Source organism: Zingiber officinale, chromosome 4A (genome assembly GCF_018446385.1).
Source record: "Zingiber officinale cultivar Zhangliang chromosome 4A, Zo_v1.1, whole genome shotgun sequence".
NCBI lineage: Eukaryota > Viridiplantae > Streptophyta > Magnoliopsida > Zingiberales > Zingiberaceae > Zingiber > Zingiber officinale.
This window is the reverse complement of record NC_055992.1, coordinates 125,208,613-125,351,989: the sequence shown is the minus strand read 5'-3', so window position 1 is coordinate 125,351,989 and position 143,377 is coordinate 125,208,613. Positions and strand designations below refer to the sequence as shown.

The 143,377-nt window shown below is 39.8% G+C and overlaps 7 protein-coding genes across 18 annotated transcripts; 2 read left to right on the top strand and 5 right to left on the bottom strand.

Annotated features, from left to right (window-relative positions):
• The first annotated feature begins 22,799 nt into the window (after positions 1 to 22,799).
• LOC121970992 (myosin-6-like) lies at positions 22,800 to 52,133 on the top strand. Of its 4 annotated transcripts, XM_042522040.1 has the most exons (40): positions 22,800 to 23,329; positions 23,789 to 23,917; positions 23,990 to 24,133; positions 24,235 to 24,380; positions 24,464 to 24,620; positions 24,745 to 24,803; positions 24,952 to 25,111; positions 26,343 to 26,492; positions 26,588 to 26,724; positions 26,811 to 26,957; positions 27,097 to 27,198; positions 30,115 to 30,172; positions 30,296 to 30,397; positions 31,509 to 31,546; positions 31,636 to 31,762; positions 32,008 to 32,178; positions 32,269 to 32,400; positions 32,890 to 32,999; positions 33,079 to 33,145; positions 34,765 to 34,942; positions 35,070 to 35,163; positions 35,245 to 35,275; positions 35,561 to 35,680; positions 36,356 to 36,454; positions 36,686 to 36,898; positions 45,810 to 45,970; positions 46,145 to 46,250; positions 46,339 to 46,377; positions 46,460 to 46,543; positions 46,627 to 46,797; positions 48,485 to 48,640; positions 48,765 to 48,944; positions 49,673 to 49,801; positions 49,887 to 49,957; positions 50,050 to 50,149; positions 50,228 to 50,284; positions 51,105 to 51,161; positions 51,269 to 51,349; positions 51,514 to 51,596; positions 51,696 to 52,133. In XM_042522040.1, the coding sequence occupies exons 1-40, from the start codon at positions 23,327 to 23,329 to the stop codon at positions 51,808 to 51,810; spliced, it is 4,464 nt and encodes a 1,487-aa protein (XP_042377974.1). In that variant the 5' UTR covers positions 22,800 to 23,326; the 3' UTR covers positions 51,811 to 52,133. The 4 variants fall into 4 exon arrangements, with proteins under 4 accessions (XP_042377974.1, XP_042377973.1, XP_042377972.1 ...); XM_042522039.1 differs by having other exon boundaries at positions 33,082 to 33,145; positions 35,070 to 35,275; XM_042522038.1 differs by having other exon boundaries at positions 35,070 to 35,275.
• An 18,090-nt stretch (positions 52,134 to 70,223) lies between these two features.
• LOC121970991 lies at positions 70,224 to 88,037 on the bottom strand. Of its 4 annotated transcripts, none has more exons than XM_042522035.1 (10): positions 87,908 to 88,037; positions 84,112 to 85,635; positions 77,766 to 78,303; positions 77,505 to 77,591; positions 75,309 to 75,458; positions 74,143 to 74,237; positions 70,949 to 71,048; positions 70,758 to 70,853; positions 70,573 to 70,674; positions 70,224 to 70,488 (listed from the first exon to the last, which is right to left on the bottom strand). In XM_042522035.1, exons 2-9 carry the CDS (start codon positions 85,455 to 85,457, stop codon positions 70,612 to 70,614), a joined length of 2,475 nt encoding a protein of 824 aa, XP_042377969.1. In that variant the 5' UTR covers positions 85,458 to 85,635; positions 87,908 to 88,037; the 3' UTR covers positions 70,224 to 70,488; positions 70,573 to 70,611. The 4 variants fall into 4 exon arrangements, with proteins under 4 accessions (XP_042377969.1, XP_042377970.1, XP_042377971.1 ...); XM_042522036.1 differs by having other exon boundaries at positions 70,224 to 70,502; positions 87,841 to 87,988; XM_042522037.1 differs by having other exon boundaries at positions 77,766 to 78,294; positions 87,841 to 87,988.
• Positions 88,038 to 89,216: 1,179 nt separating this feature from the next.
• On the bottom strand, positions 89,217 to 94,137 carry LOC121970990 (molybdate-anion transporter-like). Of its 2 annotated transcripts, none has more exons than XM_042522033.1 (8): positions 93,896 to 94,137; positions 93,425 to 93,569; positions 93,160 to 93,328; positions 90,532 to 90,802; positions 90,187 to 90,452; positions 89,891 to 90,106; positions 89,637 to 89,764; positions 89,217 to 89,550 (listed from the first exon to the last, which is right to left on the bottom strand). In XM_042522033.1, coding segments are annotated over exons 1-8 (1,347 nt in total). In that variant the 5' UTR covers positions 94,047 to 94,137; the 3' UTR covers positions 89,217 to 89,549. The 2 variants fall into 2 exon arrangements, with proteins under 2 accessions (XP_042377967.1, XP_042377966.1); XM_042522032.1 differs by having other exon boundaries at positions 89,659 to 89,764.
• A 430-nt stretch (positions 94,138 to 94,567) lies between these two features.
• On the bottom strand, positions 94,568 to 100,486 carry LOC121970989 (kinesin-like protein KIN-14E). 4 transcript variants are annotated; one of them, XM_042522030.1, is made up of 20 exons: positions 100,290 to 100,486; positions 99,427 to 99,725; positions 99,170 to 99,341; positions 99,021 to 99,091; positions 98,754 to 98,934; positions 98,573 to 98,682; positions 98,363 to 98,462; positions 98,205 to 98,291; positions 97,951 to 98,127; positions 97,199 to 97,472; positions 96,949 to 97,110; positions 96,651 to 96,866; positions 96,526 to 96,563; positions 96,273 to 96,436; positions 96,046 to 96,171; positions 95,838 to 95,963; positions 95,679 to 95,744; positions 95,390 to 95,452; positions 95,253 to 95,315; positions 94,568 to 95,170 (listed from the first exon to the last, which is right to left on the bottom strand). In XM_042522030.1, the coding sequence occupies exons 1-20, from the start codon at positions 100,369 to 100,371 to the stop codon at positions 94,736 to 94,738; spliced, it is 3,012 nt and encodes a 1,003-aa protein (XP_042377964.1). In that variant the 5' UTR covers positions 100,372 to 100,486; the 3' UTR covers positions 94,568 to 94,735. The 4 variants fall into 4 exon arrangements, with proteins under 4 accessions (XP_042377964.1, XP_042377962.1, XP_042377963.1 ...); XM_042522028.1 differs by having other exon boundaries at positions 95,679 to 95,963; XM_042522029.1 differs by having other exon boundaries at positions 95,679 to 95,963; positions 99,021 to 99,088.
• Positions 100,487 to 108,049: 7,563 nt separating this feature from the next.
• Positions 108,050 to 110,166, bottom strand: LOC121970987 (plasmodesmata-located protein 8-like). Of its 2 annotated transcripts, XR_006109045.1 has the most exons (4): positions 109,378 to 110,166; positions 109,113 to 109,220; positions 108,894 to 109,019; positions 108,050 to 108,426 (listed from the first exon to the last, which is right to left on the bottom strand). XR_006109045.1 is itself a non-coding variant. In XM_042522026.1 (3 exons), the coding sequence occupies exons 1-3, from the start codon at positions 110,117 to 110,119 to the stop codon at positions 109,015 to 109,017; spliced, it is 855 nt and encodes a 284-aa protein (XP_042377960.1). In that variant the 5' UTR covers positions 110,120 to 110,166; the 3' UTR covers positions 108,784 to 109,014. The 2 variants fall into 2 exon arrangements, 1 of the variants encoding a protein (XP_042377960.1); XM_042522026.1 differs by lacking the exon at positions 108,050 to 108,426 and having other exon boundaries at positions 108,784 to 109,019.
• Positions 110,167 to 110,507: 341 nt separating this feature from the next.
• LOC121970988 (vesicle-associated protein 1-3-like) lies at positions 110,508 to 111,899 on the top strand. The gene is made up of 6 exons (XM_042522027.1): positions 110,508 to 110,713; positions 110,933 to 111,003; positions 111,114 to 111,195; positions 111,284 to 111,399; positions 111,495 to 111,656; positions 111,734 to 111,899. Exons 1-6 carry the CDS (start codon positions 110,662 to 110,664, stop codon positions 111,884 to 111,886), a joined length of 636 nt encoding a protein of 211 aa, XP_042377961.1. The 5' UTR covers positions 110,508 to 110,661; the 3' UTR covers positions 111,887 to 111,899.
• Positions 111,900 to 113,689: 1,790 nt separating this feature from the next.
• On the bottom strand, positions 113,690 to 139,857 carry LOC121970986 (protease Do-like 7). Its single transcript, XM_042522025.1, has 22 exons — positions 139,426 to 139,857; positions 139,269 to 139,339; positions 137,431 to 137,565; positions 136,473 to 136,531; positions 131,415 to 131,451; positions 131,088 to 131,213; positions 129,330 to 129,419; positions 128,028 to 128,093; positions 127,814 to 127,870; positions 127,662 to 127,727; positions 126,944 to 127,051; positions 126,598 to 126,678; positions 126,427 to 126,476; positions 123,746 to 123,911; positions 122,711 to 123,214; positions 119,693 to 119,875; positions 119,516 to 119,618; positions 116,613 to 116,783; positions 116,449 to 116,528; positions 116,148 to 116,375; positions 113,917 to 114,132; positions 113,690 to 113,851 (listed from the first exon to the last, which is right to left on the bottom strand). Exons 1-22 carry the CDS (start codon positions 139,712 to 139,714, stop codon positions 113,690 to 113,692), a joined length of 3,048 nt encoding a protein of 1,015 aa, XP_042377959.1. The 5' UTR covers positions 139,715 to 139,857.
• Positions 139,858 to 143,377: the final 3,520 nt, after the last annotated feature.

Here is a 143,377-nt window from a genome sequence, read left to right as displayed (position 1 = left end):
TTACCAGTCGACTGATTCTCATTATGTTGTTAAGTAGGTGCCCTAACTATCGTTGCCCTAACTGTACCCGAGAGGAAATTCAAGTTAATAAGGAGAGGAAAATCAATGCGGAGGTATGAGCGATCCTACTACTTACTAGCGACACGAACTCTTTCTCCGAGAAGCAGGAGTTGCTCTTGATACATGATTTAAGTTGAGAAATCAATCAACTAAACCAATAGTTTCGAGTAAAGTGGATGTCTACTAGTACTTGACTTTCTTTATATTAAAGCGATGGAAGAGGCTAGAAGGCAAGGACGAGTGTATAAGTGATTATATTCAAGGTAAAAATCCTAGTGTTAGGGTTTACCAATCCGCTGGTATGAAAGCCAATCGGCTGGTCCAAGGCACAAAATGTTTCTGTGCCTTCGGCTGTAAAAATCAGTTAATTGATAAAAATACCAATCAACTGGTATATAACCATTGATAGAATCATGGATTCTGCGGAGTGTCGTTGGCTGTGTCCCACAGTGACATCAGTTGACTGGTAGGTGAAAATGAACTGGAATGTCCAGCTCGTGGCCTATATAACCAAGCCCTTGGAGCTTGGTTATGGTTGAAGAAACAAGAGTGGAAAACCCCTTTTAGTAGTCTATCTTGAGCTGTGATCGGTGTGTGGTATATTAATCAAGGTTGTGTGAGGTTTACTCCACCAAGAAAAAGTCCGTGTTAGCCAGAGTTCCGGAGCTTGATCTACAGAAGGATTATAAAGATTGTTCACCTTAAGGACACGTCGTGGATTATGAGCTTTATCTCTAAACCAAGTTGATCCTGTTCGAAAGCTGAATCAACGGACGCTGGGCACGTGGCGCTCTCCGAGTCGCTGACGTGGATCTTCGACCGGTCGTACGGTCCTCCGGCGAACCTGCAAGGAAGTCGGGCCGGGAAGGGGTTCCCGGCGACGACCCTCCGACGCTCAAGTCAGGCAAACCTCAACAAGAAAGTGGCTCCAAGGATCGTAGAATGCGTCCCTCCGGCGAAGGATGAGGGCCTTTATATAGGGCTGGGGAGAAGCGGGTGCACATATACCGGGGTGTACACGTGTCCTTAGCCCATACCCTAGTAAGGGCCTGTCAGTGAGCTTACCTGATCCCATACTGCTACAGTCCAAGCATGTCTTCGATGGGACAGCGGAATCCCCTGTCGTAAGATTTGGAGTATGGCTTAAACGTAGAACATGCTCGCTGTCAGGAAAAGATGTCCCTTGTCCTTTTCCCCTTTGCTTCTGGCCAGTCGTCCGGCCGGCCGGCCTGCGCTCCGGGCGTCCGGCAGGCTTGCTGCCTTACGTCCGGCCAGGCGCATATAGTGGTCTACTTGGAAGATTCTCGGTGATGTGCTTTGTGGAGACTGTTAGCGATATGTTTCCTCATGTTTCGGCCGAGCGTGCCCTCCGCTCGGCCCTACGATCCTGTACCATGAGCGTCGGGTCCCAGCTTCCTGCTGGGGCGCCCTTTGCCATCAGTTAGACCCCGGTCAGCCGGCCGGGCGTTCGACCCACCCATCTCCGGCGGGCCACCTGGCCCTTTGACTTCCACGTGGCGTTGACTCCCTAGAGCGGGGGTCCCCTGTTCTTACCGCCGGATCACTTGCCTCCCCTTCAAGTCTAGTCGAAGGAGGCGATTAGTCCGACTGACTGGACTGCGAGTTTAGCCGGGCGGCGCATCCGTGCCATTATACTCCGCTCGGCCTACCACCGGGATGGCCTTAAGGTTAGTCAACAGCCACATTCCTTGGATCTCCTCGTAATCTGTGCCAATCTTCGACATTAAGGCTGAGCATGCTCTCATTAAATGCTTCGAATGGTTGACTGCCACGTGGCGCACTGTCGTCATTGTACGGCGGCGACGGCGTGGTGCTTTGATGGGATCGAAGTGGTTCGAAATGGACGGTGCGATGCACGCTTTAGTTCCCGTGACCTGGATCCAACGGTGGAGGCCGCCCGGCCTCCACCCTATAAAATCTTCATTCTCCCCTATCCCCCTCATTTACTTTCGCGACCTCTACCTTCGTCCCTGGTATTTCGGTGCTCCGGGGATTCCATTCCTGCTCTCCGACGCTCTCCGGCGCCTCTTCCTTGATCCTTTTCCTCGCAGTAAGGCTCTATATCTTTTCTTCTTTATTTCCGGTGTTTCCTCCGCATTTCTTTCCCCAGTTTCAATCCTTGGGGCCTTTTTTCGCTTGTTGCCGCCTTTCTTCTACCTTTCCGCCTTTTTTATTCCTTCCGCTCGGATCATGACTAGTTCTTCTCATCTTGAAGACCAGTCCCTCGGCCCATGGTACACCACCATGCAATCCCGATTCGACCAGCGTGATTTTGATGTTCTAACAGACAATTTTGAAATCCCCAATGATTTTGAACTTCTTTTGGCCGATCCCTCCGCTCGGCCACACAGGCCGCCGCGCGGAGCCTTCTGTGTCTTCCGCGACCAGTTTATCGATGTTTGTAACTTTTTCGGTGTTCTGCTCGGCAGTCTAGTACCCAACACTTTTCGCCTTCTTTGCGGGGTTGTTGTTTTGTTCAAAATCCACAACATCCCCCTCCGACCGGACGTCTTTTTTTATTTCTATTACCCCAAGCAATCCGAGCCGGGCACCTCCATGTTTCAAGCTCGGCTCGACTTAGTCTTCTTTAACAAACTGCCTTCTTCCAATAAACATTGGAAGGAGTATTTTTTCTATATCCGTATGCCCGAGCAGACCAATTTCCGGACCAAGTGGCAGGTCGACCTACCCCCCACTCCTGAGCTGAAGAAATTCAAGACCCGACCGGACTACCTCCATGCTGCAAACATAATAGCCGGTCTACGGCTCGACATCAATAAGCTTCTTCACGAAGGAGTGATGTACATCTTCGGTCTGAATCCCATACGGACTCCTCTTCCGACCGGCTTCGGTAAGAATTTTACTTGGGCGTTTGCTTTGATTGCTAACTGATTTTTCTCCTTTCCTTTGCAGTGGACATCGTCATGGAGTCGGTAATGGCCGGCATTCTGAAGAGAAAGGCGGCGGCGCTCGAAGCCGCGGCAGCAAAGGAGATGGAGGCGCTCGGCATCCAGCCGGTCGGCTCGCATGAAGGGGAGAGCGGGACTCATGCAGAGTCGGCCGCTCAGGCTTCTCAACAGCATGTGGCAAGCGGAGCCACGCCCAGTGGAGGACAAACTATCCAAGAAGAAGGTTCCGCTCGGGAAGATGGACAACCCGCCTCGAAGAGGCGCCGAGTGGAAACTCCACTCCGCTCGGCTACCTCTGTCGTTCAACCGTCTGCCCGAGCTACTGCACATGCTCGCGGCAAGGCGCCAGAAATCGAAGCTATTTCGTCTGATCGGACGCCTTCGGAATGGGACAAGCCGGAGGCCCCTATTGAAACTATTCCGGTCAGCACCCTTCCGCCCGCTCGTCAACCAGTCAAGCGCTCAACCATTCATTCTCAGTTTTCGGCGACGGCTTTTGATCCTCTTCCGACCGCTGGTCGGACGCCCCCCGGCCATGGCCGCACTGTACGAGTCCCTCTTCATCTCCCAACTGAAGAGCTGCTGCCAGAGGCCGATTATCCAACCGTGCCCGAGCACACCATCACCTTGAAGGGGCCCCTAGCCGAGATGTGGGCTGACGCTCGGGCGCGCGTCGCGCTGAACCCCCCTTCGAAATTTGGCCAATAGCCATATGCAGGAGGCCACGGGGGTAAGTTTGTTTTCTTCAGTGTTTGGTATGCATTATCTCCGCTCGGCCACTAACAACTTCTAATTCTCTCGCCAGAGATGGGTGGAAGAGATAGCTGTCTCCAACCGCCTGGCGATGGTGGACGAGGAATTAAGACAACTGAAGGCGGTTAACGGCCCGTCCGGCTATCAAGGCCCCTCGTATGCCGAGCTGCAAAAGGAGCTGAAGAAAGCTCAAGATTTGTTGGCCGCCGAGCAGAAAAAGACGGCCGATCAAGCCCATGCCTTGGCCGAGTCCGAGTGACAAGTCAAGTCGCTCGACACAAAAATAACCTTGGCCACCACTCGGAAAAACACGGCCATTTCTGACTTGGAGAAGAAGAACGTGGAGGCTCGGGGCCTGGAGCTGAAGGTAAAGGAGCTGATGGAGCAGCTTGATAGAGAGAAGGCGGGCCGCTCGGCCGACGCGGAGAAACTTCAGAATCTGCAGGATTCCCTTACTGCCTCCCAGGCGGCCCTCAAAGAATATCAAGAGGCCGAGCCGAGTCGGGTCGCTGCCCTAAGACAGAGCTACATCCGCTCGCCTGAATTCTCTGAAAAAATCTGCGAGCGGATGTACACAGCCTTCGACTTGGCTATGACCGCCACCACCACTTATCTGAAGTCCAAGGTGTTAGGACCGAAAAGTAGCTAGAGGGGGGGGGGGGGGGGGAATAGCTCTTCGCGTGCTCGTTGCTCGGTGTTGCTTGTTTCTTCAAGGATGCGCAGCGGAAATACAAAGAAACAAATACAAACACGCTAACACTTGGATTTTACTTGGTATCCACCTCCAAGGAAGGTGACTAATCCAAGGATCCACACAACGCACGCACCCTCCACTAATGAAACTCTCCTTTATGGTAACTACCAAGGGCGGAGAAGCCCTACAAGACTCAATACAAGAAGAAGAAAGGGCAGTAAAGAAATACAAGCTTACAAGCTTACAATGAGTGCACAAACCCTAACCCTAGTTTCTTCTTCTTGCTTTGATCCGCCTCTTGACTTGGAAGAGCCTCCAAGAACCTTCAAGAACTGGCGATCTCGAGCTTGAGAAGAGTTGTGGAGGAGCTGGTGAAGATCTGAAATGAATCGGTGAAGAATTGACGAAGACAACGCTCGCCTGCGGCTCAAATACGACGCAGCGGTCGGATCCCAATCGATTCGATTATTCCCAATCGATCGGGGAGGCTTTGGATCGATCCACGGATCGATCCAGAGCGCCTCTGGATCGAACCACGGATCGATCCACGGATCGATCCGGCGCTTATCGAGCGGCGGCGTCAATCGATCCAGCGATCGATCCGAGGCTTACATTGTTGGGAAAGGTGGATCGATCCGCGATCGATCGAGGCTTCATTGGGAAAGATGCGGATCGATCCGAGCTGGATCGATCCACTGATCGATCGAGCTTGGTTTTGCCCAAAACCAAGTCCCAAACCTCCCAAACCAACATCCGGTCAAACTTAACCTGTTGGTACGTCATGCCTAGCATCTAGTCACTCCCTTGACCTGCTAGCACTCCCTCACCAAGTGTCCGGTCAATCCCTTTGACCCACTTGGACTTTTCTTTCATGCCAAGTATCCGGTCACTCTCTTGACCTACTTGGACTTTCACCTAGCTTCACTCACTAGGGTTTTCAATCTGCCTAGCTTCACTCACTAGGTCTTTCACCTGGCTTCACTCACCAGGATTTTCATACTGCCTAGCTTCACTCACTAGGACTTTCACCTGGCTTCACTCACCAGGATTTCCATCTGCCTAGCTTCACTCACTAGGCCTTTCACAGTCCTCAGGGTTTTCCATCGCCTAGCTTCACTCACTAGGACTTTCACCTGGCTTCACTCACCAGGATTTCCACCTGGCTTCACTCACCAGGGTTTTCCATCGCCTAGCTTCACTCACTAGGACTTTTACCTGGCTTCACTCACCAGGATATCCATCCAGTCAGGTATACCTACTTGACTCTTCTTCATTCACACTGATCAGTCCCTGATCAGAATCTCCCCATATGAACAACTGCACCTGCATTGTCCATGTGTCTACATGTATTGTCAAACATCGAAACTATGACCAAGACTCAAGCTTGGTCAAACCAGTCAACCTTGACCTAAAAGGATATTGCACCAACAATCTCCCCCTTTTTGATGTTTGACAATACCTTTAAGTTTGGACCATTCTGAGTTAAGCTAATCCCATAGCCTTAACTCCATTCATGCCAAGGTATGAATGTTGGTTCCCTTCATTCTCCCCCTATGACCTCCCCCATAGGTAATGAAGGTCTAACTTAAACCACACATTCTCCCCCTATTGGCACACATCAACCCATCTTTGAGCACACATCAACCCGTGCCTCAATTTTGGGCACTCTTCAACAAATGCCCCATTGTTGAAAACTCTCCCCCTGAAGAGTTGCTCATCGTTGTTCACAACTTCACTCGTTGTGACCAACACGATAATGAAGGATCCATTCCCTTCATTTTCAAATAAAGCTCGCTCTGGAGCATTAACATGGTCTAATGACCCAAATGAAGGTCCCATACCCTTCATTCTTCCCGCTAAATTCTTCCTCAATGTAGACAAATGCCCAACGTTGAGCATTTTTCAACTACTTGAGACCACTTGAAATACTGAGGATATCCACTCCCCATTTCAAGTTCAAACACTTATCCATGAGCATTTTCTTAACGGAAGGTTAACCACCTTCCAAGGTTCATGAAAAATAATTTTCATGCCTTTAAAGAGTCCCTCCCCTTAAAAAACATGGTGGTAACTTCTTTCATTGCACCAACAATGACTTGGAATCCCCAAAACTTTAGGAAACCCAATTTTAGAAGTTTTGAGATTCAAATATTCAAAATTTGAAACAAACCTCAACCTAAACTTCAACTTAGCCTTCCTTAACCAATCCATCCTTGTTTTCCACACGAAAACACCCTTTTTATGTATACAAATGTATTTTTAGGGGTTTGGAATGGTTACCTAGACTAAAATAGGTTCAAAATGCTGAAAATAAGCTTTCCTAGCCAAAATCAGCATCTTCGATCGATTGGAGTTGGGTTCCAATCGATTGAACCCTGCTGAATCGATCCACCGATCGATTCAGTCTTCTTGGATCGATCGGCTGATCGATCCAGCGAGCTTCTGCTCGCTAGAATTGCCTTCTGAATCGATCCACTGATCGATTCAGACACTCCAATCGATCCATGGATCTGATAGTTGCTGAATTTCAAATTCAGCCAACTTCAGAAACCCCTAGAAAATTCTACAAAAATCCAAAAATCATGAAATTTCGTGTAGACATTATTTAGGGCATACTTTATCATGGAAAAATAGTTTTCTATGAAAATATATCATATCTTCAAAGATTGACACAATCTTGAAAACTTGCTAAAACTTTAGCGTTTTCTTCAAGTTTGTGTCTAACTATTCAATGGTGATTACTATCAAAAGATAGCCTTCACCAAGGTTTTCCAAAAGTCTTTTAAAATAATTTTCAAAACCAATATCCCATCACATTCCTTGGGCTTAATGCACATGACTTGTACATTAGCTTTCCCAATGATGGGAAAACACATAACTATGTGTTTTGATGAACCTAAAACTCAAAAGAATGCACTAAATCAACATGTTGAGTTTTGTTCATCATCCTAACATCTCACTTGTATCTATTGTGGACAAAACACATACAAGTCATCTTATAGGTCTTTGTGAGATGTAAAATTTGGTTTTGCCCTATTCTAGGGATCATGCATATCTATCTAGGCATTTTAGAGATATTAGACATCCACCCAGGATGTCACTTGTTAATAAGTGTTGTTAAATGCCATTTGTCCTTAATTACAAGGAATTAAACTTAATGCATGATTATGTTATGACATACATCAAGATGAAATAATTTTCAAAAGAAAATATCCTATAACTACTTGATGTATGAATGTCATGACATGGTATTTTTGGATTTTTCATAATAAAACATAAATGCAAAAATAGACATGATGTCATGACATATGTGTTGGTTGCTACTCGGAAAACCTATAGGTTCCACTGTACAAAAATTTTGTACAAAGGTCTAAACCTTTTCCTAGCTACCATGTGTTCTTTTAAATTAAATTTTGGATCGCCTGCGGAACTTAACACGTTTGATCCAAAACTTAATCTATTTGTTCTTTTAGGTTTTGACTTGGATCTCCTGCGAAACTTTACACGTTCGACCCAAGTCTCCTTAAGTTATTAATTCCATTAAATATTAATTTCCATAATTGGTTCCCAGTACTGACGTGGCGAGGCACATGACCTTCTTGGATATGGGAGCAACCACCACCGACTAGACAAAACCTTTTATAGAAAGCTAATATTTAATTTCCTAAAATAACTTTAGGTTAACCAAAGAGAACAATCAAATCACAAGGAAAAGAAAAAATAAAAGAACACAGCATCGAAAAAACATATTCGAAATTCTAGAACGTAAGCCTCTTGTATTTGGTATTATTTCCATAAATAACTAGCATGATGCGGAAATAAAATTACTAGTTATACCTTGTAGAAAACCTCTTGATCTTCTACCGTATTCCTCTTCTAACCTCGGACGTTGTGTGGGCAACGATCTACCGAGATGAGAAACCACCAACCACCTTCTTCTCCTCCAAGCAAGGTTCGGCCACAAAGGAAAAGCTTCACCAAGGAGAAAAACCAAAATACTAACCAAGCTCCAAGAGATGCTAGCTTTCTCTCCTTCTTCTTCTTCTTCTCCAAGTAGTATCCGGCCACCACAAGAACTCCAAGAGATGAAGTATTGCCACTACAAGAGGAAGAGAGGGAGAGGATGGCCGGCCACACCAAGGAACAAAAGAGGGAGAGAAAACAATAGAGGTTGTGTCTCATGAAGGCACCCCTACCCCTTCTTTTATATTCCTTGGCCTAGGCAAATTAGGAAATTTATTTACAATAAAATTTCCTTAATTTCCTTGACATGATTTATTTGAGAAAAATAAAATAAAATTTCCCAAATAAACTCTAATGGCCACATCAAGAGGAAGCAAATTGGACAAGTTTCAATCAACAATTAAAACTTTCCTTATTTGTTTCCGGAAATTTTAAAAATAAAATTTCTCTTTAAAAATCTCTTCATGGTTAATAAAAGGAAATTTCTATAATTTTAATTTTATTAACATGTGAATAATTTTAAAGAGAAAAATAAAACATCTCTCCAATCTACAAATAAGGAAAGAGATCTAATCTCTTTCTTTAATCTTTTGTAGATCTTTTACAAGAGAGATATTTTAATTTTAATTCTCTTTAAATTATATCTTCCACATAATAATAAAAATTAAAATTAAATTTCTTTTTTAATTTAATTTGGCCGGCCCTACTAGCTTGGGTTCAAGCTAGGGCCGGCCACCCAATTTTATACCTAGGCCGGCCCTAGCTTGTTCCCAAGCTAGCTTGGCCGGCCCCTTATTTGTGGGTATAGAAGGTGGGTATAGGTGGGTATAGAACTCTATAAATAAGAGGCTACGATAGGGACCGAGAGGAGGAATTGGTTTTGGTCTCCCGATAAAATTAAGCATCCCATGTTCGCCCCGAACACACAACTTAATTTTATCAATGATAATTCATTCCACTAGAGAACTATCATTGAACTACCGCACCAATCCCAAATTACATTTTTGGGCTCCTTCTTATTATGAGTGTGTTAGTCTCCCTGTGTTTAAGATATCGAATGTCCACTAATTAAGTGAGTTACTGACAACTCATTTAATTAATATCTAAGTTCAAGAGTAGTACCACTCAACCTTATTATCATGTCGGACTAAGTCCACCTGCAGGGTTTAACATGACAATCTTTATGAGCTCCTCTTGAGGACATTATTAGCCTAGTATCTCTAGGACACAGTTTCCTTCTATAATCAACAACACACACTATAAGTGATACCATTTCCCAACTTATCGGGCTTATTGATTCATCGAACTAAATCTCACCCATTGATAAATTAAAGAAATAAATATCAAATATATGTGCTTGTTATTATATCAGGATTAAGAGCACACACTTCCATAATAACCGAGGTCTTTGTTTCTTTATAAAGTCAGTATAAAAGAAACGACCTTAAATGGTCCTACTCAATACACTCTAAGTGTACTAGTGTAATTATACAGTCAAGATAAACTGATACCTAATTACACTACGACCTTCTAATGGTTTGTTCCTTTCCATTTTGGTCGTGAGCTACTGTTTATAATTTATAAGGTACTGATAACATTATCTTCTGTATGTGACACCACATACTATGTTATCTACAGTATAAATTAATTGAACAACTACAACTAAATGTAGACAATTTGACCAAATGTGATTCTTTATTCAAAATGAATGTTTACAAAGCTTAGGCTTTCAGTATACACTCCAACAATATGATGAGCAAATAATCATGGCAAGGTTTAGCATAAGTAAAATATACATAGATTACCTATCTAAGTATCCTTAACCACTTAGCTAACCCAAAATATATCACTTGTTTTAACTTAAAATGTTAAACCTAGATTGCCCTAAATGCTTCAAAGAAATGCCAAAACCTAAATTGACATTTCTATTTCTCTTGATTTGTTTATGCCACTTAAAAATTAAGCATATCCTCAAATGTTGGCATATTCCATTTTTCCTCAAGAATAATCACATAAATCAAGGCCCGGATTGCCTTAAATTTCTAAGAGAATACCAAAATCTCAACTTGGTATTTCTCTAGGTTTTCCCAATTTATGTCATTTTAAGATAAAATCAATTTTTCACCATTAGACACATTTTACTCTTTCAAGGAGTAAATAATAATTCAATTTCATTTTCAAAGGTTAACAAAAACCTTGAAAATGCTCCTTGAGTGTCAATTTCTTCATGATTGGGTTAACTACCCTTTCACTTAGAGTTGATACTCTCTAACCCATTTATGGGGTAGAGAAAATGCTCCTAGGAACCCAACACCTATTGGTGCTCCTTGGATGCTCTAGGTATTCACTAGGGATAACTTCCCTAGATACCTTCCTAGTGACCTTGTTTGGCTTCTTAGAAGCCTTGGTCACATTTTCTAGGTCAACTCTAGGGATAGCCTCCCTTGTGACCTTGTTGGTGACTTTCTTAGACTTCTTAGAAGTCTTAGTCACTTTGGTTGCAAAGATACTTCTAGGGATATCTTCCCTTGTATCCTTGACTTGACCTCTAGACTTAGGGTTTGTTCCATAACTATATGGAACCCTATGATAACTAGGCACATCCTTTTTAGCTTTGGGTTTGTATCCCAAACCTCTATGGCCAATGGATGGCTTTTGTACCCCTAAACCTAGGTTATGCTCATTTTTCCCTAATAGGATATTTTCCAATCTTTTTAGGGTCTTTTCTAATTTATCAAGTCTTGACCTCAAGACTTGATTTTCCCTCACTAAGTCCTTAGGATTTGATTTTTCATTTGATCCATGAGCATTTTTATTCTTGGGCTTGTATCTATTATCCTTAGTGTTCTTGCCCAAATGTCTATCTACCTTCCTAACCTTAGGTTGGGTAGTCTTGGCATGTAGGGCCACATGCTTTTCCTTAATGCCCTCATGTTTTCTATTCTTATGGTAAATTGCATTAAAATGATAAAAATTAGAACTATCATGCTCTTTACCATAACGTAAAGGGGTAGGCTCAATAAATGTTACCTTCTTCTTTACCTTGGAGGCTCCCCCTTGACTAGTGCCTCCTTGAGCCTTGACCATCTTCTTTCCCTTGGGACATGACTTGGTAATGCCCTTTTTGTTGACACAAGAAGCACACAATGTGCTCCTTGCTCTTCTTTGTCCCGGGGGTGGTCTCCTTTGGCTTCTCCTTGCCCTTTCGTGTCACTTGACCCTTCTTCTTGGCCAAGTTGGGACACTTGCTCTTGTAGTGCCCACTTTCCCTACACTCAAAACATATTATATGATTTTTATTTTTAATTGAAACATTTATACCTTCTTGTGTAGGGGTGACGCTTTCTCCTCCATGTGATGTGGATGTAGAGACTTCCTCTTGATCTGATAGTGATGCTCCTCCATTTGATTTTTCTTGACTTGTGGAGGTGGAAGCTTCTTCATCCTCTTCTCTTCTTGACCCGGATGTAGACGATTCTTCTTGCTCTTGATCCGGTGTAAATGAAGATTGCTCCCCCTCAATCCTAGAGGTGGAGGCTTCATCATCTTGTACATGGAACAAGGAGTATGCTCCCTCCTTGTTCTCTTCATTGCACTCCCTTGAAGATGAAGCTTCTTCTTGGACTTCTTCTTCGGAGGTTGAGCATCTCTCAACCTCGGAGTCCTCCTCTTGGTCTTGCTCCAAAGAGTCACCCTCTCTGGATTCTTCTTGCTCTTATACAGTGGAGGGGATCTCTTCATGAAGCTTGGCCAATTTGCTCCATAAATCCTTTGCATCTTCAAATTCTCCAATTTTGCAAAGGATGGTGCTTGGCAATAAATTTACCAAAAGCTTGGTCACTTTGTCATTGGCCTCGCACCTTTGGACTTGCTCCAAGCTCCATTTGCTTTTCTTGAGACGCTTGCCCTTGGAGTTTGTTGGAGCTTCAAATCCTTCCATTAGAGCAAACCATTGCTCTATCTCCATCATAAGAAAGTTTTCGATTCTTGATTTCCAAGAATCGAAGCTCGTGGAAGTGTATGGTGGAGCCACCCTCGTGTCGAATCCGAGCCCATCTCGGAATTCCATTGTAGAAGTTGAGCTTTTGAATTTCTTTGACTTTGACAATTTTGCTTCAACTTCTTCACCCTCTAGCTCTTCTTGTTATGCTTGACCCTTCCGGCGATGATTCCGGTGAAGAGCAACCTGGCTCTGATACCACTTGTTAGGACCGAAAAGTAGCTAGAGGGGGGGTGAATAGCTCTTCGCGTGCTCGTTGCTCGGCGTTGCTTGTTTCTTCAAGGATGCGCAGCGGAAATACAAAGAAACAAATACAAACACGCTAACACTTGGATTTTACTTGGTATCCACCTCCAAGGAAGGTGACTAATCCAAGGATCCACACAACGCACGCACCCTCCACTAATGAAACTCTCCTTTATGGAGAAGCCCTACAAGACTCAATACAAGAAGAAGAAAGGGTAGTAAAGAAATACAAGCTTACAAGCTTACAATGAGTGCACAAACCCTAACCATAGTTTCTTCTTCTTGCTTTGATCCGCCTCTTGACTTGGAAGAGCCTCCAAGAACCTTCAAGAACTGGCGATCTCGAGCTTGAGAAGAGTTGTGGAGGAGCTGGTGAAGATCTGAAATGAATCTGTGAAGTGATTTACGAAGACAACGCTCGCCTGCGGCTCAAATACGACGCAACGGTCGGATCCCAATCGATTCAATTATTCCCAATCGATCAGGGAGGCTTTGGATCGATCCACGGATCGATCCAGAGCGCCTCTGTGCTCTGGAAAAACGCCTGGATCGATCCACGGATCGATCCAGCGCTTATCGCGCGAAGCAGCAGCGTCCCAATCGATCCACTGATCGATCCAGAGGCTTTCTGTTCGCTGGGAAAGGTCTGGATCGATCCACTGATCGATCCAGAGGCTTTCTGTTCGCTGGGAAAGGTCTGGATCGATCCATTGATCGATCCAGAGCCTGGATCGATCCACTGATCGATCCAGAGCTTGGTTTTTGCCCAAAACCAAGTCCCAAACCTCCCAAACCAACATCCGGTCAAACTTAACCTGTTGGTACGTCATGCCTAGCATCTAGTCACTCCCTTGACCTGCTAGGACTCCCTCACCAAGTGTCCGGTCAATCCCTTTGACCCACTTGGACTTTTCTTTCATACCAAGTATCCGGTCACTCTCTTGACCTACTTGGACTTTCACCTAGCTTCACTCACTAGGGTTTTCAATCTACCTAGCTTCACTCACTAGGTCTTTCACCTAGCTTCACTCACCAGGATTTTCATACTGCCTAGCTTCACTCACTAGGCCTTTCACGACTCAGGATTTCCATGCCTAGCTTCACTCACTAGGACTTTCACGCTTCACCAGGATTTCCATCGCCTAGCTTCACTCACTAGGACTTTCACATGGCTTCACTCAGGATTTCCATACCTAGCTTCACTCACTGGGGACCGACTTCACTCACCAGGATTTCCATCCAGTCAGGTATACCTACTTGACTCTTTTTCATTCACACTGATCAGTCCCTGATCAGAATCTCCCCATATGAACAACTGCACCTGCATTGTTCATGTGTCTACATGTATTGTCAAATATCGAAACTATGACCAAGACTCAAGCTTGGTCAAACCAGTCAACCTTGACCTAAAGGATATTGCACCAACACAAGGGTCTTCTTCCGGAGTCCACTACTATTCCCGCCGGCGATCAAGTGGCGCTCCTGGACAATATCCCCAAAGATCTTTATGATTACATTGAGTAGACATCTTTATATGTAATTAGGCCACCAGGCCAAAAAATGATCCTTTTTTGTACTTAGGCCGCTCGGCCTAAAGTTTTAATTTTAATGCAACATTTTCCTTTCGCGTACTTTGTCCTTTTGCTAGTTAATGTGTGTTGTCCGCTCACCTATTATCATATCTCTGGTATTGAAAAGTATTTAGCGTTGCCCTTCCGCTCGGCTAAATATGTAATATTTCCAATATGCAACATTCCGCTTTGATAGCAGAGACCGCTCGCTAGACATCGATGAAGTACCTTTGGGTACTGGGCCGAGCGGAACGTAGAGATGATCGAACGATATTAACGGCGAGTTTCTTGGACAATTGCATCCTTTTTATTGGCCTCATTCGCTCGGATGATTTATAGACGTCGGCTCGTCTCTCGATATTTAACGTCGGAGCTCGACGGTCTTCCGCTCGGATGATTTATAGACGCCGGCTTGTCTCTCGATTTTTAACGTCGGAGCTCGACGGTCTTCCGCTCGGATGATTTATAGACGTCAGCTCGTCTCTCGATATTTAACGTCGGAGCTCGACGGTCTTCCTCTCGGATGATTTATAGACGTCGGCTCGTCTCTCGATATTTAACGTCGGAGCTCGACGGTCTTCCGCTTAGATGATTTATAGACGCCGGCTCGTCTCTCGATATTTAACGTCGGAGCTCGACGGTCTTCCGCTCGGATGATTTATAGACGCCGACTCGTCTCTCGATATTTAACGTCGGAGCTCGACGGTCTTCCACTCGGATGATTTATAGGCGGCTCGTCTCTCAATATTTAACGTCGGAGCTCGGCGGTCTTCCGCTTGGATGATTTATAGACGCCGGCTCGTCTCGATATTTAACGTCGAAGCTCGGCGGTCTTCCGCTCGGATGATTTATAGGCGTCGGCTCGTCTCGATATTTAACGTCGGGCTCGGCGGTCTTCCGCTTGGATGATTTATACGCCGGCTCGTCTCGATATTTAACGTCGGGCTCGGCGGTCTTCCGCTTGGATGATTTATAGACAGCGGCTCGTCTCTCGATATTTAACGTCGGAGCTCGGCGGTCTTCCTTCGGATGATTTATAGCGGCTCGTCTCTCGATACTTAACGTCGGAGCTCGGCGGTCTTCCGCTCGGATGATTTATACCGGCTCGTCTCTCGATATTTAACGTCGGAGCTCGGCGGTCTTCCGCTCGGATTATAGACAGCGGCTCGTCTCTCGATATTTAACGTCGGAGCTCGACGGTCTTCCGCTCGGATGATTTATAGACGCCGGCTCATCTCTCGATATTTAACGTCGGAGCTCGACGGTCTTCCGCTCGGTGGGTTTATAGATGCCGGCTCGTCTCTCGATATTTAACGTCGGAGCTCGACGGTCTTCCGCTCGGATGATTTATAGACGCCGGCTCGTCTCTCGATATTTAACGTCGGAGCTCGACGGTCTTCCGCTCGGATGATTTATAGACGCCGGCTCGTCTCTCGATATTTAACGTCGGAGCTCGACGGCCTTTTAAGGCTAATTTGAACACCGCCGTTCGGCGAAGTTATTTGTCATCCTTTTTATCATTTTGCTGCCTGCATTACAAATACATAGGCGACCAAAATATACACAAAAGCGAGTTACATCAGTGCACCTTTCACCCAGATCGATAAGGTTAGAGATGATTCGCGCTCTACAGTCGGTCCAGCTGTCGCCCGTCTTCATCCTCCAAATAATAAGCGCCCGAGCGGAGCTTTTCGATGATTTTGAAGGGGCCTGCCCGCCGACCGGCTTTACTTTCTTCCAGACCAAGTCGCCTACTTGGAATGATCTGGGGATTACGCGCCGATTGTAGTTTTGCTTCATCCGTTGCCGGTACGCCATCAGCCGGACGGACGCTTTGGCTCGCTCCTCGTCGACCAAATCCAGCTCCATGTTCCTCCGCTCGGCGTTGCTATCATCATAATTCTGGATCCGGACGGACTTGACGCCGACTTCGACAGGAATCACCGCTTCGCCTCCGTGCACCAGATGGAAAGGCGTGACGCTCGTTCCTTCCTTTGGGGTCGTGCGGATGGCCCATAAGACGCCAGACACTTCATCCACCCAGCTTCCTCCCAAGTGGTCAAGCCGAGCGCGCAGAATACGAAGGATTTCCCGATTGGATACTTCGGCTTGACCATTGCTTTGAGGATACGCCACAGACATGAAGTGTTGCTCGATGCCATAGCTTCTGCACCAATCTTCGAGCATCTTTCCTGTGAATTGCCGACCGTTGTCTGAGACAAGTCGACGGGGGATGCCGAATCGGCAGATGATATGTTGCCAAATAAAGTTCTTGACCATCTGCTCGGTGATCTTGGCTAACGGCTCGGCCTCCACCCATTTGAAAAAATAATCAACCGCCACCAATAAAAATTTTCGCTGTCCGGTCGCCATAGGAAACAGACCCACGATATCCATTCCCTATTGGTCGAACGGACAAGACACAGTAGCTGCCTTCATTTCTTCCGCTGGTCGGTGAGAGAAATTATGATACCTTTGACAAGAAAGGCACGTCGCGACGGTCCGAGCGGCATCTGCTTGCAGAGTTAGCCAGAAGTATCCGGCCAGCAATATCTTTTTAGCCAATGATTGCCCGTCCGGATGTCCTTCGCATGATCCTTGGTGCACTTCTTGGAGGATGTACGCCGCGTCTTCCGAGCTCACTCATTTCAACAGCGGGCGGGAGAAAGCCTTCTTGTATAGTTGGTCGCCAATGAGCGTGAACCGACCGGCTCTCCTCCTTAGTAGCTGGGCTTCATCCCGATCGGACGGTGTAGCACCTGAGCGGAGGAACTCCATGATGGGTGTCCGCCAGTCGCTCGGACGCGAGAGGCCCTCCATCCGGTCGACGTGAGCCACCAACGAAACTTGTTCAATTGGCTGCTGGATGGCGACCGGCGTTATTGAGCTTGCGAGTTTGGCTAATTCATCGGTCGCTTGGTTCTCTGCTCGGGGTATCTTCTGGATAATAACCTCTCTAAAGTCGGCCTTGAGTTTCTCGAAGGCTTGAGCGTAAAGCTTGAGCCGAGCGTTGTTGATTTCAAAGGAGCATGAGAGTTGTTGAGCGGCCAATTGGGAGTCTGAATGTAGCGTCACCCGTCCGGCCCCTACATGCCGAGCAGCCTGTAAGCCGGCTATAAGGGCTTCATACTCTGCTTCATTATTCGTAGCTCTATAATCAAGCCGGACGGATAGATGCATCTTTTCTTCTTGGGGAGAAAGCAACAATACACTAATACCGCTCTCGAGCCGAGTGGCCGATCCGTCCACAAATATCTTCCACATGGCTTCGGGTTATGGCTTTTGTACTTCGGTGACAAAATCTGCCAAGGACTGTGCCTTTATCGCCGACCGGGGCTGGTATTGGATGTCGAATTCGCTCAACTCCGTCGTCCATTTAATGAGCCGTCCGGACGCTTTGGGATTCAACAGCACTCTTCCCAATGGGCTATTCGTCCGGACGATGATAGTATGAGCCAAGAAATAAGGACGGAGGCGCCGAGCGGCGAGGACCAAAGCGAAAGCTAGTTTCTCGAGCCCAGTGTAGCGAGATTCAGCATCTTTTAAAATATGGCTCAGAAAATATACAGGCTCTTCTCCGCTCGCCCTTACTAGTGCCGAGCCGACGGCTTGCTCGGTTGAAGATAAGTAGATACAAAGTGGCTCACCCATAGTTGGCTTGGCTAGTACCGGAAGAGAATTTAGATATGTCTTCAGATCTTCGAACGCCCGATCGCATTCTTCGTCCCAGTGAAACTTGGTGGCTTTGCGCAATATTTTGAAAAAAGGCAAGCTCCGGTCGGCGGTCTTTGAGATGAATCTGGACAGAGCAGTTATCCGACCGGTCAAGCGCTGCACTTCCCTCAGATTTCTTGGAGGCGGCATATCTTGTAAGGCTTTCACTTTGGTGGGATTTGCTTCGATGCCCCGCTCGGTCACTATGTAACCCAAGAAACCCCCTCCTTTTGCTCCGAACAGGCACTTCTGTGGGTTTAACTTGACTCCATATTTCCGTAACGTTCGGAAAGTCTCTTCCATGTCTTCAAAGAGATCGGCCGCTCGGACGGACTTGATGAGAATGTCGTCCACGTATACTTCCAGATTTCTCCCGATCTGCTCTTTGAACACTTTGTTCATCAATCGCTGATAAGTGGCTCCCGCGTTCTTTAGTCCGAACGGCATCACATTATAGCAATAGGTGTCGTCGGCTGTAACGAAACTGACTTTTTCTTGGTCTTCTCGGGTGAGCGGCACTTGATGATAGCCTTGGTAAGCGTCGAGCATACATATCAGCTCGCAGCCAGCTGTGGAGTCCACCAGTTGATCGATCCGAGGCAGAGGATAAAAGTCTTTCGGGCAAGCTTTGTTGAGATTCCGAAAATCTATGCACACTCTCCACTTGTTGCCCGGCTTGGAGACTAATACTACGTTCGCCAGCTAGCTCGGGAACTGCACCTCGCGAATATGACCGGCCTCCAAAAGCTTCTCAACTTCCGTCCGGATGATGACATTCTGTTCGGCGCTGAAATCCCTTTTTCTTTGCTTCACCGGCCGAGCGTCCGATCGGGCATGTAGCTCGTGCTGCGCTATGCTCGGCGAAACTCCGGGCAGCTCGTGCGTTGACCAGACGAAGACATCACAGTTTCTTCGGAGGCATTTGATCACTTCCTGTTTTTGGCTTGCCTCCAAGTCGAACGCAACGAATGTTGTGGCCTCTATTCGGGTCGGGTGAATCTGCACTTCCTCTTTTTCTTCATAAACTAGAGAGGGAGGCTTCTCAGTTATAGCATTCACCTCGATCCGTGGCGACTTCCGAGCGGAATTGGCTTCTGCTCGGACCATCTCGACGTAGCATTGCCGAGCTGCTAGTTGGTCTCCCCGTACTTCTCTCACTTTGTCCTCGACGGGGAATTTGATCTTCTGGTGGAAGGTGGAGACGGCCGCGCGGAATTCGCTGAGCGCCGGTCGTCCCAAAATGACGTTGTATGATGAGGGAGAGTCAACCACCACAAAGTTTGTTGTCCGCGTCCTCCTGAGCGGCTCTTCTCCCAGTGAGATAGCCAGTCGGATCTGTCCGACCGGCAGGACTTCATTGCCCGTAAACCCATATAGGGGGTTGTCATGGGCAGCAGCTCGGTGCGGTCAATTTGCAGTTGATCGAACGCCTTTTTAAATATGATGTTGACCGAGCTTCCTGTGTCAATAAAAATGCGGTGAATAGTGTAATTGGCTATTACCGCTTTGATGAGAAGAGCATCGTCGTGGGGGACTTCGACTCCTTCCAAATCCCGAGGCCCGAAACTGATTTCGGGTCCACTTGTCCGTTCCTGGCTGCAGCCGACCGCATGGATCTGGAGCTGTCGGATGCTCGCCTTCCTTGCTCGGTTAGAGTCGCCTCCGATTGGCCCGCTAGCAATAATGTTGATCTCACCTCGAGAAGTATTACTTCTATTTTCTTCTTCCCGAGCGGACGGTCGGGACCGTTCTCTAGACATTCGGCGATTCTCCCGCCTCGGAGAGAGATGCCAATCGGGAGTCTGTTGTTTTCTCCTGTCAGCTTGAGTCTGATCGGCTTCATGAGTTCTCTGTCGCCTATCGGATGAGGGTGATCGTCGACCACCACTTCGGGAAACGAGATGAGCAATCAAGGGAAGACTTCGACAATCCCTTGTGTTGTGCGTATCCGTCCGGTAGAAGGAGCAGAACATTGCGTTCTTTGGCTTGGGCCGAGCGGCAGCTACCTCTTGCACGTGGGACCTTGCATGGGGGGAGCGGATTGCTTCGGCCCTCGGTCCTCTGGGTGGTTGAGCAACGTGCGGCTTCCGCTCGGCAGGAGGAGCCCGCTCGGTCGGAGTTTCTTTTTTCCGGGCTGCTTGGGCTTCCTCCACGTTGATGTATTCGTTGGCCTGGTGTAGCATGTGGTCGTAGTCTCGAGGCGGCTTCCGAATGAGTGATCGGAAGAAATCCCCATCCACTAGGCCTTGTGTGAAGGCATTCATCATGGTCTCCGAGGTGGCCGTTGGAATATCCATGGCCACTCTGTTGAACCGCTGGATGTAGGCTCGGAGCGATTCGCGGGCTTCCTGTTTGATGGCAAACAGGCTGACACTAGTCTTCTGATAGCGCCGACTGCTTGCGAAGTGATGGAGGAAAGCCGTTCGGAAGTCTTTGAAGCTTGAGATAGATCCGTCCGGCAATCTCCGAAACTACCGTTGAGCCGATCCAGAGAGGGTGGTGAGGAAAACCCGACACTTCACCCCATCTGTGTATTGATGCAGGGTTGCCGTGTTATCAAACTTGCCCAAATGATCATCCGGATCGGTGGTTCCATTGTATTCGCCGATCGTCGGAGGCACGTAGTGCTTGGGCAGAGGGTCTCGTAGAATAGCCTCTGAAAATTGGCGATTAATCCGCTCGGGCGATGCGTCCGCTCGGGGGGCTTTCCCTTTTCTGTCGTCTCGTCTAGGCATTTCATCCGAAGAAGATCTCCGATCTCGATTAGTTGCTGCGGCTTCAGGGGTGCGGAATATGGCTCGATGGAATGCAACGGTGGCCTGTGGTGCTTCCGCTCGGCCACCAGATGCTAACGTTGCTTGCTGCTCCGGCCGCTCGGCTGGTGCTTTCTATTTTTGCTCCACAAGCTTGGCGGCCCTCAACTCGATCAGAGCGTCGAGTTCCTCCGTGGAAAGCGTCACCGTTTGTTGTCGTCCAGCTTCGTCCATTGCTTCCACTCGGATGCAGGAGTGTTCCCACAGACGGCGCCAAATTGATCCTGTCTGAAAGCTGAATCAACGGACGTTGGGCACGTGGCGCTCTCCGAGTCGCTGACGTGGATCTTCGACCGGTCGTACGGTCCTCCGGCGAACCTGCAAGGAAGTCGGGCCGGGAAGGGGTTCCCGGCGACGACCCTCCGACCCTCAAGTCAAGCAAAGCTCAACAAGAAAGTGGCTCCAAGGATCGTAGAATGCGTCCCTCCGGCGAAGGATGATGGCCTTTATATAGGGCTGGGGAGAAGCGGGTGCACATATACCGGGGTATACACGTGTCCTTAGCCCATACCCTAGTAAGGGCCTGTCAGTGAGCTTACCTGATCCCATACTGCTACAGTCCAAGCATGTCTTCGATGGGACAGCGGAATCCCCTGTCGTAAGATTTGGAGTATGGCCTAAACGTGGAACATGCCCGCTGTCAGGAAAAGATGTCCCTTGTCCTTTTCCCCTTTGCTTCTGGCCGGTCGTCCGGTCGGTCGGCCTGCGCTCCGGGCGTCCGGCCGGCTTGCTGCCTTACGTCCGGCCGAGCGCATATAGTGGTCTACTTGGAAGATTCTCGGTGATGTGCTTTGTGGAGACTGTTAGCGGTATGTTTCCTCATGTTTCGGCCGAGCGTGCCCTCCGCTCGGCCCTACGATCCTGTACCATGAGCGTCGGGGCCCAGCTTCCTGTTAGGGTGCCTTTTGCCATCAGTTAGACCCCGGTCAGCCGGCCGGGCGTTCGACCCACCCATCTCCGGTCGCTCACCTGGCCCTTTGACTTCCACGTGGCGTTGACTCCCTAGAGCGGGGGTCCTCTGTTCTTACCGCCGGATCACATGTTAAATGAATATATTGTGGTTTACTTGCTCATCTTATTTTTAGATTAACTTTCTACTTGTTTTATTTTTTTATTATGCTAACATGATAGGAAGTTAACGACTTAGGATGATTATCTATTTAACCCTCTTCTAACCGATCCGAAGATCCCAAATAGGGAACTGGAGCTCAGATAGGCTTATGTAGTCATACTCGAGAGGCGGTGACATCAACCTCTGCAAATAGAGGCGACGAGCTTGAGAGAGAGAGCAGAGTGGAGAAGAGAAGCGAAGCGAACAGAAGAGAAGGTAGTATGATAGTGCCTATCTGTGACTGTGAAGGCCGGAGAATGATCCCGATAACGAAGGCTGTAGGGGAATTGAGACGAACAAAAGAGGAACTCTTGAAGGAGACAGATGGAGGACGGACGAGGATTTTCTGTCCGATTTAGAAGGATGAAAAAAAAGTTAAATTAATCCACAAATGAATTGACAAATCCTTCCATCTATCCATTATTTAATAACAAGTAAATAATGAAAAAGATGATTCATCCTTCTTTCCTAGAAATGTATAATTTTTCTTACGGGAAATTTTCTTCAGTTTTTAAATCCGTTAGTCGCGCCACCAGCCCTTACCGGGTCGTCGACGCACACTGTAGATGCTGAGCTGTCGCTGGCCGAACGCACCTGTGCGTCTCCTCCGAAGGCGTGCGCGGTCATTGCGGCTAGCCGAGTGACAGATTGAGCCACAAAGCTCACGAACAAATTGCGCCAAGCCATGCCGAGGACACAATTTTAACTCAATGGGCCGCGCCGTTCACGCCTTAAATCGGATCGGGTTGCAAATGCCATGACACTGGAAATGATGGGAAAATGCGTTACAATCCGGGCTAAATGTTAATTACTGAAAGTACAGGAGGCAGATTGAAACAAATGAGAATTTTCTTAAATGTAAGAGGTAGAATGAAATTTTACCAGACCAACGCAACGCGCGAACGAGTGCTACACGACGTCCGGGCTACATTGATAAAACTCATCGACTCCTGGCGAGGAGAAGGAAACGCTTGCGAGTAGAAATTAAACGCAAAGAAAACTAAGCGGCGATCGAAGCCTCGTGGGATCTTCGCAATAGCAGCAGGGGTGAAGGTATCAATTTGGGCTGCGATCGCAGGAGCGGCGGCAGGATCTTGGCCACTCCGACCTCGGAGGAGAAGCCCCCTCCCTCTCGCTCTCTCTTCTTCGAGGCGCTCCGAGCGGGGAGGTCGAATAGGACGGCGCGGGCACGGCGAGGTATTCGGCTTTTGTGCCCTCGAACGGATATTTCCGAGGCGGATCTCGGAGTCACGGCGAGCAGGGAAAAAGAGGAAATATTTAATGGCCGAGAGAAGAAACATTTGATCTTTTCGGACGGAAAGTCCCTTCTTTTTTTCCCCCGTTTGTTTTTGTGTGGATCCTACCTTGATTGTTTGTGGGCATTCTCATTGGTGCGATCTGGGATCTCTAGAAGTATCGGCCTGAGGGAGAATCAAGGAGATCAGGCGTTGACCTGATTTTGGGGCGCGAAATGGTACGTTACATACTTACATCGCTCTTGTACCTTCCATTCTCTGGAGATCTAGCATTTGGTGTAGTCCGTGCAGATTTAATGGATGTACAAAGGGCCTCCATGTCTGCGTTGAAGCAGCTGATTGTTGTAGTCCTATAAATGTGTACGGCAAAGTTTTAAGATCTTACTTGATCTTACTTTACTTGGAATTATAAGCCGAGAAATTTAGTGAATACAAACCAAACATGTTTTCCTTTGGTCTTCCAGTTCCAGTGCTTTCATAGGTTAGTTTCTGAATAAGCTAAAATCGTAAAATATATTGTTTTTTTCTTTCAATTAGTTGAAAGATCAAATGAAGGTGGATTGAGTGATTGATGAACGGCTGTGTCTTATCATTACCAATAGTCTCTGTTGATTTATTTAGTCACTTGATTTTCACTATTTATATGGTCTTCGATTTATTGTTCTCATTGTTAACAGGCCAATCTTAGCAATCCTACAGTAGGGTCACAAGTATGGACTGAGGATCCTGAAGAGGCTTGGATTGATGGGGAGGTCGTGGAGGTCAACGGAGATGAAGTCACGATCACCTGTACTTCTGGAAAGACAGTGAGTGTTTTACTCGAGTATTCTCCATTTCTAATCAACTGCTATTTTATGATATACTGTTTCCCACTGCAGGTTACGGCAAAATTGAACAATGTGTTTCCAAAAGATACCGATGTATCACCTTGTGGTGTCGATGACATGACAAAGCTAGCTTATCTTCATGAACCAGGTGTCTTGCTGAACTTAAAGTCAAGATTTATGATGAATGAAATATATGTAAGTATGGATTGTGGACTCGATGTATATTCCCCACTTTATTTTATGGCATTTTAGATAGATATTTATTCACTATGCTAATATAATGTCCAATTTCTCAGACATATACTGGGAATATACTGATTGCTATGAACCCTTTTCAAAGACTGCCACACCTATACAGTACCCACATGATGGAACAGTATAAAGGGGCAGATTTTGGTGAATTAGCTCCCCATCCTTTTGCAATTGCCGATGCTGCATATAGGTAATACTCATATTTTCTCTAAGTTAATGCTACTATATCTCCTTTCCTGATTATTAATACTGATAATCTGATCTTAAATGCAGACGCATGATGATTGATGGAATAAGCCAGGCAATATTAGTAAGTGGAGAAAGTGGTGCTGGAAAAACAGAAAGCACTAAGATGCTTATGCGCTTTCTTGCTCATATGGGTGGTAAAGTGGCAACTGATGCACGGTCTGTCGAGCAACAAATTTTGGAGGTCACACATTGAATTTTTTCTTTATTAGATTAAATTTTTTGAACTATGGATTTTGTGCCTACAATAGAATGTCTTCATCTGGAAACTAACTTGAGTATCATTTACTATTTCATCTTTGGTCCAGTCCAATCCTGTGCTTGAGGCATTTGGCAACGCAAAGACAGTACGGAATAATAATTCCAGGTAGTGAATCATTATTTCCTCACTCTTTCTCACTTCTCTGTTCCCTTTTCCTTTCTTAATCCCTTGGGTCAATAAAGTGGAAGAAAGATTTAAGTGGAGGATTGGTTGTCATTTATGATGACCAACGTTGAATTTCCTACCTTGTCAGTCGTTTTGGAAAGTTTGTTGAGATCCAGTTTGATGAAAAAGCAAGGATTTCAGGAGCTGCTGTCAGAACATACTTGCTTGAAAGATCTCGTGTCTGTCAAATATCTGATCCTGAGAGAAACTACCACTGTTTTTACATGCTATGTGCTGCTCCATCTGAGGTAATTTCTCCTCTTGGTAGTTATTGTCCTTTTTAAAATAAATAATTTTTCAGAGAAAGAGATCTAGTTATTTATAATCAAAAACTTATTTACATAAAAAGATTGTTTATTAGTTTCTATTCATCATAAGATCTGACATAATGGGAATTAATCACGCAACAAAAACATGATGTATGTCACAACTTGATTGAATTTATGGATATTATTCCACTATTGTACATCATGCAAGGCTCTACCATTAATGCCCACTAAGTTTTTTAGCTCAGCATGGAAGAAAACCATCTTTTGTTGAGCTAATACATAAAACCACTTAAACTTTGTGGTATTCCTTGCTACTCACAAGAGAACTTGTCTTTTCCTTGTTGAACCTGTAAAACTATCTGGCCTTTTGTAGCCTCATAGGGGGTTGCACTCATCATGCTTGCTGTGTTCATACTACTGTGATACAGCATAGTATATTCATTTCCGTTGGCCTTGTGAATCAATTGGGTAATTGGCCTCAACACTGTCAAGCAAATTTATTTTATCATATCAAGTTGCCTTTATTTTGCGTTGGTCTTACTTGAAGAGATTATCATCACCAATTAAAAATCATAAACCAATATTTGGCTGATCAGTTCACTCTGTGTGCACATATACATTCCTTTGCTTCATTCTTTCACACTTGTATTTTAATTTCTTATGCCTGGCGAGAATTGGAATGTTAAGTAACTATCTTGAGCTGGCCCTTCTTAAGGAGTTGGGCTATCTATAATTTGAGTTCTTGTGATGCTATCCTGACCGTAAAAGGATAGTGAGTTGTTATATATACTATTGTCTGTTCCTAGAATTAGTTCAACTCTAATTATGTGAAACTTATTGAGGTTGGAGCATATCCTATTGTTGTAGTCTCTGTGGTAGCAGGTTTCCCTTTCTACTTGATGAAAGAGAGACCATGTATCCCAAAGAGAGAAAAGATAAATCAAGTTTAATTGCACTCGATATTTATTCCTGCACCCAGAAACCTAGTCCAGAAGTCAATGCTACCATATCAGAGTCTCATGGGAACAATTTAATAATAAATCTTCTGAGGGAACTATGGGAATCTTAGGAGGAGAGCCAGAGCGTGAAATAAGTAAAAATAAAAAAGATACTAAAGTGATTTATTCCCTTTATTCTTGTATTGATCTATAATCTTAGTATGATTGATTAGTTGGCTAAGTCACACTCAGTTGCTGCAATGGGTAAGCAGGACATTGATAAATACAAATTGGACCATCCTAGAACGTTTCACTACCTTAATCAGTCCAATTGCTTTGCACTTGATGGGGTAGATGAGTCAAAGGAGTACTTAACAACTAGAAGAGCCATGGATGTTGTTGGAATTAGCACTGATGAACAGGTACAATTTATCCTGTTTCATTCTCAAACATTTTACATCCTACTATTAAGTATGTAGTTTATTTTATATCTCTTTTTCGTGTATGCTTTATTCAGGATGCAATTTTCAGTGTGGTGGCTGCCATTCTTCACCTTGGAAATATTGAATTTGCTGAAGGAGAAGAACCTGATTCATCTGTACCTAAAGACGATAAATCTTGGTACCATCTAAGAACTGCTGCAGAGCTTTTCATGTAAGTCCACTTCTTATCACATGTCCTATTCATTGCATTTTTATAATCTGTAAACAAATCTCTTGAGAAGTCAAATAAATTTTTAGGTGTAATGAGAAAGCTCTTGAGGATTCCTTGTGTAAAAGGATTATCATAACTCGTGGTGATCGCATTACCAAAAATCTAAATCCTGAAGCTGCAACTCTTAGCCGAGATGCTTTGGCAAAGGTTGTCTACTCACGGTTGTTTGATTGGTCAGTGTCATTGAATTGCAACAAATTTGTGGACATTTTTTGTTAACTGATACTTGCCTTCCAAGAATTTGTTTAAAATATTCAATATTCATTTTGTATGATAGTCTTTAGTCACTATGCTATTTACTTGTGTCTACAGGCTTGTGGATAAAATCAACTGCTCAATTGGCCAAGATCCTGATTCAAAGATTTTGATTGGGGTGCTGGATATTTATGGATTTGAAAGTTTCAAGACAAACAGGTGCTTAGCTGGTATGCTTTTATATTCATCATTGAAGACGCCAAAAAAATCATCATGTTGTGCATCAAGTTGGGGGTTGGGGGGTGCCTCATTATGATCATTCCATTGGTTTTTTGTCTTTTTCTCTATTCTATAGTTCTGAACATCTGTTTTCTGCATTAGAAAAGAAGTTTCCAGCAACATTGCTTCTGTAACTGGTTTTTGTCAAAAGAAAGAAACTTTACGCAAAGTCTTAAGTACATGTATTCCATTAGCTGAAAAGTTGAATTGTTTGAGTCTTGAAACATATGCTTTGCCTGTCCCTATCATTCTTAGATCTTACTAGTTCCTTTTTTTTCCTATAAAAGGAGGAAATTGGTAAGGGGAAAAAAACTTTGGGGAAAAACTCATCTGACTGGTTCCTTGGAAGGAAAGAAAGAGGGAGGAAATTAAGTCTTAAAACTTTATTTATCAAAAACATAGAAAAATAAAAAAGGCAGCATTGTGCACAAAACTATCACCAATGTGGAGTCCCAGGGAAGGGTATGCAGTCTTACTTTGCTTTGCAAGAGGTTGTTTCCGAGATTCTAACTTGTGACCTCTAGGTCACATGACAGCAAATTTACTATGCGCCAAGGCTTTCCTTCATACAAACATTAGGGATGACAATTTCACCCGAATCCGATGGGTAATCCGACATCCGACCCGAATGGAGGAGGATATAGAGGGAATTTTTATACTCGATTATAATAAATGGGTATTCGGATATGGGTATTTCATGTATGGATATGGAGGCAGATGTGGTAAAATCCTACCGATACTCTACCATATATATATATATATATGGGAAAGAAAAAACTTTAGCCCACTTTTCGTCTTAGAAAAAAAAGACTTAGTTTGTCTCTTTATCCCGTCATCAACACGTATCTCATCTTCTTTTCCACGAGAAATGTTCACCTGATCGAAGGAGCGTGAGACGAGGAAGAGCTTACAAGTACCTTGAATTTTTTTTTTTTTTTAAAACAAGAATGGTAGGAAGTAATAAGATGATGGGTAGGATATGGATACCCGAAATTCCAACGGATATGGGGATGGGTATAGATATAATAAATGGGGATGGGTACGGAGGATATGAAATCCTACCCATCGCCATCCCTAACAAACATAGAAAAATAATGAAAAATATATTTGAAAATAAAAAAAAAAAATCATTACTTGGAAAAGTGAGTTTTCCACCTAAATTGGACAGAAACTATATAGAGGAGAACTTGAGAAAGATTTTTTTCTGAGTTTTTGAATGGAGGAAAGTGTTACTAGGAATTCTTTTTGGTAACTTATTTCCTTTCTAGTTTCCTTCCCTCTTATGAAACACCATAAGTATCTTTGCCCTAACATTATTGGAATTTATTCTTGTTAAGAGATAATAGTTATATGATAAATTAGCCTTACATGGGATGCTAAACATTAACTATTATGTTGGAGGCTAACATAGATTACACGTAAGCCTCAAATTATTACACACAAGTCTCTTTTAATGAATGTTTTACATTGTTATTTCTCAGCTTGATATCAATGTAGGTAATTGTTTAGTGTTTTTATTTTTAAATCCCTTTAAGAGGATGCCACAAGTTAATTCAGTCTTCCTCCACCCAACATCGCTTACTTTCCACATCTCAATTTTCTTTAGTTCCTTCACATATTTCACTTTTTAAGTAGACCCACCAACACTTAATGCCCGTCTCCTCATAAGGTCTTGCCAATCCTCACTTCTCTCCTTCTCCTTTCTCCACATAGTTATTTTATTCCCCCTTCCCATGCACTCCCCATTATATATTCTCCATCATCATGGAGTCGAGCTTCATGTGGATTGCAACACACTCAATGTGGGTAGTGTCACAGGATGTCTCAATGTGGATGCATGGTGATCTTTTAATGCCACCATGATTGGTTCTGTATCTCAGTTGTCGGCGACCTCCACAACTGTAAGTTCTAGTTTCAGTCTTGTCACATATTCTGCTTTGTCACACAACCTTGGTACCATGACAGAAACCTACACCTTCTTCCTTGCCTTCTAGCTTCTACCCTAGCACCATGACAGAAACCTACTCCTTCTATTCTCTTTGCCTTCTATGTTCTGCCCTCTTCTTCCCCTATCACCCATGCTTTTGATCCATACTGCCTTGTTGCCACCCTGTAAGGTGTTGAAGGGAGGAGCAACTAGGGAGGATGAACACATTGCTCGACAAGTCACTGTTACAACTTCTTTGCTAGGAGCTCCATTCCATGTGGGAACTTGCCTCCACATTCAAGTTGGCGCTTGGTGTCACTTGAGGTAGGAAATGACTAGTGGCAGATAGGAAGTAACTCTTCATTTCTGTATTGCCAAGTGCAGGATTCGGAGTCATGTGTGTGTTCCAAGTGGTCTACTAATGATTTTAGATTGGGCTAGGTCTACTGTACATCACTTATCTTCCTCTAAGCTTCTTGTATTGATATGGTAACAGATATTTTCCAACTTGTTTTAATGCTTTCACTATATCCATGAAGTCTACCTCAAATAGTTAGGACAAGCATTGCTTGCCAAGAGCGGTATCTCTTTCCTTCACTCACTATGCAGCCTTTTACATGTATACTTTGATGCATATATTTGTTGAAAAATGCTTTTGTTTAAAATTTATACTTATTTCTGGTTGGCTTTATTGGTACAAACACCATCTATTTCTCATAATTCAGACCTCTTTGATCCTGGAGGATAGATATTGATACAGATGCATGTGACGTATATTCATGTTGGAATGTTGATGCCCTTCTACCTACGAATAGTTGTATTTTTTTCTCTCTACCTATTAAACAACATGTAGCTAATCATTTACTTATTTCCCTCCTATCTGTGCTTAAGGCCCCTCCATTTGATTCTAACATATTTATCATTTGCAGTTTTGAACAGTTTTGCATCAATCTTACTAATGAAAAACTGCAACAACATTTTAATCAGGTTTGACATACTAGTATTATCATAAAAACTGGATGAGAATTCCTACTTAGTTGTTCTGCTGAGAATGCAACATTTTTATGTCTAGAAGATGATTGTTAATCTGTTTTCTGCTTATTGCAACAGCATGTTTTTAAGATGGAACAAGAAGAATATACAAAAGAAGAAATTGATTGGAGTTATATCGAATTTATTGACAATCAGGATATTCTTGATCTTATTGAGAAGGTTTGTAATGAGTTTCAACCTAAAAATTTTTTTCCTTCTATAAATCTTTTGGGTTATGTCCGGTGAACAAGCTTCTTTTTTACATTTGCAAGAATTCATCTATATGGATTGCAAATTTCTCCATGGTTGAACTTTGCTATTCTAAATATTTTCTTTCTTTTTCCATTACAAAATTACCCAAGTAAATAAATTGCAAAATCAGTGTAAATTGCTTTTGTGTATCTTGCTACATCTTCAATAGTTTGGTGAACACAGATGAGTTGTAAAGAAAAACAATCTCCTTATTAGTGATGATTATCTGTCTTCTCCCATGCTTAACAGTTTATATCTGACATTTCAAATTGTCCTTTAAGCGAATGAAGGATTATGACCCATAATGGTTTTGTTTCGCACTAAAGACTAGAAAGACCCACTTATTTCTTTGTCAACAATGATCAACAGAAGTTGGAAGAGGCTTTCTAGGAATGTAAAAAATTGTTTCTATCTAGAATCTGGCCTATGCAGTCTGATATCTTGATGAAAGGAGAGAATATGTTAAAACTATCCATGAGCCTCATATATAAATGGTCTGTTTGTGTCTTAGAGTACTACTATATGAGCTATGACTTTTTGCCAAAGATATGTGATGATACACGGTACACCAATAGCAGTAAGATCTAAGTATGCACTTCAAAGATCATAGGAATTTTATGGAAAATTATTTTAGTTAACTTTGAGAATTGACAGATATGTGTTACAGGATTAATTGTTGTAATCAACTTCTAAAATGTCAGAATTGGTCCACCAGATCTGAGTTTTGGACCAGTATATGTGCTAGATAGCATGCTGTAACATGGAACACTATGCCATATTCGATTGTGTACTGGCTTGATAGGATTTACGACATCTACTGTCTATTTTCTTTATAGTAAATTAATTTACATAGTTTGTAACAATGACAGGGAAAAATAGAGAAGACTCCTGTGCTAACTAGCAAATCCTAGGCACTCCTGTGTTTTTTTATTGTTTTATGTGTGGTTCATAGTTGTACACTCATATGCACTTCATTATAAAGTAAATTGAAATTTCAGTATTAAGAGTATATTTTCACCCTTCATTGAACATTTTTCAGAAACCAGGTGGAATAATTGCTCTTCTAGATGAAGCTTGGTATGTATGATAATACCCCTCCATTTTTCTATTTTGTTACATTGCGTATTAATTTTTTTTCAGCAGCTGATGTATGTTCATATTCTTAGTATGTTGCCAAGGTCAACACATGAAACATTTGCTGAGAAGTTGTACCAAACATTTAAGAATCACCAGCGATTCATCAAACCTAAATTTTCACGCTCCGACTTTACCATCCGTCATTATGCTGGCGATGTAAGTTGAAAACCTTCAAACATTTAAATTCAACTGGATTGATTGAACTAAGCAAGTTTTGTTAGCTTCTTTGAAGTGGCAAAAAACTGATTAGTATGCAATAAGTGCATAATTCTGTAGAACCCAGCTTCAGTTTGAACTATGGTTCATAGTCCACAGTCTAGATACGATCTCTTAGTTTCTTCCCCATTTTGAGTAGTTCTTGTGCATGGTCAGGAATGTCATCTTTTCTTAATATCTTTCAGGTTACATATCAAACAGAACTTTTCTTGGATAAGAACAAAGATTATGTTGTTGCTGAACACCAAGAACTCTTGGGTGCTTCAAGGTGTCCCTTTGTTGCAGGTCTTTTCCCATCACTTACAGAGGACTCATCTAAGTCTTCGAAGTTCTCATCAATTGGCTTAAGGTGTAAGGTGAGTTGTTGGTCTTTTCTTTCCCATTTTACAATCTCTGATGCTAATATGCTGTATATGTATGTAACACTTGTGTGCACTTCTTTGCAGCAACAACTTCAAACTTTATTAGAAACTCTAAGCCATACTGAGCCCCACTACATACGATGTGTAAAGCCTAATAATCTTCTGAGACCTGCAATTTTTGAGAACACTAATATTCTCCAGCAGCTTCGTTGTGGGGTAATTTTGCATCCACTTAGATTATTGCTATGTAATTGTTCTTGTCTACCTTGCTCTCACCTTCGTTTATCCCGAACTATTATTTACTTGTAAGACCAAACATTGTAGATGGACCATTCTGCTAGATAACCCATTTGAACACTCCTTTTGTTGCTTAAATGAGTTGATATTACTTGGTTTACCATTCAGCATTTCATTGCCATGAGTTTCAGAAGTAGTTAAAATTGGTACTTGATTAGTTTCTGAAATTTTGGTCTCTATACTATTGAAAAGACTCCTGTTTCTTCTATCTACATGCTTGTTCATGCCAAATGGCATGGTGAGAGCGTGTTGAATTATAGTTGTCAAATTGTATGATTCACGATTTGATAATTTATCATGCGATTCACAGCTCTTGACAACCTTATGTTGAAATACTAGTCATTTTTGTTAGTATAGTTTTAGTGTATCAGTTACATGGAAAGATGCTTTCCTTTTTGTGTCATATAGGGTGTGTTGGAGGCAATCAGAATAAGCTGCGCTGGATATCCCACACGACGCACATTCGATGAATTTGTAGATCGATTTGGCATTTTTGCGCCCAATTTATTGGATGAGAGGTAGTTGTTATCAATCTCAATGTCTGGAAAATAAGCATCTTGGCTTATAATTGGTTACATTTTTTTTTCTTTGTCACAGTAGGAATTTTGATGAGGTGACTGTTACTAAGAAATTGTTAGAGAAAGTGGGTCTCAAAGGTTATCAGGTAAATAAACAAGTTGGCACTAAGAAGCATGATATTGCATTGTCTCCTTGAAAAATCCAATTATCTGCAGGTTCATCCAACATCATCCACATGCTCCATACAATTTGTTGCTAACTTTTTTATGTTTACGTTTGGTGCTTGATTTTGGCTGCTTTGTGCTTTGCTATGGATAAGTCAATACAACATGAAAGGTTTAACCTACAAGCATGCCTCTACGTATTTCATAAGGAACAAGAGCAAAGTAATAGGTTTGGGAAGATGAACAACAAAATTTTTGGGTTAAGTAGCTGGAGAAGGTTATCGCCATTGGAGAAGTTACTGCAAAGATGAAACTACTTTAATTGTTAAAGGAAAATATCCACGATCCACATCAACCATACTTTAAAAACAATTACCAAGAATGTATATATGTTACAGCATCCTCTAAATTCCTTATGCAGTTAATAAAATATTAAGTCATCTTCTAACAGAAGCAATAATACAGAATAATAGTCATATTTCAACTCCTGTAACTTGATATAAAAATTAGGTCAAATAGTTGGGACTCATTGCTTGTTATTCTATAATAATATATTAATATGTAATAGAATAGTATGAGCATAAAATAACCATAAACTCTCTGATCTACCTGACTTTCATTAGCTTTATATGGATTTGAAAGAATTCACAGAGATAAAAAATAAGGGTAAAAAACTAAAAATCAAAAGAGCCTAATTATCAGAATTGTCAAAAGGGCAACCCTTTTAAAAAAAAAAGTCAAAAGAGTGTCCTATCATATTTCTGAAGATGTCCTTATTCCAATAATGTTGTAGCAACTATGGATGTAGCATCTATGATGTAGCTTCTATAACGTGTAAAAGTAAATTTATTCAACTTCGTTAAAAAAATTTATACATAGAGTACTTTTATATATAAAAAAAATTCTTTACCAACTTGGTCAAAATTGCTTCAACATGGTCAAATTCAAAACTATTGTAACAAGGATTAATTGAGTGTTACAACATTGTAGTAGCCAATTGATCGTTACAATATTTTTAGTGTGAATTTGTTCATGTTGAAGCAATTTTGATCAAGTTTGAATTTTTTTTTATATAAAAGTTATTTTTTAACCAAGTTGAATTAATTTATTTTTTACATGTAGCAGCAGCCTATGTCGTAGCTGCTCTAACAATATGCTGGAATAAGAGTATCTTCTGTATTAGAAATATGGTGGGGTGTCCTTTTGATTTTTTGAAAAAGAGGAGCCCTTTTAAGGATTCTGATAATTAGGAGAACCCTTTTGATTTTTGTTAAAAAATATCATTCAAAGAATTTCTCATTGTTTTTTCCTTTTCATTCAGGCTATTATAGTTCCATATTCCATGTATTAGTGGTAGATAGGAATGGTAGAAAGATGTAGTCAATGCTTTTGACTTTTTTCAAAATGTCTTTGTCCAAAAAAAAGTGTGCAAATAGATTTTCCCTATATATTTTGCTAATTGGTATCCGTAGTGGGTAAATTGTGCCCAATTACTTAAACAGAAGGAAGAAATTTTACATTTGTCAAGCTGCATATTCTTGCAGAGACTTGCCATGTTTTAATGCTGACAAAATTTTAATTGTACTATATGGATTTCTAGATAGGCAAAACAAAGGTGTTTCTTCGTGCTGGTCAGATGGCTGAATTAGATGCTCGTAGGAATGAAGTTCTTGGACTCTCTGCTAAGAAAATTCAAAGGAAAGTTCGATCCTATTTGGCTCGCAAACATTTCATCTTACTCCAAAAATCAGCTATACTGTTACAGACTGCATGCAGAGGTAATATCAAGAACAGTGCATTAATTTAGTTGGTTTAGGATATGTTCCCTCTGTATATTTCTGCATATTTGATGTCCAGAAGGATTAATATGATTGCACTAAAAGTAAATTTCACCCTCTGTTGAAGGTTACAATGCATGTCGACATTATGAAAAGATGCGTAGGCAAGCTGCTGCCTCAATAATCCAGGCATATTTTCGCATGCACCTTGCAAGGAAAATGTACACCAACAACTGTCTTGCATCTATTACCATTCAATCTGGTTTACGTGGGATGGTTGCTCATAAAGAATTTCATTATAGGAAACAGACAAGAGCTGCAATAATTATTCAGGTACAAGTACATTGTGTTTACTTTTACCTGTCAACAAAAATTAACAATATATTGTTGTATTGGTCTGTTAAGAAGTGACACTTTTCAGTTCCATGAATCTATCCATATTCATAATTATTGTTTTTTTAGTTGAATATCTTCCCTAGCATATGCATATTCATTCATCTATAAAATCAACCTATTTCCAGAAGTATTTATTACATGTGTATGTGCTGGATGCTTTAGTTTTCAACACTAATTATCTTTTTCCAGTTATTGTGTTAAGTCCATATGTCCTTTTTTCAGAGTTATTTCCGCAGACACTTAGCGTGCTTGTGTTATTTGAGACTAAAGAAAGCAACAATTACGATGCAATGTGCTTGGAGAGGAAGAGTTGCTAGAAGGGAACTACGAAAACTTAAATTGGTATTTTTTTTTCAACTTCAAATATACTTTAAAATGTTCCTATATTATCTCGTAAAGTTTTGTTGTACAATTATGCATTAGATTGTGCCATAAGAAAGAACTTGTATTTTCAAGTAAGAAAAAAGGTTTGCTTGCAAATCTAGAGCAACCTGATAGTTTACTGAGGAGCAGATTTATAAAAAAAAAAGGGCAGCCCGGTGCACGAAGCTCCCGCCATGCGGGGTCCTGGGGAAGGATCCATTGTACGCAGCCTTATCCTGCTTTTTGCAAGAGGCTGTTTTTAGGATTCGAACCCGTGACCTTTTGGTCACATGGCAACAACTTTACCGTTGCGCCAAGGCTCCTCAACTTTACCGTTGAGGAGCAGATTTATGAATATGTAAAATAGTTGAAATGCCTCATCTTTCAAGTACACAACAATACAGCATATCTTATCTTGAATAGTTAGCACACTGAAGGCTTATTTGTAATTTGAATAGATAAAGAGAAACTAATGTAAAATTATTGTTGTAAGTGTCAAATGGATAAATTTAGAATGTTGCTGTCAAATGTCTTTGTTCTCTGTTATTCAAGTTTACTACCGATGAAAAACTCACTTATTTGAGCAAAACATTTGTGCGTTTACATTTACCTATTTTGAGCATCACCTTACATTTTTTTTTTCTTGATTTTTAGGCTGCAAAAGAAGCCGGTGCACTCCAAGAAGCTAAAAATAAGTTAGAGAAGCAAGTTGAAGAACTCACATGGAGACTACAGCTGGAGAAACGAATGAGGGTTAGTATAGTGTAAATTTTCAGTATTCTTTATCAAAATTTTGAAAAGTGTATGAAGATAGGTGTCTGTGGCTGCCATGCATAACTCATCACAACATGCTGGCACTTTATGCGTCTGTGGCTTAAATATATTTTATTGACAAAAAGTGAATATTTCAATGTAATTTATATTTAGAACAAGTATGACTACAAATGTTTAGGCCCTTCTCATACCATTTACTTTCATTTGTAGCTTGACCTGGAGGAAGCAAGGTCTCAAGAAATTACAAAGTTGCAAGTAGCCTTGCAGGATATGCAACTACAGGTTAAAGAAACAAAAACTATGCTTGCAGCAGAGCAAGAAGCTTCCAAGAAGACTGCAGAAAATGCTTCTTTGGTACATGAGGTCCAAGTTATTGATACAGATTTGACGAATAAAATCACAGCTGAAAATGAAAAATTAAAGGTGAGTTTGGTCCCCATAGTTATCCCTTATGAATTCTTCACTTGCCTCTGCTACAAAACAAGTCTAAGCACAAAGAGTAAATAAACTTTTATTACTTCCAATACAATGCTACTGGCCTATATTTCAAAATCACCTGTGCTGGTGATACTTATTAGTAGGCCTATATTTCTTTGGATACTGCTTTATATTGCTATATATAACTATTATTACTACTACTACAAAAACAACCAAACTTTATCCCACTAAGTGGAGTCGGCTATATGGATCCTTTACGCCATTGAACTTTATCTTCTATTATATCGTCTATACTTAAATAAATTTTATCTTGTTTTATTGTTACTATCGAAGTCTTTTTTTGGTTTTTCTCGTTTGATATGTGTGTTTGTCATAGTTTTATATCGTCTAATTGGAGCATTTATTGGTCGTCTGTACATATCCATACCATCTTAAACATATCTCTCAGAGTTTTCCCTCAATAGATGCAACGCCGATTTTCTCTCTAATGCTCTTATTTCTTATTCTATCAATCCTCGTATGTCCACACATCCACCTTAACATCCTCATCTCTGCGACTCTCATTTTCTGCTCGAGTCATAATCCAACATTCAGCGTCATATAATATAGCAGGTCTAACTGCAGTTTTGTAAAACTTTCCTTTAAGCTTTAGAAGTACTTTACGGGCACATAAAACACCGACGATCTTCTTCATTCAACCATCTTACTTATATTTTATGTAAGACATCTCTCTCAATCCCTCCATTGTTTTGCAAAAATGATCCTAAATATTTAAACCTCTCGGTTTTGGGTAACTCATCATCTCCTATCTTAACAATTGTCTCATTACGTCTAATATTGCTAAACTTAGATTCCATATATTCTATCTTTATTCTACTAAGCCTAAAACCTTTCCCTTCTAGTGTTTCCCACCCAGATTCTAGTTTAGTATTTACTCCTTCACATATTTCATCTATCAAAACAATATCATCTGCAAATAACATGTACCATGGTACTGTGTTTTGAATGTGTGCAGTGAGTTCGTCTATAATTAGTGTAAAAAGATAGGTATATAGAGCTAATCCTTGATGTAATTTTATCTTTATTGGAAATGTTTCACTTATTCCGTTTGAAGTCTTTACTCTGGTCGTTACATCTGCATGCATATTCTTAATTAGTTCAATATATGTTATGCTAACATCTCTCTTTTCTAGAATTCTTCATATAATTTCTCTTTGGGCTCTATCATAATTTTTTTTTTAAGTCAAAGAATACCATGTGTAGATCTTGTTTTTGCTCCTGATATTTTTTAATTAGTTGTCTGAGAAGATGTATAATTTTTATTGTTATGTGCGTAGATCTTATGATCATTTATACGTGTTTTGACGCACATTCACTTACTTTATTCACGTATATTCTATGCATGTTCACCTCTCTCAGCATATATTCAGCATAAATACTCTTTTGTTCGGGGATCTGTTCTTTGTTTGGTTTTGTGTTGACAGGGACAACTTTCGGAGCAAAAAAAATAGCGATTGTCGACGCACCGGAACGAGGCAGAGAACATGGTCGTGCAACCTTGCACGGCCGTGTGGCCAAACAGAGGAAGAACAGTGCATGACCGTGCAACTCTTGCACAACCGTGCGGCCAACCAGAGATAGATCTGTGCATGGTCGTGCAAACTTGCACGACCGTGCCCCCACGACTGCAACCAAGCAATGCACGGTCGTGCAATCCTGCACGACCGTGTCCTAGGAGCAGTGCCCAGAGCCACATGGTCGTGCCAATTGGCACGACCATGCAGCACGACCAGAGACAAAAGAAGGCACGGTCGTGCCAATAAAAACTTGTTACGAACCGCAAGTGCACGGATGCGTCGTCAGTAATATATAAGATTGTCGAACCATGGAGACTGTTGATTAAGCGCTAGAGATGTCACAAAGTAAGTTATTGTAGGTGCAGCGGAGGCCGGCAAGAGGGGGGTGAATTGCCTGAAAAATAAAAACTATACCCTGCTCGTGCTTTCAACTCAAAAATGCAATAACAATAATAAAATAACTGAAATAAAGAAACAGAAATAAAACAAAGACTCAGCAATTAACCTGGTTACAACCAAGAAGGTTGTTAATCCAGGGCGATGAAAAACGCACTAGAAAAAGTCTCCTTTACTGAAGGCGGAGAAGTCTTTTACACTCTAACAGCTCAGAACTATTGCTAGGAATGACTATAGAGTTGATTGAACAATTGATGATTAATTCCTAGGTCCAGGGGTCCTTTTATAGTCCCTGGAAAGTCTATCCCGTAGGTCTAAGACGCCTCCAACTGAGGTCCAAGGCGCCTCAGGTCGAGTGAACGGATAAAACTCTATCCGGTCGACAACGGACATTTTGACCGGGATGAAGGCGCCTTCATCAAGCCTTGAAGGCGCCTTCAAGCCATGATGAAGGCGCCTTGAGCTGCCTTTCCAGCTCGTTTTCTTCTTTGCTTCAACTTTCGAAGTTCCGTTCTTTTGGGTGATTTCGGCCAACCGAAATAGGGCTCACCCGAACCCAGTTTCCGGCCTTCTCCTCGAGCAGTCTTCCGACTTGGCTTAACGTCCCTAGAACATCGCACACGTTTTTCTCGCCCACCGGTGTACTCTTCCGCAGCTCTCTCGTCCTTCGGGCGCACCGAGCCGGTTGACTCCCTTCCCGTGTCGTCCTTTTCGCTAGCTGCGTCTTCCGCTCGACTTCCTGCGCCCCTAAGCTCATGCACACTCAGACACAGGGATCAAACACAAAACAGGACCTAACCAACTTGATTGATCACATCAAAACAACCACGGGGTTTAACAATCTACACGGTCGAAAGTTGGCTTTGACGCTTACGAACTAACGAGTGTGATTAAAGAGAGGGAAAGAGGGTTGAGACGAAGAGAGAGGAGAGAGAGAATTGATCTTGGAGGGAATGAGCTTTGGGAGATGGATTCTAGGATTTCGGTTTCATTATAATACTAGGAGATATTACATAGATTGCTTAGTTTCTACCCTCTATGTCCATGCTCTTGCAGGAAGTTAAATTGGTCAATATCCCTAAGTATCGTATAGAGACGATTCCTGTGAAATCTTGTAACGGTTAACCCCTGTCACGAGAGCGTCTTGGTAGATCACAGGAATACATGTCTAGTAGATAACAATAAGGATAAAGGTAAAGATTTGGTACGGTTTCCTACTTCCTTATGGAGAAATTGCCTCTCCTTTCAAGAGAATGTCCTAGACGTCCGTGAACAGGTTTTCCTTATCACTAGGGCCTCTCGGGTATACGATCTAGAACACTCTTTCTACAAGAGCAGCAATTCCTAAGGGATTGTTTCTCTTTTGAAGGGAACGTCCTAGACGTCTGGAAAGGGTTACCCCTGTCACTAGGACACCTTGTCAATACGCTCTAGGGCATCCCCTTTGCGTGATTAACAATCCTCCACATCAATCAACAAAGCGTGCAAAGGAATATAAATATGTCACACACACAATTCATCATGAACAAGGCATTAACAAATCATTGAATAGAAATATGGCGAATCTACATAGTTCTACATCTCCATCATATTGCAAATACTCCCTAATCCTAGAAGAGGTCTACTCCATTGCGAGGGAAGAACAACCTCAAAACATAAAGTAAAGCATACTTACAACCCTTAATGTGAGAAGAAGGGGAAGAAGAGATGCTTGCCGAGGTTTCCGATGTCTTGGAGATGCCTCCTTGCTCTGGAGATGGACGGAACGTCAAGGGATGGCGGTGGATGAAGCTCTAGGGTTTCCCCCGGAGAGGGACAAAGTCCCGAACCAAAGATGTCCCCAAGAATAGGGTTCTTGACCCTTTTATAAGCTAGGGCACGGGCGCCACACGGCCCGTGCCACGGTCGTGCGAGATCCGCACGGCCAACTACCTCCCTTCGGGTTGAGTGGCACGACTGTGCTAGATTTGCACGGTCGTGTCTTCCTTCTGCACTGGTCGTGCACGGCCATGCCAATTGGCACGACCGTGCCTTCTTTTGTCTCTGGCCGTGCTGCACGGCCGTGCCAATTGGCACGACCGTGTGGGTTTGGGGCACTGCTCCTGGGACACGACCGTGTAGGATTGCACGACCGTGCATTGCTTGGCTGCGGTCGTGGGGGCACGGTTGTGCAGGTTTACACGGCCATGCACGGATCTATCTCTGGTTGGCCGCACGACTGTGCAAGAGTTGCACGGTCGTGCACTGTTCTTCCTCTGTTTGGCCACACGACCGTGCAAGGTTGTACGGTCGTGTTCTCTACCTCGTTCCGGTGCGTCGACAATCGCTGTTTTTTTTTATCCGAAAGTTGTCCTTGTCAATACAAAACCAAACAAAGAGCATATCTCCGAACAAAAGAGTATTTATGCTGAATATATGCTGAGAGAGGTGAACATGCATAGAATATACGTGAATAAAGTAAGTGAATGTGCGTCAAAACATGTATAAATGATCATAAGATCTACGCACATCATCAACCTTCCAAGCATAAACACAAATTGATTTTCGGTCACCATGGTCTTTTTCTTTAATCTTTTTTCTATTACTTTTTCCCAAAGTTTGATGCTATGACTCATTAATTTAATACCCCTATAGTTTGTATAATTTTGTACGTCTCCCTTATTCTTATATAAGAGAACTAGAGTACTTACTCTCAATTGATCAGACATTCTTTTCATTTTCAATATTATGTTAAATAATTTTGTAATCCATTCAATGCTTTGTTTCCCTAAGCACTTCCATACCGCCATCGAAATATCATTTGATCCAACAACTTTTCCATTGTGCATCCCATTTAAAGCTTGTTCTACTTCTTAAGTTTGAATTCTACGATAAAAATATAAATTTCTATATTTATTTGACCTATTTAAATTACGTAAGTTAAGTTGGTCACCTAAACCTTTATAAAAAAGTTGATGAAAATATCTCTTTAACCGCTCTTTTATTTCTCCATCGTTTACCAGTATCCTATTACATTTATCTTTAATATATTTTATTTAAATAAGATCTTTTGTCTTCCTTTCTCTCCCTTTAGATATTCTATATATATCTCTTTCCCCTTCTTTTGTATCCAATTTTTGATATAATCATTCAAAAGTTTCATTTTTTACTTCATTCACTACTTTTTTAGCTATTGTATATATTTTAAAGTTTTCCTTGTTCTTACAAATATATAATTCTATAGAAGCTATTCGTTTTCCCTTCACTTTCTCTTGTACTTTCTTATTCCACCACCAAGATTCTTTACTTAGTGGTGCATGTCCCTTTGACTCACCGAGTACACACTTAGCTATTATTTTCAACTTTGATACCATCTTATCTCATGTCGTATTAGAGTCACCGTATATTCAACCTAATGTTTATACTTTTATCTCCTCCTTAAATATATTTTGCTTCCCATCTTTTAACTTTCACCATTTAATTTTAGGAGTCGTATATATTTTCTTTCTATTAACACTATGCTTGAGGTGTATATCCAAAACTACTAACCTGGGTATTTAAGCTTTGTGTTGGGTATTTAAGCTTTCTCCAGGGATGACTTGCAATCTTTACAAATTTTTCCATCCTTCTTCCTAACTATAAGAAAGCCAATTTGCGATTTATTATTTCTACTTTTGAATGTGATTAAGTATTATTCTCTTTTCTTAAAAAATGTATTAACTAATATAAGGCCATATGCTATTGCAAAATCTCATATAGGTTTCCCTTCTTCATTTCTCATTCCAAACCCATAGCTCCATGTACCCTCTCATATCCCTCATTTTCACTTTGACATACCCATTTAGATCATTTCCTATTAAAATCATTTTATTTGGCGGAATGTTTTGTAATACTTCATCTAAGTCGTTCCAAAACTTTAATTTGGTAGCTTCATCTAATCTTACTTACGATGCATATACGCTAATTATGTTCATAGTTTTTTCGCCACTATTATCTTAAGGGCTATAATTCTATCCCATTTTCTAACTACAACTTCAATCTTTAATTAACTACTACAACAATATCCACTCCATTTTTTACTTTACTCTTTTCTGTGCACTATAACCTAAAACTTGAGTTTTGTATCATTTTTGCTTTCTTGCCTATCTATTTTCTCTATTAGTTTTCCTATTATATTTGTCAACCTATGGTGTGAAAACTCTTACCCATTTAACACTACACCCAAGTTATCATGGAGATGTAGCGGTCTTTACCGATACGTTACAGTCGGACCCTATAACGCGAACTCTTACATATTTAGCACTACACCCGAGTTTTGGAGATGTAGCGGTCTTTGCCGAGACGTTATAGTTGGACCTGTAACACGTTCCTTTTGGGGAACAACCTAGCATTAGTACAATAATTTAATAAATTCATTCATTGAACATTTGTCAACCCTCCTTTATCCAGGCTTGAGACCAGCCATGACTGGCTGTATATACCTATTACTGACACCAATTTGGGTATACACAAACTTGGATAAATAATTTTTGTAGTCACATAATTCTACCATCTATATTTCTATTACGTAATAATATCTTCTTGGTATGCTTGGAACAAATAAAAGGTATTATCTACAACTGAAACAAAGAGTTATATTTGCACACTTATATTAACATAAAGGAGGATTGAGGAAAGATGTAGAAATGGCAAAGTCTTGTGGAGGGGGAGATTGATTGGGTCAAACAGCCACTTCTTTCCTTCAGCAGCGTAGTGGTGATTACTAAGCTTGGTAAATAATGAAATAGTTTTTTAACTGAAAATTCATTGTAATTAGGTTTTTTTTAATTTTAATACATTTTGGTAATTGTCCTAATTTATCTGTTGAAGTTTAATAATTATTAAATTTTAGGGAATAATTTAAATTTGGTTAAAGTTTAATAGGTATCTTTTAGTATGATAGATGTTTGATTCAGGGGTATTTCTTTTCTAGTTAGTTGATATTGAGTTTATAAAAGTGATGTCATGTCTATGTAATATTCAATCTTTGATTAATGAAATTTCCTCTGTGTAATCGATGTATGTGTTTATGCTTTATTTGTGAGATAGTTATTCATTTGCCTCATCAAATCTTGTCACCAAATTCTTGTATGGTTCAATGATTTAATATTGGTGTTGCATCAACACTTTATTACCCAGGTAGTGTTTGATGGGTGGAACAATTGTTGAGACTGAGGATGAGGAAAGATGAATAACAATTGTTATGTTGGGTTGGGTTGGCTAAAAGAATTTGAAATAAGTGGAAAATGAGTAGAGGTAGTGATGAGGTCATTTTGTTAAGTATTGGCTTGGACCACATGAATCATAGCTTGTCAAGATCTCTTGTAGTTCATCAAAAGGCATCACTCTCTTCAAATTCATAGCTTGAGACTCTACTTCCAGCTAAAGTAAGACTAAACTCCCTTATTTGTGGGGTTCAATTGTTGGCCCGAACAAGACAATGTTGGGGTGTTGTGTTGAACATACCAACACATTGTGCCGGAGGCATCAAGGAGGAGGAGAAGGGAAGGAAGCAGAACCCTGGTTCGGGAAACCCTCCTGTGAGGAGGATTCAAGCGAAGAGGAGAAGTCGTCTCGTGGCATTGGTGGAACTCTCATATGAGTAAGCAGTCGTTGCACTGGAAAAACCCTCACACGAGAAGTCTTCACACTGGTAGGACGCTCAAACCAGGAGGAATATCTACTAACAAAGTTCTTACTTGATCTAAAAGCATAAGTGAAATGCGATTATTAACATTAGCTCCAACTGCATAAGCAGCAGAGCACAAGAAGAATCAAGGAAATTCCAGAATAGGACACTTAATCTGCAAGTATCCCCCAAATGATTCTTCTAGTAAAAATTCACTAGAGTTCTGACACCCTCACCCTGTTTTCATAGACTTGAAGCAGCAAGTTATTGATAGGGAAGAATCATTTGGAATTTCTACTAGTGAATTTGTCTTATTTCTACTCATTTAAGTTTTGACCATGACACCCAACCCAATACAAGAATTCAAACCATGCTTTAACTTTGTACATTTTGATAATTGCAGACTAAATCTATGAAAACAGGGTGAGGGTGTTAGAACTCCAGTGAATTTTTGATAATTTGATGCTCCAAATGTACATTTTCAAATGATTCTTCTAGCAAATTATTGATAGGAAAGAAACAACGATAAAGCATGATTTGAATTCTTGTATTGTGTTAAGTGACATCCCAGTAAATTATCAAAATGTACAAAGTTGAAGCATGATTTGAATTCTTGTACTGGGTTGGGTGACATGGTCAAAACTTAAATTAGTGGCATTCAATATTGTTTGGCACAGACAATCTTTTGTCTATTGTGCCAAAGGGTATCATAGTGTCACTTCAGGGAACTGGTGGTTCAAAATTGGGTCATCCTTACCTGTTGTTTTGAGTTTTTGAATGATAATGATAATTAATTAGATTTATCTGTGTTTCCAGGTTAGTTTTGAAAGTAAATCTAGGCAACCCATTTTGGACTAATGAGAAGTAAGATTTTACTTGTTGCGATCATTTTGCAAAAAAAAATAAAATTTGTCAGACTTGTTTTCTTTTCAATTTCCAAACTCTTTTCTAGAAAAGGAAAATCGGAAAGAGAGAACTGGAAAATGTTTTAGGAAGCAAACACATACTAAATATTCAAATTGGACTTGGCAGCAAGTACATATTGATCAAGCATCAGGTTGGTTAGGCATACTTGATTTAGTGCAAAACATAGTTAGAATAAGTTTGCCTCATTTTACTCTATTTCTTATTTTCTACATGAGTGTATTGTATGCCTTCCATGACCTCTTTGTTTCAATTGAGAATAACATCTTGTGGGTATTGGGGCCAAGTGTTGATATGCTATGCTTTGTTTAGTTTTCTTTTTTGCTTGCATAATGTTTGGTATGAATTTCAGGCTTTGGTGAGTTCTCTTGAAACAAAAATTCAAGAAACAGAGCAAAAGTTTGAGGAAACAAGTGCCCTAAGTGAGGAGAGGCTAAAGAAAATTCTTGAGACAGAATCGAAGATTGATGAGTCAGAAGCAAAATTAATTGATCTGAAAACATCAATGCAAAGGTTTATATAGTTATTGTCATTTTTTGTCTTTAGCTTGACATTATGATTTGAATTTAAGAATCAAGGTAGAAGTGTAGAACTAAAAAGGTTTGAACTTGAGTCCAGAGTTGTACCTTGATTCTTAGACACCTTTTCTATTCCACAATGGATTAAGTTTGTATGTTCCTACTGCAGTCTTCAAGAAAAGTTGTCCAATATGGAATCTGAGAATCAAGTACTGCGACAGCAAGCCTTAATCCTTGCATCAGTCAAAAACACACCCTCTACCCCATCGAAACAAGTACTTCTGCCCTCTATAATATCTCCACCATATCTTTGCAAATTTTTTTCTCCTTTCATTTTCACTTGCATGTCGTCATTACTTGCAGAGTATGGACAACCTTCCGCACCAATTTATGGATCATAAGGTCTGCAACAGACGCCGGTGTCAATTTCTCTTTTGACTTCTTCCATGAGTTGAATTGTGTTACTCCTGCATTATTTTTGCAGGACCTACCAAACGCTCCTCCTCCTATTAAACACATTGCCAAGACTGATTCCAGGTTGAGGAAATCTTATGTTGACAGGCCGCAGGTAATGAATGTTTCTTATCAAGGTTTAATTTATGTTATTCCTATTCTTTGATAGGTGATTCACCTACTGTGTTTTACTCTCAGGAGAATGTTGACATGCTGATCAAATGCGTGGTTCAAAACATTGGTTTTGATGAAGGAAAGCCAGCAGCTGCAGTGACTATATACAAATCTCTTCTTCACTGGAAATTATTTGAAGCAGAGAAAACAAGTGTTTTTGACCGTCTTATTCAGATGATTGGCTGTGCAATTGAGGTTCTTGTATACTACATAGATCTCTGTTTATTTAGTTCCAACTACAACTATAATTGTTGTTGCTAGTTGACCTGTTCTTCCTTTTGAAAATGAAACACACGTTGGGATGTCCAAAAAACTTGAACAGCCTGGCCTGACAAGTATTGGGTTGTCAATATTTGAAAACCTGATCATACTGTTTTTAGTTTAAAGTAAATGAAATACATAACTATGAAAATATTTCTAAAAATCTGATTTGGTTAGAATCTTCAGAACAAATTGACAACAAATTATCCCAGTATGGTAGGCACAACCTAATTTGGTGCTGGTGAAACTCAAATTTGCTTTGCGAAAGAACCTCTGAGTTGTCTTTGTAATCTAAGCTTTTATTTTATCTTTTTTGTTAATTTCCTTTCTATTTTCCCAGTGCACAGTAGACATCTCAGCTGATGTTGGTTAGATTTCTTTAGTAGAATTTAATTGACCCAGAATCAATTTTCAGCACGGACTGACCAAAATAAAGGAACTTCAGTTGGTCTGATATTAGTTGGCTATTCAATACTGATTGCAATAAGTCGGTCCATAATCTGGTTGGGACCAACTTATATTGCACGTACTGTTGAATTATTCTGGTATTCTAAAAACCCACAGAGCCTTGAATGAAATGTGGCATAAACATATTGTTGTTGGTAAATGGTGAATATGCTCCTTTCACACTATATTAGTTTTCTTTTTTATATATACAATTTCTGTATTTATTCTTTATACTAAACTTTGTGCCCTTTAATTGAGCAGTTAGAACTTTATGTAGGTAAAACCAATTCTTCTTGTGATTGACTTTTTGTAGACCATGGTTGAATAGTCACTTATTCTTGCCACATATGTGCAATACAGAAGATCATTAAACTTATCGCACTGTAATTGATTTGTCCCGTGGATGGAATATGTTCTTCTGGTGATATTTAAAAGAATTTTAAAGAGCCAAAGTATGCTTTTAATTACTTATGCTCGGACAAATTATTTGTAGTTGAATGATCAACTTTGACATTAAGTTCTTTGAGCAAAAGATATACAGTATGTTGAATCATCTCAGGGTACAATTTTCTGGAAATTTGGGAAATTTTTGACCATGCAATTTGAGAGAAAAAAAAACATAGAATAGGGTCTGGAAAGGATGATCACTTTGGTCAGTTAAGGGCATAAATTTAATTCATCCAGCCTATAGTCAGAAGCCTATTTCATTAGTTCTATCAATTAATATATATTTATTTATTGAATCATATATTTTGCTTTCTAACTATTTGTTGGACAGAGATCAGAACTCAATTAGATGTCTGGTACTTGTTCTTTTTATTAAGTTATTTAGCAGACTAATTTTAAGTATTGGTCCCTTACTTTTTCAGCAATAGCAAGATCCTTTACTTGTGTGGGTGTACGGTGAAACAAATTTACATTTTCAGATACTTAAATGCACTTTTTTTTGTTGATCAATTTGTATCAGCATTACTTGTTAAATTCCTTTGCTCTTTTGTCCATTAGCATATGCTGTGGCCTATATATCTGTTTTATTTATACGAGTCGGATAACTGTTAATTTTCTTTGCACCCTTTTCTGGTACCATCTGATGTTGCTAGTCAGCTATATCTCTTTTATTTTATAAGAATTGTGTAACTATAAGGTACTCAACCCAACTAAATGTGTGATGCAGGATGATCAGAGCACCGAACACCTAGCTTATTGGTTGTCAAATTCATCTACTTTGTTATATCTCTTGCAAAAGAGTCTAAAAGCTGCTGGTGCAACTAGTTCTACACCACGAGGGAAGCCTCCAACACCAACATCATTATTTGGGCGGATGACACAAGTATGCAATTCATCTGGTCTTTTCTTTGATATGCAAATTTGTTGTGAATTTTTCTTAGTTACTGAACGAATTCTTCAGTAAATGTAAAATTCATCGACTTCATTTCTTGTGTAATGTGGTGCAGGGGTTCCGCTCTTCTTCAAACATTCCTGTGGATGAACTTGCTTTTGTGCGCCAAGTAGAGGCCAAATACCCAGCATTGCTGTTCAAGCAACAGCTCTCAGCTTATGCTGAAAAAATTTTTGGGATCCTTCGTGATAATGCAAAGAAAGAGTTGAGCTCATTAATTTCACAGTGTATACAGGTGAGATGATTTTCATATCTCCGTGGTTGTTAAAAATTTGCCAGTCATCGTTCATCACAAAACTAAAGTTCTTAAATATGGGCAAAATCTACAATTTCATGCTCTTAACACCACATGCATGAGCAGATTGCATTAGGTGGCGCATGCTCTAAGACTGACAATCTTAACCCGGAGTGTAATTTTTTCTTTTGAGTATTATGAGTATCAACATTGGCAAAATTTGTGCACATCTATGATTCCACAAGCACGAATTTAATAGCCATTCATCATTAGGAAATGTGTATATTTTATTATCTCATATTCTACTTGCCTCTGCAATTTAGTTTTACATAAATTCTCTGACTGCTTATCTATAATGCCTGTAAGTGTTCCACTCGTTCTTTATGCTCTTTCATTACTCAGATACTATTACATATATCATGTCCTACAGTACATACAGGTTAAATCAGTGTTTGGTGCAATATGCTTTATGTTTGGAGAAAGGTTTAAATACCAGCCAGACACTAACTTCATCAGACTGGTGTGGCTGGTGTTGCTATAATCGGAGAATATATATACCAACTTGTATCTCAGAATAGCTTCTTTTAGATGATATTCTTGGCTCTAATAAATGCTACAGGGACATATTACCATTAATCACATTCCAAGTTATAAACATGTTTGATGGTGTCTTAAGACCTTAAGCGCACATTTATTTACTTTATTGATAAAAATTTTTGAAACTGAAGGTAACTAGGACAGTAAGAGCAAAAAGTATGCTGAGAGGGCGTTCATTTGGAAGTAATGCTCAGAACAGCCCGTGGCAAAGCATCATCGACAATCTTGATAATCTCCTGGCAGTGTTGCAAGGGAACTATGTAAGGATTGTTTTGTTGTGTATAAATTAGGAACAAATGTTTATTCTGGCAATTAGGTTACCTTTGTTTGTATGTTGTATTTTAGGTACCCGAGATTCTTATTCAGAAGTTCTTTGTTCAAGTCTTCTTCTTCATTAATATTCAACTTTTTAATAGGTGACTCTCTCTCTCTCTCTCTCTCTGAATATTGAATTTCAAATTTATTTACATGCCATTTGATTGGAGTATGCTACTATATGTTGTTATAGTCTTCTCTTGCGCCGAGAATGTTGCTCCTTTAGCAACGGAGAGTATGTGAAATCTGGTTTGGATGAAATGGAATTGTGGTGTAATAAATTAAAACCAGAGGTAATTACTATATATTTATATTCTTTAGCTGGTAGACTCTGTATATACGTCTAATATTTTGGGTTTTCTTAATTGTAGCTTGTTGGATCATCCTCGGATGAACTGAAGCACACAAAACAAGCTATTGGTTTCTTGGTAAGTTCATTTCAATATACAGTGGTTTGTCAATCTACGTGGAGCAGTCGTCTCTTAGATATCTGTAAATTCTGTGCACCATTTTCATGAATGAATCATTAACTAATATATAATATCATATCATTCCATTTTATTCTCGAGTGTAATTGTAGTTTGTCCATTTGATCTGTTACTGGTGTATATTGAGTTGGTTATTCCTATTAATTACACATTTATTTCTCAATGTGGAATTACCCCCAAGAAGATTGCAAAGAAACACTAGTTGATGTAATTCTATTTCTTTACTATTAAATTTAATTTTTGGTGGTTATACTTGCTACTTGAGAAGAACCTGAGAAGCTTTTAAGTGAATATTAGAGTGTAGATTCTTAGTGTCGTCAGTAATTCACAAAGCTTCTAATTGACTATTGTCCACAAACATAAATCAACTCGGCCCACTAGTTTTGCATACTGATAGTTTTGCATACTGACTGTATGAACTATGTTAATCTGTAGTATTGATTTTTTTTTTTTACTGTTAGCTCTCATTACAATCAACTGGCTTACTTCCTTTGCTAGAATGACGACTTAAACTGTCAACGTGTGGTGGCACTTTATTTCTAGAATCAGATACATGTTCTCCTATCCAATTTGTGAAACTTTGAGATATTACATATTGCCAATGACAGTGAGCATCCTGCCTTTTATGAAAGGACACAACTGTCATGGGATTTCAAGTATTGTTAATTCACTTTCTGAAATATTCCTGTTTTTAGTTTGGAATAAAAAAAATAGCAATACTGTGTTGTTTTCATCTGATGGTTCTTGGTGTCCTCTGCAGGTAATATTCCAGAAGTATAGGATTTCATACGATGAGATAGTCAATGATCTCTGCCCGGTAAAGCTTACTCTTATTTGCTCAAACCCATCAGATGTGCATCGAGTACTGAAAGCATGCCATTCGAATATTTTTGATAGTTACTTGTGCCTCCAATTTATATGCAGGCGCTGACTGTCCAACAGCTGTACAGAATTTGCACCCAATATTATGATGACAAATACAATAGTCAAAGTGTTTCACCAACTGTAAGTTCAAACGACGGAATCTTTGCATTCTGGAATTCTTCAGTAAAGGAGATATTACATTAAAATCATTCATGTGCTAATCCTCTTTACTTTTCCTGTTAGTCTCCGAATTCCATACATAAGCCATTTAAAACCAATAATTTCTCTCATTCATTCTTCGTCAGGTACTTTCTGACATGAGTAAACTCATGGTAAATGATTCCGCAGACGACGATGAAGCTACATTTTTGCTGGATGATGATCTGAGGTAGAAACAATGTTATTTAACATATTGTAGTGGTGTTAAAGCTATAGAGCAATTCATTTTAATTTCATCTTTGTTTTTTTTTTTTGGCTCATGATACAGCATTCCCTTCTCACTGGATGAAATTTCAACCTCTGTACATGATAAAGATTTACTCGACGTCAAACCACCCGAGGAACTCATCAAATATACAGCATTCCAATTCTTACTAGATTAAAGTTTGGTGATCCAAGCATGCATATATGTTTTCAACATGTGAAGGAACATCTCCATGCGACCATTTAAATTCTTTAATATTCATCGCAGATTTGTCAAGTCTGTCAGTCCCATCCTGAGGGCTATAGTTTCCATTTCCTTTAGGTTTGTTGATTTAGGAGTGGAAGCAAATTGCGCTTGATTTTGGTTCAATTCTTTGTTTGATCCAAAGAACATTGCCTTCATCATAGGCAAGTTGTGTTTTAGATAAAGTTGTGATAGAAATATGTTTTTCTCCAGTTGTGTAAAGATTCGATTTAAGTGCCAAGGGCAATTGTAGAGCAATATACTGAATTAGTTTTTTTTTTTTTTTTTTTTTTGTAAATCCAGAAGTTATCATTATTGTCAGAGATTTTTTAGATTTTTATTATATTTATGGCGTCTGTTTTTCCTTTCAAAAAAGCTTCACTTTGCTTAATTTCATCAACTGACTTATTTAATCAAAGTTACATTATAGGTAGATTTACTATTGAGTTAGTTAGCGTGGGGTAGAGTTGTTATTATAGGATAATAGTTTGAATTTCGGTAAAGTTGAGAAAAAAAAATCCTTCCCGTACTTGTTAATTATAGCTTTTCAATTTATGTCGTTACATATGGTTGTCGGGTCGTTCGGGTGATAAATTTTACCTTTTACTCCCATTTCAAAGAACTTTTCCCTATTTTTTTAAATATTTTTATTATATAATTTGATCATGCCCGAACGCTGAATCAACGGACGCTAGGCACGTGACGCTCTCCGAGTTGTTGACGTAGATCTCCGACCGATCGTATGGACCTCCGGTGAACTTGCAAGGAAGTCGGGTCGGGAAGGGGTTCCCGGCGACGACCCTCCGACGTTCAAGTCAGGTAAGTGGACAACAAAGAAATGACTCAAATCTCAGAAAAAATATGCGTACCTTCGGTGAAGTGCGAAGCTCCTTATATAGAGCTGGGAAGGAGCTCATGCACACATATCGAGGCGAATACGTGTCTCCAGCCCATATCTCAGTAAGGGCTTGTCAGAAAGCTTACCTGACACCATACTGCTACAGTCCAAGCACGTCTTCGATGGGACAGCGGAACCCTTTGTCGTAAGGTTTGGAGTATGGCCTGGTCATAGAGCATGTCCGCCGTCAGAAGATGTTCCTTGTCCTTTTCTCCTTACTCCATGGCGGGCGTCCGGCCGGCCGGCATTCACCTCACGTCCGGCCGGTCATACGTACTGGTCTACTTAGGAGATTCCCGGTAATGTGCTCGGTGGAGACTGTTCGCAGTATGCTACTTTATGCCTTCGGCCGAACGGGCTATCTGCTCGGCCATATGATTTTGTTCAACTCGAGCATCGGAATCCCTAGTCGGGTCGTCTTTGGTTCAGCTGGGACCCCGTTCAGCCGACCGGTCTACCCTCCTCCGGTCGGACGTCTGGTATTTTGACCTCCACATGGCGTTGACTCCCCAGAAAGGGGGTCCCCCGTTCTTACCGTCGGATCACTTGCCTCCCCTTCAAGTCTAGTCGAAGGAGGCAATTAGTCCGATTGACTGGACCATCAGTTGAACCGAGTGGCGTCCTGCAACCATCATCCGCTCGGAAACAAAAGGGGTAGCTAAAACGCCAGTCAACGACCACATTACTCAGCATCTCTTCGAAGTTTTTGTCAATCTCTATCATTAAGGTCGAGCACGCGCCCATTAAATGCGTTCCAGCGGCTGGCTGCCACGTGGCGGTGCTGCCGTTATCGTACGGCGGCGGCGTGGTGCTTTGATGGGATCGAGGCGGTTCGAAATGAACGGCGCGATGAGTGCTCCGATTCTCGCAACCTGGATCCAACGGTGGAGGCCGCTCGGGCTCCACCCTATAAAAAGCTCCGTTTTCTCCCTTCGCCGCACTCTTGCTCTTGCGTGCCCCCCAGCTTCTCGTGTTCCAGCTTTCCGGCGATCTCATTCCTCTGGTTTCGGCGATCTCCGGTGCTCTTTCTTCGATCCTCCTCTTCGTAGCAAGGTTCTCTTTCTTTCCCTCTTTGTTTCCAGTGTTTTCTTTGCATTTCTTTCCCAAGTTTTCGTCTTCGGGATACTGTTCCGTTGCCATCTTCTTGCTTTTATCTTCTGCCTTCGTCCTTTTTGGTTTCGTCCGCTTGGATAATGGCCCAATCTTCTCAACCCGAAGACCAAACCCTCGGCTCATGGTACACTACCATGGAGTCGCGCTTCGATCGGCGCGACGCCGATCTTTTGATAGAAAACTTTGACATCCTTTCTGATTTCGAAGTCATTTTACCCGGTCCCTCCGCTTGGCCTCATAAACCGCCGCGCGGAGCCTTTTGTGTTTTCCGCGACCAGTTCACAGCCGATCTACGATTTCCCATTCATCCTTTCATCGTTGACGTCTGTAACTTTTTCGGCATTCCGCTCGGAAGCCTAGTCCCCAATACCTTCCGTCTTTTATGCGGCGTCGTTGTCCTGTTCAAAATCCACCATATCCCCCTCCGACCGGAGGTTTTCTATTATTTTTATTACCCTAAACAATCCGAGCTGGGCACATATATGTTCCAGGCTCGGCCCGGTCTAGTTTTCTTCAATAAACTTCCTTCTTCCAATAAGTATTGGAAAGAATTTTATTTCTACCTCCGCATGCCCGAGCGGGCCCCCTTTCTGACGAAGTGGCAGATCGGACCACCAACCTCCCCAGAGCTCAAAAGATTCAAGACCCGGCCAGATTATCTACACGCTGCCAATATGCTTGTCGGTCTGCGATTCGACATCAACAAATTCCTCCCAGAAGGGGTTATGTACATATTCGGCTTGAGTCCGATCAGAACCCCTCTCCCGAGCGGCTTCGGTAAGAATTTTGCTTGAACATTTGCCTTGATTGCTAACTGATTTTCTTCTTTTTCCTTTGCAGCGAATATTGTCATGGAGTCGGTCATGGCTGGTATTCTGAAGAGAAAGGCGACGGCGCTCGAAGCCGCGGCAGCCAAAGAAATGGAGACGCTCGGCATCCAACCGGTCGGCTCGCATGAAGGGGAGAGCGGGACTCATGAAAAGTCGGCTGCTCAGGCCTCTCAACAGAACGTGATAAGCGGAGTTACCCCCAGCGGAGGACCAACTGTCCAAGAGGAAGGTTCCGCTCGGGAAGAGGAACAACCTGGACAAAAGAGGCGCCGAGTGGAGACTCCACTCCGATCGGCCGCGTCCGCGGTCCAACCATCCGAGCGGGTTACTGCAACCGCTCGCGGCAAGGCTCCAGAGGTCGAGGCTATTTCCTCCGACCGGACCCCTTCTCAGTTGGACGCACCGGCGGACCCTCTTAAGGCCGTTCCAGTCAGCGTCCTTCTACCTGCTCGTCAAGTCCGACGTTCAACCATTTTATCCCAGTTTTCGGCGCCGGCCTCCGATCCTTCTCCGGCATCTGCCCAGACAACTCTCGGTCGGTGCCGCACCATCCGAGTCTCCCTGCATCTCCCGACTGAGGAATTAATGCCCGAAGCCGATCGGCCAACAACGCCCGAGCACCTGATTACCATGAAAGGGCCCTTAGCCAAAATGTGGGCCGACGCTCGGGCGCGCGTCGCACTGATCCCCCTCAGTAATCTGGCCAACAGCCACATACAACAGGCCACGGGGGTAAGTTTATTTCATATAGTCCGTTACGCATTCTTTCCGATTGGCTTCTAACACCTTGCTCGTGACAGAGATGGGTGGAGGAGATCGCCGTTTGCAGTCGTCTGGCGATGGTGGACGCAGAATTAAAGAAGCTGAAGGCTCCGAGCGGCCCTTCTGGCTCACAAGGTCCATCATATGTCGAGCTGCAAAAAGAGCTCCAAAAGACTCAAGATTTGTTGGCGGCTGAGCAGAAGAAGACAGTCGATCAGGCCCATGCGTTGGCCGAGTTCGAGCGGCAAGTCAAGTCGCTCGACCAAAAAATAAACTTGGCCACCACTCGGAAAAACACGGTCATTTCCGATCTGGAGAAAAAGAATGTCGAGCCTAGGGGGCTGGAGCAGAAAGTAAAGGAGCTGATGGACCAACTGGCCAAAGAGAAGGTTGCCCGAACGGACGAGGTGGCAAAGCTCGAGGCGGTTTTACAAGAACACAAGGCAGCCGCCGATGCTTCCCGAGCGGCCCTTAAAGAATACCAGGAGGCCGAACCAAGTCGTGTCGCTGCCCTGCAACAGAAATACATCCGTTCGGCCGAATTTTCGGAGAAGGTCTGCGAGCGGATGTACACTGCCTTCGACCTTGCTATGACCGCCACGACGACATATTTGAAGTCCAAGGGGAAACATCCCGAGTCCACCGTCATCCCGGCCGCAGATCAAGTAGCGCTCCTCGATAACATCCCGAAGGATCTTTACGATTATTTAGAGTAGAAGCTTAAATGTAATCTAGCCGCTTGGCGATAAACTATCACCTTTTGTAATTCGGCCGCTCAGCCCTAGTTTCTTTAATATAATATCCTTTTTCTTGCTTTGTCCTTTTGCTAATCAACATGTGTGTTGTCTGATTGCCTCTTATCATACCTCTCGTGTTCGGAAGGAATTTTTACGAAGTATTGAGTAAGTATTCTGCTCGGCTGAATATGTCCTGCTATGCCAGAAGTTCGCGGATAGTGAAGTACCTTCGGGTACTAGGCCGAGCGGAACATAGAGGCGGTCGAACGATTATCGATGGCGAATACCTTTGGGTATTTGTTCGCAAGTCTTTTTTATTGCCTTCTTCCGCTCGGAGGATTTATAGTCGCCGGCTCGACTCTAGATATTTAACGTCGGATCTCGACGGTATTCCGGTCGAAAGATTTATAGACGCCGGCTCGTCTCTCGATTTTTAACGTCGGAGCTCGACGGTCTTCCGCTCGGAGGATTTATAGACGTCGGCTCGTCTCTCGATTTTAACGTCGGAGCTCGACGGCCTTCCGCTCGGAAGATTTATAGACGCCGGCTCGTCTCTCGATTTTTAACGTTGGAGCTCGACGGCCTTCCGCTCGGAAGATTTATAGACGCCGGCTCGTCTCTCGATTTTTAACGTCGGAGCTCGACGGTCTTCCGCTCGAAAGATTTATAGACGCCGGCTCGTCTCTCGATTTTTAACGTCGGAGCTCGACGGCCTTCCGCTCGGAAGATTTATAGGTGTCGGCTCGTCTCTCGATTTTTAACGTCAGAGCTCGACGGTCTTCCGCTCGGAAGATTTATAGACGCCGGCTCGTCTCTCGATTTTTAACGTCGGAGCTCGACGGCCTTCCGCTCGGAAGATTTATAGGCGTCGTCTCGTCTCTCGATTTTTAACGTCGGAGTTCGACGGTCTTCCGCTCGGAAGATTTATAGACGCCGGCTTGTCTCTCGATTTTTAACGTCGGAGCTCAACGGTCTTCTGCTCGGAAGATTTATAGACGCCGGCTCATCTCTCGATTTTTAACGTCGGAGCTCGACGGTCTTCCGCTCGGAATATTTATAGACGTCGGCTCGTCTCTCGATTTTTAACGTCGGAACTCGACGGTATTCCGCTCGGACGTCTGGTATTTTAACCTCCACATGACGTTGACTCCCCAAAAAGAAGGTCCCTCGTTCTTACAGCCGGATCATAATTTGTTTAGTAATATTCAATGAACTGATTGTTGTAGTAATCTTTGATGAGATGCCATCAGTAAAAAAGCATATAAATTATTGAAAACGATCCTATTTTGTCTCTGTGAACAGTAAAATTAGATCATAGAAAGAGTTGTTACAATGCAAGATAATACCATATATAATAGATCCGTATCAATGGAAACTTCGGACTACCTTTTTTTAATAAGAATGATAAAGTTAAATTCCTCCCATTATTATTATTATTATTATTATTATTATTATTATTATTATTATTATTGATCCAGCGGTGAAGGAGGAGGCCCGGTCGTACAGTGATCAACGATACATGGAAATCAAAGTCAAGATGGTCAACCCAAGGGTCTTGCCGACGGAGGGGTCACCTAGCCGATCGGCTTGGATAGCGCCCGGGCCGGCGCGAAGACATCTCGACCGCAGATCGGGTTTTCGATCCTCGGGGGTTCTCGTATAAAAGAGTCGATACGTCGAGCCGCTCTGTCCGCTCGGTTGAGTTACGAATAGCCACGGCTGCATGGCCGTTCGAGTATATGACCGAGCGGCTTTCTCGCTCAGCCCAGTACGTTTTTCACTCCCGAACGCCGCCCGGTCTAGCAACAGACAAGAGACACAAAAGAGGACAAAATGAACAGTTGGCGATATCCTTCTCGAGACATGCGTCGTCGACGGACAGCATGGTTGGCAGCCGGACCGGACAGAAGATCGTACGGTGAAAATTTCCACTGTCATGTCAGAGATATGCTCGGACGGTTGCGGTATAACGTCAAGCACACTTTTCTGACACGTCCATTCTGAGGTATGCTTTGGGAAGCGTGCATGCCTCGAAGAGCGTGCACGTGCCTCCCCGGGATCCTATATAAGGACCCCTAGACTTCGACGGAGGTATGCAATATTCTTCACTGTAGCTACAGTCTCGTTACTCTGCTTCTGCTTCATCTCACTATTGTCTGACTTGAGCGTCGGAGGGTCGTCGCTGGGAACCCCTTCCCGGCTCGGCTTTGTTGCAGGTTCACTGAAGGCCCACGTCGTCTTGGAGGTCATCCGAAGGCAACAGAGAGCGCCACGTCCCCAGCGTCAATCGACTCGACTCTCGGACAGGATCAAATTGGCGTCATCTGTGGGAACACACCTGAATCCGAGCGGAGAAGATGGAAGGAGCTGGACAACCACACACCGTAACGCTCTCTCAAGAGGAGCTCGACGCTCTTATCGAGGCGAGAGCAGCAAAAATCGTGGAGCAGCAGCAGCAAAAAGCGTTAGCTGAGCAGATGGCGCAGCAGGCGACCTCGACATCGGGCGGTCGAGCGACGCAAGAAGATCGACCGGAGCAGTACTCCACTTGGGCACAGAATAAAGAGCAGACCGGCACACCAGGAGATGCGCCGCCCGCCCCCATTCCATTCGATCGGACCCTGTTCCAAACTCCGTCTGAGCTAGCTCAAGCCAACCAAGGATCATCTGATAAAGCCCCCGCCCGGGATGTCAAAAAGGGCAAGGCACCTCAGACTGAGTCATCTCCCGAGCGGATTAATCGCCAATTCTCCGAGGAGATCTTACAGGACCCGCTCCCGAGGGACTACGCCCTACTGGCGATCGGGGAGTATAGCGGCGTGACCGACCCTGACGACCATCTCGGTAAGTTCGACAATGCCACTACTCTCCACTAATATACTGACGGAGTTAAGTGCCGAGTCTTCCTTACCACGTTGTCCGGCTCGGCTCAACGTTGGTTCCGAAGACTGTCGGACGGATCAATTCGGAACTTTAAAGGCTTCCGAATGACATTCCTCCACCACTTCGCCAGCAGTCGGCGCTATCAGAAGACCAGCGTCAGCTTATTTTCTATGAAACAAGGGTCGAGAGAAACCCTCCGAGCGTACATCCAGCGCTTCAATCAGGCGGCGATGGACATCCCCACGGTCTCATCCGAGACAATGATGCATGCCTTTACTCAGGGCCTAGTCGACGGGGATTTCTTCCGCTCGCTCATCAGAAAACCGCCTCGTGATTACGATCATATGCTGAGGAAGGCAAGCGAATATATCATAACGTAGAAAAAGCCCAGGCGCCTAGGAGGAAAGAAGCGTCGTCCGAGCCCTTGCCTTCAGCCGAGCGGCGGCCGATGGTCATCCATCAGCCACCAAGAGGGCCCCGCGCTGAGGGGGCACGTCCTCATCAAGAAGCAAAGCTGCACGCCGTCCAACATATAGTGACCGATCAGCCTAAGGAAAAAGGAAAGGTGTGGACTCCCATGTTCTGTTCACTCCCATGTTCCGATCGCTCACCCGACTCCAAGAAGCTACCACTGCCGATCGTCTTCACCTGATCGACGACATCGACCCTAGAGTACCGGGCGGCGGGTGGCTAGGGAGTCCCTCGAACGGCAACATCATCACCAGCCAAGGGGCAATCCCCGAGCCTCGCATGAGCGAGCAAGACCATCCGCTCGGGAGGAGGAAAATAGAAGCAACGCTGCTCGGGACGAGACCAACATCATTATCGGTGGACCAACGGGAGGTGACTCCAACTGGGTGAGGAAGTCGCACACCCGGCAGCTCAGGATCCACGCGGTTGGATGTAGTCAGAAAGGGGCATAGGGGCCTGTGGTCAGCTTCGGGCCCAGAGACCTAGAAGGAGTTGAAGTGTCGCATGACGACGCTTTCATCATCCGAGCGGTAATAGCAAATTAAACTATTCACCGCGTATTCATTGATACAGGTAGCTCGACCAACATTATTTTCAAGAAGGCATTCGACCAACTTCAAATTGACTGAGCCGAGATGCTTCCGATGACAACTCCGTTATATGGATTCACAGGCAATGAGGTTATGTCGGTCGGCCAGACCCGGCTGGCTATATCGCTAGGCGAGGAGCCGCTTCGGAGGACGCAGACCACAAACTTCATCGTGGTCGATGCCCCCTCCGCCTACAATGTGATATTAGGGCGACCGACTCTCAACGAGTTCCGGGCGGTCGTCTCGACTTTTTGTCAGAAGATCAAGTTTCCCGTGGAGGACAAGGTGGGGAAGGTCCGAGGAGATCAGCTTGCCGCCCGACGATGTTATGTGAAGATGGTCCGAGAAAAGTCAAGGTCCACTCAGAAAGCGCCGCGCTTGGAGGTAAACACCATAACCGAAAAGCCTCCAACTTTAGTTTATGAAGAGAAAGAGGAGGTGCAGATCCAGGCTGGCTGACGGGATGCCACCACGTTCGTTGCATCCGACCTGGAAGCAAGCCAGAAGGAAGAACTGATTAGGTGTCTGCGGCTCAACCACGACATCTTTGCGTGGTCAACCCACGAGCTACCGGGCATCTCGCCGAGCGTCGCGCAACACGAACTCCATGTCCGGCCGGACACGCGGCCGGTAAGGCAGAGGAATAGGGACTTCAGTGCTGAACAGAACGTCATCATCAGGGCGGAAGTCGAGAAGCTCCTGGAGGCCGGTCATATACGGGAGGTGCAATTCCCGAGTTGGCTCGCGAATGTGGTGCTGGTCTCCAAGCCTGGTAACAAGTGGAGGGTCTGCATCGATTTTCGGGATATGAATAACGCGTGCCCAAAAGACTTTTACCCTCTGCCCCGGATCGACCAAATGGTAGACTCGACCGCTGGATGCGAGCTGATATGCATGCTGGATGCCTATCAGAGATACCACCAAGTGCCACTCGCCCAGGACTATCAGGAGAAAGTGAGCTTCATTACGGCGGACGACACCTACTGCTACAACGTGATGCCATTCGGACTGAAGAACGCCAGTGCCACATACCAGCGACTCATGAACAAGGTATTTTGGAAGTAGATCGGACGGAACCTCAAGGTATATGTTGATGATATGCTCATTAAATCACGCCGAGCGGCCAACCTTTGTGCAGATATAGAGGAGACCTTCCGGACGCTGAGGACGTACAGTGTCAAGTTGAATCCTCAAAAGTGTCTGTTCGGAGTGAAAAGCGGACACTTCTTGAGCTACATTGTCACCAAGCGGGGTATAGAGGTGAACCCCAGCAAAGTAAAGGTGTTACAGGACATGCCGCCTCCCAGAAATTTGAAGGAAGTGCAACGCCTTACCAGTCGGATAACGGCCTTGTCGCGGTTCATCTCCAAAACGGCCAATCGGAGCCTGCCTTTTTTCAAGATCCTGCGCCGAGCCACCAAATTCCAGTGGGATAGAAAATGTGATCAAGCGTTCGAAGGATTGAAGGTTTATCTAAACTCTTTACCTATATTAGCTAAGCCAACTGCTGGCGAGCCACTCCGCGTCTACTTATCCTCGACTGAGCATGTTGTTGGCTCGGCATTAGTACGGTAAGACGGCGAAGAGTAACCTGTGTATTTTCTGAGCCACATTCTAAAGGATGTCGAGTCCCGATACACTGGTCTAGAAAAGCTTGCCTTTGCGTTAGTCCTCGCCGCTCGGAGGCTCCGGCCATATTTCCTGGCACACACGATAATCGTCATGACGAATAACCCTCTAGGAAGAGTTCTCCTTAACCTGGAGATGTCCGGACATTTGATTAAGTGGACAACTGAGCTCAGTGAATTCGATATCCAGTATCAGTCTCGCACGACAATCAAGGCGTAATCCTTGGCAGATTTAGTCACCGAAGTGCATAATCCCGAGCCCGAATCTTTATGGAAAGTATTTGTGGGCGGATCCTCCACTCGGCTCGGGAGCGGTATTGGTATTTTATTGATTTCTCCCCAAGAAGAGCGGGTGCAGCTGTCCGTCCAGTTGGATTATCGGGCAACCAATAATGAAGCAGAATATGAAGCCCTCATCGCTGGATTGTAGGCTGCTCGGCATGTAGGAGCAAGCCGAGTGATGATCTACTCAGATTCTCAGCTTGCTGCTCAACAACTCTCAGGAACTTTAGAGATAAACAATGTAAGACTCAAGCTCTATGCGGAGGCATTCGAAAAGCTCAAGGCCAACTTCAGCGATGTGGTCATACAAAAGATCCCCCGAGCGGAGAACCAAGCGGTGGATGAGTTGGCTAAGCTTGCAAGTTCAATATCTCCGATCGTCATACAACAACCGATTGAGCAGGTATCATTAGTGGCTCGCATTGACAGGATGGAGGGCCTCACATTCCTGAGCGACTGGAGGGTAGCCATAATGGAATTTTTGCGATCGGGAGTTACGCCGTCTGATCGGGAAGAGGCCCAGTTGCTAAGGAAGAGAGCGGGTCGGTTCACCCTCATCGGGGATCAACTCTACAAGAAGGCGTTCTCCCGGTCGTTACTCAAGTGTGTCAACTTGAAGGACGCGGAGTATATACTAAAGGAAGTGCATCAATGATCTTACGGAGGTCATCCGGGCGACCGCTTGTTGGCGAGAAAGATTCTGCTGGCCGGGTACTTTTGGTCAACTCTCTAGGAAGATGCTGCTCGGACCATCACTACCTGCCTGTCCTGTCAAAGATATCATAACTTCTCCCATCAGCCAACGGAGGAAATGAAAGCGTCCACAGTGTCCTGCCCGTTCGACCAGTGGGGTATGTGTATTGTGGGACCTTTCCCTATGGCGACCGGGCAGCGGAAGTTTTTACTCGTGGCGGTGGACTATTTCTCCAAATGGGTTGAGGTCGAGTCATTGGCAAAAATAACCGAGCAGATGGTCAAGAAGTTCATATGGCAGCACATAATATGTCAATTCGACATTCTACGTCGGCTCGTGTCCGACAATGGGCGGCAGTTTGCCGGCCAGCATCTTCGAGAATGGTGTGAGGGGTACGACATTCAGCAGCACTTCACCTCCGTGGCCTACCCGCAAAGCAACAGACAAGCCGAAGTCACCAATCGAGAGATCCTTCGGATTCTTCAAGTTCGACTCGACCATGTCGGAGACAGCTGGGTGGACGAGCTCCCAGGAGTATTATGGGCGATCCACACGACCCCTAAGGAGGGAACGGGGGTCACACCTTTCCACTTGGTATACGGAGGGGAGGTTGTCGTTCCCGTGGAGATCGAAATAGAATCCGATCGGGTGCAACAGTACGGCGCGGATAACGCCGGGCGGAGGCAGCTGGAGCTGGACTTGATAGATGAGGCGCGAGCCAAAGCAGCCGTCCGGCTATTGGCGTACTGGCAAAGGATGAAGTAGAATTACAACAGACGAGTAATTCCCATAGCGTTCCAAGTCGGCGACCTACTATGGAAGAAAGTAAAGTCGGTCGGCGACGTAAGCAAGCTGGAGACTCCTTGGGCTGAGCCCTTCAAGATCATCGAAAAGCTCCGATTGGGCGCTTATTACGTTGAAGATAAAGACGGACGGCGGCTAGAACGACCATGGAGCGCTAACTATCTCCAGCCATACCGAGCTGGGTGAAAGGTGCACCAATTTAATTCATTATGTGTACTTTCCGTTTCTTCGGCACCCTTTGAATACAGGAATGAAATCAAGAAACAAGATACCAAGTAAGCGCCGAACGATCAAGCTCCATTTAACCGTCGAGCGGCGACGTTAAACGCTAGAGTCGGACCGGCGACTATAAACCTTCCGACCTGAAGACCGTCGAGCGGCGACGTTAAACGCCAGAGTCGAACCAGCGACTATAAACCTCCCGGCCTAAAAACCGTCGAGCGGCAACGTTAAACGCCAGAGTCGGACCGGCGACTATAAACCGCGTGGCCTAAAGACCGTCGAGCGACGACATTAAACGCCAGAGTCGGACCGACGACTATAAACCTCCCGGCCTGAAAACCATTGAGCGACGACGTTAAACGTCAGAGTCAAAACGGCGACTATAAACCTCCCTGCCTGAAGACCGTTGAGCGGCGACGTTAAACGCCAGAGTCGGACCGGCGACTATAAACCTCCCGGCCTGAAGACCATCGAGCGGCGACGTTAAACGCCAGAGTCGGACCGGCGACTATAAACCTCCCGGCCTGAAGACCATCGAGCGGCGACGTTAAACGCCAGAGTCGAACTGGCGACTATAAACCTCCCGGCCTGAAGACCGTCGAGCGGCGACGTTAAACGCCAGAGTCGGACCGGCGACTATAAACCTCCCGGCCTGAAGACCGTCGAGCGGCGACGTTAAACGCCAGAGTCGGACCGGCGACTATAAACCTCCTGGCCTGAAGACCGTCGAGCGGCGACGTTAAACGCCAGAGTCGGACCGGCGACTATAAACCTCCCGTCCTGAAGACCGTCGAGTGGCGACATTAAACGCCAGAGTCGGACCGACGACTATAAACCTCCCGGCCTGAAGATCGTCGAGCGGCGACGTTCAACGCCAGAGTCAGACCGACGACTATAAACCCCCCGACCAAGTTGAGATCGTAAATTCCAAGGACAGGGAGGGAACCATGACCTACTGGCACAACACCCGTTCGGGTCACTCGATTATCTTCGCCGACCAAAGAAAACAACTAACAAGAGCAAAAAGTAGAGTTCCATTAAAAATACGATTCGCTGGCCAAACAGCCGAATTACAATAACACTTAAACCTCACTCGAGAAAGTTAAAGAGGTGTTTAGGCATGTTGCTAAGGAGTGCGGCGAGTTCCCGGACGGGGATGGTCAGGGACTCCGGGAGGTGACCCTTAGCCTTCAGATAATCCGTCGTGGTAGTAATGGCCAGCTCAAAAGCCAGGACGAGCCACTCGCAAACCTTCTAAACGAATTCGTCCGAGCGAATGTAGTTCTGCCTCATTACAGCGAAACGGCTCGGCTCGGCCTCTTGGTACTCTTTGAAAGCAGCACAAGAGGCCTCAAGAGCCTTCTGAAGGGCTTTCATTTCGTCCTTGAGAGCTATCACCTCTGCTGAGCGGCCTTTTTTCTCAGCGTCCAGCAGGTCGGGCAATTCCTTCACCCATTGCTCCAGAGCTCGAGCTTCCACATTCTTGGCGTCCAGATCGGCGATGGCACGATTCTTCCGAGTGGTCGCTAGCTCTATCTTGTGGTCAAAGATTTTGACCTGCTTCTCGAACTGGCTGAGCATGTACGCCTGATCAGCCGATTTCTTCCGCTCGGCCTCCGGCTGTGCCTTAGTTTTGGTCAGCTCCTTCTGTAGCTCGGCGTATGATGGTCCTTGAGAGGAGGACGTCCCGCCAGAACTTTTGAGCTGCTTCAGCTCTTCTTCTAACATCCTCATACGATTGGCGACGGCCACGCTTTCCACCCAGTTCTGACAAATACGAAGCTGTTAAGTACCGATCAGAAAGGTAGCGCGAATAAATTCTGATAGAAAACTTACACCGGTGGTGTGCTGCAGGTAGCTGTTGGCCAGTAGACCGGGAGGCATGGCAGCGACGCGAGCGCGGGCGTCCTCCCATACTTTGGCGAGCGGCCCTCAGATGGTGATAACGTGTTCAGGGGTCGTCGGCTGATCGAATTCAGCCACGAAGGCCTCAATTGGAAGGTGCATAACGACCTTTATGGTGCAGCGTCCGCCGGGCGTGGTGTGAGCAGACGCCGAGGGACCAGATGGCTGGTCGGCAGGTCCAGAGAGTATGCCCGAGCGGCGGAGCCTCCAGCGGGCTGGTGGCAAGCCTTGACGCACTGGAGGAAAGAACTGCCGGCTGCGGAGTGATAGGGTCCATTGGCAGATCCAGCTGGGAGGGAGTCCGATCAGAAGAGAAGGCCTCGACAAAAGGAGCATCGTCTCTAGGGAAGAGTGGGCTCGGACGCTCCGACAATTGTACGGCTGAGGTGGTCGAGCGCAAAGGGGTTCCCGCCCTGAGTTGCTTCTGATCGGAAAGGGGAAGATTGTCCTCGGACTCAGTGTCATCTCCCCGAGCGGCGAGCTCTCTGTTGGAAGTTGCTTCGCCCACCACCTCGACAGGAGATGCCTGGGCGGTGGATTCCCCGACAGCCGCCTTGCTCTCACCCTCGTGAGAGCCTACCGGAGCAATGTCAAGTCGCTCCATCTCCTTGGCTGTCGCCGCGTCGATCGCGTCGGCTTTCTTCTTCAGGATGCCGAACAGCACAGACTCCATCACGATATTCGCTGCGAAAGCAAAGGAAGAAAATCAGTTAGACTCAAAGTAAAGACACAAGTAAACTCCTTACCAAGGTTGCTCGGGAGCTTCGTTCGGCTCGGACTCAGACCAAACATGTACATCACCCCCTCTGATAGCAACTTATGGATATCGAGCTTCAGGTCGGCTAGCATATTTACAGCTTGGAGATAGTCCGGCCGGGTCTTATATCTCTTCAATGCGGGAGGAGTAGGAAGTCCGACCTGCCAATTTGTTCGGAAAGGAGGGAGCTCGGGGAGTCGCGGGAAGAAAAAGTAATCCTTCCAATGTTTATTAGAGGAGGGCATCTTATCAAAAAAGACTAGGCCAACCCAAGACTGGAACAGATAAGTGCCCAGGTCGGATTGCTTGGGATAATAATAGTAAAAAACCTCCAGACGAAGAGGTATGTTATGGATTTTGAATAACACGACAACCCCACACAAAAGGCGAAAGGAATTAGGGACGAACTGGGCGAGCGGAATGCAAAAGAAGTTACAGACTTCGATAATGAAAGGGTGGATAGGAAACCGCAGCCCGACCACAAATTGATCTCGGAAGAAACTGATCGTTCCGCGCGGTGGCATGTGTGGCCGGTCGGAAGGCGAAGCCAGAATGAGTTCAAAATCAGAAGGAAGGTCAAAGGCATTGATCAGGTTCTCCGCGTCACTCGCATCGAACCGTGACTCCATGGTCGTATACCATGGGCCAAGAGCAAGTTCAGAGGCTTGAGAGGTACTGGCCATCGCCGGAACAGTACAATGAATGAGAAAACAGATTGCAATGGAAAAGGTAAGCAGAGAACTCCAGTGGACGTGGAAAAAACACTGACTGAAGGAGAAGCGAGCAACGAAAAAGTAAAAAGGAGAGCAAAGGAGCTTACTAAACAAGAGGATGAACGAAGAAAGAACGGAGGATCACCAGAAGGCCGAAAAGTCGGGTCGCCGGAGCACTAAGCGCAGGCAAAGACGTTGAACGCGAGCACGATGATGCGAAGCGGCGGAGGAAGAAGAAACGACCTTATAAGGGTTGGGCTCAATCAACCGGAGCCGTCCGATCCAGGTCACGGGATCCGAGGAGTGAATCTGACCGTCGAATTCAAAGGGCCAAGGGTCACATCAACCATGACAGCTCGAGCAGGCGGTGACGGCTGCATGGCCACGTGGCAGCAACTCATAGGGAGCATTTAATGAACTCCATTGCACAAGCGTGGTCGCGTGCTCGACCTTAATGGCAAGGATTTGCATGAATTTCGAGGAGAACCTAAAGACGTCGGCATTAACCGCCCTCGGGTCGGCAAGGCAATCAGCGACAAGCAAAACTTTTCAAGTCCCAGCGGGTGGGACGCCGAGCGGCTGCGGGGCACCTTCACAGTGCCCGGGCGGAGAGGCACTCACATCAGTGGCCGAGCGACCGTTACGCCACCAAGCTAATAGTCCAGTCAGTCGGACTTACCGCCTCCTTCGACTAGACTTGAGAGGAAGGCACGTGATCTGGTGGTGAAGGAGGAGGCCCGACCGTACAGTGGTCAACAACACGTGGAAGTCAAAGTCAAGATGGTCAGCCCAAGGGTCTTGCCGATCGGAGGGGTCACCTAGCCGATCGGCTTGGATAGCGCCCGGGCCAACGCGAAGACATCTCGACCGCAAGTCGGGTTTCCGATGCTCAGGGGTTCTCGTATAAAAGAGCCGATACGTCGAGCCGCTCTGTCCGCTCGGCTGAGTTACGAACAACCACGGCTGCATGCCCGTTTGAGTATATGACCGAGTGACTTTCTCGCTCGGTCCAGTACGTTTTTCACTCCCGAACGCCAAGGAGGTCCCGCCCCCCCCCCCCCTTGCTTGACCTAGTAACGGACAAGAGACACAAAAGAGGACAAAATGGGCAGTTGACGATATCCTTCTCGAAACATGCACCGCCGACGGACAGCATGGTCGGCAGCCGGACCGGACAGAAGATCGTATGGTGGAAGTTTCCACTGTCATGTCAGAGATATGCTCGGACGGTTGCGGTATAGCGTCAGACACACTTTTCTGACATGTCCATTATGAGGTATGCTTTGGGAAGCGTGTATGTCTCGAAGAGCGTGCACGTGCCTCCTCGGGATTCTATATAAGGACTCCTAGAATTCGACGGAGGTATGCAATATTCTTTACTGTAGCTACAATCTTGTTACTCTGCTTCTGCTTCATCTCACCATTGCCTGACTTGAGCGTCGGAGGGTCGTCGCCGGGAACCCCTTCCCGGCTCGGCTTTGTTGCAGGTTCGCTGAAGGCCCACATTGTCTTGGAGGTCATCCGAAAGCAACAGAAAATGTCACGTCCCCAACGTCTATTGACTCGACTCTCAAACAGGATCAATTATTATCTTAAATTTTAGACTAGGCGGCTCTTTTAATAGGCGACCAAATCATCAATATTTGTGTTATGAACTTGATAAGCTAATTAACTAGTGGACATCCAAAGTAATAACAGAATAACTCTTGCAGAATTTGACAGAAAGGTACGAAATAGCGAATGGAGATATATAAGTAGGCGAATTTACATAGAACGAGTGGAGTGGAGAGTATCAGTTGATAGGGCAAGACAAGCGGACTGGACGAGACTAGCTAACCGAAACCGATAAATCAAACAAACTACACAAACCAAATGAGTCGGCTATATCGAGAGAATGGTGAATGGACAAGGGAAGTCCAAGTAAACCAAATGATGAGGCAAACCGGGCGAACTAAGAAACCCTAAAAAGCCTGACGATTTAAACGGGGCGTCAAACCTAAAAGGACTGATCTGGGCAAATGCCAAAAAGAACCGAAATACACAAACTAAGTGGATCGAGTTAGGGCTATAAATGAGTTGAGCCGAGTCGAGCTTTGGGGTATTCAAATTTGTTTGCTAAGATAATTGAACCAAGCCAAGCTTAAAATGAACCAAACTTTTGAAATGATTGATCAAATTTGACTTGATTTATTTTTTATAAACTCGAGTTTGATTTATTTAAATATTATCGAACTCTCAATTCAACCTTGTTTAATTGTTTGATTAGTTATTGAACTTGGTAATTTAAATTTATTTATTTTATTTTATTTTATTATTTATTTAATATATTAAAAAAATTATTAATAAATATAATTCGTGAACATTATTCACAAACATTATTCACAACCGTTATTCATGAACGTTAACGAGCTGAACACATTTGTTCAAGGTTGTTTGTTTAGTTTAACGAGTAGTTCAAACTTGTTTATTTAATTAATCTTGTATATATTAAACGAACATAAACAAGTTCTTACCAAGCCGAGTACCAAACTTGTTTACGAATGCTTAGTTCATTTACAACCCTAGATGAGTGAATTGTAAGGGTCTTAGAGTGCCGAATAGACCAAACAAATAGGTTGAGGGTCGAGAGCCAAACTACATGGACCTTATGAACCGAGTCAGCTATGGAATGGACCAAGCAATCCTAACCAACTAAATAAATAGAACAAGCAAAACAAAATCAAACATAAATTGAATTATTTTACTCATGATACCATTCCATCACAGAAGTAACTCATGGGATTTAACATATATTTGACCAAACTACAACCGATGTTACAAAAATACAAAATAAGAGCATTCTTCTAACATGAAACAGAATAAAAGCCACCCCTATGCTATAATAGGATCTCTGCATTTTGATGCCAGCTTGGCTTTTATTCGGAGTCATGTTAGAAGAATGTTCTTATTTTGGAGCATTGGTTGTAGTTTGCTCAAATATATGTTGAATCCCATTCCTTGTTCAATTGAAACAAATCTCAGCACTTACAATGAAAAGACAATTGAAAATTCAGAAAGGAGGAAGAGAAGGTACAGAAAATGCATTCTTAGACTCGGCAATCATCCTGGCTACATGAACAGGTTGTGAACAAGATTGCAGTTTCACTAATTGACAAAAAAAAAAAAAAACAAGTACAGCCTTCAGTAACATCTAGCAAAAGGGTTACACATTATAACATAAAAATCACAAAGGCTTAATCTCTGATTTCCAAAAAGGAGAAATTAAAGGTTGACATGGAAAGCATGTTCACTTTGGTAGTTGCGTTGTGGCTTATTAGTGTTTACCTACAAGTTGACAACTATTAAGATTGTAGTGAAAACAAATCATCCAGCAAATGATGGTACATAATCCACAGCTGTTAGATTTACCTTCAGATCTTTTAGCCAAGCAAATCACTTATGGCTGTGTTAAGTAATACTACTCTTGCATACTGGACATGACATCTTCCTCCTCAGCCATTGGTCAATGCACTGTAGAAGAAAAAAAAGGGAATATATATAACTACATTATTCTCAATAGAGGAACAACTGGTGATAATTATAGTATTTCGTACGTCTTTGTGGAACTTATGCAAGCATGGTAAGTGTCTGATAATCTCTCCAATAGATGGTTTATCGATGCAGATAGCACATGGTTCCATGTTATCAGTCTGTTGGGAAAAATAAAAAAATCACGAAAATGGTTTGCTGGTTACAGGATTCCTAACAGGAATTTCAGAACTAGAATGAAAATTCCTATATACACCTGCACTGTTGATTGTGGTAACTGGTTAATCTGATTTGCTGTGGCACCTGTATGCTGATGGTTGTTATCATCAAGGGCTAATAGCGTCTCATAATCACCTCTGCATAATAAAACGAAATTAGGTTCAAATTCTCCACCTTTTTGATGGATGTGACCAATTGCCATTATCAAATTATCAAAATATCAAATAGAAGCATATTAAAATAGATCAAATTTATCTGATCACTGCATATATATATAATTTGAAATTTGAATTCCTTTTTCCTATGTACTTATTATGATCGTCAATTCAGCATTTCAGTGAGATCTATAAAAACAATTATGCAGATGGCATGTGATGAGTTACCACAAAGTGCATAGGCATTATCCAGGAGCATATAAAGCATATAGCTATTATTTAATAGACTATTTAGCATTTAAGGACTTAACAAATAATTAACTCATAAACATTGGTTTACACACAATGAATAACAAAATCTGGGTAAGTTTCTATCACTTTACATGTACACAAAACATAGTGTTTATGTCTAAAAAAAGTTTCAAAATAAAATAGTGTGTTAATTTGGGAATCTGAGTAGGAAGGCATAACATTTTTTTAATCCCACTATGAATAATCCTATATAATAGTATAATACTATAACTCAACCCTAAATCCTAAAAACGAAAGCTTATTGACATAATCGAGAACTTTAAAAAAATCACCAGCTTTTTTATCTCATTAGAGGCACTCATGATAGTCACTCACCAAAGGTGAGCAGGCTATCATGAGTGTTGGTGCAATATCCCTACGTCAAGGTTAACCAAGTTGACTAAGCTTGAGTTTGGTCAAGCTTGAGTCTTGATGTTTGGGTTTCGATATTTGACAATATGTGGAGATTGCAATTGCAATCGTCCGATTGGGAAAATTGTTAGTGCAATTCTCCTCTGGTCAAGATTTAACCAGTTTGATATGAAGAAGAGTCAAGTATGTCAAGGTTAACCGGGTACTTGACTGGGAAAGTCCTAACTGGAGGTTAGACATAGGCAAGTCCAACAGGAAGGTTGGCAGAAAGGAAAATCCAAATGGGTCAGTATTGACCAGACACTTGTGGTGAAAGTCTCGGTGAGTGAAGTCGGGCAGTGAGAAAATTCTGGTAAGTGAAACTAGGTAAAAGTATGGTGAGTGAAGTCATGCAGATGAAAAGTTCTAGTGAGTGAAGTTAGGCAGATGGAAAATGAGTGAAGTCAGGCACGTGAAAATCCAGGTGGATCAAGGTTGACCAGACACCTAGCGTTGGGAAGTCCAAGTAGGTCAAAGAAGTGACCCGATACTTGGCATAAGAAAATCCAGATGGGTCAAGGGTGATCGGACATCTAGTGGAAGGTGATGGAAAGTAAGTCAGTATTGACCGGACACTTGGTGGTAAAAGTCCCGGTGAGTGAAACCGGACAGTGGGAAACCCTGGTGAGTGAAGCTAGGTGAATGTCCTAGTGAGTGAGGCTAGACAGATGGAAAATCCTAGTGAGTGAAGCTAGGCAGATGGAAAGTCCTAATGAGTAAAGCTAGACAGATGAAAAGTGAGTGAAGCCAGGCACGTGGAAATACAGGTAAGTCAAGGTTGACCGAGCACCTGGTGTTGGGAAGTCCAAATAGGTCAAAAGAGTGACCGGATACTTGGCACAAGGAAATCCAGATGGGTCAAGGATGATCGGAATCTGGTGGAAGAAAGTTCAAGTGGGTCATGGAGAACCGGACACTTGGCACGAGACGGTAAGTCCAAGGGGGTCAAGGTTGACCGGACACTTGGCACGAGGAGAAAAATTCAAGTGGGTCAAAAAATTGACCGAACACTTGGTGAAAAAGTCTCAGCAGGTCAAGATTGATCGGATGCTCGGCATGAGAAGTCCCAACAGGTCACGGTTGTCCGGATGTTAGGTTTGGGAACCTTGGACTTGAGTTAAGCAAGTCAATGGGAGGTCAATCGATCAACCGATAGATTAAACCGTGGAGCAATCGATCAGCCGACTGATTGAAGGGGTGCTGCGAGTGAAGGCTGGCCCAATCGATCAACCAATTGATTAGGAAGCGTTATCGCATGCACAGAACAGTCCCCAATCGATCAGCCGATCGATTGGGCACCGCCAATTAATCGAACGATCGATTGAGGGCGGATTTTCTCGCGCGAACGCGAGGAAGCCTAAATCGATCTGTCGATCAATTCAGGCTGTTTCTAGCATAGCACAGAGGCGCTCTGAAATGATCAGCCGATCGATTCAAGGCAGCCGATCGATTCAAGGCTCCCCAATCGATTAGTCAATCGATTGGGATATGACCGTTGCGCAGGAAATGAGCGATGGACGGCTTCGATTGTGTGGATGTGACGTGACAATCGATTGGGAGTAAGCCCAATCGATTGGGAGCCCTAGAAGCGCAGAGTATAAAGTCGTGACTACAAATCATCCCTCACAATGAGTACATATCTATAAACATAAGGCATTGCATAAAGCTTAATGAGGGAAAAGATTAGCAAACCCCAAAGTTGGGGCAAACAATTGATAATTATGAATATACATATTGCATTCCTTTATACTGATCTTTTCAGTCAAGGATTGTCTGCCCTTTCTTCTTATTAGTCATTATTGTTTCACACAGATTTAAAAGAAATTTGATTATAATCATCTACTTGATGTCTAGTATGTTAAAAAGAATAGGTCTAGTGGCCGGTGGAAAAATTCCGTAGAGTCGGACCGGTCATCTCTGGGCTAGTCAATGAGGCTAACTGGGTTTATCATTTTTTAAAAAAAAAAATAGGTCAAACTAATGACACTTGTTCACATGAATCTTGCACTTTTAGTTAGGACAATTAGCATGGCGCCAAGCTCACTCTCTTAATAGTTAATAATGTCTGTCGTGAATGTACTATAGCTGAATTCAGACATCACCACAGAATAACATTGGAGTACTGTTGAACTATTAAATATGAAGTTCAATAAAAGAAATAAATTACAACAGTATATGTAACCGTTACTTAGGTCACCTAATTTTCACAGTGTACACTAATAACAAAGAGAGTATCTACCAAAGTAACAGAGAAGTATCATTCATTAGTCAATAGATCATGTGGTTATAGTGTTGCTGAACAAGTTCCGCATACGGGTGAAGTTATTGTTTAAAAGAAGTATAAAATGTTGCATAATATAAGGCAAATACTTACTCAGCAAAATAACTATGACTGTGAAGGAAATTGGAGGCAAATATGTGACTACCAAGGTCAATCCCAACTTCCATTTCTTCAAAAGCATCTAATCCCTGAAAAATGGAAATGAAAATGCCTTTATGCAAGATTCAAAACTAACCTACTAACATTCTAGGAAGGCACTGAGAAAATTGAGGAATAAGAAGAAATAAAACTTCATAGATGCTGTAAAATATAATTAAGGTTTTCGTTTGTTGCTGTTATAGACAAACAGTATTCTTCAAAGAAAGCTGGCCAGTCACCAATAGGTATCACAAAATCATGAGCAACAAAATTATCCTAGTGAAAGATTCTTGTTTCTTTAAGATTTTTTTTTTGGTCTTGACCACAAGTGTCATCACACTACATTGGATCAAACTATTTATGTTCAGGATGAAAGGAACAAGGTTAAATCCCTCCCACCAATATCATTATATGGATTCAAAACCCCCTAGCTCGCTTACCACTAGACCAAGCAATTATTGGTTCCTTAAGATTTTTTTGATGCACCTGAAATGCTGAAATGCTCAAGGATTTGACCTAAATACTTACCATGGATGAAGTTTTGTTAAATAGCAATTGGCAGTGTCTTCAGTAATAGCAGTTCAACCAGATACCAGTAGACAGGCAGGTGAATATTGGATGGTGCTCTTAAAGAGTTGAAATAAATTTAATTTCATATCCTATTTTATTTTCTCATGTCCATTCTACTCTTGTTTTTTTGACTTTCTTCTTTCTCGTCACTCGTGTTTCTCCAAGCCACAAACTGACAGTATCTGGCACTTGCTTTAAATAATAGAATAACTCTAATCAGAAAGCCACAACCTTATTTGATCTCTACAATAGATTTCGAAGGCCAATTAAAAGGACAAAATTCTATAGACCTAAAGCATAGAAATGTTTTCAAACTTAAAGAGAAAAGAATTAACATAAATCGAAAGACTGATAAGAATCACAGAAACAAGCATAAGTTTCTTATAAAAAAGGCACAAACACAAATGCAGACATAAAATTTGAATTCATGCAACATTCCATTCTTTATATTTAACTATGTTACATGGACAAATTATTCAAGTTTTCATTCTTAAGGAAATTTTGAGTAAAACCAGGCTTTCAGCTTGGAAGTTAGCATTGCAAAACACTACCGTTTGCATATCCAGATCATCGAATTCAATATCCCTCATTAATCGTGGCCGTCTTGCCGATAATCCATTTCGGTAGTTTGCTGACCGGGGAATATAATTCCTGGATGGTTGAGATTGTTGAGAATGTAGGCGTGCAAGTAATCTGCTTCTCTAGAAAATCAGATGAAGAGTTAACTTACAAAGACAAGAACCAGACCAATAGATGCTGAAGATAAAACATAAAGGCAAATGCAAATGCTGAGAAGCTACTAGCTAAATTCCATTTCCAGCAGAGACGCTCAAAGTAAATATAATAAAGATTCAACTAAATCATATGGTTGAAAGATAAAAGAACATGAAAAATACAACAATGTTTAGTCTTTAGTAAAGTGAAATGAGAAGTACAAGTCAAGAACATATTCTCTAGTAAATAAAAACAACAATGTTATGTTTTAGTAAAGTGAAATGAAAAGTGCATGTCAAGAACATATTCTCTAGTAAATCAAAATAATTCAGTATTAGCAAAGAAAAAAAATCAAATATTACGAGTCCATATGAAAAATGACAGTGATGTCAAAGTATCTGAAAATCTCAAGGTCAAAGTGAATACAGGAACCCAAATTTAAGTCTATGATGTGCAATAGTATGAAAAGATTATCAGTTGTCAAAAAAGAACAGAATATGGCAGGTGGTACAGAAAGATGATATATTGTTTTTTTAATTCAAAATGAAAGAATTTTAGTACCATTTTTGAAACTGGAAATATTGGTTTGATTCATGATTTAAAATCTCAACCCATACTGGTGTTTCCGTTTATGACCGGAGCAACACGGTTTCGATACCGTATGTGCCACCAATATGGTTTCAATATTTTTTAAATATAAAATATAGTAATTAAAAATAAAAAAATAATCTAAATACTAAAAAATTAAATAATAAAATAATTTTTTAAAAAAGAAAAAAAATGAGATTGTGGTGTCTTATATGATAAATAAACAAAAAAATTATTATATATTTTTGGAATTTAAAATAAATAAAATACATATATGGATATATATTAAGTTAATGGGGGTAGTTTTATAAGGGTTTGATTATCTATTTTTAGTTAAGAGTTGATTGAAATTATTAACCTAACTTTTTATTATTAACCTAAGTTTTCTCTTAGCCTGCACCCTCCGTGTGACGTCGCCACGATTCACGGAAGTCGCAGCGGCCTCCGTGTCCCCGCTGCGACCTGTGAATCTCTGTGGTGCCAATGATGCCGAGCGAAACAAGAATTTTCTCCTGTTATGTTTGACACGGAAACAAATTTTAAATGCTTGTTTGATTTACATATTCTCTCTCAATTTGATAACCCCAACCATGCCCACCTCTATGCCTGATATAGGTGCTTGACTAACATAGAATTAAACTGACTTCACTGGCTAATATTTTTGGACCTAAAAGAGGATTAAGAAGTGAAGCTTAACATGAAAAACCAAAGAAGGGAGATAATAGCATTGATGTCACATCAAATTAGAAAAGCTTTCTATCAAATAATTAACTGGTCTTTTCTTTTAGACAATCACATCATTTTTTTTCTCTTTTCTAATATCATAGTGTTAAAAAGTCCACATTTGATCCTCTATTCTGACCAAGTTGGCACTCTTATAGCAAACAGATAATTGTACTCCTCTATCTTCACACCAAATTCTAACTTAAATTTAAAGGGAACTGATCTAATTGGATATTTCAATTACACTCTTAAGCTTGCATTAAATATATCTGCATTCAATTTATTTTCTTGAACATGATAGCCAAATTGGCTTAATCCGAACAAGAAGAAGGGCATGTCATGTGAAATGCTAATAAAGAATTTCATTAGTATGAATTTTCTCCGTTTTACTGAAGACAAATGGATATGCAGACGATAAAAGTTAATTATAAAGTATGATACAGGTTTTGCTCTTGAAGAAAATTTTCAGGGACAAATTGGGAGAAGTAACTGAATTTAAATGTACACGATCCAACAAAAATATAGGGTGTCAATATAGGTCAGCACCTAAAAATATTGTTCTTGCCTAAGAACAAATTTCATCAGGAGACAAAAAGCATAGGCATGGAGTTTACTGAACCAGATGAATTCAGACAAAAAACATAAGGCTTGATAGCATCCCTCCTTCCAACCAGAGAATTTTTAAGCTCAAGCAAAACATGACAAGTAGAATATTTACGTACATGGTTGTGCTGAATTTGATCTGAATGTAAAGAAGCACGCTGACTATTCTCTTCCTCTTGCAATTGCCGTGCTATGGCTTCATCAATCTGTCAATAAACAGATTTGGACATTCTAAATAAACTACATAGTATAAACAAGACATTAAGTAAAATTAGTTCCAACTAAAACTGAAAACCATCTAAAGTTTAGGATTACACCCAAAATAAAGCCCGCACAAAAAACAATATACAATCATAAGGTATTAGTAAGGGTGTTCTAACCACTTCACTGTCAAAAGTTATTAGTGATTCTGATTCATTGTAAAGCTGCTCTTGAAGTTGCTGAGCTAATAATTCATCAGACTCAATCTGTCTAGCCTTAGCACTAGAGCTATCAGAAGAACTGGATCCTGGTGAATGCAGCTCATCAACTTCAATAACTGGACCTAAAATAATGCCACGCTGCCTAGAACTATGAGTGCCAGTGGTTCTTGACTTCAAGGGCTGACATGAAGTTCCTAAATATGAGACCTCAGGAGTCGATCCATGTTTCCTCTTTCCATCTGTATACCTTTTTCTCCAGTTTTCTGAATTTGACCGAGAAAATGATCTTTCTGCCCTTAAGTTCGACCTAGGCAAAGCAGATGTTTCATGATTTTCAAGTACAATATTCAATTGATCTGTAGTTTCAATTCCATCTTCATTTCTTGATGAGGGCATATGTCCTTTACTTGTTTCATTTTGAGTCCAACACAAATCTTCAATGCCCTGAGCACAGCTTTCTATATTAGTCACTTCTTGTCCTGCTGACCTATAAGACCTGTCAAATGTCACCAAATTAACCCCAAAACAAAAAATTCATAATAAAAGACTGTACAACAATTGACAAAGTTGGAATTAGTCCTTGATGATGATTTTGTACTAGTAAACGAACACTGTAGAACAATTTAGTAATATATACCTGATAGTCACATCAATTCCTTTCTGGTGCATTTTTTAGATCATGGACACGTGTTACAAGATTTAAAATATCAAGCTGAACTGAAGTTTCAATCTTTGACTAAAACAGTATGGTTTCAGTATTGTGACAACGTTTCGATATATATGGTGCAAGTGGAGGAGAAAGGAAATGAAGAAAACAAAGAAGATAAGATATATTTAAGTTCAGACTTTGTTCCATTTCACAGCTTTAGTTTTGACAGTATCTTATATGGACATAAGATAAATAAAAACAACAATATTATTATTATCTTAATTCATCTTGACCCATATTGTAGCATGCTACGAGATGCTAAATGTTGATATAATGTTGTACTCATTGACATGATTGCATGTGCCAAGTAGTATTGATAGTATTGAGGTTCACTAATTTATTGGTTCAACTACGTCACCTAGCACAGTACAAAATTTCAACCATGATATGTTATAAAAATATTTATCCCAAACCATTGCCTTTTGGATAAGTGATAGTCATCTATATTCAAATTTTGTTTCATATTTAATTGATAAATATATATACCATCAACAAAGCTAGCCAAAAGCTTAGATTGACCCAATTTAGTCTGTGGGTCCATTAATGAGAGTATAAAGAACAAAAAAATGTCAAGCTTTTGGAACAACTAAAGTTTGGGAGATATGGTTGCCAAATCAAGCTTTCACTACAACAAATATGACTTTCCGCAGCGCATTATCAACGACGCGCGGTTAGAGCATACTGTTAATAATAGTTTTTACGGCACGCCCAATTATGTGTGCTGCGGATAGTATAATATTTATACAAATGATGGCGTGCAAGAAAAAAGTACGCTGTTAATTAAATTTTCTACGGCATGCAGAGTACACTGTTAAAACTTAATATTAACGGCGTGCAGAGCGCGCTATTAATATTATTATACTTATATCAATGATGACGTGCAAAAAATACACACCGTTAATAAATATTATTTACGACATTATTAACATGAAATATTAATCATTTTAGTTTTTTTAATTTTTAAATCCTAAAATTCTAGCCGAATTCTTCGGCCAAATCCCTAAAGCCACCTACGACTCCCTCTTCGCCCAAACTTCTCCGCCGCAAGTCTAACTCCCTCTCCGCCGAAACCCTTCCTCTCTGCCGAAACGTTCCGCGCTCCGCCTCCCTCTCTGCCTCCGCGCTCTGCATCCATGCTCCACCTTCATCTCTGTCGTACTCCGCCTTCCTTCAACTTGACGCCCAAGATCCAAGATCGGTCCACCATTTACCATCTCTGGCCAACTCTCTACAGGTTAGAAGAGGGAGAACCGGAGTTTCATTTTCTTATTCCTCTCTTTGGGTTAGAAGAGCTGAAGCTCTTCCTCCACTTCCTTCATCCGGACTAGATCTGGACAGAACAAGCTTCGATTTTTTATCAGATCCGCATTCATCAATGCAGCTACTCCGTCAGCAGATTCGATATTCTTTGCGCATCCAACAGCAACTTCTTCGTCACCAAGATTGGTATATTTCTTTGATTGTTGATTGCTTCTTTGGTTTTTTATGTTTTGAATGAGTTCCTGATGATTGATTGTAATCGAATTCAAGCTTCCATGTTCTAAATTCCCTACATTAGGCTTAAGATGAATGTTGCTCACAAGTTGTTTGATGTAATTCCCCAATACCTTTGACAATTTTATTAATACATTTTAGTTCCTTAATTTCTTGCAATGTCTGTTTGGTTAACCGTTAGTGATAATTTCTCTTTGATTTAATGCAATCTGATTAGATTTAGCATAGACTTCATTAAATGCTTTCCTTCCTTTATATGAGTGCTCGTAGGTTAGGTGCAATAGATTTGGTTAGCTTAAGATATTTTCTTTATGTTGTCTTTAATTTCCTTGAAATCATAGTTTAAGTTAGACTAGATTTTCATACTTGCATTGCTCTTCATTTGTTAGGTTTAGCACTAAAATCCAAACCCCTATTTTCATATAAAAAACCCTATGCAATAACATACGATCCTAAGTTTATCACTTACCATTACATTAGTTGGGAGATGACCTGAGTCATCTCTATACTACCTTAGTGTAGAGGGGTTTGGTAAGTTTAATTGTAATTTGATAAGCTCCCGTAGTATGGGTCTATTGCATATTTCTTGTATATGCCTTTGACTTGAGAGAAAAATTGCATATTTTGTCATGTATGGAACTATGTCTCCTCCTTATTGAAATATTTTATTTTACAAATATAATGTATATCCATTTTACTTTTAAGTCTCAACTCTTTTGAAATTAGTTGCATGTGTGGTGCTTTTTATTGTAGATCTTTGGAATTGACATGACCACACAAGATACTTTGCCATCAATCTTGTTATTTTTTGACAGACAATGGTTCATCTTCAATTCTGCGGAGGTATGATAATCCTAAATGTAATACTTAAATCTATTTGTGCTTCTAGTCCTTAAGTTAATAATAATTTGGGAGATCTTACAACAAGTGATAATGATAACAATTAAAAAAGGATACTTTTACTTAGAAGGTAAAAGGAATTTTATAACTGAAAATTTGCTCATATAATCACTATGTTGTTGTATTTTTGATTAGTCTACTTCTACATAGTAGGTAAAAGGAATTTTGTAGTTCTACTTAGTCTTGTTATATTTCTAATTTCTGTGATTCTATACTTGTGTATTATGGAATAGCAACACTATGTTGTTGCTTTATTTCCATTTCCTACCATGCTACAAATAGAGGTAAGCAAATTTAGGAGAGGGCAAATTCAAAGAATAAACACATATAGTTTTAACTTTTTAACATATCTGAACTTTGGAAGTATTCAAGAAAGTGATTAAGAGAAAATGTTGATTATCAAATGAGATTAAGAAAGTTGTTTGTGCTTAGGAGTTAGAAAGAGTATGGAACCAAAATCCATGGTTTTTGATGCTTTATTAGAAAGATTATGTTGGCTTTCTTTTGAAGATATCATGTATCTGTCTAAAATATCTACTACAAAAATTTCAAGCTAATTGGCAAATTCATCAAATTTTCTTTTTTTGGATATACCGACTACTTGAATTTGTAAGATGGGATTCAGATGACATTCTAATCCAGGCAGTGAAGTTTCACTTACCCTTTTCATTTATCCTACATAATTGGTTTAGCACATTGAAATTTTCAAACATGCTTGGTTGTAGCATTGCATTGTGCTTCACACACCTGATATAATGTGGCTCTATAATTTGTTTATGTTATGCTCAAAGTTTCCACAAGCACTTGAAGTTGTTGTTGCTACAAAATTCACTTAAAGAATTATTAGAAATTGGAAAAGAAATAGTAAACATGCAATATTTATTTCTGTTCTATATACCTTGAAATGAGTACCTAGGCAGGAGAATTAGGATCATTTTGAAGCTACTATCTCATCTTCTGAAGGAAAAGGATTTGCTACAAAAGAACATTCTGAAGCATTTAGTGGAGCTTGTTGCTCTTCTTGGGTGAACTACGACACTGCTGTGCACCATCTGCACGAAGGTTTGCGCCATATGCAAAAGGAAGCATCACCGCGACGATAGATCCAGATGGTCCAACCATATTGTAACTTTTGTAATGGGCAATAGACTTAGGGTCTTTCTTTGGTTCATGTCAATATTTATATTGTTGTTTAGAGAAATTGATGAGCTTTGTAAAATGATTATTAGATGAATAAAAATTATGTATTCACATTTTGATTTTATTTTATAATTTTTATACTATTTTAAGTGGTGTATGAATTGTGATAATATCTAAATTTTAAATTTGTATTATATATTTTATATCAATATTAGTGATAATTATATGGTATTTTAACTGCGGCGCGCAACGCATGTTGCGGATATTATTTTCCGCGGCATGCAATGCATGCTGTGGATATTATTTTTCGCGGCGTGCATTACGCGCCGCGGATAATAATATCCGTAACATGCAAGGCACTTTTCGCAACGTGCAATGCATGCTGCGGATATTATTTTCCGCGGCGTGCGTTGCGCGCTGCGGATAATAATATCCGCAGCATGCATTGCACGCTGCCAATAACCTAGAACTTTCAACAGCTTTCAATTGTGCAGCTTGCAATGTGCACTGCAGAAAGTGAATTTGCGCGCTGCGAAAAGCTATTTTTGTTGTAGTGTTTATAGTTTATAGTAATTTGAATGTATAAGTTAATAGGAAATTGGCAGTTTATGGCATAGCCACATAAATAAGAAATCTAGCCCACTAATTTTTTTTAAGCCCAATCATTCATCCAAAATGCTTACCCCAAAGTTAATCGTAGATAACTTAATTAAGCTTATAAACATTCTCTACAGCCCAAAGTCACCATGCAGAAATAAATTAGGATCTCACAAACTCTCCAACTTAGGACTCGATGACCATAGCATAGACAAAGTCCAATGATTCCATCATAGCATAGACAATTCTTTTTCAAAGGCTTCAACATTCCTAGGATAAGAACAGGACCTGCCTAGATGTAACATTGTTAGGCTCAACCATTAGTAAATACACTTATGCCCAAGTTAGTAATAGCTTGCTAATCTAGGATATATCTCATTCATTAGCTCAAAACTCACTAGGTAGAATTAAACTAGGATATCACAATTTATACTTTTTAAATGAAAAACAATCTAGTACAGAGGCACTCCTGTATGTTGTGTCATGCAAGAATTATATTAATTTTCCACTAACAATTTTGTCATATATAACAATTTGTCTTAACATCCACAACTTGAAACCATGATATTAGTTGTTTTGACAATCCTCACAAGTAGTTATTCACACTCATGCCATAATAAAAAGACTCACGTTAGTTAGTTGGATATACTCTTTTTTTGTTTTTATTCATAGACAACTATTATTATACCATACATACAAGACTTAAACATAACACCCTAGAACTAATTCCCAAAGTAGGACTAGACCTATTCGGCATGCCATTGTAACTATCATTCTTAAAAAACTAGTAACTCCAATACTCCTCTGAAGATAGAGTAGATGCCATACATGTCCAACTTATGACAAAAACTAAAAAAAAAAAAGTCTATAAAGACACTCTTTAAGATAATCCTAACACTAGTTTGTTTTTCCTCATATGACTAACTATTGCACTCTAAGATAGCAATTGTTACCAATGAATCACATGGGGTCTTGAGTAACTCAATGAAAGAAATAGAAAGCAAAGTCTGTATTATTATTAGGTACATGAAAATTAAACAATATCTAAAAAGTCCCAAACAAACACTAACATTCAAGCAAAAAATTAATAACTTGATGCCTAAAATAATTTAATTGATGAAGTTTAATTCAAAGCTATGGAATGAACCAAAAAGACAAGGAATTGCTTCAAACTGGTCAACATAATCTGATGATGGCAACCAGTATCATGTTGATATATAAATTAGCATGAGAGTGCTCATCTGATCAATGACCAAAAATGGCATGTCAACTAGTTTTAATTGTTCATTCAACTACTTCTCATGGCTTGATTCCACTACTTGGTATGGAGAGGTGTTTGTTACAATTAAATAGAAAGTTATCTATGAGAAGATAAAAGGACTTGGTAGCATATGTTAATATTGTAAAATGCAGAGCACATTATTCAATTATATAAATATACTGTACTTAAGCATGAAGAATCACCTGTATGGTGGTAGATTTCCAGATTGTCTGTCAGTCATCATGGTATCACAAATTGTTTTTCCTTTGTCATCATCATTATGTCTGACCTCAGAATCAGAGGCAGTAAGTGTTTGACGTGGAGCGCTGACATTGTTTAGCACTCCTATAAGTCCAATCTCCTCTCGCTCATCTACAGGATGACTAACAGCCCAAGTATCTCCATGGTTTTTATGGCGACCGCTAACCTCAGTAGCTGGAGAGAATTTTCTTCCGTTAGAATAAATTGTTCCATTTTGGCTGTGAACCTCAGAAGCAATTCTAGTTCTTGCTATGTTACAAGGAGAAATGCACCGATTTCGTACCAGATGACGTTGCACATTGGGTTTCTGAGAAATACCATCATGTGTTGCACTTGATAATTCACAGTGAGAAATACCATTATGTCCGTCCTCAGAATCAGGAGCAGTAAGTGTTTGATGTGAAGTGTTGACATTGTTTAGCATTCCTATAAGTCCAATCCCCTCTCGATCATCTACAGGATGACTAACAGCCCAATTATCTCCATGGTTTTTATGGCAATCGCTAATCTCAGTAGCTGGATAGAAGTTTCTTCCATTAGAATAAATTGTTCCATTTTGGCTGTGAACCTCAGATGCAATTCTAATTCTCGCTGTGTTACAAGGAGAGATGCGCCCATTTCGTACCAGATGACGTTGCATCCTGGGCTTCTGATAAATACCATCATGTGTTGCACTTGATAATTCACAGTGAGATTCAGAATGTGAATCACAAGATGAACTAACTCCTTTCCCCTTGTCTTGGAACTTCATACTAGAATCCTGCAGAATTCTTTTCCCTTTCCTAGTTAAAATAATATCAGTCTCACTCTCTGGTTGTCCAACTGATGATTGTGAAACAAGCAATCCATCCCTTCCAGGGCTTCTCAGCAGTTCATTATTTTCACCTAGTGATTTTTTCTGCATCTTTCTCTCAGCAACCTTAAATATGTCATCATTCCTTGTAGCAAGTGTGTCATATTTCAAGTCAGTTCTTTCCACTCTAGTTTGTCCAACTTCAGATGAGCTACCAAGCAAAGGTCTTTTACCAAAGATTCCAGAGTAAACTTGCCCTAATTTTTCTTTCCTATAAATATGCTTTGTTTGGTCAATTTTACTTGTTCTACTGACATCCCTTGAGCCAACATCCCTGGAATGGCAAGAATTTTCTAGTAAAAAATGCTCTGTATCCTGGTGTTGTGGCGATGGACTGAAATTTGTTTCCATGGGTGAGCTGCCAGGTGATGACTCAACCAACTGTACCAATCTTTCTGGAGTATCAGGGATTTCCAGAACCAGATGAGGATCCATCCCAACAAAGCTAAAACTTCAAAGGTAAAAGTTGCTACTGGTTTCTTCTGATAAGGTCCTTTAATCTGAGATTGTTCTTATCTTTGAATAAGTATTAACTTTGTGGATGAACAACTAACTAATCGCAAGTTATCAACCAACAGATAACCTATGGAACTATAATGAATTTCATCAAAACCTACAAGATCAAAATTCAAACATATGATTTAATGGTGAGTAATTGTCATTCCAGTGGCAATATGATTCCTAAATAGACATATTCAAATAACGCTTTCAAAATATTATCCTTTAGACTAAAGTCATTAGATTTATTATTATTATTTTTCTCTTTCAAAATATTATCCTTTAAAGAATAGGTCATTAGATTTATTATTATTATTACTACTATTATTATTATTAATTCCTATATTGACAAGACACTCTTATATACCTATATATAGACATTATGCTGTCTTTGGAGAAAGCAATAGACAATCAATTAATCAAATTAGTTTCATTGTTAGAGGTTGATCCCCTTGAAGTGATTATTGCTTTCCTCTTTTCTCTGATTTCCTATGAGATAGGACACAAGTTCCGATCAACTTGGTATCAAAGTGACTTCCTCGCCAGCACCAATTATTCTTACATTATAATCCCTCCGCTACCATCACTACTACTATCCTTAACACAACCATTATCATCATCCCACAATACTAGTTATATCCATTGCTAGTATCAAAATCTTCAACAACTGGAGTATAAATCTCCTCAACATAGTTACAATTATATTTGAAGAAGCTTCCTTTATAATTTTATTATTTGTACATTTTTATTAGAAGAATCAAAAAATATTATGTTTGTTTAATTCTAACACTATGGCAGGAAGATTTCATATAGTAACAAACCAGGAGATCCATGAGAAAAAATAAGAATTCCCCTATTGGAGAAGTAGAGATCATGTAAGATGAATTTCGAGAGCTGAAATATTTTCTCTCCAACAAGGCACACCAGATGACTCCAAGGTGGTCATAGCTTCTCTACATTTGGAAGGGAAGATTCTTCAAATGCAAAGAAGCTATCTACACCTTGGAATTATCTAACATGTAGTGTAGGAGAAAAAATCTTTTAGCTCTCGAAATTCATCCCATATGATCTCCACTTCTCCAAGAGAATTCATCTTTTATCTCATAGGATCTCCGGTTTGTTGCCATATGAAATTCCCTTACCATTGTGTTAGAATTGACCAAACGTATATATATATTTTAAAATAACATTCATTTTATTTTTTAGTAGAAAATAAACAAATAAGAAAAATATAAAGGAAGTTTTTTCAAATAAAATCATAACCGTGTTAAGAAGAATTAGGCTCAAGTTGTTAAAGACTCCAATGCTAGCAAAGGATATAATTGGTGATATGGGATGATAATAACAATTGTGTTAGGAATGATAGCGATAATGGAGGTGGTGAGGAACCTCACTCTTATACCAAGTTGATAGGACCCCACATCTTATCTTGTAGGGAAACAGAAAAAAGGGGGAAAAGGATTATCACTTCAAGGGGATGACCTCCAACAATCAAACTACCTCCAATAATCAAATTAATTTGATTACTTAATTTTCTTGCTTGACTCCAAAGGCTATAGAATGTCTCTATACTATAGGCATATAAAATTACCTTGTCAAGATAACAATAATAATAATTGTAATGAACTGTTCTGAATGATAATATTTTAAAAGATAAAATTAATAAATGGAACCACCTATTCTAAATGATAACTGAAATGACTATTCTAAATAATGTTTTGAAGCGGGTTTCGATTAATCAATCTGAGGATCGTATCAGGTTCCTATCAAGTGATATCTAAACGACAAACAAATTGACCAAAAGCATGCATTTAGAAGGAGAAGGATAAGAAAAAACATTCAATCAAGTACCCTACATCGTTGATAAATAAATAAATTTCGCTGATTATTTGTGCTGCAAATAAAAACAATTTTTGATAAGAAGATGAAGGATGCAAACTATTTCCAAAAACAAGAAAGAAAGAACAAAAACACAAATTTTCGGCAACAAAATTAAGGTATGCTTGTTAAAACTCCTATGCACACAAAGAAAAAGATAAACAAAAAAAGTATTACTGCTAAATGGACCAATAGGTTGCGTAAGTCCTTCTTCGGAAACGAAAAGTAGGAAAGGAAAAACTAAAGATATTGAAAAAGGTAAAGCAAATTGACAACGACAACAACCTCATCAAGTTCACGAATAGAGAGATCAAACTGGATTATGATATCAGATCAAAAGAGGTAGTCAAGAATAGGGATTGAAGTTCCAAATCAAATTTTAAAAAAAAATGCAACGAGAAGATGAGATTGAAAGCCAAAAACGTATCGGAAGAACTCGTACAATAAATCCAAAAGCCGGTCATCGATCGACGCGGCCGATGCGTTGCCCTACCGGATCTCCATCTTACCACGTAAGAGATTGTTGCCGGACCGGAGATCTTGATCTTGACGGTGTTTCCGCCGCCGCGGCGCTAAGCTACGGATCAAAGAGCACGGGTGTCAAGAAAAGGTAAGGTAAAAAATCGAACAAGGCCGTTTTGAGCCCAGGCCAACCGGAATCGGTCCAGGCGCTAGCAGGCTCGGGTAAGGCCCAAAGGAAATCAGTAAATAAATTTAAAAATTATATTATAAAAATAGTTTGATTAACTCCACGCGATTAACTCTAAATAAGTTTTTAATGAACAATTTGTGTAAAATTATCTCATTTTAGTTTATATTACAGTTTATGATTCATAAATCAAAACAAACCATTAAAAAGATTATCCCAGTTAATCTCATTGACTATCTCTGGAATAATCGGTCTAGTCCTATGAAAATTTTTTATTGGTCATCAAGATAAATCAAAAAGTGTACGCGCTGGTCAACTCAGAAGTCTAGTATCCTTTGATTATATTTCTCATTTTAAAAAAAAAAATTTATAAATATATTATAATTAGGGTTTGAATCATGGACCTGAATAATAATATGAATGTCTTAGTGTGACACTTTGACCAGGGACAAAACAATTTAAGAATGAATGGACAGAAGTCAAATAGACATTTCATGGGACAGTTTAAGAACGGAATTTTTAATTAATTGTGTTTCTAAAATTGAAAACAAACAGATTGATTAATAAAAAAAATTTAAAAATTATTATGATTTTCAGTTAAGTGGTCTCATTCAACAATTTAACTCAAAGGGTGGGCATCAGATGGTGCTATTTATACTTTCTTTTTTTTTTTTTCCTGACAATCAATTCTTTATAATCAATTATCCAAATTAAAATGGATAAAAATTGAAAGGGCGTTTCTAACAAATCATCAAATAGATTTTTTTTTAATATAAAAATCAGAATTTCTCATCATATATTTTATCCTAAAAATACCATTATTGTAATAATAGCGTCTCTAAAGTAACTATTATACCGCTGTAAAAATCTTTACTATATTATTGTACTAATTGTAATTAGTTATATAATGTGACAGAAGATGATTCGCTTGTCCCTAGCGTCTCCGTCAACCCGTCCTTAAGCCAACACGGAGAAGGTAAATCACAGATGACTACTAGTCATTAATGTAAATGACCAAGACACCTACGCATGTGCTTCCCAATTGACTTGATGGCTGATTAAAATTTTAGTAGAATCAAATCGATCACCTAGAGAATTAATATAAAAATTAAATACTTAGATTAAAAAAATAAAATAATAATAATAAAGTAATTACCAAAAGATAGAAATGATATTTCTACAAACTATTTTTCACAATTAAGTTATTTCCATCAAACAAATGGAGCTTAATGTATAAGATCTTGAACAGACTAGCAATCAGGATCTGAAGCGTAGAATATTTTTATAAAGAGAACCCTCTCTTGCAATATGTTGCTCTCAAATCTCAATGGAAGCAGGTTGCAACTTCAACTTCTTTTCCCACCACTAATCCCCTTGTTTTCTTTGCCGTGTCACCATCTACTTGAGGTTAGTATCGATATGAAAGCTTGATTGTTCTTTCAACTCAGACAAGAGCTTCTGCCTCGGCATCGGTCTCCTTCAGACCTGCTCGATCCTGTGGCTCTGTGGAACAAAGCAACAGCAGTGAGAAACCTTGAAGTTTTAAGCGGTTCCTTGGGACACTAGTTCGGTATCAAGTATCAACAAACCAGTGGCAGTATGGCACATTACTTTTGTAGATATCAGCAACCACCATGAGTCTTCTTTGCAAGACACAGGCCATGAAGAGGAAAATAGAACACATTCCAAACATGATAGTGATTGGGAAAGCATTTACCTTCAAGACAACATGAAACCAGGAGTCAATACTTGGAAAATAAAAAGTTATTTGTCCCTACGTGGCTAAGCTTAAATTATTTTGCAAAAAAACAACTACAGAAACTAAAGATTCATTAGTACTTACATTGTAGAGTACTATACAGACGAATAGATTGAGGGGAATGCGAAAGAAGTTCATGATGGTGCTCCTGGCCTCCTCAGGGATGTAGTGGGACCTCATCTTCATCATAGATGGCCAAAATATGCCCACACACACCTCAAACACACAAAAGCCGAGGAGTTGAATAGAGCCTCCGAAAGAGACGCTACTGCCTTTCACATCCGAAGGTGCTAATAAGAACTGTTTCACGTTAGAACTTAAGTTAGACTCGCATGAGCAAATGAAAGTTTCATATTGGTGAAAACTGAGAAGAGACTTACAGTAGAGATAATTGGAAGCAGCAGAGTGAACGCGGAGACTGCAAACACGAGCTGCATATAACTTTCAACTTTAAGAGTTGATCGGGCCATCAGCCGAGATGCAATGGAGCTCCCCAACATTGAAGACAACATGAATGTAGCAAAAATAAAACCATGGGGTATATCCTCATCATTTTGACTCAATGCAGGAGTCCACAAGAACACAAAGGTGTACATTGAACCTTCGAAAAGAGATTGTATCGCGCCCAACAAAGCAATTTTTTCATCTGTGATCAATATAATTTCTCACAAACTCTTGTTCTATAAAATTGAGGCAATTGTTTGATGGGATAAAATAAAGTTTACCTGAAGCAATAGCTACAGCAGCAGCTTTGAACTGTCCCATTAAATCTTTGCTCTCAGATGGATCTCCAAAGTTTTCACTCCAAGATGACAGGATAATAGCCATGCCTATGGCAAGAAAACATGCAGCAGAATCGAAGGGAGCCACAGGACCGAATCCCAAGGTATCAGCCACAAAATTGGCAAAAAGACCAGAAACAATGGCTATAAGACCATTGCCTAGAAATATAGCCTTAGAGAAAGTTATAGACAGCCACTGTGGATCAAAACCTCTCTGCACAGAGAATGGAGAAACCAATGCATCAGAACAAAAACTAGAAAATCAGTCAAGAAATCAAGTAGAACCAATGGACTAGTGATTCTAAATCTCAGACCAAGTAATTCGAATGCTCTCTGAACAAAGAAGAAAGAAAAATGATTTACTATTGTCTTACAAACTAATGGCTTTTGCTAAACTTCCTTGTTACAGATGGAATAGAAACTATGATACCACAACAACTAATATATTGATCTAATATCAACTTATAAATCAATAACTCAGCTAAATTTCACTAAATTTCCTATCATAGATGGAATAAAAACTATAATGCAACAACAAAAAAGACAAGGTATCAGTCCCAACTACTTTATATCACCTGGATCAATTTTGTCCATCCATCGAACTCTATCCAAGATTACATCATAGTAAAACTGATATTTAAAAGCTAAGATACATCTGATCCATAAAAATCCAGTTGAGAAATAAACTAAATGGGAAACTTTGGGATACTAATTGACATTTGCAACCAAACAATAGATAAGTATTTCAATGTTTTGAAGTGAGGACGGGCAACTATAATACAGGGACGAGCTCCTTCATTATTGGTGTGCTAGCAGGGCCCATTTCAGCCCACTAATCAGAGGATCTTTGGCCCACATTATCTTCACCAACATATCAAGTTGTGCTTGTCCCAACTGTTTGGGATGGATCGTCTATATAAATTTTTATCTCCATTGAGCTTTGTAGAATAATACTATATCACGATTAATATTCAAGATAATTAAATGAATTTTTATTACATCAATTGATTTTTCTTTGGTGAAGGGAGTCTTGGTGCAACAGCAAAATTATTGTCGTGTGACATAGTGGTCACAGGTTTGAATCTCGGAAACAACCTCTTGCAATAAAAGGTAAAATTGTGTACAATATATCCTTCTTCGAGACTTACATTAGCGGGAGCTTCATGCACCAGACTATTCTTAATTAATTTTTCTTTGGTCTCCCTCTGTTCTAATCAACTCAACTCTTCTAAGAAAATAATCGAGCTACACCTAATTGCTTGCTGTATGAAATTATTACTTTTTATCTTGGTCCTTTCTAGTAACTCCACATGTCCATCCTAGCATTTTCATCTTTGCTACATTAAGTTTTTGTGTGTGTTATTTCTTAACAATCCAATATTTTTTATTTTTTGTTCGTGTTATTTCCTAACAATCCAACGTTTTTTTCTTCATATTATATATTTATATATATAATAGTAGTTCCTACCATAGTATAGAATTCATCTCCTAGTAGCATCAATGTGTATATAATCTTAATTATCTATCACTGTGAATGCATCTCAATTGATCATGTATTTTAAACATAGCTGATCAAACCAGTCTATTAGATGGGGCTTGGGCCTAGAAAATTATCGCTTTTCCCATAGTAGAAATGCCAAGCATTGAACGTAGCTTATGACTGGTCCTAGGAATGTGAAAGTTTGGTCAAAAATGGGAGATGCTCAATAAAACTGCCTTACATCCATGGTTGGTTCTGTTAGCTGTCCGACTGCATTAATGGTTTTCAAAGCCCCCATTAACCATGGCATCTCAGTCTTCAAGCAATAAAGTATTATTTGACTAACCCAATATGCAGTTAAAACTCTTGATAATACAACTCAAATCTCAATCAAGAACAATACAAACTAGCAAAATAAAGATAAGCATATGAGGCAGGAAAAATTAAATTAAATTGTAATTACTAACAAATATATCCCTTCAAAAAATTCATAATTAACCACAAATATGATATTGAAATTAATTTGCTTTAACACACTCTTAGCATAATTTTCAACTAACACAGCATAGATTATATATATAACAAATACTAAACACTTTGCACCTACTTATTCATCATACTGGATCATACAAACAACCATGATTAGTGAATATTTAGTTTGAGTTCAATGGATGGTTGTAAAGACTATACCTTGATAGTTAAAATCCAATTGGCATTGCCTTTGTCAACAAATACAGGGAAATTTTTTGATTGATTCTTAAAATTCAAGGCATTTAATGTTTGGCCTGTATTTTAAATCATCAGTAACCCTGTCCAGAATATGTTTGCGGTAGTTAGACAAATCTGATAACGCATTGACAGTAGTGGTGGATTGAAACACAACAATATTTAGAGGGATAAAGCATATTCCATCAAGTTTTGCGGGATGAATGCCCAAATTTTCAAAATTTGAATGTTATATATATATAAAAGAAGCAGAAAATAAAGGGTGACAACTGAAGTGAACCACAATAACAAAACTAAATAAACAAAGAAACCTTGGATATGTCAAACAATCCTAAGTATTATGATAGATAATCTGCCAACTTCACCTTATTGTGCTCTGCAACAAGCCATGACTCAAATGACGAGAAGAGCAAAGACGTAGCAATTCCTCCCAGTATACGTCCCACCATCAAAACTTTGTATTCCGGAGAATGCTTTGTGATGCAACTAAGAATGTACGTCATGCAGTATGTTATGCAAGCCCTCTTACGCCCCCTGCATTTGATCACAATAATGGTTTGTGACTTAAGGTGCTCGACCTCGAGCAAATCAATTGGGGAGCAAAACGAGCACGAAGGACGAAAATCTCACTGTTTGTCGGCCAAAGATCCCACGATCGTCCCAAACAACATTGACGATCCGAAACCCGCGATGAAAAGCCGCCCAATGTCCCCTTTGTCGAAGCCATACTGGCTATAGAGGTAGTAGACGTAGGGGCCTTGCAACCAGTCACCAGCTGAAAACAATCTAAACAAAACCCAATCAACCCAATACTGGAAAGAGATACATAATCATTAAAAAAAAATCTATATTCAATTATTCCAAAATTCTCAGATCCGAAGAAAATGGCGTCCGGCTCAAACATAAGACAAAAAAAAAAAATCAAATCAACACGTCATTTACAATCTCAATAAAGAAAGAGAAACTTTACGGCAAATGTATAAGGAACCCTATAATTCCGCTCTGGCGAAAGCCAAATCAGATCCGCCAACGGGCGAGCAGATCGACAGGGAAAAAGCAACTTCCCGCGGAGAAGAAAAAAATCCGAGATCTGCAACGAACCCATCATGAGGGAATAGACAACGATATAATTGTTCTTGAAGGCGTTGAAGGCCGGAGAGGTGGCGACACGGTCCTTAACCGTCTTGCTCAGCTCCAAAACCGCCACTATAGCGGAGAGCCCGCCGAACACCAAGTAGTAGAAGACTTCCATCTCCCTTCGTCTTCCTCCGCTTCCGTTTGCCTTCTCCTCCTCGCTGTCGCCTTCGGTGAAGGAGAGCGTGGGAAATGGAAGCACTTCACATTATAATGGAACGTTACCGGTATCGGTTACTTCACATATCGTTATTTATGCTGTTTTGCGGAGACATAACGGTACAACAATTTAATAAGTTTAACGTAGGAAATGATTATATATATATATATATATATATATAATCTCAAGTAAACTTTAGCATCAATTAATGAAGGGAGCACTTAAAATTATGAAATTTATAAAAAAAAAAAAAAAAACACCTAATTTTCAAATTTCACAAAAGTGCACTCATTTCTCATTTTATCTCTCCAACAGATAGAGCGGTAAAATGAAAAATAAATATGTCCTTTTGAAAATCCAAAAGTTAGATGCGACTTTTGAGAATTCCACAACTTCAAATGCGCTCTCTGGTCAGTTGCCAAAACTTTAATGGTGTGTTGTGCTCTCAAATCTTTCTTTTTGTTTTAAACATCTCAACAAGGAAAATTAACTGGGGTGCATCTTAAATCTCAGCAAGGATTCCAAGAACAACAAAATGTAACAAAATCAATACAATTCAGATTGCTTGGTTTTGACTCCAGTAGCCTGATACAATTCAGAATAACTTTAAATTTTTCAAACAATGACGTTGTGCAGGAACACTAGTACTACCTGGCCCATCCTCTTACTTTGATTTGCTGTTCTTTTTCAATTCTACTGTGAGGGAAGAGCTTTGGGATTGTGACAACTTTTGCTGTCCTTGTAACCTTTCCATATGCTTTTTCTTGATCTAGTTCCCTAGTTCTGTTAATTTCCTTTGGTTCTGTCTTCTTCTCTACTAAGCTTTTAGGAAGCACACCATGATTCTCGTGGTCGTTGGTCAATACATTACTCAGACGCTTGCGGTCTTCTTTCCTCTTGATTCCATAAGGAGATGCGACTTTGTAGAGAGCTGAAACTTGACCCGTCTTTGGCCTGTTTATAGATGTTGAAGTTCTAAGAATGTGAGGATCAGTATAGCTTGTTGATTCATCACTTGCTGTTCCAATTCTTGATCTATTGGCAGACTGTGAAAGTAAAATGGGAGTTTCAAGCTCTTTAACCTGAAAATTAGACATTCAAGTTTATGAACTTTGAGAAGATAAGTGAACTGAAAATCGAAATATAAAGATCCAACTCTCTTACTCTTTGTTCAAGAGCAAACTGAATTTGCAGTCTTTCTTTAAGTTGGCATTGTAGCTCCTTAACCTGTTAAATATGGATGTCAGTTTTAAGTAGAATGAAAGGTAGGAAATGGTTGAATGTGTGCATGACAAAATTACCCTCTCCTTTACTGCAATTTCAGAGTGTGTTTGTTCATCAAGTTTGAATTCAAGCTCTTTAACCTGTATGACAACGATAAAAGAATAGCTGAAATATGTAATGTAGATGAGTGTTGAGAGATTTTCATTTTGCATTTTGTTTTACTCAAAATTTTATTTTATCAAATATTAATATGAAAATTTCTGCCATAGTCACAATACTTGAGAGGACCTTTTATAAGCGACAGGCAGACTTAAATCAACTCTGGAAAAGGGAACAATGAAGTTTCCCTGTATTATTAACACAAACCTTTTCTTGAAGACTAATTGATTCTCTGTGTTGCTGCTCTTTCAATTTCTGTTCCATCTCTTTGATCTGTAAACAATATAAATTCGATTTGTTAATCTGTAATGTTAACGTTTTTCTTTGCAGAAAATACTGAATTCTTATTATTAGTGTAAACCATACCTTTTGCTTTAACATCATGGATTCTTCTTCCTTCCTATTCAACTTTTCCATGAACTGGCACTGTTTCCTATCCAATTGGCTTTGGATTTCTGCACTTGAGTTGACTTGGCTAGCAAGGTCTTTATTCTAACAAGAGTAAACCTAAGCGTGAAAACGTTTTCTTTTTCTTTTTTGAGTAAATCAAATAGTGCATTCTTTGATACAGTACCTTCTCTTGTAGCATCCTATAATGTTGTTCTTTCTCTTTCAGTTTATCCTCAAGGTTTTGACAGTTCTCCTCAAACCTCTTTAACGACTCATCCTTGGTTCTAGATTCCTGTCTCAGTTTATCAAGCTTCAACAAAAAGACAACAGCAGGTAATTACATCGACCAAGCGATTATAAAAGACGCCTAGTTATTAAAACATAACATAAATAACCATCAGGAACCAATACCATCTGCTTCATTTTTTGCTGCTCAACTGTGTCAGTCTGCCTCTTAGCAGGACCCAATTCTACTCCCCGCACTCGACTTGCAAAGTTTAGTGAACTGACAGTTTCACCCATGTCATTGTTTGACGGACTAATTTGTACAAACATCAAAGCTTTTGAATCACCTCCTGCAATTCACAATAGCAAATGCAGATATTTTAAGTATTTAAGTGAATAAGAATTGAAGAAATGCTAATTTTCTAATCTATCAATCTACCTAATGAATCTTGCAGTAAATGTGTAAGCTTGGAATTCCTGCAAAAAAAAAAAGGGAGATTTTCTTAGATTCTGAATTAAGCCAAGTGATAAATCTGAAGCAGGCAGCATTGTATCATTTCAAACCTGTAAGGTATGTGGTTAGTTTTGGATGCAAGAGCAGAAATGACATCTCCAAGGGCGGAGAGTGACCTGTTAATGTTTTGGGCTTCCTTGAGCCTCTCCCCTTGAACATCTGTCTTTGTTAGTCTCTCACTTCCGGCCAAATCCACAAGCCAAAGCTTGCTATTTGTGCACTCGCCATTCACCAAGTTTTTTGCTCTCACCATTATACAAAGCATGCTGAAAGTTCTACTAGTTATAACAAGATAAAACCATGCTTGAGATAACAAATAAACAATTCAAAACCAAGTTAATTACTAACCAATGAGATCTACTGCTATGCACATTTACATTGTTTGAACCAACTGCTCTGGCATTGCTCCCAGCCTGCAGCACATTCCAAGCTTCCTTCATGTTCTCAACTTTAGCTTCTACCATTCCTGGCACGTGATGAAATCCTTCAGCTGCTTGCCTAACTTCCAACCTACATGAAAAAAGTATTGGCAAACAGCATAATTGTAAGCACAATAACCGAGGACAAGGCAAATGTATTAATAGAGAAAGGATTTTACTTCTTGTTTGAAGGAGACGTTGCTAATAAATCTCTGATTTGCTCATTGTACACTTCTAGAACACTCACAGATATGCTGTAGGAAATTGTCTCTTTCCTCTCTACAGCTATTTTAAAAAGCTCTTCCAAGGTTCTATAATTCACTCCCCTGTTATTCTCAGAACCTTCCATGGTGAATGTCTTCCCTGTACCAGTCTGCCCATATGCAAATATGCAGACATTGTAGCCATCAAGGACTGATGTGACCAAAGGTGAAGCATCCTCATAAACATCAGCTGCACATCATCATTTATAACAATGACTATTAAATAAGGCAGAACGATAGTGTAAGTCAATATCAAGTATCAACAAGTCCAGTCAAAACTAAATCAGTACGTTACCTTAATTTCACTTAAGTAATTATTAGCATACATCATCCCAAATTAAGGAGTTTTGTTGAATGGGGAAAGTTAGTCAATCCAACCACCCCCTAAAGAACAATTTCACATCCTTTTTTCCATTTCTTTAAACTGCAAAGTTTTCACTATGAAGATTTTGCACCATGTTTTTAGGATTCCATAGTATCTTCTTTTTCAGTTTCTTGCGTTATTTTGATTAAATTGACAAAGCTTAGTTATGGATGCATACTTCAACTGACTCACTGAAATGTATTTCTATTAATTTAAGTACAGTTAACTACTGTGTTGAATGACCCAAATTTCAACAAATTTCTTGTTATCTGCATTCTCAAAGAATGATTGCAGTCTTGAATACCTTGATTGTCCTTTGGTGCATAGACACGATCAAACTTAAAATTTTTCTTTGTTGTTCCAGCAGTCACCATTCCAATTTCACCATCCTTAGCTGCATCAAAATCTATAATGGCATGACAACCAGATGAAATCTCCTCCTCACTCAAGGGGCGACACCTACAAAATACCCTAATATTCCCTGGAAGGATGAAAATAACTATTCTAGTAAGTCAAATGATGCAAGAAACATGTAGATAAGTAATAACAGATGCATACCTTTTGTCTCCTGGAGTTGGTTAAACAATCTTTTCCTCTTGATCATCTCCTCATTGTATTTTACTTTGAGATCTTCGCTCTGTGCAACTGCAAACATAAAGTTATATTTGAATTTCCTTTCTAGTCATTGTCAAGTATCTGGAAGTGTGAAAACCTACCTAAGGCCTGAATTGCAATAGTCATCTTATTTAGATTAGGAATTGAGTTAGCACAATCATGTGCTTCTTGAGAAAGTTGCATGTGATCTTCTTTTATCGTCTAAAACAAAGAAGAGAAGTTGTAGTCAGAGTGAAAAAGATAAATAAATCAAAATCTAGTCTATATTCGAATGACAGAAGTTTGCTGATGTAGATCTTAGTCTTATGTACCTTAATCTTCTTTTCCAAATTATTGATTATAGAAGACCACAACTTCTTATCCTTCTTGTATTTATCAGAAACATCTATAAAATTTTCAATCTCCCTTCCAACAGCCTGTTCTACAAGCAAGAAAAGAATAATTAGATAGTTTATTAGAGGCATCATTAACAAGGCAAAAAAATTCCCCTACCAAGTGTTTCATTTTGGAAAATCATTTTGTCAAGCTCCATAGTGACCTTCTGTAGTTTTTGATTTGCATTGGTTAGTGACATCCAAGCTTCATAACATTCATCAGATTTCATTTTACACTCATTAGTTAGCTCCTGTATTTTCTTCTCATATTGGGCAATATTTTTACTCTGTAATTTTTTCTGCAATTGCAAAACATATCATTCTTAGCGATCAAAAAACTATACTTCAAATCTGAGGACCTCAGAACTAAGGTTCAGTTCCTGACCTGAATAGGAGAACCCTCTACCTCAGTGGCACATTTGGTGCATAACTGAAGCTCTGGTCTTACCGTGGCTGCTAAACTCTGACGAAGTTAAAACTAAGAAACCATAAATATTAAACTTCAATCCTAGAGAGATAATAAATATAATATACCTGATAAGGCTGGAGCCTTTCTGATGCAAATTCCAGAAACTGTTGGTGATCCACAGACTCCCTCAAATCTTATTAAAACACTCTCATTGTGTACCACAGAAACTCTGATATCAACTAGCTGCAGAGGCTTATTAGCTCCAACAACAGCATATATGTCAAGTCCAGATAATATCTGCAATTCTAACCCAGAAAAGGATTTCTCAGAATCTATAAAGCTAAAATATAAAACACAATGCAGCAGGTGCAAGAGATCTTGCCTTCTCTTCTTGTACATATATGTTAAATACCCTAATTCCTTTAGGACCATTGGTATTGACTATCTCCGCAAAGTGCAAGTCCACAAAATAGTCTCCTGGAGCAAGATTATTAAACGTGTAGTGGAAGTCGCCATATCGTGCAGATTGATAAAGTGATAGGTGGTCACCACTTTTAGCTATGATTTCATTGGTTTCTATTATGTCTCCACCTTGGAAATAGGCATCACCATTGAATTTCTTATGGCAATCTTTTCCCTGAATCTCGCATCCTCCAGCATTAACGAACATCACGACATCGTCTGAATATAGCAGAAATGGAATGAAAGAGTAATATCAACTTGGCAGAATAATAGAAAAATTAGCTAATTCAGCTAAGCTCAAATTTTCATCTCTTAAGGGGTTGTAACAGGATATTCAGTGTCTAATCTAAGTTCAGGTGAAACGTAAAAAATTTAATCTTTCAGCAAGAAACAACAACAGAGTTCGCAGCTCTGAGAATGCGAGCTGATACAATCACGACAAAAAGGAGATTCATTTCGACCAACAGTTCCAAAACCCTAGAATTTGTCTGAATCCTGATTCGTTAGTCTTCCCTCCAAAAGAAGTTGTTAAACCCTAATTTTACCAACAACGAAAGAACATCCAAAATAAATTCTGACCTCAAAAGCTTGCTCCTTGAGCCCTCCCCGAACAAACCTTGGACTGGCGACTTAAGATATGGAATTGAACAACTCTAATTTATGAAAAATCTAACCCCTACCCACCCAGAACCCTGATCGAGCAAAACTTGAACGGGAGACTAAGAGATGGCAGAGCCCTAATTTCCCCCAACAACGCAATAACACCTTGAATAAAAGCCTGACCTCCAAAAGCTTGCTCCTCGAACCCTGATCGAACAAAACTTGGACCGGAGACCAAGATCATCGAGTCGAGCATGTCCTCCATCACCGGCGGAACTCAATCGACGAAGAGGGAAATCAGAATCGGGCCACTTCTATTACTGGCCTATCTTGAAATGGGAAGAGACGGCAAGCGGGAAGGTTCATTAGATCCATCGCTTGCCTCCTTTAGGTCCTTAGACAGTTCGAATTTCAAGGGAATACAACCGTTGGCAGCAACCGACCGTTACCAGGCGGTGGGTGCACGGTGGACTGTGAGAGGTAAGACAGATCGCAGCCGTTGATGGGATCGGACCTGTAAGTGGTCTGGGAATCACGATGTCCGCCCAATTAATTCGTTATCTCCCATTCTCCAGCTTCATGCTATTTTAAAAAATTCATGTGTTAAATTACAAAATTACATTCGGAAACATTTTAAAAAAACTTAGGTAAATAAATCATTGACCTCAGTTTTATTTAAATATGTCCACCTTAGTTTTAAAATCACCAAGGTACACACCCGGTTTCCAAAATATCGCCTGCCTTCCTCTACCCTTTGTCCGATCAACGATCGCTTAAATAGGCGACGGAGGCCCGGAGTCAATCAAAAAATCACGGCCGAGTTGATTGAGTAGTTAGTCGTATACATATAATTTTTACCCTAGTGCAAAATCATGATTGAGTCTAGCTATCGGGCTGGAGTGAGAAGTGAGAAGCGAGATGACTGAGTCTAGCTGTAAAATCAGGATAAGTCGTTATGGTTGTTTTCACGTGTTAATGTAATTAGCGTTTATATGGTAGAATGATTGCTCCAATTTTGAGGTTAATTTTTAATAAATACTAGTAATCATGTGGTAAAAGGTGATTCGCTCGCCCCCAGCGCTCCCGCCAACTCATCCATAAGCCAACACGAAGGAGGTAAATCACGGGTGACTATTAGCCATTAGTACAAATGGCCAAGACATGAACTACAACATTTTTTATTTTTGGCAACGCCTCTCATTGCAACGGTTTAAAAACCGTTCTCTTAAAGTACATTAGGCAACGGTTTTTAATAGTGTTGGTTTAATAAATTTTTTTAATATGCAACGATTAAAAACCGTTCTCTAAAATACATTTATTAAAAAAAATTATACTAAATAGATTAGGCAACCGTTTTTAATATTTTATTTTAAATATTGTTGCGCTACATTAGGCAACAGTTTAAATTACAATATTCTTTATTTTTTTAAATAAAGTAAGGGTATGGAATTTGAATAAGGTAAAATAAAATTGATAAATTAAGATCTTATGAGCAACAATAAAGGAAATCATCCACTAAATTTTCTACGAAATGTAGGAAAGTTAAACGAACTAGTGAAATTATTTAATAGAGGGATTAAAATGGGGATTGATAAATTATAGTTACCCTAGATTAGGGATTAAATTGCCCTAGGTATTAAAACCTAGGTATAAAAGCTTCTCAACCATTTTTCCCACACCCAGCCACTGTGCCCAAATCGCCGCTTCATCCCCTCCTCAACCCCTCGCTGGACCGATCAAGCTTGTCACCGAGCTTAGATCCCTGCTCCGGAATTTACCACCTCGGCAACTTCGTGGGAGCATCGCAAGCGGGCATGGAGTCCAGTGACAACCACCGGCGGCTATGGCTAGGGGAAGGGGCTTCAACAGAGAATCGCGGAAGGGAAGGCAAGTATATCTCACGGTGATAGCATAAGATCTGTGAGGTATAGAGGGGTCGAAACCTAGAACGGAGAAGATGTTTGTTGTGTGTTCGTTCCTGTTAGAGCTTCTTCTTTGTTGAGTTTTCATTCGGTCATTTGGTTTGCATATGTTTCGGATTATTGATCGGTGAGGTCTGCATTGAAAGTGTTCGATTTCCTTGGAGTGCCTTTCTTGTGTTCCTACTAGCGTCCATCGAACAGTGTGTGTGAGTTGAGGTTCGGTTTCTTCCGTGATGTCGAGGTTTCAATTCCTGTGTTATGTTCGCTTAAATGTCTGATCGAGGTGCCGGTTTTTTATTGTGTGTCGAATGGAGCTTTGGTTACTGGTTGGTTGAATGGAACTCTATGTAGGTTCCGGCGACATTTTTCTTTGGATTTAACCGAGGATTTCGAGTTCTTTCATTCCAATTTGAGGTTTCATTTATCTCTCGCTTGGCTCGTATGGTTTCTGGTTTCCTCATGTCGGAGCAATCTATTATAGATGGTGCGAATTTGCTAGGGGATTGTTCTGTTTGGGATTTATGGGTTTTGTTGGCATAAGATGGGTTTGAACTTCGATTTTTCCTTCAGATTTGTTGATGCCGTGAGTTCTATGTAGGTTAACTGTTTGATTAAATGTCGACTTGAGATGTTAGAGGTGGAATAAGCTGCGTCTTGGTTTTTCTTTTGGGAAGCTCTGGATTTGAAGGTAGTTTTCCTCGTTGCGGACAAATTTACATCTCGTTGGATGAGTTGGTTTTGAACTTGGTTTTGTGGCTTGTGGGTTCCATGAATTTCGCTTTGAAATCTTTGTGTAGTTCCTCTCAAAACGCCTACTCTGCTGTATGATTTCTTTTACGGGTTTTGAATTGAAGATTTTGTGTAGATCTTGCTATATTGTTGGTTCAATTTCTATAATGAAGTAGAAAAATTTTAGTTGACTCATTTGGTGAAGGTGCTCTTCGTGTTGGGTAGGAGATTTAATAATCTTGTTAGTAAGTTTGTTTACCTTGGAGATTTATTGCTGTTGGAACTTTTGTGAGGCTACGGTTTGTAGTGATTCAATAGAATGATTTGTTGCTATGGCAAATTTTCATTTGGGGGTAGGAATTTAGTTGAATTGATTACTGGTAACACTGGTAAAGTAATAGTTGCCATGAGAATTGAATACGTTCCCTTAAGCCTTAGTCTTGTATGGTAAGGTTAATTGTTATTTATTAGTCTCTTGTTGCAAATTTATATCCATATCTGCTTACATACCTTCATATCTTGTCCTTGGTATACCTGACTAACTTGGGGTCTCGACTTTCACTGTGTTTGAAAATTGGAACAAATAGCTGGATCTATTTTGCAAAATGTTGCATCTTTTACCACCCCTACATTTGTGATAATTACTTTGTACTGATTTTAGGTTGTTTTTATACATAATCACGTGATAAATTTCAAATGTAAATAGTCAAATTCAGTTGTGGGTATTAACCTATACTGACACATCTTTTCCTCTAGGAGTCACCTATTCTTGCCTGGTAATTAATGTGTGTAATCAAACAAAGACACCTGCTCAGGGTTTGGCAAATAGAAATTTAGGTTTGGGCTAAGAACTCATTCACGTACTAGGATTTGAGTCTGAATCTTCATGATGCAAGGCATCATCAGCGGACCATATTATGGATGCCCTAGTATGTGTGTGATATTCTACCTCTGACCTTAGGTATCATTTTAGGCTCTGAATTGGTTTAAAGACTCACTTACATTAGCACAGGACTAGAAGAAGCAATGCAAGGAGACATGCAAATTATAACCAGTAATATATAAACAGATTTGGTTGGTCATGCTATGAGTGTCACATTACAAGTATTGAATATGCACCAAACTAACATCTGTAGTGGGTTAGATAATATCAGTTCTCATTATGCACCTTATGTTTTCTTTGTAATTCTACAATATTCCTATTTTTTGTGCTATACATATGTTTTTTTTTAATATTTTCTATAATTAAATGTCTTTTCTTAGACTTGAGCAAGGCTTTGTGGTGTGCGAATGTCTAATGCTTTGCCAAAGACATTGATGCACCCAGAGACTTTAGTAACTTAACAGTGGCCAACTCGAGTTTGAGGAATACAATCTTTTGTGGTAGTCAGGTAATCTAAGGTCTGCAATTGTAGTTTAATATTCTCTATTATGCTATTTGATTCCAGACTCCATTAACCACTACTTCCCTCTAGGATTGATTTTTTTTCCTCCCTGATGATGGCAAGCACCAATCTGTTGTTTCTTATCCGATTTGTCTGTATGCTATTCACTTCGCTACTACCTCCAATGCTTGACCCCTATCCAATGCAGATGATGGTATCAAGAACTCAAATGGACCTAATCTATAACTCGATGCCAAAAGAATATTGCTTTTATGATATGATATCACACCTATTTTTTCTTATTGACAACACTTTTGTGCTCACTCAACATGAGTCATGTCATCAATATTTTTCTCAGTTACCCTTGTGATATCGGATTGTTGCTTTTATGCATTTTACTTCTGTGCTCACTCATCCCTGTGATATCATATTGTTGCTTTTATGCATTTTAGTTTCTGTGTATTTTTCTCAGTTATCAGTATGAATCCAATTATGTCATTCAACATGAGTCATGCCATCACCATGAGTCAACATTTATAACTCTCTAGTAGCTATGATTTTTCAATTATTATTTATGATGATTGGTGAGGTCTTAATATTTTAAATTTTATATACAGGATCCTAATATGGATGGTGATCATGTGGATGAAGATCAAATTTTGGACATAGAAGCGGAAGAAGATGATGCTATATAGCTTGATTTTTTAGTACAAGTACTGATAGTGGATGAAGGTCAAATGTGGATGCAAATCAAATGTTTTGATCAGTAATGATAGATGACAAATGATTTTATATTTTGTGTGCAAAGATTTAAGTTTAAGGTAGAGAAATATTAAGACAAATGTGGATCAAGATGATGCATACTTTGTTAATTAGTATATTTGTTTGAGTATTATAATATTTTGTTTTGGATAACAACGTAATTAATTTTCTTCAATATGTATGTGGATGATTAATATATTTTGAGCATGTTTTTCTTTAATTGGTATAATTTTCTTTAATTGGTATATTTTTAGTATTAATTTTTTCTGTTGTTATCAACGACAATAGTTTTCCTCTGTTGTTATCAATAACAAGGTTTTCCTGTGTTGATCAAAGGCAACGGTTTTTCTTGTGTTGCAATCAAAGGCAACGGTTTTTTCTGTTGCTATCATAGATAACGGTCATAAACTGTTGCCATAGAATGATTAAAAAATCGTTGGCTATATTCATCAAAGGCTATGGTTTTTTTATAGTGTTGCGAATTATTAGTAAAACCGTTGCCTAAACAAAAGGCAACGTCTGACTATACCACGGTTTAAAAACCGTTGTCTAAAGAAAAGGCAACGGTTTTTATACTTTAGGCCACATTTGTTGGACGTTGTCATTGGTGAAAAATGTTGTAGTGATGGGGGAGGTTATGCTCGGTTACGCCGATTTCGACCCTAAGACCTCATGTGGCAACTCCCCATGTCTTACCCATCGCACCGCCCCGAGGGGACCATAAATACTAGTAATCATGCACACGCGTCACGTGTGTAATATAATACATTGAAATCACATTGACCCTCTATAATGAAATTATATTAATTAAAGTATTTTATCATTAAAATACTAAAGTAGAGTCATGAAGGTAAAGTACCTGACTTTTGAAAATCTGAATTATTTAGGTCTTTGAAAATCCGAATTGTTTGGATTTTCGAGTGTCACCCTCACGGCTTCCCTATGAAAAAAATAATTTAATTTAATATTATACTTATCTTAGTAAAAAAAACTAAGAAAAGTATATTTTTTAACATTGTCGCCGAAAATATTTATAGAAATTTCTTTGATCATAGCGTTGTCAATTCTAAGATGTAGGACTAAAGAGAACTATATATATATATTTTTTTATATAAAACAACCTGAGAAAATTAATGATGAGAAAAATTCATAATAATATGCCGCAGCTGAGTTTCGAACTCTAAATCACTGATTGTTTCACTTGTGGAATTACTAATAAACATTGGAATTATTTTTAGTGTGAATAGAAAAAAGGATATTAACGTAAATTCATTTTAGGCTTCACCAAAATTAGTTAGTAAAGGGGGGAGATTTTTAATAAAATAGTAAGATAGTAAGATAAAGTATATTGTTGAATGTCTTATCTTTCTATAAAAAAAAAAAATAGAGCCGCTGTGTTAGAATAAATATCCCCATAATTTATCTCCTTTAGAGAATATGTGATCACCTTGAAAGAGCCATTAAAATGACAATTTCATCTTTTTTTTTCTCCAAAATTATATTTTTGCCTTGATTGCAAAATCATGTCCGAACCTAGTAACAAAAGTTTGGTGGTGTCAAAAATACTTTTGATATTAGTGATCATGTACTTAGATTGCATGTAATATAATATATGAATATACACGTAAATTTTATAAAATAAAAAATAACATTATTATTTATTCTCGAGTGCAATGTAAAAGTGACGCTTGAGAATTTCAACAACAAACTATTTTAACGGACTTTACCTATAAAATAAATTAATTTAATATCATACTTGATCTTAGTCAAAAAAAGGTGAGAAAAGTATGTTTTCTAACGCTGTCAATCGAAGGTATTTATAAAAATTTGTTCGCTAGAAGTGTTGTCAATCATAAGATATGAGACTAAAGATAACTGGAAAAATTTACTAATGAGAAGTGATACGAGATGTTACGGGCAGACTTGTGTATGACGTAGTAATCAAAGTCAAAGTGATATAACAGTCAAAGTCAAGAGGAGGTAGAAGCCAATGTGTCACTTTTAACAGGACTTTGTTCTTCGCCCAGTGCTAAACACTTTTGTACGAGGATGACCGACCTATGAGTCAGTCAGATCTAGGGTACCTAACGCTCCATTCCTGTATTAAGACATCTATTATATATCCGAACAATTGATAGTCGATCGAGTTGCTTCACATCTTCTTCTGTACGTATAAGAGGCGGGCTTGCTGAACTGTGTAAATCTAACCAAAATTATTACTAGCTAGCTATATAAAGGAAGACTGACATGTGAGAAAACTTATAGGGTCGACTAGCATTTGAGTCGACTGGTAATATGCTGAAAGACTCGTATTGAATGGGAAGCTGAGTCCCCTTACTCCGGTCAGATGTATGACCGGTCGAATTTGCGGTAGGTCATACATTTGGCCTGAGTATGGGGACCCAACTTCCCATTCAGTACAAGTCTTTCAACATATAACCGGTCGACTCAAATGTTAGTCGACCCTATAAGTTTTCTCACATGTGTCCTCCTTCATATATCCAACTAGCTAGTAATAATTCTAGTCAGATTTACATAGCTCATCAAGCCCACCTCTTATACGTACAGAAGATAAGTGTGAAACAACTCTCCTTATAAACTCGGTCGGACTTCCAGATCTCAAGGTCTTACTTTAAAAGCAAGTCTTCTCTTATATGGACGATCGACTTAAAGTACCGATCGAATCTCTTAGGACATAGTTCCTCTTTTCTCAAAGGCAAGTATCCCGGTACACGGCCGATCTGCTAAAAAATCGACAGGACCTAGGAAACTTAGTTTTATATTACTTCCAGAATAGATCTCTATCAACGCCCAGTGCATAACCAAGTAGCTTAAGGGAAGGACGGCTATACAGTCTAATGATTTATAGATACGATCGAGATACACTCAGCAGACAGCATGATCAGAGAATTATAACAACTTGTCAGAATAACAACCATTTGTCAGAAAATATTTCCTTATTATAATATGAGTATTCTCTAGAACTTTCTTCGAAGGTGATTACACTTCCTATCAATCAACAATTTATGAAAGCATATTCCTTAACAACCTCATTAATGATGTAAGTTATAAAAGATAAAAAAGGTGCACATATAGTTAACGGAGGATTCCTGATTCCTCGCACTATTACTATACATCACCCAAGTTGTATGTCTTCCCTTACTCGACAATCTCTGACATTCTCTACCACCTCATGATTGCGGAGGTTATAAAAGGTGATATATAAAGGGGTCCTCTTTGTTAGTTGGGGAGACATGCTTTTACAACTATCTTATTTGCTCACATTGTTCTTCTTCTTCCGCTCGGACATCGTACTGACTTAAGGATCGGAGGGTCTTCGTCATGAACCCCTTCCTTAGTTTTTGGGCATTGACGTTCTGTTGGCTCACTTGAGTGTGTACAAAGAAGAGAAAGACACTCAATGACTCAAAGCTCTTTTATCGATCCAGTTCATCATTTTTTCCTCCTTCGCAAAGTCTTCTACCAATCAATCACATCGCCATCTGCCAACGAGCCATCTCTCTAATTTTTTTACAAGATCAAGAAACATTTTCAATAATACGCCACATTTGAATTTCGAACTCTAGATCTCTGACTAATTAATAAAAAAAATTTCAATAATATGACACAACTGAGTCATGAACTATATATCTTTGATTGATCAATGAGAAAAAAATTTTAATTATATTTTATAATTGAATCTTGAACTCTAGATCCTTCATATGCGTATATGAAAATTATTAAAAATCTTAAAATTATGTCCGGTGTGAAAAAGAAAAAAAAAAAGACATTGACCTAATTTAATTTTATATTTCATCAAATTAATTGAGAATTAGTTAGTAAAAGGTCCATATTTTTAATAAAATAGTAAAATATCACTGTAGAAAAGAGTGTTTTGGTATTTGAAAAATAGGGTGGGGGTCGATCAAAAATTCCAGTTCAATCGAAAGTATTTCTTTATCTAATAACACCCGTATAAACATGCTTACATCTGCACGCCCCCTTTCTTCCGCTCGCTTTCATCCTCGCAAGTGTCCATCATCTACCCTCGCACGTACAAGTAAAAATCGAATTGATCCCCCCAAGCTCATCATATGACTCCTCCATTCATTAACCTGCACGCAACGGCGACAACAACCTCCATCAGTTCTCAAGCCAGCTGCAATCTCAAAACACGGTGAAGGAAGGAAGGAAAAGGACGAGCTTACATGTTCTTTTCACAAAGGAGAGGAGGATTATGACGACCAGCAGCCCGGCCAAGCTTCCCAGAACTATCGCCACATTTCTTGCAGTGTGATCATGATCATCAGAGTAATCTTTCATTCACCACCGACAACAAACAAACAAAAAAAAAAAAGGAAAAGAAAAATGTAAAAAAGTTTGAAAAGTCATGCAATGGAAGTAATAAATGTCTGTTTCAGGCTAATTAATCACATCACAATCTGAATTCATTGCTGAGAAAGGAGCTTGCACCTGCGCTAATGGCGGCCTGGAAGTAGTGGGCGGGAGCCCAGTACCTGGCGTAGCACTGGGCCAGGTACACGTCGGCGGAGAGGGCGTCGCCGCAGACTGCCCTGAGCTGCGACACCGCCTGCGCCAGGCACGCGGCGCAGTCGGCGGCGATGAGATCGCCGAGGCACTGCGCGTCGCCCTGCACCGTGCCGGAGGTGCTCACCAGGTAGCTCGCGGCGCCGAGGAGGTCGGCCAGCACGGCCTCGCGCTGCTGCAGGAAGGCCGTGGCGTCGCCGGAGGCTCTGCCGGCGGCGGCGGTGCCGCAGAGGCGGAACACCAGCGCGGCGTCCGGCTTGCCGAGGAAGTTCTCGTTGCTGTAGCGGACGAAGCAGGCGGCGAGCTGGAGGGAGCCGGCGAAGGAGCGGGGGCAGACGACGGAGAGCTGATCGACGGCGTCGCGGACGCAGGCGGCGCAGTGGCCGGGAGGCAGGTCGGTGCGGCACTGGAAGAGGCCGAAGGCGGCGAGGCCCGGGGGAAAGGTGGAGTTGTCGCCGACGGAGTAACTGTTGTAGAGGGCGAGTGGGGCCCCGGCGACGAGGGAGGCGAGGAGGGAAGCGAGATGGGACTGGAACGGCGTGATGGGATCGTACTTCCCCGGCGAGCAGCTGGCGTAGATGAAGGAGGAAGCTTGCGATCGCCGGAAGAGAAGGAGACCGTAGAAGAAGAAGATGATGATGACGTGGCGGTAATTCTTGAGGAACATGTTGCGACTTGATACGCAAACGATCGATTCTAATCATTGAATTAATAGTCCATTTTTTTTGGCTCGAATAATTAATTTTAATATTATAATATATCACTATATATATATTATATATTAATATTTTCATCACCATAAATAAATATTTAAATTTGACTCATTTAAATTTCATATTATATTTCCATTATCGGATCAGTGCGGATGTACCAATGTCAACCCATGTCCATTGATCAAATGCGGAGAGACTCCAACTACCCAAATCAATGATTAAATCTTGGCCATTGGAAGTGTGGGACAAGCCGAATGATCGGCTTCGATGTGGCTATTGCGGTATCGCAATCGAAGGGGATCCCGTCCAAGGTTTCGTCTCTTCCACCGTTCGGATCAAATTATTATTGTTTATGCGCTACGTATAGAATCGGACCTCCACCGGCGTTTCCTCCCGATTTCGTCGTCGCCAAGGAAGTCCGATTCCAGATCGAGAATTCGAGATCTGTAACGGAGTGGAAGCAGCTGATCGCCGTCGTTGATACCAATCCGTCATCATGATTAGCGGCGGCCTTCTCAAGATCTACCCCTCGGAGCTGAAATTGCCTTGTAATTTCTATTTCCTTTCTAATACTTCGAATTTGGTTATAATCTGAGTCAGATCTCTCTCCCGTCTCTAGATTTGACCTTCTTTAATTTTTGTTTAATACCGATGTGCATTGAATTGCTATTTTGGGGGTCATGGTCCGGAAAATTTCTCTTGGTTTCATCGAGTTTTTGATGGATTCTGATGATGATTGTTTGCATGCGACTGATTGTTTCCTGAAGTCGAGATGAAAAAACAAAGCTCTTGTAGTATGCAGCTGACCAACAAAACAGATCATTATGTTGCTTATAAGGTTTGGTTTGTTCTCCAAAATTTACTCTTTTGTGCCTATCATCGGAGATTTTAATCTTCTGGAAGGGTTTATTTCTTGGAATTTTTGGGTGGATTCCTTGCAATTCTTAGGTTAAAACAACTAGCCCCAAAAAATACAGTGTGCGACCAAACATGGGAATTGTCCAGCCGAGATCATCAGTTAGCATAACAGGTGAAATCCTACTAAAAGCCTGGATTTAATTCGTGTTTTCTCCCTTTTTATTTCTGAAGCTATTTTTGCTATTTATCCTCTCCGTTAGTGACAATGCAAGCTCAGAAGGAGGCTCCACCTGATTTGCAGAGCAAAGACAAGTTCCTAATCCAAAGTGTTGCAGCAGATGAAGGAACCACAACCAAGGACATAACCACTGAAATGGTACCTTGCTTGGTGATATTACTTAGTTTCTTTTGGAGTCTTATTTCTTAATCCCTCGTATGTCTTGAGAATTGATGAACTCATTCAAATTTTAGTTCAATAAAGTACCTGGTAAAGTTGTCGAGGAGTTTAAGCTACGCGTCATTTATATACCTGCTAATCCTCCCTCACCAGTTCCAGAGGAATCAGAGGAAGGAGGTTCCCCACATTCTTTCATGTTAGACAATGAAGTTCAGAGTTCAACATTACTCGATGCTGTAAGTCCATTTTACTCTCTTTGACTTAACTATCTTGTTGGCTTGGGCATTAATAGCAAAACTGAAAATAATTTCAGGCATCAAGATCATTGGAAGAACCTTCTAGAGAACATGAGGTAACTTTGAGATTCTTCTATTCTGCCTATCTGTGGTGGAAGTTTTACTTAACCAAAGACATCCTAAACATTATAAATACAAACTTTTTCATCCACCGTGCCTCGCTATATTGAGAATGAGATATGTGCTCCACTTTGAAAACTTATGCATGTTCTAAGTCTTGCATGTTAACTTGTTCTTTTATTTGATGCTTTTAATGGTTGCTACTTGATGTGAACTATACTATCTTTTGTTTCCATGAAACCTTGAAATGATAAGCACTTGTTTTAGTTAAAGAATTGTTAAGAACCTCCTTATCATGCTTGAAGTGTTAAGTGATGGACGACTAGGTACTTAGTTTATGCTTCAAACCCCATATTAATGTTCATACTTGTGTTTAGACTCCTATACTTCCATCAGGTTAGTTATCATGAACTTTCATTAAAAAAATACCAAGTACCCCTTTAGAGAACAATATACATGCTTAGTAGTTCATCCTCTCTTTACAAGTACGCTTTATGCTCTAGTTTTAAACAATCATGTATCATGTTTCAAGAAATAGATACTAAAACAAGTTATATGCAAGAATGCTAAGCATGCTCACATGTGTTACATGTTTACACGCTTTAAGAGATTTACATGTTTAAATGTTTGCTTCTCCATGTTTAAATTTAAATTCTTCCGCTGAAACGATTGTATATGCATGTATGTATGTTCAAAGGAGTGCAGGATAAAAATCTCCTACACACACAACGTTGATATGCTGTACCATTCCCTGCGCGACATTACGCACCCCAAGTCACTCCCGGAGAGCCCCGCATGTCCCACGAACACGCAATGTCCTAGCTAGGCACCCACGGTGAGCACCCAACAGATATACACACAGAATTATGCACCGGAGGTGAGCAAAATATCAAATCTCTCTATATATATTTCTATGATTATGAATATTTTGCATCATTGGAAAATATAAACTTCAAATCAATTCAGCTATTTTAAATTTTGAACTTGGTGGTCATGGGTTCGATCATGAAAACACCTCGTATAATGCAGAATAGGATCGTATACAATATATCCAATGTGGTCCGACCCTTCCCTAGAACCCCGCATTGACGGGAGCTTAGTGGATCAGGCTACCCTTTATTTATACAACTCAACAAAGAGAAAAGTTAAAATTTATCATCATTACTAATATTACTCTGTAAAATAATACAAAATTAAAATTAATGATCAGATTTACAGACTTATAGTTTGTCATTACCACTAAACTCGATTGTAATACTAAATTATTTTTTATATATTATTGAACTTATATAAATTTAGTGTTAATTAAATTTTGATTAATTCTTTTCTTATACAACTAAAATGAATATAGCTAATATTTTAAAATCAAAATGTTAGAAAATATTTTGTTATATTTAGATAATTTTACTTATTATCATTCTAACTTAAATTATAATGTTATGTTTCTTTATAATATTAATTAATTGCATTTTGTATGTTATATGAATTTAAATAAACTATTTGTGATATCCATGTCTAAAAAATGTTTTCATATCAATTTATATTTATACAATATTGTTTTTTAAAAATTATAGATTTTGTTTAGACCAATATTCTTGATGAAAATTTAAATTTATATTTGTAGATTTTATTTAAATAATCTTAATGTTCAATCAATTGCATTTTGTATTTCTATAAATTAATGTACTAGCTATTTTAATCATTTTTAATGGTCAAATTAATTACAATGTGCAGAAGCTATTTTTTAAATTGTTATATTTATTTAATTTAAATAATTAATTTTTATATAGTTAACTATTTCACTCAAGGCATTTAGTTACAATTTTATTCATGGTATGAAGCTTCGTTAACGTGCTACGTGAATGCCAAAGGACAATACGAACAAAATAACTATAAATTCATATACTAGTTTCTTACCTTGCCACATACACACCGTGACCTTCTTCAGGAAGAAAACCAAGTGCACGAACCGCTGAATGTGGGTCCTGAATTACACATCCACACCAATTCAACATGCGAGTTGTTCCATTGCCATCCCTTATGTCAGTTCCAACAATAATCTCTCTTTCTTGACCCTATATCAAGAGAAAACTTAAACTCAGCCGTTTCTTAATATATTCTGAATCAAGTAACTCATTACCTGACGTAAAATAGTCATTTTAAGTTCTCCAGCATTGTAGTCACATTTGTCTAGCTCCCTGCAAGCATTTTCTATGTCAAGAAAGCATGTAACTGGTTCTTTATTGATTGCCAGAATCATGTCCCCTTGCTCCAACAGACCCTCAGCCTTTGATCCTGCTAAACAACCTTTTACCCGCAGAACCTGCCTTCTAATAGGATCCTTTTTGGCAAGGGCCTGCAATAATAGAAATATAAACTCAAACTATGGAAGTAAGTCAAAGATAAGCCCTTAGATACAAACGGATAATTGTCACTTTTGCCCAACTGAATAAACTATCTACAAGAGCATAATAATTAATAAGCATGCTTTGTTAGATTAGTAGAAAAGTCAATACATTACATTATGCTATATTATCAAACTTTAATCCGTAAATGTGAAGGATAAGAAGTATGTTTCCAAGATTGTCTAGCTACAATGATTGCAAGAGTAGATAAACTCATCATAGGATCCATTTACAATGTCATCACAAGTACTAAGGGAGTGTTTTTTTTTTCCTAGGAATAGGAATCAGAATGGAAATCATAGTATTGTGGAATGGGAATGGGTATGAGCATGGATATCACTCATAAAAGTAATATTTGGTTAGTTGAATATTTTCTATCGGAATAAATTAAAATTTTGTTTTTTACCCTTAAATGAAAATAAGAGAAAAAAAATTAGATGTGAGAGAAAGTTGAATGTGAGAGAAAAATATGATGAGAGAGACAGTATGATGAGGGAGAAAGTGTGATGGGAAAGAATGAAGAGAGAGAAAGTGCGATGAGAGAAAATGAGGAAAGAGAGTGTAATGGGAGAGCGCATGATGATAAAAGATGAGAGAGAATGAAGAGAGAGAAAGTGTAACGAGAAAAAATGAGGAGAGAGAATGTGATGAGAGAGATTGAGGAGAGAGAAAGTATGATAAGAGAGAAAGTGTGATGAGAAAAAATAGGAAAGCAAATGTGATGGGAGAGATTGAGGAGAGAGAAAGTATGATGAGAGAGAAATGTGACGAGAAGAAAGAGAAAAAAGAGTGTGATGTGAGAGATTGAGGAGAGAGGAAGTATGATGAGAGAAAAAATATGATGAGAAAAAAAAACGAAGAGAGTGATGGAAGATATTAAGGAGAGAGAAAGTGTAATGAGAAAAAAGAGGAAAGAAAATATGATGAGAGAGATTAAGGAGAGAGAAAGTGAGTAATAATATGAGAAGAGAAAAAATATGATGAGAGAGAATTAAGGAGAATAAATATAATTTGATATTTGATATTAAGGGAAAAAATTTTAGTTTTGGGTCAAGGGTATTTTTGGAATAAGGGAATATTTTGATTGTTGAAAATAGAGTAATGACTCATTGAATGGGGGAGACATAGGAATGAGTTATTACCCAATTATAAGGATTCATTCCCTTATTTGTATTTCCATTTCTATAATCCAAACATCAACAATGACAATCAATGATTGTTATTCCTATTCCCTACTCTTATTCCCTTAAACCAAACACCCCCTAAGTTTTAGCATTAACAGTGTGGTAAAAAAATTACTATCATCTAGCTGAGGTTACAGCATACTAGATTTAGGATAAAATTTTGCATGGAATTATTTGTTTAATTTAGTTCTTTAAACTGCTAGACATAAGTTAACATTTTTTAAGTTATATGACTTGTATGCAGCTTAGTTGTACAATTGCATGCCATTTTATACACTATCGCATGTATGCTTAACATATGTTATTAAAAATGTATTATTTAAAGAAAATGAAAACATTTTACGCCTTATTAACTTATCAAATTAGTCTAGTACCAAGGAATATATACTTGGCAAACGTAACAACACAAATAAGTGAAAATAGTAGACATAAGAGTGTAAAGTATTATTACCTGCAAGCAATTAGAGGTACTCGCAAGTTAATAAAATGAGGAGAAAATTGATTATTTTTAAAGAAGTTTCTGGAAGTACTTTAGTTACACAAGTTGGATTTAATTTGTTTAAGACATAAGCAATAAAGAAAAATCAAAATGCACATGAAACACAGAAAGAAAGATCACAAGTAAACTAAAGCAATACTCAAAATATGATCCTGAAATGTTTACACTGATAAAACTTGGTCTAAGTTATAAAATTGATTGAAGTGCATTCTATGAATCAAGTGACATTAAATTCATTTAAGAGAATCAAAGAACAGCAATTAGGAATGAGTAAATGGATTACCTGCACCCATCCGTCACTGAGACCAAAATTTCTAGCCTTTGAAAGCAAGGTAGGAAAAAGCTCCACTTCCAGAATTCTTAGAGATGGCATCGGTCTCTTTACACCGTTGATGAGAAGAAATGGACCTGGTTCCTGATGGACAATCTTCTCAAGAACTTGACTAATTGCATAGATGGGTATGCCTCTAACAAATTGATGATCTTCCAAAGAGCTACAACCATATTTCAACTGCACCATATATCATGAAAAGTGCTATTCACAAACATGTCTAAAAAAAATATTTACAGTTATACAACTTTACCTGAGTAGAAAAGCTTGCCCATAGTGCTTGAACCATTCCTTGTTCATTGGTAAGCACGCCAGAAAAGGTACTACCAAAATCTGGAGTCAAAACGTCACTAAATACATGACAATTTTCATAAAAGCTTTCCGATACATGACAAAACTGAATTGCAATACAGTTACCAGTATCAAGCTCAATAACTTCCATATTAGTTGCTCGATACCGAGGACAGTCAGCTGAACTAATATTTAGAGCAGCGCATGGATTGGTAACAATAGACTTCCTTGATGTTGCTTGTAAACTTCTACTTAATCCCACAAGATATACAGAATCTCCCCTCTGTAAAGCAGGTTCTGGAAGATAAACAAGAAATTATCAAAAAGATTAACTATAATTAAGAAACTGCCACACCATCTCTAAGAACCAGTATGTGAATTGCTTATACCTTAGCTACTTTGTAGAGCAAGCAAATACCAGTCTAATAAATATTTTAGCGGAAATACCTTGGATGCATCTTAGTACCTTAAGTCCTAAATGGCTTCTCTGCAATGCTTCTCAATAAAACTAATATGTATTTGTTACTTTGTTTCTTAGTTACAGTCTAAAGGGCATATAGTGTTTGAAGACTTGTCACTTGGTATGAAATATGGGGCAACAAATTAGTTTTTTTTTTTCCCGTTCTTTAGAATGCTGTGTTATGTTGTGACCGTGAGGATCCAAGCTGGACTTCAGATCGCAAGGAACCAAAATATATATCCGCTAGGTTAATGATGCTAGTTTGATATATAGCCCATATGCTGTAGTTATTTGTATACGTACCCACCATCATTCTCATTGTTAACCACCAAATCATAATCCATCAGGATAGCTGTGTCTCTTTACAGACCTATTAACAAACCATCAAAGTACAATGCTGATTTTATCAACTGCACCTTCTAACAAATGTGTCCATATTAAGTCAACGTCATACATTTGTGTGTACCTTTAAGGCTTTAACCATTAATCAAGCTTCAAGTTAGTCAATCAAGCTAACAAATGTTTTAATGGTAAAATACTCACTTGCAACAAATAGTAGACTTGCTAAAAGAATGACAATTTCTCATGTACCATTAGAATGCAATATTGCCATCTAAAATATCATAATCATTCTCCACCTTAGATCAAATAGAGCTTCTGAGATGGTTTCAGATGTTTAAACATACTACAAATTCTTAAAGAAAGCAAAAGTACAGTGGAAACAAGAAGACATTAAAAAATGTACTGAAAAGAGGATGGAAAGTGTTGCTCTTATGAGTACCTTTTTGAAAAATAAGGTCAAGATTAGAGATATGGTAGATCATAGAAAACTCTGGTAGAGCAGCATAGTCTAGAGTGGCAGTAGCATTGTTGAAACAGGCTAAGAAAGTCTGCTCTATGTTTGGAGTAACAATCTTTAATTTTAATTGCTATACCAGAAGAAGGCATGGAAAGTGCCTCTACTATTGTCTTGGATGTGAGTGAACAAAAAAAAAGTGGACTCAACTGTTAAATTGAAACAAAAAAAACCGCCGTAACTTGAGATAGCAGCGGTAGTCATTTTTGCATCCTGGTCTAACACTTGACAAACATAAGAGGCAACTTATCACTACTTAAGGACAAGACAAACAAAGCAAGTTCACCCATGTATAAAAGGTCTGAGTGCATATCTTGTGTAACGAGACAAAGGAATAAAGAAAAAAAAAAAAAAAAACACATGTGATTTATACATGATAAGTGTTACACCCCAATTTGACTAAACAATAAGAATACTACTGTGCATAAATTTTCTTACAAGATCCATCAAATAGAACAAGTGTTTTTTAAAATCAAATGTAACAACAATACAATCGTCTGCCTATCTCTCGTCCAAGTCTTTTCTTAATATGGATAGAAATAAAGTTGGTGCCAGTTGCACGGCTAGTGCTTGGATGTGCATGTAACGGGAAGCAGAATCAATCACATAAATAAACTTTGAAGGTAGTAGAGATGCTTGGATAGGAAGGAATTGTCAAAGGAGGCTCTGCCTTATATCTAGTCTTTTGACCTTAAGAAGGGAGCAGGTTGAAGAACCTACAGCAGAGAACATGCAATAGAATTGCGAGCATAGTGAGATGTACTAAGAATTCAAGTGCCAGATGCAGAATGAATGTGTGAGCACATGAAGCAGTGTATGTGAGAAAAGAGAGGGAGGAATATGGGAGTTATGTGCAAAGGAAAAGTGATAACCTGGGATGCAGTGGACAGCTTCACCGTGCTATGGCGCAAATTGCAGCAGGTGCCAGGAAGAGGAAAGCATACAGAATAGTAAGGCACAAGAATGAAGTGTCCTAGGAACCAAAAGTATCTAACATCAAATCAAGTTAAATAGCGGTCTATGTTGTCTGGGACAACAAGAAGAATATGGGATTATGTCATTGATAAAACCAATTTATATGTTAACCATGTGACTTCGACCAATATTCTACAAAATGCCTTCTCCTAATTGAGTGGGCAGTGAGCAAAAAGACAGTGAAAGATGGCCACAGCCAATTGTCTATAAAGGCTTGAGTTCAATTGCATTGATGAACACGTAGCCAGCACTAGATGCAAACAATTAGATGGAATTGGTTTGTTCTAAATTTTAATTTGTTGCACGGTGGATTTTTTGTGTTACTTTCCATTCTGAATTTTTTATAATTTTCTTTGGTCATTGTCTGATTCTTGAATGAACAGTCCATTTACTTACCTTGATTTTACAGTCCTAACATCAACACTTATCAATATATGAACATACTTGCATTAAACTAACTGCTGATACAAGGGTATCCCCATCACAGAAAGTAGGGAAGTCAAAGAAATGATTTTAATTGTTAATACTCTCTTTATAAATGTTCCTACAGACATGCCCTTTTTTTAGCAATGAAGACACAAGTCAAATACCCAGAATATTCTCATCTAGAACGAGAAATAGAATGTCACATAGTATTAATTTTTTAATCTTGTTTTATGTAAATAATCAATATAAGTTGCACAAAATAATCATGCATAATATTTTTACAACAAAAGACTGTCCTGAAAATAAACTAACCAGGAAGAAGTTCAGCTGCATGAACACTGGAAGCACCTACCCCCAGAGCAGAAGGGTCATATGCAACAAGAGCATAATTGTGAACCGGGTGCAGGAAAACAACCTGAGGAAGTTCTGTAAGTGCAATTGCATAATCAGCATACTGACCTACATTCCAATTAATCAATGAACTCTTACCTCTCCCGGAATTTCAATAGGATATGCAGCAAATGACAGCATTACATCAGACACAGATACGGCAACTGTATTCTTGTCAACAGCAGCTAAACCCATGGTTTCTGAATGATGAACAATAACTCCTGTCCCAAAAAAATGTTGAGAGTGGACACCATCAATCATACATGATGGTGGTACATGAACCTGCAGGCGAGACATTATCACACAAGATTGCAAGAATAAGCATATTCATTAATACAAACTATTAATTACAATGCAACTTCAAGAAACTAATAATAATTTCAGATAAAGGCAACAGTGAATCCTCAGACTAAGAGAAGAGGCATTTCACAAAATAGTTAAAAAAACATATTTATGATGCAAAAGCAATACTGTGATCCAAACTTAAAGAAGTAACTCAAGCACATTAAATAAAATAAAATGCAAGCCTCTTTAAGTATAAAAATGAGACGAGGATTATCTCACTGTAAATGTGCTAACTTCTCGTTCTTTATAAATTACAAAAATAAGCATCTGCAGAAGTAGAGAAATCAAGAATAACTATTTTTCTATAACTAGATAAATACCCAGCGATTTGTGGTAAAGTATACAATGCTAAACTAATTCAATATATAAAATATTAGAACTAATAAATCAGATGATACGATCAATTGAATCAAACATCATTTAAAAATAATATATTAAATTATCTAGAAGTATATGATCATTGTAAATACTTAAGCAATGTCAATTCTAGCATGCAAGTTTGATAGAAAAACCATGATCACAAAGGAAAAGATCCAAGTTTCTTTCATTCATTCTAGCAACACAAATAACTAGAATTTTTACTTGGGAAATATTTTAACTGCATTCACTCTTTATACAATTGTCAAATACCCCTTTGATCGTCCTCATCATGTATAGGCAATGATCCCTTGCATGCGCTGCTGTTGCTGGGCGAAATCCCCCCTGATTTACCTCCCTTCCAGATGGTGAGGGGCCACCCTGGAGGGGTTGTCAAGGTGACGGTCTCACCTTTTTGCTGCCAATGATCAAATACCCCCTCAACCTAAACTCATGTTGGTGCCAGTGATTGCATCTTGTCGTGCTCAACCCTCATGGACCTCAAGGCACTCCTCTTTGATGACCCTGATCCTCCCCCTTCCACCTTCTCATGAAGCATGGGCCATTGAGCTCGCCATGTTGTACCATCCCTCCACAAAGATTTAATCCTAAATGTTTGCTTACCTATTTTACCTTCTAGTTTCATTTCCATTTAATTTTCTACTCTTAATTTACCTTTTATTTCATTAATAAACATCAAATTCTCCTCTCAACTACCATTGATTCTCCTCATTATCACATTCTCCATGGTATTTCTTTTCAGCCATCTTAAATGCATCTGTTCAACTTCTCTATAATTCCTTTTTTGTCAGTCAAAGGTATCTAAATTTTACAAAAAAAAACAAAACAGAAAAAAAATAAGTAAAAAGCAATAATATATATAATCCTAAATTCTTTGGTGGTCCATTTTATAGTCTAGATTCATTAACAAAATCTTGATCCAGATACACATTACACATCATATTCACATTTGGAGCTTGAATAAAAGCTTATCATACAATCGGGGCAGTGATACCTAGAGTATCTATAAAATTCTTGCATTCTGTCAATAGTAATTCTTAGTTTCTGTCAGCTCACTCTTCGAGGAATTCACTAGGTCTGTCAAAATCATCCTGGAATCTTCAGTTACCAGTATTGCAGATCAAGCTGCAGAACTCCATGATAGAGCTTATCAATGCAGCCAATGGAATGTTGTTATTACACAGATGATGGTGTCAATAGGCAGCATGAGAAGCTGAGGAGAACATTGACAACCTCTTTCTTGGATTCAATGAAACCTACATGTACAGTTGCTGATTTTCTCCACCATGAGCTTGTTGTGATTACCATTTCTTAGCATAGACAATGTAACGGAATTAAGAAAGATGGATGAAGAAAATAAAGCAGAGATTTTTTTTGTGGCTATTCTCTAGAGTGGTTTATTTATAGTAATTAACTTGCAATACAGAGTGAAGTTGAAGGGGTTGGAAGATCAAAAGACAGTAAAAGAATTCAAAGCATAGGAGTTGAATTAATGAAACTGGAAATCAAAGTCAGTGGGTTCACATAACATTGATTGTATTGACATTTTCTGCATGCTTTGACCAAAAAAAAATGCATGTCTATGTCTAATTCAGAAAAAAAAAATTCAGGTTCTTTTCATCGTTTTATAGGTATATCTACATTATCTGATGTTACATAGCTAAAATTTCAAACCATTTATGTACTGATTAAAGCCTGACAGAATACCTCAATAATAACAGTTTTATAAGCTTAGCACAAGAGTTTGTGTATCATAACACGCATTAGTTGAGTATCCAAGACTTGTTGTAACCTGAGTGGATATCTAATTGAAAAAGGCATCAAAAGAAATTTATTACATCAAGCATTTCAGTTACAATGTCCTTATTAGTTTCTACCTAAATATTTGCACTTCATTTCTGGCTTTAATACAACTCACTCACTCGGCACCCAACTTGTTTATAATTGAATATTTAGAAAACAGCTGCCTGCCTTCATATGTTCTCTGTTCTTATCAGCCAACTCACATACTTCTAGCAAAAGCACATAACATAACCACTAAAGTTAATAAAAACTCAAACAAAACTAAAGGCAAACTTAATGAATTATAGTGTAGAGTAGAGAAAAATCTGCACAGTGATCAAGTTATATGCTTTGAGTAGCATATGTCAGTCTTATATTATCAAATCATATTCTGTTCATTAAAAATCAATAAATGCTCTTCTAACCATCCATACCTTTCTGGGATAAAAACCAATAGTGAAGCATCACTGGTAACAGGAAGCAGAAGAATACATAAATAAACAAAACTCAAGACCAAACATCAATAAATAACTGTAGCATAAAAATTTTCAGCTGAATGTAAAAGCTAAACCAGATAGCCCAAAATATTGAAAAAACAGACAGCTCTCCTACCTCAAACATTACGAGAGTGGGCTCTATCGCCTGTTCTGCAATTGAAGCATTGGTTCGAACTGCTACCTGATGATGCAAAACCTCAGTATCTTCCAAGTTGGGTTGACGCTCAAAGTTTTGATCTTTGAAGTCATTTGAAGCTACATTAGAGAATAATCTTCCTTCTACTATCGAATCTTCCTCCAATCGTCGCCTTTTTTTCTCAGTAAAAGAACCATCCCCAGAAATTGAATCATCAACAATATTTTCATCATCAGTCTGCATTCTGTTACACCTATTCTCCCAGTTCTCACTCTTGTTCTGATGATCATCTTCCATTTGTTCTGCAGCAATAACCGGCGTTCCAACAGAGGTTGTGCTTATTCTACCACAGTTAACAGTTGAAGACAATAAGGTGGACTCAGGTATAGCTGGTCTAGCCACCCACAGCCCTGTGCTATCATCACGGACATATAGTTGTGGAGGGGCATACCATTCGTGGCGATCAACTGTAACCAAAACTGACTGCAGACAAAATTTGATAATTCCAGCATAAAATGATTGAACTAATTTAGTACGATATAACCAAGGACAGACTAACAGTAACTTTAATTTCACAGATAACGAGTGCACAGGGAAAGAAAAAATGTTATCCTGTCAAAATGGAATACAAAGGTTACATAAAACTAGATCTCATGAAAGGGAGTCTTGGCATAATGGTAAAGTTGCTGCCGTGTGACCTAGAGGTCACAAGTTTGAGTCTCGGAAATAGCCTCTTGCAAAGCAAGATAAGGCTGCATAAAATAGACCCTTCCCTGGACCCCGCATTGGCGGAAACTTTGTGCACCAAACTGCCCTTTTTATGAATAAAAAACTCAAAACTATTTAAGAAAAGGATTGTTGCGAGGGAGAATAGTGCTATGTAATTGAAACTAGAAGTTTTGGCTTGAGGTAATCTAAGTGTTAATGACAATGGCATATATAGCAAGCATGAAATTCTGAAAAAGGAGAATAGCACTATCTGCGAGAATAAGCGGACAAGAAGATAAACAAGACCTTGTTCCGGTGACGATCCACATGGCTCACATATTCTAAAGGCACACGTGCACCTCTACATAATCTAGATAAAACTGATATGAACTCATCTATTTGTGATGTCTCTTCCCCAGCAAGCTTCTTGATAATGGCATGGCGTGGAACACCAGCACGAGAGAGGATATACCTGAAGGACATAGTTTAACTACTTGGCCATTAGATTATCAAATACAAAGCATGATGCACTAGAATTACAATTTATGGTGAATATCAGAAACACATAAAACCAAACTTACGGACAAAAATCTTTTGGAGGAAAACTGCTATTATAACACATCAATTTAAAGAAACAACAAATTACATAATAGTGAGACATGTAAGAAGCCAAAGCCATGATTATGCATTACATGAAAATCACATGAACTTGAAAGTGCATGGACCACTAAATGTGGGGAAACAATAAAAAAAATCTAATATTGCATTGCAAAAGTGTAAAAAAAAAAAAAGGATAGAACAACAAGCAACTGAGAAGTCTGCTTTATAACAATCTAGAGAACCAGCTATGGCCCCTCTAATCAATGTGTTTAGACCACTCATGTTGATTGGTCAAACTTATGATTTACATCTCATTCTCGGTCAACCCCATTGATCGCATAGTTTTTCATTCCATAGAAACATATTTTGACAATCAAACATGTAGACATGGTAGATAATAAACTTGATCATGTGATGCAATTCTACCACCCGAGTACCCACTCAGCTACGCCTGAGGAGGCAATAATAAACTTGATCATGAATTACAACGAGGGTTTAAATATTGAGTCATGTTGAACAACACGTCTAAAACATACAACTCCACGAGCAACTTGATCATGAACTACAAGGAAAATTTAAATGTCAAATCGTGTTAGTTGGCATAACTGACATATACTGTTCCACAAGCCAATCGGCCGTAAGAATCCATCAAATATACAATGCATCCATGGCTTCTTCCGTGATTGTGAGCACTGTCTTCTTCCGCGAGGTCTATGCGAGCAAGTTAGAGATGGTGTGGCCCCTTGGCTGGCATAGCATCTTCTTTTGCAATGCTTTGAGCACAATAGGAGCCCCATAATTTCCTGTGATGGTTCTACAGAATAAGTGTCTTCTTTCACAATGTAGAGTGTACTTCCTTCAGCTCTATCTCATGCGATGGTCTTTCTCTATCTCCCTCAGCTAGTCACTACCTTCTCATCTACTTTTCAAATTCTTGATTTCTTCTTCTCCTTTACAATTTCTTCTTATTCTTCCTATATATTCTTCCTCTTCTTAATCAGTGCTCGAATCAGCACAGAAGCACAATACTGAAAGCGAATCATTTGAGCTAGGGGACAATACCTAGACCAAAACTATAAATTGATCATGGACCTTTAATCAGACTCTCAAACCATGTCATCAACATGGTTAGCTTATCAAACATTGATTGGAACATTGACAAGGTTATAAAAGGTGGTTTTAGGTGGCGGTAGGTAGTTGACCCACTATATAGCACCTAAGAGATAGACGGGGCGGCCTATATCAAAATAGTATTAAAATAAAATAGAGAAAAGTAAAAAAAAAAATGGCATATATATTTTTATATATACACGCACCAACGGCATTCTATTAGATTTTTTTTCTTTTTATTAATTTTAGGTACATTAATATAGATGTTTTGACACATTTGTTGATCCAAAATTGTAAATATAGTGAGGTCAATAATTAAAAATATTATTGCAGCAACAACTATGATATATGTGGTCCCCTCCAGCATGTTTAAAACAATGCCCAAGTAGTTGTGCAAAACAATATCAGATATATTTGCATATTCTCACCAACATTGTATTAATCAATCAAAACAAGTCTACAAACACAAATAAATGATAACTAATAAGTAAATATATAACAATAACACATATCATATTTCACATTGAAATAAAGAAACCCATATGACAAAGTTAGATAAACATATACCACAAAGGAGGATGAATGTGATTAGGCTTCCATCAAGCAAACCAATTAAATAAATAAGCCATTTTTTAATGAATCAATCTGGACTACTTGGGCCACCTAGGCAGAATGTCGCTGAGGACTCCTAGGCGACTACTTTTTGGGACAACCGACTAAAGGGACTGCATAATTGCTAGGGAAAATTGTTCCTTCCATTCCCTCCTAAGAGACTGCCTATAGCACTTTTTAGAACACTGCACATTAGTTTCATAAATGCATTAAAAGAATCCATAACTCACTAGTTGGAATGTCCATTTTCAAGATATAAAGGACAGAAGATGGCCAAACAGCAATACAACATATATCCAAACACTGAAATTCTATGTAAAATTATGTATGAAAAAGTTTTGCACAAGATATTAGGGTATTGATTGTCAAACAGTGAAACATGAAATGCATTGTAAGCATACTGCATTCAGAAATTTCCTTTGAGATTAAGTGTGATGGATATACTGACATGACTTATTATCCAAGAAGGTAATGCCAGATATATAATGATGAATATTTCACTAATACTAAGATGAAGATGTGTCCCATATTAAGATGCATTATTAAAAAAAACAATTGCAGTTGACATGTAGCCATGAGTGCTGAATGTATAGTAATAATTAAGGAAGCAAGTGATCTGACATAAAAAAAAAAAAAATATGAGCTTATTTGACAGAAAAGCATACCCTGTATCTGCAACATAGACAAGGCCACATTTGAAACGAAAATTTCGAGCCTGTTTAAGACGAGGAATGTGTGAGAATCTTTGATACATTTAGATCCTATTTATGCACAACTCCTAACCAAGTACCATTTGAGAGTTTTATAAGTAAAACATAAATTGAAGAGACCAACACCTGCTGATATGAGAGAGGATGAATAACTGCACCACTCACTTCAAGGAAGTAATTTGGTGTTATGGAATGCAAATCTTGAACCTGAAGCATTAAAATCTTAGTTGGTACTTGACAAAGCATAAAAACAATTTAATGAACATTTGAATTATAAATGATATTAGATTGATCGAGGTAGCATTTTTAACAAAGTAGCAACAGATTATCATATGCATTAACTGAAAATAAAAATTCAAGAGAATGTAAAGATTGCAATACTTTCTCAGATAAGGGATTCAAACGGCAACCTACGGTGTCAGTACGATGGACACAATCACTGAAAAAAAGAGAAACTGTATTTTAATTTTACCTTCAACTTCACAGTTAATGGAATTCCACCTCGTTCTATCTGCAAATTTATGTCCCCTTCCACATTGTTATCAAGCAAAGTCTCCAATGTCAGAAATTGAGTAACCACCTGCACTTAATGTAAACATTTGAGATACACTTATGATGAGCTTATTTTTGTAATAGGTTCATTTTCTAGGATGCATTCCGATACCAAAACCATAAGACTTAGACCAAGTTAATAGTAATTGGGAAAGAGTTGCAAGCTCTATTTTAAAGATTTTTTTCAGTAGTAATCAAGCAAGTTTTAGTCCCAAAAAAATTCCTTCTCCTCTTTCCACTTCCAAAAAAATCCAACTTCTCTTCTCTGAATGATTGAATTTGCCTCTATGGTTGGTTTCTAGTTATCTTCCGATGTATTATCTGATCCTATGTGTATTTAGACACACAAGGCTATACACCGTCTAAGGCATACTTGACTGTCAAAGTGGCCTGGCACCTGCCTACGGATTTTGGGCCGCACTAGTTCCCCTTGGAATCCTATAGCAACAGAAATACTAGTACAGTATTAAGAATGTGTTCTAAACAGGGTACTAGAAAGAAGCACAATTGTGTGGAACAACTATCATGAGAGAGCCTCATATGGCAAATACAAGCCAAGCAATGATTCCGAGTTGTGTCTGCCAGAATCGACAAATTTGATGTATCAATATTGAATGGCCAAAGTAAATTGAACTTACCTCCCCATTAACATGAACAAGCACATCACCAGGTTCAAGATGCTTATGAGCAGGACCACCAGGAACCTGCAATAATTTCCAAACTAATCATAATATATTGTATCATTAAACAAAGTAACAACAACTCTTCAATGGGATTAAGAGAAACTAACCACAGATTCAACAATTAACATTCCTGTCTCTCCAGCATGAGAAACAAGCCTCACCATCTAATCATTAGAAAAGGTCAAAGTTTTAAAAAAACGAAGTTGATTTGATAGTAGAGTATGGAATACTAAAATAAGAAATTGGGATATTGGAAACTAACTTTTCATTCAGTATATATCATTCTGAATGTTGTATGTATTCCAGTAATTGTCTACATACCTTCTCAGTCTCATTTTTAAGTCCAAGTCGCCTTGTTTCATCAAATCCTTTGTGAACAAAAGTTACCTAAAATAACCCAAATTAAACAAAATGCTTTACAGAAGCATGAACTAGACAAATAACAATTGTTTCAGTTGACTTGCTAAGATTTAAATAGATTCTAAACTAGCATTGCTAACAAGATCCGGAAAGGTCACCAAAACACAGGTCACCAAAACACAGGCATTCCACAGAACATAGTTCTAGTGAATCAACTGTATGATGGATCACATGTCTATCATGTAGCAAAAGACAATTCGCTCGCCCCAGCGCCCCCATCAACCCCTCCCTAGGCCAATATGGAGGAGGTAAATCACGGATGGCTACTAGCCATTAGCGCAGATAGCCAAGATATAGGGGAAGGCATGCTCGGACATGACGAATTTCGACCCCAAGGTCTCATGTGACAACACCCCATGTCTTAACCACCGCACTGCCCCGAGGTTACACATCACATGTCTATCATGATACTTAATATGAAAGGTTAATTATACATTTCATGCAGCAACCAACAAACCAATAACTTTGGAAATGCAATTGGATTCTCGTGAGAATTAGAAAAACTTGAGCTTGTAGAAGAAAAAACAAGATACTATCCATCTTGTCTTCTGGCAGACACAATTCTATAGTACATATAATCAATTTTTATTAATGCGGGTGTTTTACTCTTTGAATGAGTCGTGCCACCTTTGTTCTACAGTGGAATATTTCCAACATCGAAATAATGACAACCTAGGATGGACATATATGTAAAAAACACCTAAGCATACTTGCAGTAAATTTGCTCAACATCCTGCTGTCATTATTGCAACAAGTTAAGGTAAGGATCTCCACACAAAAAATTACTATCATTTGGCATTTAACATAAGAAAAGATTATGCATCAACTTTGATATTTGATGCAATCTTAAAATGTGTACTAGGTCAGATGGGGATCTAAAGTCAACATAAAACTGTGTCTATGAAATATCACTCATCTCTCACAATCCAACCTCACATGTAATTTCATGTAAAGATTCACATAAATTGTAGCAGTTCAAAAATATGATAAGCATTAATGAAGAACATCCAATTGATATTGTAAAAATGAAGAATGTAGAGATACATGTACGCTGCATAAGAGTGCAGGATTTGCCCAGGAATAGTACAATTGCATCGCCAAATTATCTAGCATATGTAACTGTTAATTCCTTCAAATTAAATCTTCCATTAACGTCATAGAACGCATAGAGAAAGAGCATAACAAATGTCCTGAGAAAACAACCTGAAGTGTACCACGAGGAATAGCAATAGAATTCGGCTTGCTTCCAAATGAACTCCAATTTGTTTGAATTAATGATAATGCCCTTACAACCTGCAAATAATTCAAACTGAACAAGACTACAAACAAATCGAGATGAACAGATAATTTCCTAGAAACAAACATTTATTCATATTGTCATAGACAAATAGTTGCATGAAAAATTTTGATATAACTAACAATGATTGTTCTCTTATAAAAATAAAAATAAAAAGTTGCACAAGACAATAAACGCCAGACAACCATAAATTCCATAGTGGCTTCCAGCATTGGAAATATAAAATCTTGTCATGATGCAGCTAAACTATATTTGTATCCAATAAATATTACAGAGATGCATGTAACGAAGCAAGAAAACTGTGATGCTAGAGTGCTAATTTGATAGGTAACTGTTGACCCAAAATTGGCAAAATTCCTAGCCGGCGGCTTATGATGCCTAATGGTGGCTCCACCAGCACAAGCAACCCTTTCCACCTGGATCACCATGACCAAACTTAAGGTTACTATGATACCATATATAATGACCTGACTAAACTGAGATAACTGATCCAACTTGATAGGCTTGAACTGTTAACCCAAAATTCTTAAGCTCACACTAGCGGTAATAGACTCCATGATTCTAGCAAACAGCTCATGCCTAATGGTGGCGCCATCATCACAAGCAATCCTTTCCACCTGGTTCACAACAACCAAAAAAAAATGATTAACCAGGTCAGGTAGCGTCGAACCTGGGTGACATACCCGACCCCACTGAAGTTTCCCACCAGCCACCTAGGAAAATCGGGAAAGTGCACATGGAGGCCCATCCTGACAACTAGCATTCTCAGATCTGCTACCCATTAAGGAGAACATATCTTCTCTTAGGTTTGGTTGTTGGTTCACAACAACCAAACCTAAGACTAAGGTTGCTATGGTACCATATTTGATGACCTGATTAAACGGAGACAACTGATCAAACTGAATAGTCATGAACTAATGACCATATTCTTAAGCTGACATTAGATAGACTCATTTTTGCCTTATAAACTTTCCTCATTAGCCCACACCCTTAAAAGTGAGATTAAACTTAGATGTTACACTGCATAGTGCACAAAACTTATCCCATATTCCTTTTTATTGGAAAGGCAGTGCAATAACTTTACAAGCACAGCAGTTGCATTTTTTATGGATCATTACTTTAGAAAATGCAGAATGATTTTATTATGAATTGTGTCAACATTAGTTAAATTATAATTTATTTAAAATAATTTATATCTTTAAATTAAGAACCTGATATGTGGTTGACCATTTGTGCATTTTGCAATGACCCAACCATATGGCATCCACTTATATTACTTGGACTAGGGTACAAGTATTGGGCAGAATCTTGATCCAGCATAGGTAAGAAAAATTAGAAGAAGAATTCAAGTCTCGGAGGTGTCCACATAAAAATTTGAAAATATTGCTCATACCATCAAAAAAAAAGATGACATTACAATATAATATACAAATAATAAAAAGGTAAATCTAATAAGCCAACATGAATAAACAATTCATTAGATGCATTATTGGCCCCAGACTGAAATATGATATTATCCTCCACCAAACCAAATATCTACATATTCATAAGTCCTAACCCTGCAAGATTAACAATATTTGTGTGCAAAAGTCAAGTATGTTTTAGAATGGAGTATATCATGACAGTATTTAGAATCAATAAACATAGTGGACAAAAGAACTGACTCTTTCTAGAGGAAGAAAAAAGGCAGAAGCACTAGATGATTTGCTCCCGGCATTTAAGGCAACAGCTCTTCCTTGGCAATCAATGACGGGCGATCCACTCGAGCCACCTTTTGTTCCAGATGCAGCCTGTATTGAAGGAAAGAACTAAAATGTCAAAATTCTCAAAATGACAATTTAAATTACATGTGCTAAGTAAGAAGGGAAAAAAGCGATCCTGATTTTTTTTCAATGCATTTTTAATCTCATGACTGGTAATTTATAAAATGGACAAAATACTGAATCCACTATTTTCATGATTAGCTTTTGTCATGTCCAGGAAGGTCATACCTGCATGTAGAATGTGTTGAAGTCGTTATATCCATCCCTGTATTGACAATTTACAAAAGTAAAAAAAAAATAAAACATTAAATGAACAAAGAGAAAAAAGATTAAAAACTAGGACGTTAAGAATGATCAGTGCGTCCTAGTACTGAAGCACGGGCACCCAAAGAAAATATTGCAGAACTTCAACTATAAGCCGTAGCAAATATTTAACATGGATGTTTGTTTTCAGAGTTCATAGTCTAAATACCAATATCAATAATTTCACATATGCGCTTAGAACTCACTAACAAAATACAGCTAACAAATTGATGCATTTCTAACTCAAGTGCTCAAGAATTGAAGGTAATGATAACAAAAAACAATATCCAAGATCAGTTGGAGATATTGTCCACAGAACCTATCAGAATATATTAGTGTAGAATTATAAAGAAGATAAGTGTTGGAATTAGGCATGTGAATAGATCATATTGGTCAGCCTTCAGGATCACCACTGGTTTTGTTAGATATAGCAATTAAATAATAAGTGTCAATTAGGAAATTACCTTGTAAAATTTTCTGAGATTTTTTAAAAAAAATTCGGGATTTAAACCGAATTCGTATGTCATGTTTAAAGGAATAAATCTATTAGACTTAGAGGAAGCCTGTTTGGAATATCACTTAAGTGGGAGTTGATTGATTTAATTAACATAAGGTTATAATTATTAACCTAAGTATATATATAAACCTAACTCTTTATTTCCTTTTCCTTAATGCCCTAACTCCCGATTCACGCCGCCGACCCTCTCCCCATCGCCCTGCCGCCGCCGATCCTCTCCCCATCGTAGTCGCTCTTCCTCTTCTCCAAACGGTCATACACAGCCACTGTGGCCAAACGTGGCAAGCTGTGACACCCGCAACCATGTCCTGCAGTCAGCTAGTCCACATTCGCCACCGCCTTGTATTTGCCATCGGCGCTGAGCTTTTGATCAACGTTTTTCTTTCTCTTACCCGTTGTGGGTGATCAACAGCACGTGTCGCCTCCCCTCTTGCTCACGACCACCGTTGTGTGTTGTGCTGTTGAGACGAGAGAAGAAGAGGAAAGGAAGATGAAGGGAAAAATCACAAGGGTTACACCGAGAAACCACCACTACTTGCCTTCCCTTTTGTGCCATCAGGGCCGCACTAGCGATCTTGTTGACCCTTCGTTGGTGCCAAGCCCAACTAACCAACTGTCGTTCTTCCTCTGCTTCGGCCATCACAGCCTTTGCGACCAGACATGTGCAACAATCAGTGGCCACCATAGTTGGTTCGTGGTCACCATTACCATGTGTTTCTACCGGCGACCCAACTCACCGTCGCTAGCCATTACTTCGTCGGCTGAGTCGCCGTTGTTGGACCTCAGTCGTCGCCCATGCGTCGCCACCGGAGAAGAAGAATGTGGGTGACGATTAGATTCATTTCTTGATTGAGCCTAGGTTTAATAATGATTAATTAGGTTCATTATTTGGTAATCGGAGTTTGATACACAGTTTGTCGGATTAGAATGAGAATAGTTGAGATTGATAGTAATTAATCGGAAACGATTAGAACTTCTAACAGAGGGTTTAAAAGCGATTTAGGATTTGTTTTCGTTACCCGATCTATGGTAGATCTAGGTTTTGATTGTGTTATTTGTTGCAAATTTTTTATTAGAGACAGGAGCTCATATTGAAGGGCATTCAGCACGAGACACAAATAAAGGTGAGTATTTCTTCCCTTGCTCTCATTAGTATGCTGACCTTAGTTCATGCCTTATTACTTTGGTTGGTAGCTATATTTACCTCAACTCTATTCGCACTACTACATGAGTTTGATACTTGTTTGCTTAATCTTTAAGTTTGTATCCATGAAGTCATGTTTTGTTTTCATATCTTGTAGGTGTACATACATGTGTGGTGTGTACAGTAGGATGATTGACATGTAGCTATTCATATCTTGCAGTTGTATACACGTATATGGTGTGTACAATAGGAAGATGCTTATGTTTTGTTATTCATATCTTGTAGTTATACACACGTGTGTGGTGTACAGTAGGAAGATTGTCATTTCAGCTATTCATATTATGTAGATGTACGCACATGTATGGTGTGTACTTAGATACTTTCTCATTATGGCAATGCATATTTTGTTAGTAGTACACGTGTGGTGTGTGCTGATGATAGTTATCATATTAGATATGATTATGTACCATTCCATAGAGTTCATATATTCTTGTTGATGTGGTTGGTTACTATGTAAGTAATATTACATTGTTTATTTCCTGTCGATTATATCTCCCCGTTGCGATAGGGAGAGTCGTCAATGATTTGGATATGTTTATTTCATATGATGTTGATTTATTTGCTACACTGTTATCATTAGATTATTATACCTTGGACTACCCATGGGGTCATCCGTGGTAGAGCGTTATCCTACAGACAGGGACTGACATTTCGAACTGTCCATGGGACCATCCGTGGTACAGCGTTCTCCCATAGTCCATAGCTATATAGCTAGGTGTCTTGATCATTTGTATTTCTTGTGGTGGAGCCTTGCTCCCACATATGCACTGGTACATGCTTATGATATGCAGTACCCATGTTGATCATTACCTAACACTACTCATGGTTAGGGGTGATCGTAGATCAGGTTGGTTCAATTATTGGGGTAAAAAATTATCCGGCCCTACTAGATCAGATAATGCAATATCAGGACTCTACATCCAGCCCTATATTTGGCGGTTCTTATGTATCAGATATCCGGCAGTTTGTCAGTTATTTGGATATCCGACCTTATATCCAATGAAATATAAAAAATAAATATAAATACAACAAAAAAATAAAATATTTTAAAATGATAATAAACATTACTCATTACACGTTGTAGTAACTAATCGGCAGTAGCTGCTACAACGTGTAGCAGCTTTTATGAATAATTTATTGTATTTAATTAAATAAACAAGGTAATTAATGAATTATTCACATTATTAAGTTTAATATATGTGTTTATCATGGAGTTATGGGATATGAAACAGTGGGTTGAAGGAGATTGTGGATAGTGGATTAATGGAGGAGACATGAGATGAGAACGAGTCCTTGGACGTTACACCGCTCTTTTTGACTTGCACTTGAATCATTAATACATTAATTTTCCTCTGTTGATCTCCAAATCTACACGACATTCGTGAACATTTCATTAGTATAAGTGAGATATTATTTTGATTAAGGGTGATCGCGGATCAGGTTGGTTCGGTTATTAGGGTAAAAAACTATCTACCCTACTAGATCAGATAATGCAATATCAGGACCCTACATCCGACCCTATATCCAACAGGTTTATTTTTTTCGGTTCGGTTTGGGTTGGTATGAGCGGGTTGGTCGCTTTGGCAGGTTGATTGCTCACCCCTACTCATGGTATTATTTGCAGCTGAATAGGCTGATTATGTAGTAGATGCATACTTATGTTATCTTCAAATGATGAGTATTTCCCTTAAGACTATATACCTTTTTGAACTCTTTACATTAGGTTGTTCTTGCACTATCTCTTCCTTATTAACCGCAGAGTCATTTGAACTCACTACCTTGTTGTATTCTTTTCTCATGTAGTAGATAGATGATATATGGAGTTTGCTTAAAGATCCTGACCGCTAGTCCCACGTCGCATCGAGAGTTTTCCCCGCGATTACTTATTGCTTCTTGGTTTGCATTTTGGTTTTTCGGACTTGCTCATGTAATAAATAACTTGTCTGTGGATTTTGGTCTTGTGGTATACTATTCATTCGATTATGGTACTTGTCATGTTAAGCCGTGCAGGCACGCAGTTGCTTCAGTTTTTATGTTGAGTGGATTTCGTATATCTCTCTATTGTGTAGTTAGTTACATTTATCTTCTGTTGTTGTGTTTATTCCTGCTTGTAGACTTGTATCATGTTGTATCTATTATTGTCAAAGGGGGTACCGTCCATTTCGTTAGACAAGTACACCTCCGGGGCGTGACAGGTTTGATCACGTCGCTAGACTGTAATCAAAAGATTAATCCATATCCCATCAAGAAAATTCAAAATTCAGATTCAACAACAGTCAACGAATAAGAGGACAAACTTAGTCCAATGAGAGAACAAGATTACAAATTTATTCCAGTGGTCAATACCAGAGAAAAAGTTGGTAATGAGTTAGCTAATGAAAATGGAAAAAAAAAAATCCATTTGTATGTCTAACGACTATTATACTCTATAATATAACCATTGGATGAACAAAATCAAGGAAGAAAAAAAGAAGACAAGACCAAATCAACCTTCAGAGAGAGAGAGGTATGATATTATGAGTGAGGATGAACTGTCCTCATAAATGGTACTATAGTCAGAAGAAAATCATGGTAGCCAAGGGAGGAAAAATCATATATTGGGAAGAGATAGAGGGAGAGCGAAAGGCAAGAAACCATCATCTGCTATTGTAAAAAAGGTGAAATCGCTCGCCCCAAGCGCCCCCAGCGCACCCAACCCAAGGTCATCACAAGAGAGGTAAATCACGGTAGCCGAGAGGGCAAGTGGTGGGTGGGGTGAGGTACACAGGGTCCGAAGGTTTATGCCCTGACATCCCTGTGGCAAGAAACCATCATTGTGCAAAAAGGCGGGTCCCGCCGCCCAGCGGCCCCCTAGGCCTGGCCCCATAGGGATCCTAGGAGGAGGTAAATCAGCGGTGAATGCTGGCCCGGTTAAAACGTGGTGTCTCCGGATTTAACACAGCCGGCCCAGATTATTCATCCAGTGCGCGTCCGTGGACCTTCGACCCTACGACTCATTGTGCAAGGATGCCACGCCTTAACCGGTTGATCCAGCCCGCGGGGGGCGGCAAGAAACCATCATTGCATAAGAGGTAAAGGAGAGAGAGAGTCATATACTGGGGTTTGTAATGTACTTAGAACATATGTTAATTAAGATTACTCATAATTCGTATATTTATTCAGAAAAAAATTGTTTATTATACCGTCAAGAAATTCATAGTGTAACAGGATTGAATTTAGAAATGATCCATAAACTAAGAAAAATCAAAAAGACATAACATACTTTTTATAATGAGGAGCATCCCTATCCAGACGAGCAAGAGTACCCGCCAAAATGGAGACCTGAAATTTTATTAAGCCACAGCATAAGATACCACAAACTAGATGTTTGAACAAACACTTTTAACTAAGAGTGGTGAGTATGTCTTGAAACAGACGGAAGCAATTAAAAATCTCAAGTTGAAGGTATGGTTATAATTGGCAAAATCTGCCAATACTAATATGGATTGTCCAAGCTGGATCAACATGGCAATGGTTGATCCAAGTTTTACCACAAAATCGGTATCTTAAAAAGATTGAGAAGTTAGAAGAAAAAGAAACTAGCAATTTTAAGAAAGTGGCCCAAAATTGGTTAGATTACATTAGAAAAATAGATAAAACACATTGAACTCTGGTCAATTTAAAGTCAATAGGGATGAAATCAAGTTAGAATATGGCCAAATTGAGATGACTTTTGAAATTTTCCCTTTAATCCCAACTTAATTCTTAGAGACGTTGCACAAGAAGAAAATCTGATTTATGTTATATTTATTTAAGTCTATATATTATTTTCATTGCTATATAGCTAATATAAAATTGATATGATTTATTATGCAAACCAAACTGAACTAAGCTGAATGGAGAATTTCCAAACGACCAAGAAGCTCAAGATTTGACTTGAAGATGCTGACAAAAAACAGATGCCTTTCAGCTTGTGGATTCCTCTTTCCAGAATAAGTCATTTTCCAAGTATAAACTACTTATAGTTACCTGTTGTACGACTAAGTCTTTTTGTTGCCTAGGAAACACAATGAAAATGGAGAAGTCTTATAAATTATTTCCAATGTAATAAATGCAACTTTGAAAACTATCATCTCAAGCTTACTAAGTACATGGACCCAATTAATAAGATATCAAATTTGATAGATAAGAAAGCAATTCAGTGTCACTCCATTTTACAAATTCTATCACAAAAGATTTACCTTCTCACCACTGTCATTCCCCACAACTCGTATTTCCAATCCAACACAAGCAGCTTCAGGTGTAAGAGGAATCTCCTCATACAGCAAGAATTTGATTGCTTCAGGGTCAAAACGAAAGAAACCAAAATCGTGTATCTAGATAAAATCAGAAAAGTTTAGAATATTAATTAATTTAAATAAAAGGAATCTTGGAAGAAAAAAACTCAGACATGCCCCAATCAATGAGCAGGAAAATGGCTTACAACAAAGATGTGTAATGAGTGGCTTGAGAGACATAATGCTAACACCCCATGTAACACAATTTAAAGGAACAAGTAAAATGATCAACCAATGACCATGTCCCTACATATTATGTAGAGAAATTATACAATGTGCCATCACATGGATCTACATCAGTCATTTACAAAACTACCTAAAATCAAAAGTAATGCAATCATCTCAGAGCAGCTTGCTTTGCATCAACTGAACGAACACTCAAGCAGCAACTATGTCTAAGAAAATGCCAGACCAATAATAATAAACTAGGAAAATGTATAATAACAGCTACAGCATCTGTATGGAAGCAATTCAATTAACTGGCAGTTCCTCATCATGTATAATAAATTAAGAAGGAAATTTAAATTGATCCACGCTTCAGATTGATTGTGAAACTTTGGTGCTTTGACTCTTCATCTACTCACCCACATGCGCCCCAACACTTTGAGTGGACGCTTCACGTTTCTTTTGTTCACACATACATTTTAAAAAAAAAACACACACGAACATGTTGGACACTCATATGCAAGTCCTAATCATATAGTAACGAACACCAATTGTTCGCATCTATTTTATTTTCCTACAGAAACAAGAGGCTAATGGAGCATCAACATGTAATACATTGAGGTAAAGAACAAAAGCATCAGTTTGGCCAGTTCAGGCAATAAAAAGTACCCAAAAGACAGTAACTCTAGACATTCAGCTAGTACTTTGAGAAATTCTCCAACTACTTGAGGAAGAAATTTTGGTGAAAGAAAATCACAAAAATTCTATATAGGCATACATCATCTTTTCCCCTTTTCTCTTCGGTTAGTTATTTCCACTGCCTTATCAGTATATCATACTGATCCAATAGCAAAAAAGATACAGTGAAATGATTTGCATTAGGAAATAGTTTATCTCCTCTAAGTTTGGACCTCTATTTAAGACACAAAGTTGAAAATAAATAATGATGACAAACAAAAGGGGTAAAAAGACATAAATTCCATTAACTATGACAAATTTTATGAATGTTTTCTCTTTCCTCCTAACGCAAGGATCACTGTGTACAAATTGAAGACTATAGCCACTCCTGTATTCAGTTCAAATTTCCAATTTTACTGAAAGTGCAAGAGCCTATGAACTCAAAACTAGTTATATATTCATCACAAAGTGATCCTGTATTCACAAACATAAGGACAAACTTCAGAACTACAAAGTAATGATGCAAGATATAGGAAAAAACCATCAAAGCTAGTTAACTGGAGATAGAGAAATGGAAAATGGATTGGGGTACAAATAGATCAATCGATAAAAGTCTGGTTGCTCGGTGAACACTAGCATATGAAGCAATCAAGAAGAGAGAATAAAATCTTCGCATATAAAACTATACGCAAGCTCTTATCTGAAAAAATAGCAAATAACAAAAACAGAAATTCAGTTAGATGATCCAATTTATATCACTACGTTAATGAAATTGCAATCAAATTGGCATACTACAAACTGACGAGATACCTATATACAGAATAAACTTGGCTAGATGAGCAAATGAACAACCAATAAGTTAATGGAAATGCAATAAAATCCATAAACTACAGTCTTACAGGATCCCTATATATAGGATACACTGGAACCTCCTCGCGATTAACGAACATCGCCTCCGCGACAACAGGACCTGCAGCAGCCATAAGACGCGGAAAACAGATGTGAATGCGATTGTGGCGTCGATCTGCTAGAAAAGTAGAGGTCAAAAAACAGTACCGGGCTTGACCACATGACGGTTGGTCAGGATGATGCCTCGAGCCCTATCGACGACGAAACCGGTGGCGTAGCTGGCCCCGGCGGTTTCCGTGTCGAAGGCCCGAGCGGCGGTGGTCCGCAGAACCACCACAGCAGGCACAACCTTCGCGAGGGCACGGCGCCATGCCTCCGAGGTGGCGGATCCTTCCCGCCCTGGATGCGCGTCGACCTCCATCGCCAGATCCCCCTTCATGCACGAAGCATCCATCTCCTCTGGCCCCGACATCTCGAGCGCGTCCCCTTCCCTCATCGATAGAGAACCTAGCGATCAGATCCCGTCCGTGGATTCAACTTCCCGTTGGGGGGTTAGGGTTCTTGAACGGGGGATCGGAGGAAGGGGGAGAAGTGAGGAAGGAGTGGTGGAAGACGTAGACTAAGAGAAAGAGAAGAAAAGTGGGGAAGCGGGGGGAGAAACTCGAAAATAAATGGGGGCGACTGAAAAGAAAAAAAGATAATTTTCAAAGTCCCCCACCACGTTTCTTGTTTCTTTATATTAAATATTCTTTAAATTTTTTATTTTGTTTTCGAAATGTTTAGGTTAATATTTAGAATAAAAACTAAAATTAAGCATATCAAATATTTCAATAATAAAACAAAATGAAATGAAATTTTTTAAGGTGTTTTAAAATTTACTTAAATATTATAAGATATATAAATATGGCCAAAAATAAAAACGATACCCCAAATTAGCATTTTTATTATTGTAATGTTGTTGTAGCTGTAGTTATTAAATTAAAATAATTTTAAATTTTAGCTTATCAAAAATATTGTGTATATATATTGATCTTCTTTGAAATATACGAAGATGTGTGTTGGTTTCGGTGAACGATGATCTTTGATGAAGAGAACTTTTTCAAGATCTGGAATAAGTCCTTCTCGATCATACGCATAGTGAAATAAATTAACAAAGCGTTAGTGACCTAAGACTGGGGTGGGGATCCTTGACTAGGTACTCCGACGCTCAAGTCAGTTTATCTCTCAAAGGTGGAAAAAAGGAAAAATAATAGTAAATGAAGTGAAACAAAGTTTAGATGCTAGAACTTGCGTACCTCGCTAACGGAGAGGATCCCCCTTTTTATACTACTTCACGTGACCTCCGTAGTCGTGAAGTGATTTCCGGTTCGTTAGGGCTTATTAGAAGATGAAGTCATCCTCTATATTTCGTGCAATAATCCTTTAAGAAATCTTTTCTGTACCCCAGATGTACCCGTTTAATCGTTTATGACTTGTATTTATAATGGGGGTGTATCATTATAAATGAAAAAGCTTCTAGAAGATATTTCCCGCCAAGTATCCTGTTGGGCATGTCTTGGTCAGTCGTTCAAGTTATCTACATATGCTGTTAAGAATATCTCCTACTGAATATGTCTCGATTGGAAATGTACTATAAGCTTGAGTGACCTTACGCTCGGTCGGGCTCTGCCCGGTCAAGCACATATAGGTACTTTAATGCTCGCCCAGTCTTCACTCAGCTAATAATGTATTAAGAGTTTCTATGAGGCTACATGCCTTTACGCTCAGACGAGCTTTGCCCAGTCGAGCATATATGAGCACGTGGGTGTTCGCTCGCCCTTCGGTCAACTGATAATAAGAAGTCATATCTAAGGCTAAATGTCTTTACACTCGGGCGAGTTTTGCTCGACCAAACGTATATGAGCATATAGGTGCTCACTCGGCCTTCGGTAGGCCGGTAACATGTTGAGAATCATATATAAGACTAAAGGCTTTTATGCTCGGGCGAGCTTTGTCCGGCCGAGCATATAGAAGCATGTGGGTGCTCACTCGACTTTTGGTCGGTCGGTAATATGTTGAGAATTTTATATAAAGCTAAATGTCTTTACGCTCAGACGGGCTTTGTCCGTCTGAACGCATATGAGCACACGGGTGCTCGCTCGACCTTCAGTCGGCCGGTAAGATGTTGAGAATCATATATAAGATTAAATGCCTTTACGCACGGGCGGGCTTTGCCCGGTCGAGCGTATATGAGCACATGGGTGCTCACTCGGCCTTTGGTTGGCCAGTAACACATTGAAAATCTTATATAAGACTAAATGTCTTTATGCTCGAGCGGGCTTTGCTCATCCGAGTGTATATGAGCATGAGGATGCTCACTCTGCCTTCGGCCAGCCGGTAATATATTGAGAATTATATATAAGGTCCTGACCAAGCATATATGAGCACATGGGGGCTCGCTCGGCCTTCAGTCGGGCGGTAAGATGCTGAGAATCATATATAAGGTTATAAATGTCTTTACGCTCGAGCGGGCTTCGCCCGATCGAGCGTATATAAGCATATGGGTGCTCGCTCGGCCTTCGGTCGACCGGTAACATACTGAGAAGCTTATATATGGCTAAATGTCTTTATGCTCAGGTGGACTTTGCTCATCCGATCGTATATGAGCACGTGGATGCTCGCTTGGCTTTCGGTCGGTCGGTAATAAGGCTAAACGCCTTTATGCTCCGGGCTTTGCCCGCCCGAGTGTGTATGAGTATAGGAATGCTCGCTCAGCCTGTAATTGGTCGGTAATAAGACTAAACGCCTTTATGCTCAGGCGAGATTTGCCCCGCCGAGCATATATGAGCACGTGGATGCTCACTCGACCTGCATTCGACCGGTTATATATCTTTCCTATCTTTCTTAACCTAAATCCCTTCTTCACTTGTAAGGCCGATCTATCATAATATATATATATATATATATATATATATATATATATTATTTGATATAAAATAATAATAATTTGGTTTAAAAAATTAAACTTCACATAGTTGACCATTTTATTATGAATCAACTTTAAGTGTTTTTTAAATTAGTAAAGACTTTTTTTAAAAAATATATATATAATTTTGGATACATTGAATTGATTTTTTTAAAGCATATATTTATAAGAGTATTTTTAGGATGAGAATACGTTGAATGTTATTTCCCTTTTAATTTTTGGCATATGAAAATCATTGGGCTTATTTTGTTTAAATAGAGTAGCTAGGGATTCGAAATTTAAAATTGCAAATGGACTAGATTAAATCTAAAGCATTTTATTGAATCGCCAATGCATTTTCAATATTTAATGCCATAGTATAATTGAGGTATATGAATTGTTAAAAAAAAATTAAAAACTCATGTAAACATTTAGAGATGCACGCATGCAAATTCACATTATTATTGCGCTTAAAGAGGAATGAGGGATATAATAAAATTATTATTTGATAAGGTGACGAAGAAGAACACATTAAAAATAGGTCAAAAGAAGAATAGTTAACGTGAAGGTTAAAATTAAGATAGTCAAAAGCTTAAGACCGTCGATCAGATAAAATTGTCTCAATAGGCTTTCAAGGTCGGTCGGACGTGATCGTTCGAATGACCATCCTCTAAAAGCTTACAACTTGGGTTAAGTGACGAACTTTAAGTCCTCAGGGCCACCATCCCCATTGAGCAGAAGATGTATCCGGTTAGACAAAAGGCAGTCCTCCAACAACCAGACAGTCGAGTGGAGGAAAATAACTCTGGTCAGTACGATCAAGCTGGGACGTCCTTGTTGAGCGACGTCTGATCGACATATAGTAGGACTCCTACATATCTCATCGTACCTTTTGGAGGTTTATGTCATTGACAACAGAACATGTCCAGCAAACAAATTGTACTTTAGAATCTTTTAGCCTATCACATCGTATGCTAGCTTAAGGAAAAATGTGAAGGACATTTTAAAATTTGTTTTTTCCTGTAACGTTTCAAAAAATATACATACATTTTGAGATGCATGCACAAACGTTACAGTGACACTATAAAGGGGGTTCCCGTCTACAGCCGGAGGCATCTTGTTATTTTATACACTTTAGTTAAAGTTTTTTCTACTACTCTCCACTAAATCGAAAATTGACTTAAGCGTTGGATGGGCAATGTCGAGAATCTTTTT

What these genes read in the sequence shown, in the direction of transcription:
- LOC121970992 (XM_042522038.1), top strand. An exon ending in TATGTGCTGCTCCATCTGAG is followed by an intron (nt 25,112 to 26,342) that starts GTAATTTCTCCT and finishes ATGGGTAAGCAG; the next exon opens with GACATTGATAAATACAAATT. An exon ending in CTGAAAATGAAAAATTAAAG is followed by an intron (nt 36,899 to 45,809) that starts GTGAGTTTGGTC and finishes TATGAATTTCAG; the next exon opens with GCTTTGGTGAGTTCTCTTGA.
- LOC121970991 (XM_042522035.1), bottom strand. Translation starts at nt 85,457, where the DNA reads ATGGATCCTCATCTGGTTCTGGAAATCCCTGATACTCCAGAAAGATTG. An exon ending in GGAAATCTACCACCATACAG is followed by an intron (nt 78,304 to 84,111) that starts GTGATTCTTCAT and finishes GACATTTGACAG; the next exon opens with GTCTTATAGGTCAGCAGGAC. An exon ending in ATCAAATTCAGCACAACCAT is followed by an intron (nt 75,459 to 77,504) that starts GTACGTAAATAT and finishes CTGATTTTCTAG; the next exon opens with AGAAGCAGATTACTTGCACG.
- LOC121970990 (XM_042522032.1), bottom strand. Translation starts at nt 94,046, where the DNA reads ATGGAAGTCTTCTACTACTTGGTGTTCGGCGGGCTCTCCGCTATAGTG. An exon ending in TGTCTATTCCCTCATGATGG is followed by an intron (nt 93,570 to 93,895) that starts GTTCGTTGCAGA and finishes GATTGTTTTCAG; the next exon opens with CTGGTGACTGGTTGCAAGGC. An exon ending in TCTGTATAGTACTCTACAAT is followed by an intron (nt 89,765 to 89,890) that starts GTAAGTACTAAT and finishes GTTGTCTTGAAG; the next exon opens with GTAAATGCTTTCCCAATCAC.
- LOC121970989 (XM_042522028.1), bottom strand. Translation starts at nt 100,371, where the DNA reads ATGGAGGACATGCTCGACTCGATGATCTTGGTCTCCGGTCCAAGTTTT. An exon ending in TATATGTACAAGAAGAGAAG is followed by an intron (nt 99,342 to 99,426) that starts GCAAGATCTCTT and finishes TTAGAATTGCAG; the next exon opens with ATATTATCTGGACTTGACAT. An exon ending in AAAGGCTCCAGCCTTATCAG is followed by an intron (nt 99,092 to 99,169) that starts GTATATTATATT and finishes GTCAGAGTTTAG; the next exon opens with CAGCCACGGTAAGACCAGAG.
- LOC121970987 (XM_042522026.1), bottom strand. Translation starts at nt 110,119, where the DNA reads ATGTTCCTCAAGAATTACCGCCACGTCATCATCATCTTCTTCTTCTAC. An exon ending in CCAGGCCGCCATTAGCGCAG is followed by an intron (nt 109,221 to 109,377) that starts GTGCAAGCTCCT and finishes GGTGAATGAAAG; the next exon opens with ATTACTCTGATGATCATGAT.
- LOC121970988 (XM_042522027.1), top strand. Translation starts at nt 110,662, where the DNA reads ATGATTAGCGGCGGCCTTCTCAAGATCTACCCCTCGGAGCTGAAATTG. An exon ending in ATCATCAGTTAGCATAACAG is followed by an intron (nt 111,196 to 111,283) that starts GTGAAATCCTAC and finishes CCTCTCCGTTAG; the next exon opens with TGACAATGCAAGCTCAGAAG. An exon ending in AGGACATAACCACTGAAATG is followed by an intron (nt 111,400 to 111,494) that starts GTACCTTGCTTG and finishes TTCAAATTTTAG; the next exon opens with TTCAATAAAGTACCTGGTAA.
- LOC121970986 (XM_042522025.1), bottom strand. Translation starts at nt 139,714, where the DNA reads ATGAGGGAAGGGGACGCGCTCGAGATGTCGGGGCCAGAGGAGATGGAT. An exon ending in TTCCTCGTGGTACACTTCAG is followed by an intron (nt 128,094 to 129,329) that starts GTTGTTTTCTCA and finishes GGGTTATTTTAG; the next exon opens with GTAACTTTTGTTCACAAAGG. An exon ending in ATCCTCTCTCATATCAGCAG is followed by an intron (nt 126,477 to 126,597) that starts GTGTTGGTCTCT and finishes CGTCTTAAACAG; the next exon opens with GCTCGAAATTTTCGTTTCAA.